The sequence below is a fragment of the Salvelinus namaycush genome, chromosome 8 (assembly GCF_016432855.1).
Source record: "Salvelinus namaycush isolate Seneca chromosome 8, SaNama_1.0, whole genome shotgun sequence".
Classification (NCBI taxonomy): Eukaryota; Metazoa; Chordata; class Actinopteri; order Salmoniformes; family Salmonidae; genus Salvelinus; species Salvelinus namaycush.
This window is the reverse complement of record NC_052314.1, coordinates 5,427,028-5,548,561: the sequence shown is the minus strand read 5'-3', so window position 1 is coordinate 5,548,561 and position 121,534 is coordinate 5,427,028. Positions and strand designations below refer to the sequence as shown.

General features: G+C 43.9%; 4 protein-coding genes across 4 annotated transcripts; all 4 read left to right on the top strand.

The window, feature by feature from the left end:
* Positions 1-6,692: 6,692 nt before the first annotated feature.
* LOC120051667 (protogenin B-like) lies at positions 6,693-49,607 on the top strand. Its single transcript, XM_038998558.1, has 20 exons — positions 6,693-6,837; positions 11,643-11,942; positions 18,464-18,608; positions 19,092-19,228; positions 19,391-19,571; positions 20,143-20,258; positions 24,708-24,867; positions 25,531-25,778; positions 31,128-31,292; positions 31,583-31,888; positions 35,182-35,370; positions 44,403-44,498; positions 44,708-44,894; positions 45,184-45,311; positions 45,687-45,857; positions 46,439-46,627; positions 47,167-47,290; positions 48,046-48,193; positions 48,361-48,468; positions 49,356-49,607. Exons 1-20 carry the CDS (start codon positions 6,693-6,695, stop codon positions 49,605-49,607), a joined length of 3,495 nt encoding a protein of 1,164 aa, XP_038854486.1.
* A 6,676-nt stretch (positions 49,608-56,283) lies between these two features.
* On the top strand, positions 56,284-64,022 carry LOC120051734 (cAMP-regulated phosphoprotein 19-like). The gene is made up of 3 exons (XM_038998619.1): positions 56,284-56,504; positions 57,105-57,227; positions 63,163-64,022. Exons 1-3 carry the CDS (start codon positions 56,442-56,444, stop codon positions 63,337-63,339), a joined length of 363 nt encoding a protein of 120 aa, XP_038854547.1. The 5' UTR covers positions 56,284-56,441; the 3' UTR covers positions 63,340-64,022.
* Positions 64,023-73,278: 9,256 nt separating this feature from the next.
* Positions 73,279-112,168, top strand: LOC120051666 (unconventional myosin-Vc-like). Its single transcript, XM_038998557.1, has 38 exons — positions 73,279-73,305; positions 73,804-73,914; positions 75,259-75,430; positions 76,974-77,118; positions 77,390-77,546; positions 78,037-78,180; positions 78,431-78,512; positions 78,742-78,849; positions 80,465-80,571; positions 80,950-81,215; positions 81,376-81,457; positions 83,362-83,502; positions 83,811-83,933; positions 84,860-84,943; positions 85,198-85,329; positions 85,948-86,045; positions 86,737-86,823; positions 87,051-87,162; positions 90,153-90,364; positions 92,387-92,552; positions 92,663-92,809; positions 93,397-93,684; positions 97,066-97,284; positions 103,100-103,193; positions 103,632-103,695; positions 103,784-103,864; positions 105,246-105,529; positions 106,443-106,663; positions 106,847-106,931; positions 107,029-107,127; positions 107,677-107,831; positions 108,122-108,211; positions 108,678-108,828; positions 109,043-109,230; positions 109,576-109,673; positions 111,422-111,593; positions 111,761-111,841; positions 112,013-112,168. Exons 1-38 carry the CDS (start codon positions 73,279-73,281, stop codon positions 112,166-112,168), a joined length of 5,229 nt encoding a protein of 1,742 aa, XP_038854485.1.
* A 1,800-nt stretch (positions 112,169-113,968) lies between these two features.
* Positions 113,969-119,230, top strand: LOC120051665 (guanine nucleotide-binding protein subunit beta-5a-like). The gene is made up of 10 exons (XM_038998556.1): positions 113,969-114,080; positions 115,373-115,509; positions 115,853-115,894; positions 116,619-116,695; positions 116,888-117,020; positions 117,653-117,796; positions 118,219-118,310; positions 118,460-118,508; positions 118,692-118,788; positions 119,034-119,230. Exons 1-10 carry the CDS (start codon positions 113,969-113,971, stop codon positions 119,228-119,230), a joined length of 1,080 nt encoding a protein of 359 aa, XP_038854484.1.
* The last annotated feature ends 2,304 nt before the right edge of the window (positions 119,231-121,534 follow it).

Here is a 121,534-nt window from a genome sequence, read left to right as displayed (position 1 = left end):
TTTTCCCTCATCAATTTACACACAATACCCCATAATGACAAAGAAAAAACAGGTTTTTAGAAATGTTTGCAAAATTATAATTTTTTAAATACCGAAATATTACATTTACATAAGTATTCAGACTCTTTACTGAGTACTTTGTTGAAGCACCTTTGGCAGCGATTACAGCCTCAAGTCTTCTTGGTTATGACACTACAAGTTTGGCACACCTGTATTTGGGGAGTTTCTCCCATTCTTCTCAGCAGATCCTCTCAAGCTCTGTCAGGCTGGATGGGGAGTGTTGCTGCACAGCTATTTTCAGGTCTCTCCAGAGATGTTCTCTCGAGTTTAATTCCAAGCTCTGGCTGGGCCACTCAAGGACATTCACAGACTTGTCCCGAAGCTACTCCTGCGTTGTCTTGGCTGTGTGCTTAGGGTCGTTGTCCTATAGGAAGGTGGACCTTCGCCCCAGTCTGAGGTCCTGATCGCTCTGGAGCAGGTTTTCATCAAGGATCTCTCTGTACTTTGCTCTGCTCATCTTTCCCTCAATCCTGACTAGTCTCCCAGTCCCTGCCGCTGAAATACGTCCCACAGCATGATGCTGCCAGCACCATGCTTCATGCTTCACCACAGAGATGGTGCCAGGTTTCCTCCAGACGTGACGCTTGGCATTCAGGCCAAAGAGTTCAATCTTGGTTTCATCAGACCATAGAATCTTATTTTTCATGGTCTGCGTCCTTTAGGTGCCTTTTGGCAAACTCCAAGCGGGCTGTTATTTGCCTTTTACTGAGGAGTGGCTTCCGTCTGGCCACTCTACAGTACCATAAAGGCCTGATTGGTGGAGTGCTGCAGAGAAGGTTGTCCTTCTGGAAGGTTCTCCCATCTCCACAGAGAAACTCTGGAGCTCTGTCGGAGTGACCATCAGGTTCTTGGTCACCTCCCTGACCAAGGCCCTTCTCCCCCAATTTCTCAGTTTGGCCAGGTGGCCAGCTCTAGAAAGAGTATTGGTGGTTCCAAACTTCTTCCATTTAAGAATGATGGGAGGCCACTGTGTTCTTGGGGACCTTCGATGCGCAGAAATGCTTTGGTACGCTTCCCCAGATCCTGTGCCTCGACACAATCCTGTATCGGAGCTCTACGGACAATTCTTTATACCTAATGGCTTGGTTTTTGCTCTGACACGCACTGTGAACTGTGGGACCTTATATAGAGAGGTGTGTGCCTTTCCAAATCATGTCCAATCAATTGAATTTACCACAGGTGGACTCCAATCAAGTTGTGGAAACATCTCAAGGATGATCAATGGAAACAGGATGCACCTGAACTAAATTTTGAGTCTCATAGCAAAGGGTCTTAAATACTTATGTAAATAAGGTATTGCTGTTTTATTTATTTTATAAATTTGCACAAAAAAACAACGACCTGTTTCTGCTTTGTCATTATGAGGTATTGTGATGTCAGTATGAGGTATTGTGATGTCATTATGAGGTATTGTGTATAGATTGATGAGGACATTTTTTTATTGAATCCATTTTAGAGTAAGGCTGTAATGTAATGTGGAAAAGGTCAAGGGATCTAAATACTTTCCGAATGCTCTGTATATCTGTTTTTTATTACTGTTTGTTGGGGAAAAAACTTCTGGACTCTTGGCCATTTGTCCAGTGAAAAGTGCCAGCCTAACCAATCCCACTGATACGTTGCTTTATAGCACTGTTAGCCTAACCTCTCCCACTGTTAGCCTAACCTCTCCCACTGTTAGCCTAACCTCTCCCACTGTTAGCCTAACCTCTTACTGACACACTGCTTTATAGCACTGTTAGCCTAACCAATCCCACTGATACGTTGCTTTAATGCACTGTTAGCCTAACCTCTTACTGACACACTGCTTTATAGCACTGTTAGCCTAACCTCTCCTACTGACACACTGCTTTATAGCACTGTTAGCCTAACCTCTCCTACTGACACACTGCTTTATAGCACTGTTAGCATAACCTCTCCCACTGATACGTTGCTTTATAGCACTGTTAGCCTAACCTCTTACTGACACACTGCTTTATAGCACTGTTAGCCTAACCTCTCCCACTGTTAGCCTAACCTCTCCCACTGTTAGCCTAACCTCTCCCACTGTTAGCCTAACCTCTCCCACTGTTAGCCTAACCTCTCCTACTGACACACTGCTTTATAGCACTGTTAGCCTAACCTCTCCCACTGTTAGCCTAACCTCTCCCACTGTTAGTCTAACCTCTCTATAGCAGCACTGTTTTTGTTGTTACCGGAATCACAGTACCGCTTAATTTCACCTTCCAATGAAATCAAAAATTAGTGCATTTCAAGTATTAGAAGGTATTTTAAAGCATTCCGTGAGACAATGGGCTGCATCTGAAAATGATAGCTTATTCCCTACATAGTACACTACTTTTGGCCAGGGCCTGCCTTTTGGCCAGGGCCCGCGTAGGCATTTCAGTGGCAGAGTTGTTGAAAGGGATACATTTCTCAAGGTATGATGAATACCACAAAGTTAAACCATATCTTACATTTTATTGTCTACTCATTCAACAATGCAATATGTTCTGAAATCACCTAATACATCACCTAATACACTCTGACACACACACAATCACACTTATCACACACTATCACACACAATCACACAAACACACAATCAAAAATGAACTTCACCCAAAAATGTTTTCTGTAGGATGTTGTTATCCTTTTTTAGAAAAGTGCGTTTCAAAAGTGAATCCAAACCGAAAAATACAATATTGGACTTAGTAGGCAACTTAATGACATGCGCATTACATTGCCTGCCATATCCAAATACTAAATGGGTAGCGACCATCTGGGAGCTACCAGGTGCTGAATTTAAGACATCTTCATCATACATTATCATTATACCAAATCAATTGTACTGGTTCATATCTGAACAGCGTTATCCCACAGTGAAATCTTAAATCTCAAAGCCTATGCTACTTGTACCGTTCAATATGTGGAAATGGGAGGAAGATTAGATGATTTGCTAGTGCTGGTAGTCTATCTGGGGAAGAAAAAATATGTCACTCCTAGGAAGGGAAGCAACAACAAACTTGGCTGCCTTATTTCCAAAGTCCAAGGCCTTACACCATCTTTACAGACAGACTGTATATAATAGTATAGTAGTACATAGAATCTGCACATTCTAGAAGCGATTCTAGAACCAAACAGATTCTAGATCTAGAACCATCCAGAGCTTCACCATTCATATCAAGGCAGCTGTTTAAACTCTGATAATGTTTTCAATACTATTTCTTATGGTTCCTTTTTTATTTGCAGGGTCACTTAATGCATCCATACTGTATAAAACAAACCACACTGAGTGTGCCCTTACTTAGTATCAGTTGTAGATGGAGAATAATGTCGGAACAGACAGACACACGTTTTAGTGGCCATGGTGTGTTTCTCACAGGCTTGAAAAATATTGTCCACGTCCCAAATAGCACCGTATTCCCTTTATAGTGCACTACTTTTGATCAGGGCCCTGGTCCAAAAGTAGTGCACTACATAGGGAATAGGGTGCCATTTGGCTATGGGCCATGGTCTAAAGTAGTGCACTCCATAGGGAATAGGGTGCCATTTGGGACGTATAGTTATATAAATGGTATGGCGATGGCTAAATATGTCATTGAAGGCAACAGAGGCTGCGAAGATAGTTGCATAGATTTGGCTTCTGGAGTTTGATGATGTCAACTTAAGATCTAGATACAAAACGAATCGTGATTGTCTTTCCCGGAGATCCAGCCTTATTTCCATACCAAAGAACAGCAGTTGTTTAAAAATAACCTAATTTTACGTTAGAAGTTGTAATATCGTAGGAGGTTGTTATACATGGGATTTGTAATCATCCATGCACTCCTAGAGACTTATGTTATCAGTGAAAAGAAACAGATATAACTCGGGGTACGTCCTTAATGGCACTCTATATAGTGCACTTGATTTTGACCAGGACACATAGGACCTCGGTCTAAAGTAGTGCACTATTTAGAGAATAGGGTGCCATTTTAGGGTGCCATTTGGAACATACTGTATGTAAGAAGTAAGAAGTTTTGTTTCATTTTGGGGGGGAGAAAAGAAAAGAGGAGAAGCATTGAAAATCCATGTACAGCATGTTGCTAAGGAAACACTGGGCCAGACAGCATGTAAACGTATATGAAATGGTGGAGGTCCTTGTTGTTGCTAAGGAAACACTGGGCCAGACAGCATGTAAACTTATATGAAATGGTGGAGGTCCTTGTTGTTGCTAAGGAAACACTGGGCCAGACAGCATGTAAACTTATATGAAATGGTGGAGGTCCTTGTTGTTGCTAAGGAAACACTGGGCCAGACAGCATGTAAACTTATATGAAATGGTGGAGGTCCTTGTTGTTGCTAAGGAAACACTGGGCCAGACAGCATGTAAACTTATATGAAATGGTGGAGGTCCTTGTTGTTGCTAAGGAAACACTGGGCCAGACAGCATGTAAACGTATATGAAATGGTGGAGGTCCTTGTTGTTGCTTAGGCAACACTGGGCCAGACAGTATGTAAATGTATATGAAATGGTAGAGGTCCTTGTTGTTGCTTAGGCAACACTGGGCCAGACAGCATGTTGTTGAAACCATCACTGCTAGCCAGCCAGCTATGTGATTATAATAGGATGATTTGCTTGAATTTTGGCTATTGTTATTGTGGTAAAAGTCATAGTCAAAATTAAAGCTCCATTAATTTGTAAATAGGATAGGATACATAGAAATGTAATGTATCAAGAAAGAAAAAAAGACTACTATATATGGCCATCATTCTAGCTAAGTAAAGTCTATGTGCCATTAAAGGAGAAGAAAAAAAGCTAAATGTATATTAGTCAAGATAATAGAGACTTGTGTGTGTTGTGTATGTTGCATTTCCGGCTCCTCGATGTATTTGTAAAAGTAATGCTGTCTGTTTGGTCTCTGGTTTGCTGATGTGTTTAGACTTTCCTTTTAAAGGTAATTGTTATAATAATAATAATAATAATAATAATAGGTCTCTGATGTGTGCTCTGAGCGAGAACAATAGCATGGTTTATTGATAAGAAAAAGAAAAAAAATCAAGAGTTATATGATATATATATTAGCTGGTTGCATACATTTCTGTAACATCATCGATTCTATAGACATTGTGTTCATGTTTTCAACAAACAAACTTTGTAGGTTCACTTTTTATTGCACTAAATTTGTATGATATGAAACATGGCTTTGTCACAAACCTTATAATGGACAAATGTCACGAGGGAATGACGAAATGAAGGCCCGCAACAACAACAACAAAAAACACAACAAAAAAATATTTTTTATGATCGAAAAATAATTGCCATGTAGAAAATGACTACTATAATTGTCATGTAGCAAAAAAATGTGCATTAATAATGATCTCAGTGAGATTTACTCATTCTCATCCACGAGAATATAATCTAAGCGTTAAGGAAAAATTAAATGTTTAAAATGATTTAAAGAAAAAACGTTTAAAAACCTACATGTTTCATTATGTTAAAAAATGGCTTTAATACGTAGGTGTGCATGTGTTCATGATTTCTTTCCTACTACTTTGTATTGTTAGGTGCCTCCAAAATGGCACCCTATTCCCTATATAGTGCACTACTTTTTACCTGGTCAGAACTGTAGTAGTGCACTATATAGGGAATAGAGTGCCTTTTCGGACGCATACTTATTAAGGTAACCACTGTCTGCTGTGGTAAGGGCTGGCTCTGTGTACCTGACTGGCAATGCTACTGTAGTACCTGACTGACAGTGCTACTGTAGTACCTGACTGGCAGTGCTACTGTAGTTAACTTAATTACAGTGGGTTGGGCGGGTTCTGTGTACCTGACCGGTAGTGTTACTGTAGTTAACTTAATTACAGTAAGTTACATTATTTTACATTGTGGGCTGTTTACTTAATATAAGTTAATATTGTTCTGTGTGTATGGAGCTATGTTTCGTTAATGATTGACGTATGTTTTTATTTTTACATACTTTTTTTTAAATGTAGCATTTGTAAAGAAATACGTTGTTTAAAAAAAAAAAAACTATAAGGCACTGATATTTGAATTCAATCTTTGAATGAAGGAAAATTCTCCTCCATCTTTAGATGTACAGGAGTTCCAACTATAGAATTAGAATGAGTTCTAATGATTCTATGGTTCCATCAAGCAGTGACTCTGTACGTTGTGAGTTCTGACTGACCCTGAGCCAGTACCAACTCAGTTTGACTATCCTGTTCATTCCTACCAGTAGAAGAAGCTCCCTCCCTCTGTTGTTGTCTGGTGTACTGTGTCATATGTACAGTAGCTTGTTAATATGGCAAAATAAAACATTCATGTTTCTTTTTTTTCAATGGAAAGTACTCACTGGTGAGATTTTTAAAGTGGTTTTAAAAGCCAATAAACTTTTTTTTAAAGAATCTTGATCTTTATCATGTTTGCTTCCTTTTGAAATGGTAAAGTTGATGTACACAGATCCACAGTATTCTATTTCAAACACAAACATATAATACTGATTGAAAGACTGTCCTACAGAGACAACACTATTGATGAAAGCATACTGAGCATGTCCTCTGTGTCCCCTTTGATGATGACCAGAAACTGGCACAACTACAAAGCCTTGAACATTTCTCCCTCCTACTTTATAGATCTTTTATCCGATTTGTTCTTTTTCATTGACAATATGGCAGAGCTGGGTGTCAACCTCAAGCCCCCAACCCCAAAAAGGTTAGAGGTCACCTCAGCCCATCGAATGGCTCCTGGAGTCACTCGGGGGGAGGGGGCCTCCCCTACTCCACCCACACTGCCTCTTGACCAATCAGAACAAAGTCTGTTGGTCACGTCTCTCCGTTCCCAGGCCCTTGACCATATTCATAACATGTTAATGACCTTTACTCCTATTGGCCATGACCTCTCCCAGCCTGAACCCTGACCTCTTTCTCTTGACCCTGGCCGTGAGGGTGAGGAGCCCGGCCTGTGCTGTGCTACCCTCCTTCACACAGTGAGTGTTGTTTAGGCTGTATGTGTTCTAATCAATGACGACGTGAAGAAATAAAGAATGTACACCAATGTGTGAGTTCTACAGAGTGCCTTTCGGGCTGTATGGTGGCAGGCACTATATTAGAATGGTGATAAGAGAAAGGTAGTTTCCAAAACAGTGCTGTTTTGAGTTCTATTGAGTTCCACAGAATGCCATTTGGAATACATGAGTCACCACCTGTTAGTACAGGATGGTGGAGAATTCACTATTTTGAATATATGAACAAATGTGTTTTTCCAGTAAAATAGCCCTTTATCTATTTATACACAGCATTAATACATCGAGTGATGGATAGATGTGTACTAGGTTGAGGAGCCGATTTAAACTTTAACAGGTGGCCTGTATCTGATTCCAGTTGCATTACCAGACACTTAATGACACAGGATTTGTAAATGAATGAATAGGAAAGCGTTATATCCTGAACATTGGTCTTGAGCTTCATCCTGACTGGAATGGGGCAGGAATGATAAATTAATCAATGTTCAGCTCGCTAATCAATATATAATTGCGTTGAATTTAATGCTATAGTTATTTTAAGTCCATTTAAGTCACTAGTTTTATTTCCTTAGCGAGGAGATTTTGGGCTGACAACAGCACGTCTAATTTCCTCCTCACAGCTGGAGCCTACAGAACTCTCCAGCTTGTAGTCCTAAAACCCGAAAATGAGTTGCCTCTGTTTCGTTCAGCCACTCTTATGGGGAGAATGAATGGGGAAAGAATTGGGTTTTGGGATAAACGTCGAAAATTAGGTCTGAGGTTAAGACAGGCTTAGGAGATCTTATACGTTTTGTTCTATGAGATAATAATCAGTCAGTTAACATGACCTTTATGAATTATAAAACCTTTATATGCCTTCTGTGATAATTATGATTTTTTTTTTTTAATTAGTCATTTAGCAGATGCTCTTATCCACAGTGACTTACAGTAGTGAGTGCATAGATTTTCATACTTAAAAAAAAAAATACTGGTCCCCCTTGAGAATCGAACCCACAACCCTGGCGTTGCTAGTGAGCCACACAGGACTGCATATTATTGAATATGAGCATGGAAAGAGATAGGAGTCCTTATTCATTCATTTTATGAATGTTACAGTAGTTAGTTGAGTGGTTTATGTTTATACACATTATCACCAAATTATTAATTGTTTCCAGTACAGAAAGTGAGTATATTATGTTGTATATTTCTATTATGATTGTATATCTTTCAAACTGACTGTACAAAAAAAAAACGAGTTTATTTGTTTGGAAATGTGACTACTGAGGTTCAAGGAGAGTAAATAAATAATAAATAATAATAAATGACTACTGAAGTTCAAGGAGAGTAAATTAATAAATAATAAATGACTACTGAAGTTCAAGGAGAGGAAATAAATAATAAATGACTACTGAAGTTCAAGGAGGGTAAATAAATAATAAATCACTACTGAAGTTCAAGGAGAATAAATAAATAATAAATGACTACTGAGGTTCAAGGAGAGTAGATAAATAATAAATAAATAATAAATTACTACTGAAGTTCAAGGAGAGTAGATAAATAATAAATTACTACTGAGGTTCAAGGAGAGTAAATAAATAATACATACATAAATGACTACTGATGTTCAAGGAGGGTAAATAAATAATAATAAATAATACATTACTGAAGTTCAAGGAGAGATAATAAATAATAAATGACTACCGAGGTTCAAGGAGGGTGAATAAATAAATAATAAATGACTGCTGAGGTTCAAGGAGGGTAAATAAATAATAATAAATAATACATTACTGAAGTTCAAGGAAAGATAATAAATAATAAATGACTACCGAGGTTCAAGGAGGGTGAATAAATAATAAATAAATAATAAATGACTACTGAAGTTCAAGGAGAGTAAATAAATAATAATAAATAATACATTACTGAAGTTCAAGGAGAGATAATAAATAATAAATGACTACTGAGGTTCAAGGAGGGTGAATAAATAATAAATGACTACTGAGGTTCAAGGAGAGATAATAAATAATAAATGACTACCGAGGTTCAAGGAGGGTGAATAAATAATAAATAAATAATTAATAAATAATAAATAAATAACAAATGACTACTGAAGTTCAAGGAGAGTAAATAAATAATAATAAATAATACATTACTGAAGTTCAAGGAGAGATAATAAATAATAAATGACTACAGAGGTTCAAGGAGGGTGAATAAATAATAATAAATAATAAATTACTGAAGTTCAAGGAGAGTAAATAATAAACATAAATGCTTAAAAATGTATAAAAAGTTAAATTGGCTGATAAAGATTATCACATAGAGCAAAACATATAAGATCTCCTAAGTCTGTGTTTACCACAGACCTTATTTTTCAGCATCCCCCCCAAAACTGCAAAAAAAACATTCATTTCCACATAGGCTTTGGCCAACAAGCCATGGAGGAATTAGTGTCTACAAAAAGACGCCATTACTATCGCTCTCAATAGTATTGCTGTTGAATGAGAGTCTAAGAACAGAGGGGAGGGGAGGGGAGGGGAGGAGGGTCATTGTCAAAAGGCCACGCCTCTCTAGGTACAGGTTTATTGGATCAATATCTGAATTCAATAGGAAGCCAGCTGACTGGCTACCATTAATATATCTTAATAATTACCAAGTGCTGTCTTCAAACAGAGCAGCTGCCTCATATAGGGAGGGACCTGATCACTAGTTTAATATCCAATGGCCTTCGGTAATAATAACCAATACAGAATCTAACCAATATATTGTGTTTCCTGCAATTTCTGTATAAAATGTGGTGCAAAGTCAACAAATATAATGGTGTTATGGTTCCAGTCCTGAGAGAAGGCCTAGCCTACTCCAAATATGAAGGAATACTCAAAGAAAGAGTAGGGCTCAGAGACTGTCAGACATTTTATCTAAGGAACCTGCACACTTTGTTGATAGTTGTTTATCAAAGGTGTTATGTGTTTTGTCAGAGAAAGAGAGAGATGCTTCTTGTTCTCTATAGTTGTAGAGTAGACCATACATTTGCTCTGCTCCAAGACCAACAGAGCGCACATCGATGAAAGCTTGGCTCGGGTAGCGCATGCGCGGTCAGGGGGAGAGGGTCCTCCGACGTTTCCCCACTCAGGAGTTGTGTGGTTGCACCACCCGTATCATTCGTAATTTAGGGAAGCTTGTAGCATGATGGGGAACAGCGATTCTCATTTATAGAATGACAGAACAATCTGGATAAATGGCGATTTTCAGAAGGAAACTGTACCAGCAATGTTTTCTGTTTTTTGTTTTGTTTATTCCACTATCAGGTAAATCATTTGTTTTTTTGCTGTATCTTATTTTTTGTTAGTCAGTAGTAGTTTCCCAGCTACTGAAAGTCTTTGAGGTCCGTGTGTGTGACACAGACAGTATATCAGACCATAGACCGTACCAGACTGGATGACAACAGAATGTGACCACAATGGGTCAATATTATACCGGGCAAAGACACGCACGAGAATAAGCACAAGCACTATTCTCTGTTTATGATCTAGTCACTTTACCCCTAAATTACCTACATGTACAAATTACCTCGACTAACCTGTACCCCCACACATTGACTCGGTCCGGTACTCCCTGTATATGGCCCCATTATTGTTATTTTATTGTGTTATTTAAAAAATAAAAATACACGTTTTACTTTAGTTTATTTGGTAAATATTTTTCTTAATTAACTCTATTTCTTGAACTGCATTGTTGGTTAAGGGCTTGTAAGTAAGCATTTCACGGTAAGGTCTTTCACCTGTTGTATTCGGCGCATATGACAAATGCAATTTGATTTAATTTGATTTGATCGTTTTTAACATAAAATAATAGCAACGCTAATAGTATGTGTACAATTATATGATTAACCAGAGTTTTTGAGGAAATGAGTGACTGATTTGAGTGACTGCGATTTTTTTTTGCTACTGTCCAGTTCTTAATTTCTGCCGCTGACGCCGACCACACATCTTGTATTCAAATTAATTTGAATTAATTCTATTCAAAACGTTTTCAAATTCAAACTGACAATTTACTGACTTACATTTTAACGTAGTATCTCTTGTAGGTCACATTAACACTGTAGTAACCTGAGCAATAACTAGACTATGCACTGTGCCTGATTTTAAATAAATCATTACCACTGTTTTCACTGGTCAAACTCACTCTTCATATGTCAAGTAGACTACTCATTGTCTTATGTCTCACAGTGTTATGCTATTAATTGAAGGAATGCAAACAATCACACAGTTTTCATGGGTGACAAATACATTCAATAAATAGACTATGGGAATAGAAACATTCTGTAAGTATGATACCTAGAATAGTTTACAGAAAGTTGCTGTAAAACAAAACAAAAAGTGCACTGCTGTAATGCCATACTAATCAAGGGTGCAATGAATACATAGCAGGCTAATAAAAACAAGTGTACATCAATTTCAAGAGTTCTACACAAAGTCCGTTACTGACCAGAGGTTCTCCTTCGGCATGACAGGCCTGGCTTATCAATGCACTCCTCTCCATCCTTCCCTTCCACCCCTTTCCCCTCCGTGCCTCTCTCCTCTTCCCTCCTTCCATCTCACTAATTCCCCCCTCTCTTCCCAGGTGTTTTATGTTTCAGTGAACTCTCCTTCATCATCGAGCCCAGTGATATTACAGTGATACCCAAGGATCCAGTGGTCCTGGACTGTGTGGCCCACGGACAGCCTCCCATCGTCATCAGATGGCTGAGGAATGGAGTCAGGCTAGCGGAGAGCGAGCGGCTTCAGTTCCTGTCCAACGGCTCACTGTACATACCGGAGGTCAGGGGAGATGGAGAAGGGTCGGACGGAGGGTTCTATCAGTGCCTCTCCCAAAACAAATATGGAGCCATCCTAAGCCAAAGATCCCGCCTGATTATCGCAAGTAAGTATGGTGCTCGAGGTAACAAAGTGGAAAGGTTATAATGGAATCTATTATTATTACTTTAAAAAAAACATTTTTACATGTAACCTTTATTTAACTAGGCAAGTCAGTTAAGAACAAATTCTTATTTACAATGACTGCCTACCCCGGCCAAACCCGGACGACGCTGGGCCAATTGTGCGCCGCCCTATGGGACTCCCAATCATGGCCGGATGTGATACAGCCTGGATTCGAACCAGGGACTGTAGTGATGCAGTGCCTTAGACCGCTGCGCCACTCGGGAGCCAAACAACAACAACTGTAATGACTCACACAGTCCTCTAAAGCTTTCCTCTGTGAAGTTTCCATGCCAATAGAAGTTGTCCAGTGTTTCAGGGAGTGGATAGGCTTATCCTTATTAGTGGCAAAAGCTTCTTGTGGAGTTATAGACTGGTTTTAAAACTTTTAAGGGTCAATTAAGTAGTGACGGACAGTCTATCTGAAAGCTAATCAAATGAGGTAATCCGTGTAATTTCAGGTAAAGTAAGATGGAAACACACAAACGCAGGATCAGTCGGTCCTCTGTGTTCTATGATTGAACATGCATTGTCAGTGTAGACCACTGCTCTGCTCTGTGATTGTTCCGTGGTGTGGTCTGTTACACAGAGGAATCTCTCAAAAGGCCTTTCCACTTTTAACCCTTTGTCTGGCCTGCTCCTGACTGCCCCTAAAGAAAAGACTGTTTCATTTGTCCACATATCAGTGGATTGGACAGCTGGTCAGGTTCATGGTCTATTCAGCATCACCAGGCCTTTTCTAACACAACCACAGTGGTTGGCTTTAGTTTAATCATGCTTATATTTTGGGTAGGATCTTTAGGATATTTTTTTTAAATTTATTTTTCTGTATGATATGATTTAGAAACAGGGAAGAAAACGACAATAATTTGAGTCAGTAGAATAGCCTGATGATTCTTTATTATAAGTCTCACCGATTCCTTGTTGATCAGAAGCAACACCAATATCATTGTTGATCAGAAGCAACACCAATATCCTTGTTGATCAGAAGCAACACCAATATCATTGTTGATCAGAAGCAACACCAATATCATTGTTGATCAGAAGCAACACCAATATCATTGTTGATCAGAAGCAACACCAATATCATTGTTGATCAGAAGCAACACCAATATCCTTGTTGATCAGAAGCAACACCAATATCATTGTTGATCAGAAGCAACACCAATATCATTGTTGATCAGAAGCAACACCAATATCATTGTTGATCAGAAGCAACACCAATATCATTGTTGATCAGAAGCAACACCAATATCATTCTGGTAACTTATACGTCTAAAGGTTAACAATGAGTTAAAGGTGTGGCGGAAGTTTATATATATATTTATACATTTCTTCATTCCATTCTTTTACTTTTAGCTTTGTCTTGTTGTGAATTGTTAGATACTACTGCTCTGTTGGAGCTAAGAACACAAGCATTTCGCTACACCCGCAATAACATCTGCTAAATATGTGTATGTAACCAATAAAATTTGATTTGAGGTTGGAGGAGGGGCCTCTCTCTTTCTCTCTCTGCTGCTGCTCCCAGTCTGTCCAGAGGCCCAGAGAGTTCAAGGGTTACCTCTCTCTCTCTCTCTCTCTCAGGGAGATGTGATTTATAATTCACGAGAAGCCACTTCTCGCTCATTGGGAAAGGCTTTGTGATGTCACGGCCTGGCCTGGCCTGCTCTGAGCTCTGGCTGGGGTTGGGGGTTATCCTGTCCTGCTGTCCTCTATCCTGTCACTAATCTGCCAGTCATTGGTCCTTTCCGTGGCTCTCCTACACTCGCCATCATTGTCGAGATGAACTCTATTGTTCTATGTATCTATAGGCTAGGCCCGATCTGTCATGTGGGTGACTAGGTTGTATTATCCACTCTGAAATAGTATTTTAGTTCCTCATAAAACATTTGAAAAAAGCTCTGGAAAGGAAAGCCACCAGAGTTTTGTGATGTTTATTGCGTCTGATTTCAGTCTGATAACAGTCAGTGTTATACCACCTGCAGTAGCACACTGGTCTATGATATCACACTACATCCTCTATGACATCACACTACATTGTATCATATTTTCAAAAATGAACAAAAAACATGAAGTAAGATGGCAGGGAGCCAAGCAGTTAAGAGCGTTGGACTAGTAACCGAAAGGACAAGGAGAAAAATCTGTCGATGTGCCCTTGAGCAAGGCATCTAACACTAATTGCTCCTGTAAGTCGCTCTGGAAAAGAGTGTTTGCTAAATGTAAAAATGTAAAATGAAACATTAGTATATGCAAGTCCCAATTTTTGGTAGACAATAGCTGACCAGACCGGTAACAGTCTTCGATCTCGCCGGGTCTCCCACAATTTGGGCTGAAATTGAATGGACAGGGGGCTGGGGTGAACCCTGACCTCTTTAAAGGGAATCTTTGTGCATTCTGACCTGTCCATTGATCTGCTGTTTACGACAGGGCTGGGATGACCGCATTAGTAGAGCGGTTTTCTGGCTTTGGCCACACAGCCAACATGGCTGACCCCAACCACCGGCAGAAACACCCATGGGTGGTGATTGGCTAGATGGACGTTAGATCATCTTAACAAGGCCAAGGGTAGTTTTCACAAGGCCAAGGGTAGTTTGCGCTGGGTGGTGAGGACCTAGGACTACATGCCATGGTGGTGCCATGGTTTTATTTCTAGATGTTTCTTCTGTTGACAATATTTTTTTGAATAATATATTTAGCTGATGGCCTCCCGAGTGGAGCAGCAGTTTAAGGCACTGACCTGGCGGGCTCACTACACAGTGGAGCAGCAGTCTAAGGCACTGACCTGGCGGGCTCACTAAACAGTGGAGCAGCCGTCTAAGGCACTGACCTGGCGGGCTCACTAAACAGTGGAGCAGCAGTCTAAGGCACTGACCTGGCGGGCTCACTAAACAGTGGAGCAGCAGTCTAAGGCACTGACCTGGCGGGCTCACTACACAGTGGAGCAGCAGTCTAAGGCACTGACCTGGCGGGCTCACTATACAGTGGAGCAGCCGTCTAAGGCACTGAACTGGCAGGCTCACTACACAGTGGAGCAGCAGTCTAAGGCACTGACCTGGCGGGCTCACTACACAGTGGAGCAGCAGTCTAAGGCACTGACCTGGCGGGCTCACTAAACAGTGGAGCAGCAGTCTAAGGCACTGACCTGGCGGGCTCACTAAACAGTGGAGCAGCAGTCTAAGGCACTGACCTGGCGGGCTCACTAAACAGTGGAGCAGCAGTCTAAGGCACTGACCTGGCGGGCTCACTAAACAGTGGAGCAGCAGTCTAAGGCACTGACCTGGCGGGCTCACTAAACAGTGGAGCAGCAGTCTAAGGCACTGACCTGGCGGGCTCACTAAACAGTGGAGCAGCAGTCTAAGGCACTGACCTGGCGGGCTCACTAAACAGTGGAGCAGCAGTCTAAGGCACTGACCTGGCGGGCTCACTATACAGTGGAGCAGCAGTCTAAGGCACCTTGATTCGATCCCAGGCTGTCACAACCGGCCGTGACCGGAAGTCCCATAGGGCGGTGCACAATTGTCTCAGCGTCGTCCGGGTTAGAGGAGGGTTTGGCCGGGGGTGCTTGGCTCATCGCTCTCTAGCGACTCCTTGTGGCGGATCGGGCGCCTGCAGGCTGACTTTGGTCGTCAGTTGAAAGGTGTTTCCTCCGACACGTTGGTGCAGCTGACTTCCGGGTTAAACGGGCGGGTGTTGACCTGGTCCTGTGACTGGGGTCTTTAACATGGTGTTGACCAGGTCCTGTGACTGGGGTCTTTAACATGGTATTGACCTGGTCCTGTGACTGGGGTCTTTAACATGGTATTGACCTGGTCCTGTGACTGGAGTCTTTAACATGGTATTGACCTGGTCCTGTGACTGGGGTCTTTAACATGGTGTTGACCTGATCCTGTGGCTGGGGTTTTAACATGGTATTGACCTGGTCCTGTGACTGGGGTCTTTAACATGGTATTGACCTGGTCCTGTGACTGGGGTGTTTAACATTGTATTGACCTGGTCCTGTGACTGGGGTCTTTAACATGGTGTTGACCTGGTCCTGTGACTGGTGTCTTTAACATGGTGTTGACCAGGTCCTGTGACTGGGGTCTTTAACATGGTGTTGACCAGGTCCTGTGACTGGGGGCTTTAACATGGTATTGACCTGGTCCTGTGACTGGGGGTCTTTAACATGGTATTGACCTGGTCCTGTGACTGGGGTCTTTAACATGGTATTGACCTGGTCCTGTGACTGGGGTCTTTAACATGGTATTGATCTGGTCCTGTGACTGGGGTCTTTAACATGGTGTTGACCTGGTCCTGGTCCTGTGACTGGGGTCTTTAACATGGTGTTGACCTGATCCTGTGACTGGGGTCTTTAATATGGTGTTGACCTGGTCCTGTGACTGGAGTCTTTAACATGGTGTTGACCTGGTCCTGTGACTGGGGTCTTTAACATGGTATTGACCTGGTCCTGTGACTGGGGTCTTTAACATGGTATTAATCTGGTCCTGTGACTGGGGTCTTTAACATGGTGTTGACCTGATCCTGTGACTGGGGTCTTTAACATGGTATTGACCTGGTCCTGGTCCTATGACTGGGGTCTTTAACATGGTATTGACCTGGTCCTATGACTGGGGTCTTTAACATGGTATTGACCTGGTCCTGTGACTGGGGTCTTTAACATGGTGTTGACCTGGTCCTGTGACTGGGGTCTTTAACATGGTGTTGACCTGGTCCTGTGACTTGGGTCTTTAACATGGTATTGATCTGGTCCTGTGACTGGTGTCTTTAACATGGTGTTGACCTGGTCCTGTGACTGGGGTCTTTAACATGGTATTGATCTGGTCCTGTGACTGGGGTCTTTAACATGGTATTGACCTGGTCCTGTGACTATATATTATAAAAGGCGATTAGCAGAAATAAGGGAGTACTATCTCATAGTAGTATATGTGAGTTTCTCTTTTAAACAATCCCCTGGCCTTGTACACAGCTAATAGCTAACGTTAGCCAAAGCAAGCTAGCTAGCTACTGATAGTGCAACCCTAAGTAACAGTACAGATGAAGATGAAAAATGATCAGGCCTACTGTACATCTTACTGTAGAAGTTCTTGTTGAAAACTTCAACCAGCCACACACCTCTCATTAGGACTGTGTGTGTGTGTGTGTTTTCTGGTCTCCCAATCATGGCCGGATGTGATACAGCCTGGATCAATCAGTTTGTCCCAGTTCAGAATGAAAATTATTTATTGTATTTTAGCAGCAACAGTTCCAACCTAGACAGATATGTCAGAGTTTTTAATGGGGGGAAATAAACATGAATAGATATTTGTTTGGCTATTTCATTTAATTGTTTATTTGTTTTTTGTCTATATTGCATTTGTTTTAGGCATAAGGGCAATGAAATGTACTAATATTTACATATAGTTGCATATGTTCCTAAACTTGGGTCCCAGGAAAACAGAATATCTAATTTGGGTCCCAGGCTGAAAAAGTTTAAGAACCCCTGCTTTAGCACTAAAGCCCTTTAGCACTAAGCCCTTTAGCACTAACCCTTTAGCACTAATTAGCCCTTTAGCACTAACCCTTTAGCACTAACCCTTTAGCACTAAAGCCCTTTAGCACTAAGCCCTTTAGCACTAACCCTTTAGCACTAATTAGCCCTTTAGCATTAGTGCTAAAGGGCTATTAGTGTTAATTAGTGTTAAAGCGCTAATTAGTGCTAAAGGGCTATTAGTATTAATTAGTGTTAAAGGGTTAATGCTAAAGGACTATTAGTATTAATTAGTGTTAAAGGGTTAGTGCTAAAGGGCTTAGTGCTAAAGGGTTAGTGCTAAAGGGCTTTAGTGCTAAAGGGTTAGTGCTAAAGAGCTAATTAGTGCTAAAGGGTTAGTGCTAAAGGGTTAGTGCTAAAGGGCTAATTAGTGCTAAAGGGTTAGTGCTAAAGGGCTAATTAGTGCTAAAGGGCTTAGTGCTAAAGGGTTAGTGCTAAAGGGCTAATTAGTGCTAAAGGGTTAGTGCTAAAGGGCTAACTAACCCTTTAACACTAATTAATACTAATAGCCCTTTAGCACTAACCCTTTAACACTAATTAACACTAATAGCCCTTTAGCACTAACCTTTAACACTTCACTAACCCTTTTCAAGCTCCTGAGAGAGACATTTTTAGCACCTTCTTGCATCTACTCTTGTTTTATTTTATTTAACCTGTATTTAACTAGGCAAGTCAGTTAAGAACAAATTCTTATTTACAATGACGGCCTAGGAACAGTGGGTTAACTGCCTTGTTCAGGGGCAGAACGACATATTTTTACCTTGTCAGCTCGGGGGATTCAATCTAGCAACCTTTACGGTTACTGGCCCAATGCCCGAACCACTAGGCTACCTGCTGCCCCGCATAGAAGAACTCAGTGGTTCTGTGACTTTACAGAGTTAATATTAAACTGAGAAACCACTGCTTCCTTTGTTGATTGTGTTTTCACCGCATTGCAGATATCTCACCATTCGTGGTGCAGCCCGTGCTTTTGGAAGTGACCGAGGGTTCCGTGGCCAGGTTCACCTGCCAGGTGACCTCTAACCCTCCTGTCACCATCACCTGGGAGCTAGACCAAAGCACACTATCGTTGGAGACAGACAGGTAGGTAGCTGCTGGAACTTGGCTCTGTCTCAATTCCTCTGTGAGAAGGAGACGAGGAGAGAAGATGTGAGGAACGAGAAAGAGCAACTGTCTTCAGCCACCTCATACTGTATCTGTCTGTCTGTCCTTTACTTTGACTAGATTGTAATCATTTTTTGGGGGACTGTGTTTATACTGTTCTATCAGGCCCTGGTCAGTAGTGATTATTTTAAACCCAAGAACATGTTTTAGAACAGTAATCTCAGTAAGAAATATGCTAACATGATTGCCGTTGCTCGCTAGATAGCTAGCGAAAACAGTTGCCTAGCAACAACCATCTTAAGAAGATATTTGAGAAGTTTATAAGAAAATCATTAAATCTTAAGATATTGTTGAGGAATTGCACTTACGAACTATCTTATGAGCTTCTTCTTATTTTTTTCTGAAGAAGTGTTTCGTGACTGGGCCCTCGTCCTGGCCATCATTTTCCATTTGTCTCTCTAGAATCACAGTCCTGCCCAACGGAGCTCTCCAGATTCAAAACGTCCAACTAGAGGATGCTGGGAAGTACCGTTGTGTGGCCACCAACATCGGCAACCGCGTCAAGAGTAGAGAGGCAACGCTCTCCGTCATCAACCCAGGTGTGTGTGTGCTTTCAATTAAGATTATGGGTAGACTTGTTTATGAGCCCATCCTTCTTCTCTACCTCACATGCACATACAGTATGCCTCCATTTAAATTGTACTGTTTTTTACTGTGAAAATAAATGCACAACGAAAACTTATTTTTTTGTCTCTGTGTAGGTTCTGGCCCTAAACCGCGTCAGAGGCCCCGGATCATAGCGGGCCCCCAAAACATGACGGCTTCCCTCCACTACACCGTGGTCCTGGAGTGTGTTGCTACGGGCAACCCCAGACCCATCATCTCCTGGAGCCGGGCCGACAGTAAACCCATCGACGTGTTCAATGCCAGGGTGCTGGGCAGGTGAGAGGATGCATGATGCACCACTGTACCCATAATGCTCTGTGCAACATCGGCCATCACGTTTAAAGACCCACCCTTGTAGCTTGTCATTTATGTATCAGTGACATCATATTTTTTTTGTGTTGTATGTGATTTTATTATTGTTATAAAAAATATATAGAAAAATTTATTTTCTGAAGGAAAATTTGGGCTTCAGCGGTCTAAAAGTACTAGTAGAAAGAGGAGGAAGGGAAGTGCTACTAAGGTACACAATAGTACATTTTGGTAGATAGAAGGTGCTCTTTGGTAAAAGGGGTGAATTGGTCATCAAAAAGAAAGGAGGACCAAGGCACTCTTCATATAATTAATTAAAATGCCTTTATTAGTATGGCATGTTCAATAGAAACAAAGTTTTTTTAAAACCGACGCGTTTCGGCTGCATGGCCTTCGTCAGGGAGTTCATTTTAATTAATTATATGAAGAGTGCCTTGGTCCTCCTTTCTTTTTGAGGTCTAAAAGTACTGTTTGTACTGTAAAGTGTGTTGTGTTTTAATGCTTTAAAAAAATATATATATATATTTGTGTTTGACAGTGGAAACCTGGTGATCAGTGATGTGAAGCCTCAGCACAGTGGAGTCTACCTCTGTAGAGCCACCACCCCAAGAACACGCAACTACACCATCGCTGCTGCCAACCTCACCGTGCTAGGTAAACTACTATGTCCTTATATACTGATCCAACAATGTGTTTTCAGCTGAAATGGGAGAATATTGCTCTGGGTTTTGGTCTAGTGGTTACAGCCACTTAGTGGTTTCTCAATATGCATACTACCTAGCGTGCTCCACACTCTCATGCTCCAAGTGTATTCTCCGAGGACGTTCTCTTGAGTATGTTCTTGTGAGGACGAGAGTTTGGAGAACACATGAAACATTCCATTTGAGCAGCACTCCCCCTACTGTATTACCTCACGCTGAGCAGCACTCCCCCTACTGTATTACCTCATGCTGAGCAGTACTCCCCCTACTGTATTACCTCACACTGAGCAGCACTCCCCCTACTGTATTACCTCACGCTGAGCAGTACTCCCCCTACTGTATTACCTCACACTGAGCAGTACTCCCCCTACTGTACTACCTCACGCTGAGCAGCACTCCCCTTACTGTACTACCTCACGCTGAGCAGCACTCCCCTTACTGTACTACCTCACGCTGAGCAGCACTCCCCTTACTGTATTACCTCACGCTGAGCAGCACTGAGCAGCACTCCCTCTACTGTATTACCTCACGCTGAGCAGCACTGAGCAGCACTCCCCTTACTGTACTACCTCACGCTGAGCAGTAATCCCCCTACTGTATTACCTCACGCTGAGCAGTACTCCCCCTACTGTATTACCTCATGCTGAGCAGCACTCCCCTTACTGTATTACCTCACGCTGAGCAGCACTCCCCTTACTGTATTACCTCATGCTGAGCAGCACTCCCCCTACTGTATTACCTCACACTGAGCAGTACTCCCCCTACTGTACTACCTCACGCTGAGCAGCACTCCCCTTACTGTATTACCTCACGCTGAGCAGCACTCCCCCTACTGTATTACCTCACGCTGAGCAGCACTCCCCTTACTGTATTACCTCACGCTGAGCAGCACTCCCCCTACTGTATTACCTCACGCTGAGCAGCACTCCCCCTACTGTACTACCTCACGCTGAGCAGTACTCCCCCTACTGTATTACCTCACGCTGAGCAGCACTCCCCTTACTGTATTACCTCACGCTGAGCAGCACTCCCCCTACTGTATTACCTCACGCTGAGCAGCACTCCCCTTACTGTATTACCTCACGCTGAGCAGCACTCCCCCTACTGTACTACCTCACGCTGAGCAGTACTCCCCCTACTGTATTACCTCACGCTGAGCAGCACTCCCCTTACTGTATTACCTCACGCTGAGCAGCACTCCCTCTACTGTATTACCTCACGCTGAGCAGCACTGAGCAGCACTCCATCTACTGTATCACCTCACGCTGAGCAGCACTGAGCAGCACTCCCCTTACTGTACTACCTCACGCTGAGCAGTACTCCCCCTACTGTATTACCTCACGCTGAGCAGTACTCCCCCTACTGTATTACCTCATGCTGAGCAGCACTCCCCTTACTGTATTACCTCACGCTGAGCAGCACTCCCCTTACTGTATTACCTCACGCTGAGCAGCACTCCCCCTACTGTATTACCTCACACTGAGCAGTACTCCCCCTACTGTACTACCTCACGCTGAGCAGCACTCCCCTTACTGTATTACCTCACGCTGAGCAGCACTCCCCCTACTGTATTACCTCACGCTGAGCAGCACTCCCCTTACTGTATTACCTCACGCTGAGCAGCACTCCCCCTACTGTATTACCTCACGCTGAGCAGCACTCCCCCTACTGTACTACCTCACGCTGAGCAGTACTCCCCCTACTGTATTACCTCACGCTGAGCAGCACTCCCCTTACTGTATTACCTCACGCTGAGCAGCACTCCCTCTACTGTATTACCTCACGCTGAGCAGCACTCCCCCTACTGTATTACCTCACGCTGACCAGCACTCCCCCTACTGTATTACCTCACGCTGAGCAGCACTCCCTCTACTGTATTACCTCACGCTGAGCAGCACTCCCCCTACTGTATTACCTCACGCTGAGCAGCACTCCCCCTACTGTATTACCCCACGCTGAGCAGCACTAAGCAGCACTCCCTCTACTGTATTACCTCACGCTGAGCAGCACTCCCCTTACTGTATTATCTCACGCTGAGCAGCACTCCCTCTACTGTATTACCTCACGCTGAGCAGCACTCCCCTTACTGTATTATCTCACGCTGAGCAGCACTCCCCCTACTGTATTACCTCACGCTGAGCAGCACTCCCCCTACTGTATTACCTCACGCTGAGCAGCACTCCCCTTACTGTACTACCTCACGCTGAGCAGTACTCCCCTTACTGTATTACCTCACGCTGAGCAGTACTCCCCCTACTGTATTACCTCACGCTGAGCAGCACTCCCCCCTACTGTATTACCTCACGCTGAGCAGCACTCTCCCTACTGTATTACCTCACGCTGAGCAGCACTCCGCCTACTGTATTACCTCACGCTGAGCAGCACTCCCCCTACTGTATTACCTCACGCTGAGCAGCACTCCCCCTACTGTATTACCTCACACTGAGCAGCACTCCCCCCTACTGTATTACCTCACGCTGAGCAGCACTCCCTCTACTGTATTACCTCACGCTGAGCAGCACTCCCCTTACTGTATTATCTCACGCTGAGCAGCACTCCCCCTACTGTATTGCCTCACGCTGAGCAGCACTCCCCCTACTGTATTACCTCACGCTGAGCAGCACTCCCCCTACTGTACTACCTCACGCTGAGCAGTACTCCCCTTACTGTATTACCTCACGCTGAGCAGTACTCCCCCTACTGATATTACCTCAACGCTGAGCAGCACTCCCCCCTACTGTATTACCTCACGCTGAGCAGCACTCTCCCTACTGTATTACCTCACGCTGAGCAGCACTCCGCCTACTGTATTACCTCACGCTGAGCAGCACTCCCCCTACTGTATTACCTCACGCTGAGCAGCACTCCCCCTACTGTATTACCTCACACTGAGCAGCACTCCCCCCTACTGTATTACCTCACGCTGAGCAGCACTCCCCCCTACTGTATTACCTCACGCTGAGCAGCACTCCCCCCTACTGTATTACCTCACGCTGAGCAGCACTCTCCCTACTGTATTACCTCACGCTGAGCAGCACTCCGCCTACTGTATTACCTCACGCTGAGCAGCACTCCCCCTACTGTATTACCTCACGCTGAGCAGCACTCCCCCTACTGTATTACCTCACACTGAGCAGCACTCCCCCCTACTGTATTACCTCACGCTGAGCAGCACTCCCCCTACTGTATTACCTCACACTGAGCAGCACTCCCCCCTACTGTATTACCTCACGCTGAGCAGCACTCCCCTACTGTATTACCTCACGCTGAGCAGCACTCCCCCTACTGTATTACCTCACACTGAGCAGCACTCCCCCCTACTGTATTACCTCACGCTGAGCAGCACTCCGCCTACTGTATTACCTCACGCTGAGCAGCACCCCCTACTGTATTACCTCACGCTGAGCAGCACTCCCCCTACTGTATTACCTCACACTGAGCAGCACTCCCTCTACTGTATTACCTCACGCTGAGCAGCACTCCCTCTACTGTATTACCTCACGCTGAGCAGCACTCCCCCTACTGTATTACCTCACGCTGAGCAGCACTCCCCCTACTGTATTACCTCACGCTGAGCAGCACTCCCCCTACGTATTACCTCACGCTGAGCAGCACTCCCCCTACTGTATTACCTCACACTGAGCAGCACTCCCCCTACTGTATTACCTCACGCTGAGCAGCACTGAGCAGCAGCTAACGGTAGTAGCTAGCCAGTTAGATCTATTGACTTACTATTGACCTACGACCTACGCACACTACAATGGGTGTTGTAGGCAGATAACCATGGCAACAGTAACACCGCATGTATTTATTAATGTATCAAGATAAAATATTGTAGTCAGGCAAACTAGGAGATGTGAATAGGCAAAATTGCATTCGAAGACAGAGTGTATTTTTCTCTCGCTTCAGCTCAAATAATGGCCACCATTGATTGCAAGAAAACGTTCTTAATTTTTACGTGGTTGCATCATATTTCTTTGCGTACTTTCCGTTGAAGCATCGATGCTTCAAAACATCTACAAACGGAGGACGCATTCGAGAAGTGCCCTCCGTGCTCCGTTTCGCATACTTTGATTTAGACTCGTACTTCCGACCCTCCCGTACTCCCAATTTGCGTACTCGGAGCACAGTAGTATGCATTTTGAGAAACACCCCACAGCCTTTGGCGTATGTATGTCTGTGTGAGTGTGGGTTCAAACCCCGGTCCCACTGTTTACACTTCCTAATGCTTCCTGTCTCTATCCACCAATAAAAAGTACAAATGTAAGAATATTCGTGCCATTCTTAAGAGTTTTCGTAACGTGTCGTAACCTATCAATAATACGGCACAAATAGATTGGATGTGTATAGCACAGTTATATTAAATAGTAAAAGGGGGATACACATCTTGTTCTGCCTCTAGAGCCCCCATCACTGGTGGAGAGACCCGAGAGCCAGACCCGTCCCAGGGCTGGCACTGCCCGCTTCATGTGCCAGGCTCAGGGGGTGCCCCCGCCACGCATCACCTGGCTGAAGAACGGAGAGGAGGTACACCTGAACGGCAGGATCAAGATGTACAACAGGTACAGTCACACCTGAACAACTCAGTACTAAAGCTCAAATGAACACTTCACATTTTAAAATGGGATATTCAAAGAATAGGATATCACTTTGTTTATTCAACGTGTCGGCCACAAATAGCGTTCATCGGAGGGTTTCTCTTTTCTTTGGCGATATCATCACATTATTTCCACGCACCTGCAACAGGATTACACAGATGTTCAAGTGCTTTTTTTTTTTTAAATTTTGAATTAGAACAAACCATTTTTTTTTTATTGTCCACTCAATATGGAAATGTGTCTTTGACTTCACAATAACACGATTGACATAAAGAAAACCATAAAAGATGTCAATGTGTCAGTCAAATGATCTCCAAGAATGGTTTGTTGTAATAATAGTGAAGCTGTTCTCATCAAATCGAATGTTATTTGTCAAATGCGTTGAATACAACAGGTGTAGACCTTACAGTGAAATGCTTACTTACCAACAATGCAGTTTTATGTAGTTCAAATGGCGACGTGTCAGGCCATCATTGTAAATAATCATTTGTTCTTAATTGACCTGCCTGGTAATACATTTAAAATAATAATAATAATAATACAAGTATTGATTTAAGCTTGATGGCATTGTACACATACCATTAATAAAGACTATACCGAAGTTCATGACTCTGTTTCCCTCCACAGTAAATTGGTGATCACTCAGATCACAACGGAGGACGATGCCATTTACCAGTGTGTGGCGGAGAACGAACAGGGCAGTGTTCTGTCCCTGGCACGCCTCATCGTGGTGATGTCTGAGGACCGGCCCAGCGTTCCCAGGAACATCCACGCCGAAACCATCTCCTCCTCAGCCATCCTACTGGCCTGGGAGAGACCCATCTACAACGCTGACAAAGTCATCGCTTATTCTGTACACTACATGAAGGCTGAGGGTAAATGTATTGTTATAAGCATGCACAAGCCTTTATAATGTCTGATTATAACGCTGACAAAGTAATCGCATACTCTGTTCACTACATGAAGGCTGAAGGTAGGACTAAAGACAGGGTGAGGGAGAGGTAAAGACAGGGTGAGGGAGAGGTAAAGACAGGGTAAGGGAGAGGAGTAAAGACAGGGTGAGGGAGGGGGGTAAAGACAGGGTGAGGGCGATGTAAAGACCGGGTGATGGAGGAGTAAAGACAGGGTGATGGAAGACTAAAGACAGGGTGATGGAGGACTAAAGACAGGGTGAGGGAGTACTAAAGACAGGGTAAGGGAGGAGTAAAGACAGGGTGAGGGAGAGGTAAAGACAGGGTGAGGGAGAGGTAAAGACCGGGTGAGGGAGGAGTAAAGACAAGGTGATAGAGGAGTAAAGACAGGGTGAGGGAGTACTAAAGACAGGGTGAGGGAGGAGTAAAGACAGGATGAGGGAGGAGTAAAGACAGGGTGAGGGAGGAGTAAAGACAGGATGAGGGAGGAGTAAAGACAGGGTGATGGAGGAGTAAAGACAGGGTGAGGGAGGAGTAAAGACAGGGTGAGGGAGGAGTAAAGACAGGGTGAGGGAGGAGTAAAGACAGGGTGAGGGAGAGGTAAAGACAGGGTGAGGGAGAGGTAAAGACCGGGTGATGGAGGAGTAAAGACAGGGTGATGGAGGAGTAAAGACAGGGTGAGGGAGGAGTAAAGACAGGATGAGGGAGGAGTAAAGACAGGGTGATGGAGGAGTAAAGACAGGATGAGGGAGGAGTAAAGACAGGGTGAGGGAGGAGTAAAGACAGGATGAGGGAGGAGTAAAGACAGGGTGATGGAGGAGTAAAGACAGGATGAGGGAGGAGTAAAGACAGGGTGAGGGAGGAGTAAAGACAGGGTGAGGGAGGAGTAAAGACAGGATGAGGGAGGAGTAAAGACAGGATGAGGGAGGAGTAAAGACAGGGTGAGGGAGGAGTAAAGACAGGGTGAGGGAGGAGTAAAGACAGGGTGATGGAGGAGTAAAGACAGGATTAGGGAGGAGTAAAGACAGGGTGAGGGAGGAGTAAAGACAGGGTGAGGGAGGAGTAAAGACCAGGTGATGGAGGAGTAAAGACAGGGTGATGGAGGAGTAAAGACAGGGTGAGGGAGAGGTAAAGACAGGGTGATGGTGGAGTAAAGACCGGGTGATGGAGGAGTAAAGACCGGGTGATGGAGGAGTAAAGACAGGGTGATGGAGGAGTAAAGACAGGGTGATGGAGGAGTAAAGACAGGGTGATGGAGGAGTAATGACAGGGTGAGGGAGAGGTAAAGACAGGGTGATGGAGAGGTAAAGACAGGGTGATGGAGAGGTAATGACAGGGTGATGGTGGAGTAAAGACAGGGTGATGGAGGAGTAATGACAGGGTGAGGGAGAGGTAAAGACAGGGTGATGGAGGAGTAAAGACCGGGTGATGGAGGAGTAAAGACCGGGTGATGGAGGAGTAAAGACAGGATGAGGGAGAAATTAGCAATATGCCATCTTACAGGATATGACAAAAGTAATGTCCACAAGCCACAAATCTCTGGTCTCCCTCGAAAAAGAGATGACTCCTCTCTCTCTCTCTCATACATTTTTGTAGACAATTAAAATATGGTTTGATATGTGTCTAATGAAATCACTGGGGAGCATTACAGAGTTGTGGACATCGCTTTTTTTCAGACATTCATAAAATTTGTTCTTGTTGTACCAATATGTTACAGGCAACGATTGGTCACTGAGAAATGTTGAAAATGGTGGTTGAACTTTTTGAACTTCACCATGAAGGTATTGAAAGGAGTGAAAAGGGGAGTCCAGTCCACCTCAATAGGTGATGGAGGCAGGCAGGCAGCGCTCTAACCTCTACGGCTCTAGTAGTCTAACGTGTGACCAGCTTTCCTTGGAGGCCATCTGTTGTAGCCAATGCTGAGGTCAAGGTTTTATCAGGAAGCATGGCAAGCTCACCAAAATAAGGAGATTCGGCACTGGGCTCTTCTTCGCTCTTTGCTTGCCACTACTGAGGGAATCCTGGTTAATTTATTTTCCTCCGCTTAGTAATATGCTTAAATTCAGCGGGTTGTCTCGTCTGATCTGAGGTCGTAGTCAAAGTGAATGTAGTGTGGCCGGGCGCCCGGTCGGCGGTCGGAGTCCGCGGCCCAAACCTAACCCCCAGCGTTACCCCGGGAACCGCATGCGTAACGCGGGCAGCACGGAGAGACAGAGTCCACCGGCAGCCACACCCAACCATGTGGGGAACGTGGGCGCCTCCCGCCGAGGCGGGAAGGGAAAGGAAGGACGCACGGGGGAGAGGAGAGAGAGCCGAGGCCCCCTCTCAACACTCCCACCGAGCCGTCCTGGTCTGCACTTAGCGGGACGAAGGACGCAAGGAGGCGGCCTGCGACTGCCCCAGCGACGGAAACCCGGGGGTTCTGATTGATGGCAAAGCGACCCTCAGACAGGCGTAGCCCCAGGAGGAACCTGGGGCCGCAAGGTGTGTTCGAAGTGTTGGTGATCAATGTGTCGGAGTGCTAGAGGCGTCACTACAGATCCGGGTTTGATCCCGGGCTCTATCACAACCTGCCGTGATCGGGAGTCCCATAGGACGGCATACAATTGGCCCAGCATCGTCCGGGTTAGGGGAGTGTTTGGCCGGGGTAAGCCGTCATTGTAAATAAGAATTTCTTCTTAACTGACTTGCCTAGTTTAATAAAGGTTAAAAAAACATTTAAATAGGATTTAGGACTTAGGGAATAGGATTTAGGGAATAGGATTTAGGACTTAGGGAATAGGACGTAGGATTTAGGGACTAGGATTTAGGGACTAGAATTTAGGGAATAGGACTTATTACTTAGGGAATAGGACGTATTACTTAGGGGATAGGATTTATTACTTAGGGAATAGGACGTATTACTTAGGGAATAGGATTTATTACTCAGGGAATAGGATTTATTACTCAGGGAATAGGATTTATTACTCAGGGAATAGGATTTATTACTCAGGGAATAGGATTTATTACTTAGGGAATAGGTTCCTAGGACTTAGGGAATAGGATTTAGGATTTAGGGAATATGACTTATTACTTAGGGAATATGACTTTGGATTTAGGGAATATGATTTAGGATTTAGGGAATAGGATTTAGGGATTAGGACTAATTACTTAGGGAAAATTACTTAGGGAATAGGATTTAGGACTTATTACTTAGGGAATAGGATTTAGGGATTAGGACTAATTACTTAGGGAAAATTACTTAGGGAATAGGATTTAGGACTTATTACTTAGGGAATAGGATTTAGGGAATAGGACAAATTACTTAGGGAATAGGATTTAGGGAATAGGATTTAGGGAATAGGACGTATTACTTAGGGAATAGGATTTAGGGAATAGGACGTGTTACTTAGGGAAAAGGACTTCGGGAATAGGATTTAGGGAATAGGACGCATTACTTAGGGAATAGGATTTAGGGAATAGGATTTAGGGAATAGGACATATTACTTAGGGAATAGGATTTCGGGAATAGGACGTATTACTTGGGGAATAGGATTTAGGGAATAGGACGTATTACTTGGGGAATAGGATTTAGGGAATAGGACGTATTACTTAGGGAATAGGATTTAGGGAATAGGACGTATTACTTAGGGAATAGGATTTAGGGAATAGGATTTAGGGAATAGGACGTATTACTTAGGGAATAGGATTTAGGGAATACGATTTAGGGAATAGGTCGTATTACTTAGGGAAAAGGACTTCGGGAATAGGATTTAGGACTTCTGGAATAGGATTTATTACTTAGGGAATAGGATTTAGGGAATAGGATTTATCGCTATCTACTACTTGACTTTGTCTAGACCAAACAGACCAAACATTTGTAATGTGAGAAGATAATCTAGAAACATCAGTTAACTGACATTGAAACAACAATAATAGCTGACAGTTGCTAAAAACACTTTTTAAAAAGGAGATGCAGACAAAGGTAACAATTTTTTTCTTTAACTCCTTGTCATTTGGTTTGGACTGTTTGAGGCCTGTGGGCCGGTTAAGACATGTCACAGGTTAGGACTGTTTGAGGCCTGTGGGCAGGAAAGACATGTCACAGGTTAGGAATGTTTGAGGCCTGTGGGCCGGTTAAGACATGTCACAGGTTAGGACTGTTTGAGGCCTGTGGGCAGGAAAGACACGTCACAGGTTAGGACTGTTTGAGGCCTGTGGGCCGGTTAAGACATGTCACAGGTTAGGACTGTTTGAGGCCTGTGGGCAGGAAAGACATGTCACAGGTTAGGACTGTTTGAGGCCTGTGGGCCGGTTAAGACATGTCACAGGTTAGGACTGTTTGAGGCCTGTGGGCAGGAAAGACACGTCACAGGTTAGGACTGTTTGAGGCCTGTGGGCCGGTTAAGACATGTCACAGGTTCGGACTGCTTGAGGCCTGTGGGCCGGTTAAGACATGTCACAGGTTCGGACTGTTTGAGGCCTGTGGGCAGGAAAGACACGTCACAGGTTAGGACTGTTTGAGGCCTGTGGGCCGGTTAAGACATGTCACAGGTTAGGACTGTTTGAGGCCTGTGGGCAGGAAAGACATGTCACAGGTTAGGACTGTTTGAGGCCTGTGGGCCAGTTAAGACATGTCACAGGTTCGGACTGTTTGAGGCCTGTGGGCCGGTTAAGACATGTCACAGGTTAGGACTGTTTGAGGCCTGTGGGCAGGAAAGACACGTCACAGGTTAGGACTGTTTGAGGCCTGTGGGCCGGTTAAGACATGTCACAGGTTAGGACTGTTTGAGGCCTGTGGGCCGGTTAAGACATGTCACAGGTTAGGACTGTTTGAGTCCTGTGGGCCGGTTAAGACATGTCACAGGTTAGGACTGTTTGAGGCCTGTGGGCAGGAAAGACATGTCACAGGTTAGGACTGTTTGAGGTCTGTGGGCCGGTTAAGACATGTCACAGGTTAGGACTGTTTGAGGCCTGTGGGCTGGTTAAGACATGTCACAGATTCGGACTGTTTGAGGCCTGTGGGCAGGAAAGACGTCACAGGGAACGTGACTCTGCTCTGCATTAGTTCAATGTTTACAGAAAATCTGAGGGGCAAGAAGACTGTTAGCAGAAAGACTAGTATACCCAAACAGTAAAACCAACTTGTTAACATACCACAGGATTTGAAGATACTCTTCTCTGGTCTTTTATATCTATTTTATTCATCTATTTGTCATTAATTTCAACACTTGAGTCGCCTTATCTCCCTTTCAAGGGATCCTTACATTTGAGGCATCTTCCTTGTCACACATTACATTAAAACCTTTTCATTTTCTCCCCTATCCATTCCAGGACTAAACAATGAGGAATACCAGGCGGTGATTGGCAACGACACGACCAGCTACATTATAGATGACCTGGAGCCATCTTGGAACTACTCTTTCTACATGGTGGCTTATATGCCGATGGGAGCTAGTCGTATGTCTGACCGAGTCTGTCAACACACTCTGGAGGACGGTGAGTAAGGTCATACAAGTAGACTGTTGTCATGCCAATGAATAGAATGGAATGGAATTGAGCAGATAACAGGGATTATCAACTAATCCTTTCTGTAACTCACTTGATCACTTCATTTGTATGTGTTTTAAGTTTGACTACATTGCAGTCGGACTGTGCAGAATCACTGATCTACAAATCATCCCAAATAATTGCTCAATATTGGGATTAAGGTTAGAGATTCTGCGCCTCGCCTTGTCTCAAACTGATCCATTCAAACACGATTGAACGTCTCCTCCTGTCCCCTCCAGTGCCCCTGCGAACCCCAGAGCTCAGGCTGACCAGCCATAGCCCTACAGACATCCAGGTTTTGTGGCAGCCTCTACCAACCAAACTGTCCCGTGGTCACATCTGGGCCTATCGTCTGTCCTACCGCACGGCTGCAGACGCCACGGTTCTGTCTGTGGAGCTGGCCCAGAACGACACCCAGTACCTCCTGGGAGACCTTCGGCCTGATACCGTCTACCTGCTCCGGATCGCTGCAGCCACCAGGGTGGGGTGGTGTGAACCCTCCTCCTGGACTTCCCACCGCACTCCCAAAACCTCCAGCATCAAAGGTAACTAACATCACATCCTAACCCTCACCCTGAACCAGCATCAAAGGTAACTAACATCACATCCTAACCCTCACCCTAAACCTCCAGCATCAAAGGTAACTAACATCACATTCTAACCCTCACCCTAAACCTCCAGCATCAAAGGTAACTAACATCACATCCTAACCCTCACCCTAAACCTCCAGCATCAAAGGTAACTAACATCACATTCTAACCCTCACCCTGAACCTCCAGCATCAAAGGTAACTAACATCACATCCTAACCCTCACCCTAAACCTCCAGCATCAAAGGTAACTAACATCACATCCTAACCCTCACCCTAAACCTCCAGCATCAAAGGTAACTAACATCACATCCTAACCCTCACCCTGAACCAGCATCAAAGGTAACTAACATCACATCCTAACCCTCACCCTGAACCTCCAGCATCAAAGGTAACTAACATCACATCCTAACCCTCACCCTAAACCTCCAGCATCAAAGGTAACTAACATCACAGCCTAACCCTCACCCTGAACTTCCAGCATCAAAGGTAACTAACATCACATCCTAACTCTCACCCTGAACCAGCATCAAAGGTAACTAACATCATATTCTAACCCTCACCCTAAACCTCCAGCATCAAAGGTAACTAACATCACATTCTAACCCTCACCCTAAACCTCCAGCATCAAAGGTAACTAACATCACATCCTAACCCTCACCCTAAACCTCCAGCATCAAAGGTAACTAACATCACATCCTAACCCTCACCCTGAACCAGCATCAAAGGTAACTAACATCACATCCTAACCCTCACCCTAAACCTCCAGCATCAAAGGTAACTAACATCACATCCTAACCCTCACCCTAAACCAGCATCAAAGGTAACTAACATCACATCCTAACCCTCACCCTAAACCTCCAGCATCAAAGGTAACTAACATCACATCCTAACCCTCACCCTAAACCAGCATCAAAGGTAACTAACATCACATTCTAACCCTCACCCTAAACCTCCAGCATCAAAGGTAACTAACATCACATTCTAACCCTCACCCTAAACCTCCAGCATCAAAGGTAACTAACATCACAGCCTAACCCTCACCCTGAACCAGCATCAAAGGTAACTAACATCACATCCTAACCCTCACCCTAAACCTCCAGCATCAAAGGTAACTAACATCACAGCCTAACCCTCACCCTAAACCTCCAGCATCAAAGGTAACTAACATCACAGCCTAACCCTCACCCTGAACCAGCATCAAAGGTAACTAACATCACATCCTAACCCTCACCCTAAACCTCCAGCATCAAAGGTAACTAACATCACATCCTAACCCTCACCCTAAACCTCCAGCATCAAAGGTAACTAACATCACATCCTAACCCTCACCCTAAACCTCCAGCATCAAAGGTAACTAACATCACATCCTAACCCTCACCCTAAACCTCCAGCATCAAAGGTAACTAACATCACATCCTAACCCTCACCCTAAACCTCCAGCATCAAAGGTAACTAACATCACAGCCTAACCCTCACCCTAAACCTCCAGCATCAAAGGTAACTAACATCACATTCTAACCCTCACCCTAAACCTCCAGCATCAAAGGTAACTAACATCACATTCTAACCCTCACCCTAACCCTCCAGCATCAAAGGTAACTAACATCACATCCTAACCCTCACCCTAAACCTCCAGCATCAAAGGTAACTAACATCACATCCTAACCCTCACCCTAAACCTCCAGCATCAAAGGTAACTAACATCACAGCCTAACCCTCACCCTAAACCTCCAGCATCAAAGGTAACTAACATCACATCCTAACCCTCACCCTAAACCTCCAGCATCAAAGGTAACTAACATCACAGCCTAACCCTCACCCTAAACCTCCAGCATCAAAGGTAACTAACATCACAGCCTAACCCTCACCCTAACCCTCCAGCTAACATCACACAGCATGTAAAAGTTTTCAGAAACATATTCTATTCTTATTTTTTTTAATGTGACTCCAAAATGACACAATTGAACATGAATTTCTAATGCATTTTAACAGACGCTATTCTTCAGAGTTATTTACAGAAGCAATTAGGGGTTAAGTGCTTTGCTCAAGGGCGCATCAACAGATTTTTCTTGAACCTACTCAGCTCGGGGATTCGAACCAGTGACCTTTCAGGTACTGGCCGTTATAACGTTCTTAACTAGTAGGGTGCCTTCCGCACACCAACATTTTAAAAACATGTAGTCATTGCGTCCTACAACTATGGGACCAACTACTAAACTTTTGACTACGTTAATACACATATAAGTACATTTGTCCCAATACTTTTGACACCTTTAAATGAAAGGGGGAAAAAAGTGCTTTAATTTCCAAACGGTAAAACAGATATATGTGTGAAAATACCCCCCGTTCTGTAGTCGCCTCATATGAAACATTTGATCTCAAATCCAAAATGCTGGAGTATAGAGACAAATTAAAAGTTTTAGCTTCACTGTCCAAATAAATAACACAGGGTGAGCATAGCAATTATGAAGATTAAAAGATATGTAGTCGTTTTTTATTTTTGGGTGGGACAACGGAAGTGTGCTTGAAAATATATCTATTTTATTGTTTCTTAGGGAATGCCTTCTTCAGGATTTGAACAGGAAGGAGGATTTAGCCGTTCTAACAGACAGAAAGGTCCTGCTGTAGACTTTGGGCAGTCAAACTGTGCAGAACACGGCTGTCAGTCAGGGAGAATAGATGGGGGTCGCTCCTACAGGCATTTCTATACACCCGCATTAACATCTGCTAAATATGTGTATGTGACCAATACAATTTCATATTGATTTGATATGAGTGTGTCAGTGTGTGTGGGTGTGTCAGTGTGGGTGGGAGGGTGGTGGGTCAGTGTGTGTGGGTGGGTGGGTGGTGGGTCAGTGTGGGTGGGTGGGTGGTGGGTCAGTGTGTGTGGGTGGGTCAGTGTGTGGGTGGGTGGGTGGTGGGTCAGTGTGGGTGGGTGGGTGGGTGGGCGGGTGGGTGGGCCAGTGTGTGTGGGTGTGTCAGTGTGTGCGGGTGGGTGTGTCAGTGTGTATATGTATGTGTGGGTGTCTGGCTTGTGGGGTAGGGGTAGTGGTAGGGGTTGTTGGTTGGCTTTCATTGTAGACAGAGTGTGCATCTTAAATGGCACCCTATTCCCTATATAGTGCACTACTTTTGACCAGGGCTTATACAGTGCACTATTTTTGACCCCAGACCTATTTGAGACGCAGCCAGTATGTGTCCTTCATCATCCTCTTCATACCTGTTCTCCTTCCTGTGTCCCCACAGTGCCACCTGCCCCACTGCTGCAGCAACTGGAGCCTCTCAACTGCACCTCCATCTTGGTTCGATGGCAGCCATCTCCAGGCCCCGTGGTCGTCCAGGGTTACCGGCTCTGTTACCATGAGGAGGGTCAACCAGAACAGCCCTCCATCCAGCTCCAGCCTGAGGACACAGAATACACCATCAGTGGTCTGGGTAAGTGATGATTAGATATAGGTATAGATACTGTAGGTATAGATTGGGTAGGAGGTAGAGGTGGGTAAAGGTAGAGGTGGGTAAAGGTAGAGGTGGTTAGAGGTAGAGGTGGGTAGAGGTGGGTAGAGGTGGGTAGAGGTGGGTAGAGGTAGAGGTGGGTAGAGGTAGAGGTGGGTAGAGGTAGAGGTGGGTAGAGGTGGGTAGAGGTAGAGGTGGGTAGAGGTAGAGGTGGGTAGCGGTGGGTAGAGGTAGAGGTGGGTAGAGGTGGGTAAAAGTAGAAGTGGGTAGAGGTAGAGGTGGGTAGAGGTAGAGGTGGGTAGAGGTAGAGGTGGGTAGAGGTGGGTAGAGGTGGGTAGAGGTAGAGGTGGGTAGAGGTAGAGGTGGGTAGAGGTAGCGGTGGGTAGAGGTGGGTAGAGGTAGAGGTGGGTAGAGGTAGAGGTGGGTAGCGGTAGAGGTGGGTAGAGGTAGAGGTGGGTAGAGGTAGAGGTGGGTAGCGGTGGGTAGAGGTAGAGGTGGGTAGAGGTAGAGGTGGGTAGCGGTGGGTAGAGGTAGAGGTGGGTAGAGGTGGCGGTGGGTAGAGGTAGAGGTGGGTAGAGGTAGAGGTGAGTAGAGGTAGAGGTGGGTAGAGGTAGAGGTGGGTAGAGGTAGCGGTAGCGGTGGGTAGAGGTAGAGGTGGGTAGAGGTAGAGGTGGGTAGATGTAGCGGTGGGTAGAGGTGGGTAGAGGTGGGTAGAGGTGGGTAGAGGTAGAGGTGGGTAGCGGTGGGTAGAGGTGGGTAGAGGTAGAGGTGGGTAGAGGTGGGTAGAGGTGGGTAGAGGTAGAGGTAGAGGTGGGTAGAGGTAGAGATGGGTAGAGGTAGAGGTGGGTAGAGGTAGCGGTGGGTAGAGGTGGGTAGAGGTGGGTAGAGGTAGCGGTGGGTAGAGGTGGGTAGCGGTGGGTAGAGGTAGAGGTGGGTAGAGGTAGGTAGAGGTGGGTAGAGGTAGAGGTGGGTAGAGGTAGAGGTGGGTAGAGGTAGAGGTGGGTAGCGGCCCCTAAAGCTGAGGAATATATTGCATGGCCTTATTTTTCTAAATGTAGTGACATCTTTTAGTGTCCCCTTGCCCTTTCTATCGGTCCGTCCCCGATTAATATGGGCTCTCCTAAACAGACCTCCCTCGCCTCCCCAGCCCCCCTGTCCAGTCCCAAGTTCCTCCCCCAATCCCTCTCCATCCATAGCCTGGTCCCAGATCTGTTTGTGCTTTCTTACCAACTCCTATGGTCATTATCACATTTGGCATCACAATGATCACAATGAGAAGACAACACCAACAGATCTGGGACCAGGCTAGTCCAGCCCCTGTCCAGTCCCCTCCTCAGTGGCTCCCCCTCCCCAGTGTTGTGTGAGCAGCAAAGCCTCCAAGGGGTTAAAGGTCAGGGCCCAGATGTCCTTCTTCCCACCACTGTTTCCCATGGATCTCATCCCTGGCCTGCATACATTATCACTGGCTATTGTGCTATAGCTGCAGGGCCGCTGGGCCAGAGCTGCCCTATGACACCCTGGCCACCAACCCCCCCACCCGTAACCCTGACTAGCACCCCCTCTACAGCTGGACAGGGGGACCACCACACCCCACAGCCCCCTGGGATTGGCCAGAGCTGGACAGACCTATGACCTATGGTTGTGAGACAGTGGACTTGGATTAGAGAATTGCCATGTCTGCCCCCCCCCCCCCCATTACACAATGGCATGCTGTCTGTGTTGTCCAAATAGTGATGGCCTGCTGTCTGTGTTGTCCATGTAAATAGTGATGGCCTGCTGTCTGTGTTGTCCATGTAAATAGTGATGGCCTGCTGTCTGTGTTGTCCATGTAAATAGTGATGGCCTGCTGTCTGTGTTGTCCATGTAAATAGTGATGGCCTGCTGTCTGTGTTGTCCATGTAAATAGTGATGGCCTGCTGTCTGTGTTGTCCATGTAAATAGTTATGGCCTGCTGTCTGTGTTGTCCATGTAAATAGTGATGGCCTGCTGTCTGTGTTGTCCATGTAAATAGTGATGGCCTGCTGTCTGTGTTGTCCATGTAAATAGTGATGGCCTGCTGTCTGTGTTGTCCATGTAAATAGTGCCCAACAGATGCAGAAGAGTCCATGGGATTGTGAAATAGTCTCTAGACTGATAGAGATCAGATAGATTTGATTAGATCTGGATCTAGGCTTTTAATTCCCATTTATTCTAACAAGTAAAGGATAAATCCCGTTGTAAATCAACAGATTTATCTAGAAGGAATCAAACGTTATAGGAATCAAACGTTATAGGAATCAAACGTTATATGAATCAAACGTTATAGGAATCAAACGTCATAGGAATCAAACGTTATATGAATCAAACGTTATAGGAATCAAACGTTATCTGAATCGAACGTTCTAGGAATCAAACGTTCTAGGAATCAAACGTTATCTGAATCAAACGTTATAGGAATCACTACTTGCACATTCGTCTTCTGCACATCTGTCACTCCAGTGTTTAATTGCTATATTGTAATTACTTCGCCACTTTGGCCTATTTATTGCCTTAACTCCCTTATTAACTTACCTCATTTGCGCACACTGTATATAGACTTTTTCTATTGTGTTATTGACTGTATGTTTGTTTATTCCATGTGTAACTGTGTTGTTGTTTGTGTCACACTGCTTTGCTTTATCTTGGCCAGGTCGCAGTTGTAAATGAGAACTTGTTCTCAACTAGCCTACCTAGTTAAATAAAGATGAAAAATAAAATAAAAAATATGAATCAAACGTTATAGGAATCAAACGTTTTAGGAATCAAACGTTATAGGAATCAAACGTTATAGGAATCAAACGTTTTAAGAATCAAACGTTTTAAGAATCAAACGTTATAGGAATCAAACGTTTTAAGAATCAAACGTTATATGCTCATGATGAGTTAAGGTTACATATTGGCAACTGTCTCAACACTAGCATTCTATTCTTACTTGTGTCTCAGCCTTCCTCCAGGCCTAGCCTACATGTCTGAAAGTTGAAAGGTAGACAGAAGGGTGGAGGGGGCAGCCAGGTGGAGGGTAGAAGGGTGGAGGGGCAGCCAGGTGGAGAGTAGAAGGGTGGAGGGGGCAGCCAGGTGGAGGGTAGACAGAAGGGTGGAGGGGCAGCCAGGTGGAGGGTAAGACAGAAAGGTGGAGGGGCAGCCAGGTGGAGGGTAGACAGAAGGGTGGAGGGGCAGCCAGGTGGAGGGTAGACAGAAGGGTGGAGGGGCAGCCAGGTGGAGGGTAGACAGAAGGGTGGAGGGGCAGCCAGGTGGAGGGTAGACAGAAGGGTGGAGGGGCAGCCAGGTGGAGAGTAGACAGAAGGGTGGAGGGGCAGCCAGGTGGACGGTAGACAGAAGGGTGGAGGGGCAGCCAGGAGGAGGGTAGACAGAAGGGTGGAGGGGCAGCCAGGAGGAGGGTAGACAGAAGGGTGGAGGGGCAGCCAGGTGGAGGGTAGACAGAAGGGTGGAGGGGCAGCCAGGTGGAGGGTAGACAGAAGGGTGGAGAGGCAGCCAGGTGGAGGGTAGACAGAAGGGTGGAGGGGCAGCCAGGTGGAGGGTAGACAGAAGGGTGGAGAGGCAGCCAGGTGGAGGGTAGACAGAAGGGTGGAGGGGCAGCCAGGAGGAGGGTAGACAGAAGGGTGGAGAGGCAGCCAGGTGGAGGGTAGACAGAAGGGTGGAGGGGCAGCCAGGAGGAGGGTAGACAGAAGGGTGGAGGGGCAGCCAGGTGGAGGGTAGACAGAAGGGTGGAGAGGCAGCCAGGTGGAGGGTAGACAGAAGGGTGGAGGGGCAGCCAGGTGGAGAGTAGACAGAAGGGTGGAGGGGCAGCCAGGAGGAGGGTAGAAGGGTGGAGGGGCAGCCAGGTGGAGAGTAGACAGAAGGGTGGAGGGGCAGCCAGGTGGAGGGTAGACAGAAGGGTAGAGGGGCAGCCAGGTGGAGAGTAGACAGAAGGGTGGAGGGGCAGCCAGGTGGAGGGTAGACAGAAGGGTAGAGGGGCAGCCAGGTGGAGGGTAGAAGGGTAGAGGGGCAGCCAGGTGGAGGGTAGAAGGGTGGAGGGGCAGCCAGGTGGAGGGTAGACAGAAGGGTGGAGGGGAAGCCAGGTGGAGGGTAGACAGAAGGGTGGAGGGGCAGCCAGGTGGAGAGTAGAAGGGTGGAGGGGCAGCCAGGTGGAGGGTAGACAGAAGGGTGGAGGGGCAGCCAGGAGGAGGGTAGAAGGGTGGAGGGGCAGCCAGGTGGAGAGTAGAAGGGTGGAGGGGCAGCCAGGTGGAGGGTAGACAGAAGGGTGGAGGGGCAGATAGGTGGAGAGTACACAGAAGGGTGGAGGGGCAGCCAGGTGGAGAGTAGACAGAAGGGTGGAGGGGCAGCCAGGTGGAGAGTAGACAGAAGGGTGGAGGGGCAGCCAGGTGGAGGGTAGACAGAAGGGTGGAGGGGCAGCCAGGTGGAGAGTAGACAGAAGGGTGGAGGGGCAGCCAGGTGGAGAGTAGACAGAAGGGTGGAGGGGCAGCCAGGTGGAGGGTAGACAGAAGGGTGGAGGGGCAGCCCGGGGGAGGGTAGACAGAAGGGTAGAGGGGCAGCCAGGGGGAGGGTAGACAGAATGGTGGAGAGGCAGCCAGTTGAAACAAAAGTTACTGAGGAGTTGAAACAAAGGGGCCCTTCTCTCCACTCCACTCCTCTCCATCCACTCCTCTCTTCTCTCCTCTCCTATTTTCTCCACTCCTCTCCTCTCCATCCACTCCTCCTCTCTTTTCTCCTCTCTTCTTCTCTTCTCCTCTCCCACAATCCTGAAGCCCAGATTCCTTCTGTGACCCCTGACCCTAGTCACCCCTCCCCCCGGTCCCAGGGGCCCTTGATCCCAGCAGCTGAATGCTCCCCCTGGCCCCCCAGCCCCAGCCGGGCCCCCTGGCCACCATTCCCCACCAGCACACAATGGACCTGGACACACACACCACCTCCCTCCACCCCTCTCCACTGGTCAATACCCAGAACCTAACCTTTCACACCAAGAGACATAAAACAAATCCTTAATGCTCCCTTAAATACAGCGTTATTTACGAGGTGGTGGCCATGTCGATGGTGGGTTTCAAAGTGAAAGACACTGAATTAAATTGCACAGTTTTTAAGCGAAAGGGTAATAACTTGTTTTAACTATATAAACCTTGTTTGATATTTTGTCTATTTCCTACCGATAATTTCTCTGAATTGATTTGTTGCAGAATCCTACTCATGTGGTTAGCAGAGGTTGGGTCAGAAAGTAAACAGAAATGTCAAGCCTAATTTTCATCAATGCTTTTCAATGAGAAATTTGAGTTTACTTCCTGAAATGAATTAATTGAAATGGAACTGCCCCCAGCCCTGGTGGTTATATATAACTAGTTAAAATAGTTCTATATACAAAACAGTCCTATACAACTAGTTAAAATAGTTCTATATACAAAACAGTCCTATACAACTAGTTAAAATAGTTATATATACAAATACAGTCCTATACAACTAGTTAAAATAGTTATATATACAAAACAGTCCTATACAACTAGTTAAAATAGTTATATATACAAAACAGTCCTATACAACTAGTTAAAATAGTTATATATACAAAACAGTCCTAGAAACACCTAATTTCCCCCCTGACCCCCCCCCCCCCCCCCCCCCCCCCCCCCCCTCCTTCAGCTGGCCTCTTCACAGCTGCTGTTTCTACTATTTATATGGTATAGCACCGTATAGCACCGCCTAGTGGCCATGTTCTCCTCTGTGTAGAGTTGACTTTGCAGTAACAGCATGGATGAACGTCAACCCTAGTTCATCTAGCAGAGCATGAGGACTAAGTAGATCATTTATTTATTTTGGGATGAAGAGAGACAGTCAGTACTGTCTGTTATAGGGTTCAGTAGAAACTCCTCTGTTTCTGAAGGTCTACAGGCAGACTGTGGGTTCATTCTAAAGCTCTCTCCCTCTCTGCTCTGTGACAACATATGATAGATAAACTTGGGGTCAAGGGGCACACGAGAGAGCCTCTCTGTGTGAATGGGGAACAGACAGCAGAAACCAAGGGGTTAACGTTGCCCTCCAGCGCTTAACTGTCCTCCTAATCTGTTGGAGGCTAGTCCTTTAACTGAAAAGGGAAACTTGAAATCAGATCCGCTTTAGCCGATATCCGCATAGAGGTCGGAGGTGGAACTGCATTAGATCTGTCAAATCCACAAGCGGCTCCCTCCATTATACCTAAAGCGGACATTGCTATTGGCTGCACGGAGTCGCATTAAGAGAAATCCCATGCAGCCTTGTTAACAAATTGGAACACTGGACTGTGAGATGTAATCTACACCTCCATTAGCATGATAGATGTAATCTACTCCTCCATTAGGATGATAGATGTAATCTACTCCTCCATTAGGATGATAGATGTAATCTACACCTCCATTAGGATGATAGATGATAGATGTAATCTACTCCTCCATTAGGATGATAGATGTAATCTACACCTCCATTAGGATGATAGATGTAATCTACTCCTCCATTAGGATGACAGATGTAATCTACACCTCCATTAGGATGATAGATGTAATCTACTCCTCCATTAGGATGATAGATGTAATCTACTCCTCCATTAGGATGATAGATGTAATCTACTCCTCCATTAGGATGATAGATGTAATCTACACCTCCATTAGGATGATAGATGTAATCTACTCCTCCATTAGGATGATAGATGTAATCTACTCCTCCATTAGGATGATAGATGTAATCTACTCCTCCATTAGGATGTTAGATGTAATCTACACCTCCATTAGGATGATAGATGTAATCTACACCTCCATTAGGATGATAGATGATAGATGTAATCTACTCCTCCATTAGGATGATAGATGATAGATGTAATCTACTCCTCCATTAGGATGATAGATGATAGATGTAATCTACTCCTCCATTAGGATGATAGATGTAATCTACTCCTCCATTAGGATGATAGATGTAATCTACACCTCCATTAGGATGATAGATGTAATCTACTCCTCCATTAGGATGATAGATGTAATCTACACCTCCATTAGGATGATAGATGTAATCTACACCTCCATTAGGATGATAGATGTAATCTACTCCTCCATTAGGATGTTAGATGATAGATGTAATCTACACCTCCATTAGGATGATAGATGTAATCTACTCCTCCATTAGGATGATAGATGATAGATGTAATCTACACCTCCATTAGGATGATAGATGTAATCTACTCCTCCATTAGGATGATAGATGTAATCTACACCTCCATTAGGATGATAGATGTAATCTACTCCTCCATTAGGATGATAGATGTAATCTACACCTCCATTAGGATGATAGATGTAATCTACTCCTCCATTAGGATGATATATGTAATCTACTCCTCCATTAGGATGATAGATGTAATCTACTCCTCCATTAGGATGATAGATGATAGATGTAATCTACACCTCCATTAGGATGATAGATGATTTATGTAATCTACTCCTCCATTAGGATGATAGATGATAGATGTAATCTACTCCTCCATTAGGATGATAGATGATAGATGTAATCTACTCCTCCATTAGGATGATAGATGTAATCTACTCCTCCATTAGGATGATAGATGTAATCTACTCCTCCATTAGGATGATAGATGTAATCTACACCTCCATTAGGATGATAGATGTAATCTACTCCTCCATTAGGATGATAGATGTAATCTACTCCTCCATTAGGATGATAGATGTAATCTACACCTCCATTAGGATGATAGATGTAATCTACTCCTCCATTAGGATGATAGATGTAATCTACACCTCCATTAGGATGATAGATGTAATCTACACCTCCATTAGGATGATAGATGTAATCTACACCTCCATTAGGATGATAGATGTAATCTACACCTCCATTAGGATGATAGATGTAATCTACACCTCCATTAGGATGATAGATGTAATCTACACCTCCATTAGGATGATAGATGTAATCTACTCCTCCATTAGGATGATAGATGTAATCTACTCCTCCATTAGGATGATAGATGTAATCTACTCCTCCATTAGGATGATAGATGTAATCTACTCCTCCATTAGGATGATAGATGTAATCTACTCCTCCATTAGGATGTTAGATGTAATCTACTCCTCCATTAGGATGATAGATGATAGATGTAATCTACTCCTCCATTAGGATGATAGATGATAGATGTAATCTACTCCTCCATTAGGATGATAGATGATAGATGTAATCTACTCCTCCATTAGGATGATAGATGTAATCTACACCTCCATTAGGATGATAGATGTAATCTACACCTCCATTAGGATGATAGATGTAATCTACACCTCCATTAGGATGATAGATATAATCTACTCCTCCATTAGGATGATAGATGTAATCTACACCTCCATTAGGATGATAGATGTAATCTACTCCTCCATTAGGATGATAGATGTAATCTACACCTCCATTAGGATGATAGATGTAATCTACACCTCCATTAGGATGATAGATGTAATCTACTCCTCCATTAGGATGATAGATGATAGATGTAATCTACACCTCCATTAGGATGATAGATGTAATCTACTCCTCCATTAGGATGATAGATGATAGATGTAATCTACACCTCCATTAGGATGATAGATGTAATCTACTCCTCCGTTAGGATGATAGATGTAATCTACTCCTCCATTAGGATGATAGATGTAATCTACTCCTCCATTAGGATGATAGATGATAGATGTAATCTACACCTCCATTAGGATGATAGATGTAATCTACACCTGCATTGCTTGCTGTTTGGGGTTTTAGGCTGGGTTTCTGTACAGCACTTTGTGACATCAGCTGATGAAAGAAGGGCTTTATAAATAAATTTGATTGATTGATTGTGACTGATAGTGGACATCTCAGCATTTTGTTAGCCCAGTTGTTTTAAGCTATTATGGTGGTCAGTTGATAATAAACAGAAAATGTCAAATTTATTTACACTTATTTTATTTATTAATCTACAATTTATTGTTTTCCAGACCCAAGGAGGAAGTACCAGGTGAAACTGTTGGCATTAAGCCTTGTAGGAGATGGTTACCAGGCCGACCAGACACTCAGCACCCCAGGATGTGTGTGTAAGTACACAAAGAAATCAGATAAATTCTTACTATTGATCTGCTTCAGCTTCTGTTCATCCTGAATATCTACATTGGCCTCTAACACATCTCGCACTACCATAAAAAAGACTTCTAGACAGCTGAAGCAAGTGCACACATTTTCTTCTGCAAATGTACCTTTTCTAATTGTGACTAAAAAAATGTGTGCATCTGTGTGTGTCTTGTAGCAATGCGAGACCACCCGGTGGCCCAGCCTCCAGCCCCGGACCATGTGAGTGCGGTGGCTAACAGCTCGTCAGCGGTGTACCTGCGGTGGAGCCGTCCCGCCTTCGCCTCTAGGAAGGTTGTCAGCTACACAGCTCGCTGTACACCTGTGGGCCTGATGAACGCATCAGCTGTACGCTACATACAGACGTGAGTTCATGACCAGTTCTGCTACAGAACCGCTCGAGTTCAAGACACGTATGATGTTTATACCTGTATACTGGGGTCTGTTGAAGTAGAAGAAGAATGTTTTACTACTACTTTAATACTAACAATATTACTTTACTACTACACTATTATCCATTGTCCTTTTTCAGATCATTGAACATTTATATTACATGTGGTAATTTAGTTCTACACTTAGTTTCTAAGAGACTGAAAATCAAGATTGTTTTTGACACAGTTGTTGGATTGAACCTGTCATGATTGTCCTCGTCAGTACCAATCAGACTGTGGTGATACAGGGTCTGGAACCCAACACACGCTATGAGTTAGTGGTGCGTCTCCATGCCGACCAGCTGTCCAGTCCCTGGAGTTCTGTTGTCCACCAGAGGACCCTTCCTGCAGGTGAACAATCATCTTCTGATCTTTCTCTGACTATCATCTCCCAAGGGTAACCAGGGTAACCAGGGTAACCAGAGTAACAAGGGTAACAAGGGTAACAAGGGTAACCGGAGTAACCAGGGTAACCAGAGTAACAAGGGTAACCAGGGTAACCAGAGTAACAAGGGTCCTCTATCTATAGATCATGAAGCAGTCTAATTAACTTTAAAAAAAGACATCAACAGTAGAGCTTCCTTCCCAGTCTACCCCAAGCTGGGCTCCAACCAAGGACCCCTCTGCACACAACAATACTCACCTATCAAAGCCGACCGTACTAGATGACGGACCAAGATACTTTTAAACTAAAGAGACTCAAAATTACCCTTTTCTGTTCATCAGCGCCCAGTCATCCACCTGAAGGTGTGAGGGTGTCTCTGATTGAGGACGGCACAGCCCTGGTTTCCTGGAGGGAACCAGAGGAGAACAACCTGGCAGTGACACACTACACCATCCTGTACGCCTCACAAAGGGCCTGGCTGGCCGGACACTGGCAAACACTGCAGAGGGAGGGTGAGTATGGACACTGGCAAACACTGTAGAGGGAGGGTGAGTATGGACACTAGCAAACACTGCAGAGGGAGGGTGAGTATGGACACTGGCAAACACTGTAGAGGGAGGGTGAGTATGGACACTGGCAAACACTGCAGAGGGAGGGTGAGTATGGACACTGGCAAACACTGCAGAGGGAGGGTGAGTATGGACACTGGCAAACACTGTAGAGGGAGGGTGAGTATGGACACTGGCAAACACTGCAGAGGGAGGGTGAGTATGGACACTGGCAAACACTGCAGAGGGAGGGTGAGTATGGACACTTGGCAAACACTGCAGAGGGAGGGTGAGTATGGACACTGGCAAACACTGCAGAGGGAGGGTGAGTATGGACAGCTCGATTTTGACCTCTCATCTCTTAAACCCTTTTCGACATAACTGAGCCGAGCTGAGCTGAGCTGGGCTGCCCTGGTTACACATCCACCGTGGTTACTGTAACCGTGCTGGAAAAGACAATGTAAAAAGAACAGGCTAAACCAACACAGTACGTTTCCTCATCTTATTCAGCGCTCTCTAACACCAGTCCTGTCTTTCCCCTACAGGAAGTAACACCGTGGTCCTGCTGGAGCGTCTGGAGCCTGGTAACGTCTACCTGGTGAAGATCTCTGCCTCCAACCTGGTGGGAGACGGGCCCTTCTCTACCACTGTGGAGCTGGCCCTGGGTCCTGGGCCTAGACACAGAGGGAAGAGCCCCAGGCATTCAGACAGCGGATCCTCCTCGGACACTACAGGTTACTATGGTTACACGGGCAGCAGGTAGCCTAGCAGTTAAGAGCGTTGGACCAGTAAAGGAAAAGTTGCAGGTTCGAATCCCCTAGCCGGCAAAAAAAATCAGCCGTTCTGCCCTTGATCAAGGCAGTTAACCCCCAACAACAACTGCTCTCCGGGCGCTGATGACATCGATTAAGGCAGCTCCCCGCACCTCTCTGATTCAGAGGGGTTGGGTTAAAATGCGGAAGACACATTTCGGTTTGAATGCATTCAGTTGTACAACTGACTAGGCATCTCCCTTTCCCATGGAGTGTTGTTGGACTGGGGAGATATTTGAATGTTGATAATACTGCTGTTGGAGACATATAAACTGAACCAGTACAGTATATAGCATCACACAAATTATATTTTTGACTTTGTCTTGTCTCAATGCTAATAGGCTGGTCCTAGATCTGTTAGTGGTGTATAGCTAACAGCTGTATAGTTCCAGTAGCCTATAGTACTATAGTACCAAAGTGAGATTTCTCCTGTGTAACAGTATGCCTTTTGTTTGTCTCAGTGTTCTCTGATGGCCTATACCACATGGACCAGAAGTCCATGACAGGCATCATGGTGGGGGTCTGCATCACTCTGGCTTGTATCGCCATCTGTGCCCTCATCCTCATCAACAAAGGCAGATCCAGGTACATATCTATACTATTCTTCTTCTTTTATAGTAATCTTCTTCTTTTATAGTAATCGTCTTCTTCTTTTATAGTAATCTTCGTCTTCTTCTTTTATAGTAATCTTCGTCTTCTTCTTTTATAGTAATCTTCGTCTTCTTCTTTTATAGTAATCTTCGTCTTCTTCTTTTATAGTAATCTTCGTCTTCTTCTTTTATAGTAATCTTCGTCTTCTTCTTTTATAGTAATCTTCTTCGTCTTCTTTTATAGTAATCTTCTTCGTCTTCTTTTATAGTAATCTTCTTCGTCTTCTTTTATAGTAATCTTCTTCGTCTTCTTTTATAGTAATCTTCTTCTTTTGTAGTAATCTTCTTCTTTTGTAGTAATCTTCTTCTTTTGTAGTAATCTTCTTCTTTTGTAGTAATCTTCTTCTTTTGTAGTAATCTTCTTCTTTTGTAGTAATCGTCTTCTTCTTTTGTAGTAATCGTCTTCTTCTTTTGTAGTAATCGTCTTCTTCTTTTGTAGTAATCGTCTTCTTCTTCTTTTGTAGTAATCGTCTTCTTCTTCTTTTGTAGTAATCGTCTTCTTCTTCTTTTGTAGTAATCGTCTTCTTTTGTAGTAATCGTCTTCTTTTGTAGTAATCTTCTTCTTCTTTTGTAGTAATCTTCTTCTCATACTCCATTTACTCACTATGATACATCAGCCATTTTTGGAAGACATCTCTTCAAGCAGATTATTTCATATTGTCCACTAACTTCTACTCTTTACTCCAATAGGAAATCGTCCCTCTGTAAGATCATGGACGTAGTGAACGGTGAGAGACCCCATGGTCCACGTGCTGGTTTGGCCCTGGCCAATGAACACCAGGCTGACAACATAGAGGCCCTGATGCCTGTGATGGCACAACACTTCATTGATGCCAAGGTGAGACATGGCTCCACAGACACAGGCCATGAGTGGTATGAGAATGTATTTAAGCTATCACTATGACAACCTTTATGATGCCATGATAAGGTTTTATGCTGGTTGTCAACGTCTTTTTAGCAACCAGCAACAGACCTCTTTATCTGTTTGTAACATCTCTGTTTCAGGGTGGTTCTAACCTGGCGATTAGTAGAACAGGTCCAGTCAATGGCAGCAAGCGCGGTAAGAGATGGCAATTCTTCAAGAGGGAGAGACGTAATACAAATACAAGCCAGGTAAAGTCTTCAGACGGGAACTTGATGCTATTAGAGAGCCTATCCTCAACATCAATACTGAACCAAAATATTTTTAAAAACGCAACATGCAACAATTTTACTGAGTTACAGTTCATATAAGGAAATCAGTCAATTGAAATAAATTCATTAGGCCGTAATCTATGGATTTCACATGACTGGGCAGGACTGGGCCTGGGAGGGCATAGCCAATCAGAATGAGTTTTTCCTCACAAAAGAGCTTTATTACAGACAGAAATACTCCTCAGTTTCATCAGCTGTCAAGGGTGGCTGGTCTCAGACGATCCCGCAGGTGAAGAAGACAGATGTAGACGTCCTGGGCTGGCGTGCTTACACATGGTCTGCGGCTGCCAAATTCTCTAAAATGACGTTGGAGGCAGTTTATGGTAGAGAAATTAACATTAAATGATCTGGCAGCAGCTCTGGTGGACATTCCTGCAGTCAGCATGCCAATTGCACGCTCCCTCAAAACTTGAGACATCTGTGGCATTGTGTTATGTGACAAAACTGAACATGTTAAGAGTGGCCTTTTATTGTCCCCAGCACAAGGTGCACCTGTGTAATGATCATGCTGTTTATTCAGCTTCTTGATATGCCACATCTGTCTGGTGGATGGATTATCTTGACAAAGGAGAAATGCTCAGTAACAGGGATGTAAACAAATTTGTGCACAACATTTTATAGAAATAAGCTGTTTTGTGTGTATGGAACATTTCTGGGATCTTTTATTTCAGCTTGTGAAACATAGAACCAACACTTTACATGTTGCGTTTATATTTTGGTTCAGTATAGTTTTACAGAGTGGAGTATTGTTATACAATGACAAACAAACAAATATCTAAAAATCTCCTCCTCTCCTCTATCTCTAGGCTGAGAACAGAGTGTGTCTGTACGAGGCAGGGAAGACCATGCTGTGTTACGAGGATAAGGTAGACGCTCCGCCCCTCGAGCCTTCCAGCCTGCAGATCCTGTTCGGGCCACTAGGGGGCTTACAGAGCTCCGTGGGTAGCAGTCAGGGAAGCAGCTCTGGGACCACTGAGACCAGCGAAGGAAGCCACGAGACAGGAGACTCCGGTCACTACTCCAACGAAGAGATGAGCAACGAGAGTGAGATTGAGTAACCCATCCACAGCTACGTTCGGGCCGTAATTCCAGGCATCCGTCCTTCGGGTCGGAGTTGGATGACAGCTTAACTCCAGAGGATGAAGAGTGTTTAGAAGTGGAGGAAGAAGGAAAGCCTGGTTTTAAAGTGGAATCTGAGGTGACGACACCAAGCCAATCCTTACCATCATCACCATCACCTCCACCGGCCTGGTCATGACACTGTCCAGCTTCCCTCACATCCCTGTTCCCTCTCGGCTGAGGAAGCTGCTTATCCTGCCCAGGGCACGGTTCAGTCAGCAGGCTCCTCCTGACGATAAGCTAACAAGCCTGAATGTGACTTATCTACAGCTGAAGTTGCCCACTTCTCTCCCGTCTTGGCCTCCTGAAAACAGGCCCTTCAGCATGGAGCATACAAGGAGTTATGAAGAGGGATCAGGAAGTTGAAGATTGAGGAGGAAACAGGTGTTTTCTTCAGGTCTACCTCAGGATATTTGTAAATTAATGTTGTTGTTTTCCTGTTTCATTTTGATCTCATTTTCAGTCTGTCTGATTTTCGTCTGTGTGTCTGTTCGGTCTTTAGGGCTGGTTTATGAACACAGATCAAGCCTTGTCCTGGATTGGTGACAGGTATGTTATGGGATCCTGAAAAGCATGTTTAGTGATATTCTCCATTCAAAGTGGCTTCTGTACAAACAGGACCAGGCTTAATCTGTGTCCGGAGAAACGAGTCCTTAATGTCTGTTCTAAACCAAAGCTCACGCCAAAAATGAATGTTCAAAAAAATTTCCAAAAATGTATTGCTTTTGTGATCCATTTTCTTCTATGTTAAAGTAGATTTATTTCTTCCACTAAAGTAGAGGGTGTAGTTGGTGACCCCTCATTGCTGATTGTCTACCTCAGTGACTCTGATTGTATATAGTGCTACTTCATCTTAACAGTATATTGTGCAGTACTGTATATAGTACTACCTCATCTTAACAGTATATTGTGCAGTATTTCCCATAACTCAGGGAATGAAGTTGAAAACATTTAAAAGCCATGTCTTCTTACCTGCATTAATATCCTGCAGGGATTATTTAGGCTTAATTTGTTTTGAAGATTTGTGAAAATTCCTTTTTAATTATTAGTTGTTTTTTTATAAGGTTGGAAAAGCTTTTAAGTTTTGAATGATGAGTCTCTTCGGTAAAGTTCTACTATTTAAGTGCATTCGATATCATCAGTCTCTATTTGAGTAAGATCAAGTAACCAAAAATAAACATTTAACTGGCATTTCCAGTGCAAAGCTTTAAAATGGCCGTATAACGTGGAAAAGGGCTTTGCAGATGATCGTAGATATAGAGATCCAAAGAAAGAGTTGTTCGCCTATAAGTAAACAAAACCTCAAAAGCAACAACAACAACAACAAAAAATTATACATGCAATAGACATACAGACTATGCCAAAATCATGGGTTCCATGTACAACCGTTTCCACAGAGTTCTACACGGAACTCAAAAGGGTTCTACCTGGAACCCAAAAGGGTTAACCTATGAGGACAGCCAAAGAACCCTTTTGGAACCCTTTTGTCTAAGAGTGTATGTCTATTCCTCTTTGAGTTGAATGCATTTCTTATTGTAAATTTCAAGACAAGTTTTATACCTGGTTGAAAGCTTTAACTCTTTGTCTGTCTTTCAGACGATTGTTCTCCGTTTGCGTTCTATCTTAAATCACTGATACCAAACGCAGCAGTGACACAGATGTCCCACGGAGCAAAAACTGGTTCAATCAATGTTGTTTCCACGTCATTTCAACAACAAAAAATGCAATGTGATAACATTGAATCAATGTGAAAAACTGATTGGATTTGAAAAAAAGTCATCACTGTAAGAGAATTTAATATTTTTTCAGCTTTTAACCAAAGTCCAATGACATGGCAGCATTTTTTTGTTGATTTCATGTTGAATTCATGTTAGTTGACAACTCAACCAGATATAATTCAAAACTAGACGTTGAACTGACGTCTGTGCCCAGTGGGGTGCTATCAGATGCCTTCTATCTAGCTCATTGATGCTAAAAGCAGCGGTGACACAGATGTGCTATTAGATGCCAAAGAGTTGTCTACTTCCTCAAATGGGGAGGACTGATGGGTCCTTCAGATAGATCAGATGGGAGGACTGATGGGTCCTTCAGATAGATCAGATGGGAGGACTGATGGGTCCTTCAGATAGATCAGATGGGAGGACTGATGGGTCCTTCAGATTGATCAGATGGGAGGACTGATGGGTCCTTCAGATAGATCAGATGGGAGGACTGATGGGTCCTTCAGATTGATCAGATGGGAGGACTGATGGGTCCTTCAGATTGATCCTTGGAATGATGTAATTTGAAGCCAGGGTTGGGATCTGTTTCATTTCAAATGTCAATTATGGGAGTAAACTGACATTCCAATTCCAATGCTTTTCAATGAGCAAAGTTGGCATTTTGAATTTTTGTTAACTTCTAGAATTGACTGAATTGGAATGGAATTGAGTCCAACCCTGACAGTATTTGCTACTCACACAGGACCAAAGAATCCAGTCAGTGTATTGACAGTGATAGTAGGTGGAAGATGTTTTTTTATTTTGGGGGGATTTTTCATCCATCAACCAGATTCTAACCTGGCTACTACGATATTCTGTATTCTAACCTGGCTAATACTATATTTCAGTGTGACAATACGACAAGGATTCTGACTATCAAATCGATAACCACTATGTGTGAAGAGCAACATAATCAAGTTTTATATCTTTGAAAAACAAATCATCTTAACCAAAGAATAATTTAAAGTCACCGTTGTTTATTCATTAGTTCTTTGGTTTATTTTTTTTTTGCATAACAGTTTTTGCATAATGTGATATGTTTCTAGGATTTTGATTCATTGGAAAGGGCATTTTACAGTCGATTCGTTGTGATGCCAAGTTCCATTTTGTTTAGAGCGGCTTGAGAGGTCAAAAAGTGTTCCGTTTAGTTGTCGATGTGATTGTTGTTCAAGAGATTTCACCTTAAAGATCTTAAAAGTTAACTTTGGGGCTTTTAAAACATTTATTATTGTTTTGTTCTTTTAGGATAATTTTATTGAGTATTAACGCATATTTTTCATAGATGGATATAAGAAAAGATTGGGCTATTTTCCCTCTGTCTGTGTTCTCAGAGCCTGTGCCAGTAGCAGGTTAGTCAGTGAGCCTGTTGCCTGTTGCCTGTTGCCATCAATTGAACATTATGAATGTGTTACTTATTTTTATTATTTGACCTATTTTTTGTTCTAATTTCCTGCCTTTGTAATGCATATTTACCATACCATATCATTTAGAATTGTTTCCCTCAATTGTTAAAACAAAGGTGTTTCTGTGTTACAATGCACAAGCCAAACTGTTTGGTCCTCTCAAGATTGTCTCATCATTTGAATAAAACTGTTCCTGAAAAACTATTCCTGTCTGGTGCAGCGGTGCTGTTGTGTTGTGTGGTAGTGTTTTTTGTAATTCTCAGTTGATGTGGATGAGATACAATGAGGACATTGTTTCACCTCAATGTTAAAAACAATATTTAAAAAACACAGTATACAGCATTGATTGGTATGTGGATGTAAGGCTCCATCCCAAATAGCACCCTATTCCAGATGTAGTGCACTACTTTCGACCAGGGCCAATGGGGAATAGGGTGCACTACTTTTTTATTTTATTATTTAAAAAAAAAAAATTATCCCATTTTCTCCCCAATTTTCGTGGTATCCAATCGCTAGTAATTACTACCTTGTCTCATCGCTACAACTCCCGTACGGGCTCGGGAGAGACGAAGGTCGAAAGCCATGCGTCCTCCGAAGCACAACCCAACCAGCCGTACTGCTTCTTAACACAGCGCGCCTCCAACCCGGAAGCCAGCCGCACCAATGTGTCGGAGGAAACACCGTGTACCTGGCCCCCTTGGTTGGCGCGCACTGCGCCCGGCCCGCCACAGGAGTCGCTGGAGCGCGATGAGACAAGGATATCCCTACCGGCCAAACCCTCCCTAACCCGGACGACGCTATGCCAATTGTGCGTCGCCCCACGGACCTCCCGGTCGCGGCCGGCTGCGACAGAGCCTGGGCGCGAACCCAGAGACTCTGGTGGCGCAGTTAGCACTGCGATGCAGTGCCCTAGACCACTGCGCCACCCGGGAGGCCAGGGTGCACTACTTTTGACCAGAACCCATAGTTGCCCTATTTTTTTGTGGAAGAATTATTTGCAGTGTAAACAAATTTGCAATTCCAATTTCAGCAGATATAAATAGCTAATTGGTGAATAGTTAAACATAGATATATCTGATATTGGCAGAAAGCTTAAATTCTTGTTAATCTAACTGCACTGTCCAATTTACAGTAGCTATTACAGTGAAAGAATACAATGCTATTGTTTGAGGAGAGTGCACAATTTTGAACTTGAAAAGTTATTAAGAAACAAATTAGGCACATTTGGGCAGTCTTGATACAACATTTTGAACAGAAATGCAATGGTTAATTGGATCAGTCTACAACTTTGCACATACACTGCTCCCATCTAGTGGCCAAAATCGAAATTGCACCTGAGCTGGAATAATACATTATGGCCTTTCTCTTGCATTTCAAACATGATGGTGCAAAGAAAATACAAAAGAACGGTTGTTTTTTTCTTTGTATTATCTTTTACCAGATTTATTGTGTTATATTCTCCTACATTCCTTTCACATTTCCACACACTTCAAAGTGTTTCCTTTCAAATGGTATCAATAATATGCATGTCCTTGCTTCAGGGCCTGAGCTACAGGAAGTTAGATTTGGGTATGTCATTTTAAGTGAAAATTTAAAAAAGGGGCAGATCCTTAAGTTAAAGCCAGAATCCTTAGTTGCTACATCCATTTTTGGACTTTTAAATTAATCATATATGCCCATTGATTCTTGAAGAATATAACTTATAAACTACTTATTACTACTTACTACTTACGTTTAACTGTTAAAGCGGAATTATGTTAAAAATATATATACAGTACCAGTCAATAGTTTGGACACACCTACTCATTCAAGGGTTTTTCTTTATTTGTACTATTTTCTACATTGTAGAATACTAGTGAAGACATCAAAACTATGAAATAACACATATTGAATCATGTAGTAACCAAAAATGTGTTAAACAAATCAAAATATATTTTAGATTTTAGATTCTTCAAAGTAGCCACCCTTTGCCTTGATGACAGCTTTGCACACTCTTGGCATTCTCTTAACCAGCTTCATGCTTTTCCAACAGTCTTGAAGGAGTTCCCACATATGCTGAGCACTTTTTGGCTGTTTTTCAAATAGCCCTTACACAGCCTGAAGGTGTGTTTTGGGTCATTGATAAACAAATGATAGTCCCACTAAGCGCAAACCAGATGGGATGGCGTTTCGCTGCAGAATGCTGTGGTAGCTATGCTGGTTGAGTGTGCCTTGAATTCTAAATAAATCACTGACAGTGTCACCAGCAAAGCACCCCCACACCATCACACCTCCTCCTCCATGCGTCACGGTGGGAAACACATTCCGAGATCATTCATTCGATCTACTCTGCGTCTCACAAAGACACGGCAGTTGGAACCAAAAATCTCCAATTTGTACTCATTAGACCAAAGGACAGATTTCCACCAGTCTAATGTCCATTGCTCGTGTTTCTTGGCCCAAGCAAGTATCTTCTTCTTATTGGTGTCCTTTAGTAGTGGTTTCTTTGCAGCAATTCAACCATGAAGGCCTGATTCACGCAGTCTCCTCTGAACAACTGATGTTGAGATGTGTCTGTTACTTGAACTCTGTGAAGCATTTATTTGGGCTGCAATCTGAGATGCAGTGAACTCTAATGAACTTATTCTCTGCAGCAGAGGTAACTCTGGGTCTTCCTTTCCTTTGGCGGTCCTCATGAAAGCCAGTTTCATCAAAGCGTTTGATGGTTTTTGCGACTGCACATGAAGACACTTTCAAAGTTATTTAAAATTTTCCGCATTGAATGACCTTTATGTCTTAAAGTAATGATGGACTGTCGTTTCTCTTTGCTTATTTAAGCTGTTCTTGCCATAATATGGACTTGGTATTTTAACAAATAGGGCTATCTTCTTTATACCACTCCTACCTTGTCACAACACAACTGAATGGCTCAAATGCATTAAGAAAAAAGTAAATTCCACAAATTAACTTTTAACAAGGCACACCTGTTAATTGAAATGCATGCCAGGTGACTACCTCATGAAGCTGGTTGAGAGAATGCTAAGAGTGTGCAAAGCTGTAATCAAGGCAAAGGGTGGCTACTTTGAAGAATCTCAAATCTAAAATATATTTTGATTTGTTTAACACTTTTTTGGTTACTACATGATTCCGCATGTGTTATTTCATAGTTTTGACATCTTCACTATTATTCTACAATGTAGAAAACAGTGAAAATAAAGAAAACCCCTTGAATGAGTAGGTGTGTCCAAACTTTTGACTGGAACTGTATATATATATATTTCAAATACATGTAACATAAATACTGCCCATCTAATTATGTGTTGCTCACTATAAAAATACGTTTTAGAGATTACTTTGAAGAAGAAAGGGTCCAATGGTTCTATATTCCAACGGGCCCCGGAGCCCCCCCACCGTCTCGTGTTTTACGACGTTCTACAATCTGCTGCAACACAGGAAAAAAAAGTGAGGGAGCGACTTTAGAGAGTGGTGCGAACCAGTTCAAACATACGGCCATTGTTGTATGGGCTAGCCATATATATGTGCTGTGTCTGCACTGCAGTTTTGTTGGTGTGAAAGTTTAACCTCGCGTCAGTTTTGTAGAAAACCTGATATTTACATACTTTTTTTTGCCATGTCCGAGGAAATTGAAGGAACAAGGCCCGCCACCGATGAGGCAACCCACAAGGAACAGCAGGTCAGATTTGAATTATTTTGATGCTAGCAAGCTAGGGTAATGCTAATGCTACATTGGGCCATGATAATTGTCAAATATGGATGTCTAAGCAGTATTTTAATTAGCTAGCAACTTGGTTAGTGTATTTCAAATGTATCATCACCGTGCATAATCATTATTTTAGTTATAAAGAGGAGTTAGCGCGTTAAAGTTAACTACCAACACAAGTCTTTCTCAATTACCGCTAATTAGCTCTGTATGTTAGCTAACCAGCCAGCTAACTATATGTTGTCCATATTGTTTTGTCTACGTGCGTTCATGCTTGCCGCTAAGCTACTTTTTTTTGCCACACTGCTGCTACGCAGAAGGCTAACGTTGTGTGCTGCTAGCTAGTAAACTAACCCCAACCATTAGATAATCAAACCAAAGGACATCCTTATCTCGGGAATCATAGCTAGTAGTTAAACTAACCATGACTTGTCAACCACGAGATTGATAAAACTATCTTACTGCCTGAACTATGATGGTACTAACGTCATTACATTAACGTTAAATCATAACGTGACATGTCACCCCATCTCTCCATGCGTGTTTATACTGTGTATTCTTCTGCCAACACAGGAGATTGATGATAACGTCATCAGTCCAGAGAAGGCAGAGGAGGTGAAACTGAAGGCCAGGTACCCTCATCTTGGAGCCAAGCCTGGAGGCTCTGACCTGCTCCGGAAACGCCTTCAGAAAGGCGTATGTGTTTTTTTTTTTATCTTCAGAGGATTCATTGTTTAATAGTCACATGTACAGGGTTGCACGTGTGATTGCAGGGTACATTGGGCTCCTGAGTGAGTGGCGCAGTGGTCTAAGGATTTTATCTCCGTGCTAGAGGCGTCACTACAGGCACCCTGGTTCGAATCCAGGCTGTCTCACAACCGACCGTGATTGGGAGTCCCATAGGGCGGCGCACAATTGGCCCATCGTCGTCCGGGTTTGGCCAGGGTTGGCTGTAATTGTAAATAAGAATTTGTTCTTAACTGACTTGCGTAGTTAAAAGGTTAAATAAAAATACTTGTGGGCTCTGAGCTCCAACATGCAGCACTAAGTGAAATTAAAATAATTGAAATGGTCATTAAAATAAGCAATAGCACTGTATGCATCATAACAACTGTAGCAGTGGTGAATACATGTTCATTGGGAATGAGGCAGATTAAAGACTGTTGAGGGGGTGAAGACCATAGAGGGAGCAGCAGGCAGAGTAAAGACTGTTGAGAGGGTGGGGGGGAATGACCATAGGGGGAACAGCATGATCATTGAGGGGTTGTGGGGACCAAGTTTAATAAATACAATAAAAATGTCTAATAAAACAATTATATGTAATTGTTGCAGTATAACAACTGCAACAGTGATGAATGTCGTTGGGGTGGGGGCAGAGTTAAAGTCAGTTGTGGGGAAGTGTCCATAGGGGGAGCAGCATGTGACTTGACTGGGTGTGGGGGGGGAAATTCCTAAGCTATCCCTCATACCATCACCTAATCATCCCCAGCTTACAATTGGCTCATTCATCCTCCCCTCCTCTCCCCTGTAACTATTCCCCCAGGTCGTTGCTATAAATGAGAATGTGTTCTCAGTCAATTTACCTGGTAAAATAATTTTTACGAATTAAAAAATCCATAGGAGGCGGAAGCAGGTGGCTGACTAGTGGTGGCTATTCAGCAGTCTGAGGGTAGAAACTATTGGCCAGTTTTTGCCATGATGCTCTTGTACTGCCTGCTTCTGAGTGATTGGAGCGGGGAGAACAGGGCGTGGTTGGTGTCCCTGATGATCTTCTTGGCATTCCTGCGACACCTGGTGATGTAGGTGTCCTGTAGGGCGGGCAGTGTGCACCCAATGGTACGTTCGGCTGCACGTATCACCCTCTGAAGCACCTTTCGGTCCGCGGCGGAGGAGTTGCTGTACCAGGCTGTGATGTAGCCCGACAGTATGCTCTCGGTGGTGCTCCTGTAGAACACCGAGGGCCCTCGGGGACAGGCCCGAATATCTTCATCATCCTGAGGTTGAAGAGTCACTTTTGTGCCATCTGCACCACGGTATCCGTGTATTTAGACTAGGTGACACATCTGTCTGTGCCCTTGAGCAAGGCACTTAATCCTAATTGCTCCTGTCCATAATTTGGTTTGCTAATGTTGAGGGAGAAGTTATTTACCTGGCACCACACAGTCAGAGTGCCTACCTCCTCCCTGTAGGCTGTCTCGTCGTTGTCGGTAATCAGGCCTACTTCTGTCGTGTCATCAGCGAACTTGATGATGGAGTTGGAACTGTGGGAGGCCACGCAGTTGTGAGTAGCACAGGAGGGGACTAAGGACGCACCCTTGTGGGGCCCACGTGTTGAGATTCAGTGTTGAGGAGATAATGTTGCCTACCTTCACTGCCTGGGATGGCCCGGCCTGTCAGGAAGTCCAGGACCCAGTTGCATAGGGAGGAGTTTAGACCATGGGCCATGAGCTTTGAGGGCACTATGGTATTGAAGGCTGAGCTGTAGTCAATGAACAGCATCCTCAGACATGCATTCCTTTTGTCCAGGTGGGTGACGGCAGTGCAATTGCGTTGTCCGTGAATCTGTCAGGGCGGTAGGCAAATTGGAGAGGGTCGAGTGTGTCAGGGAGCGAGGAGGTGATATGGTCTTTGACTAGTCTCTTGAAGCACTTCATGATGACTGAAGTGAGTGCTACTGGTCAGTAGTCGTTCAGTTTACTTTCTTGGGCACAGGGACGATAGTGGACATCTTGAAGCAGGTGGGTATAGAGGCCTGGGCTAGGGAGAGATGTCTGACAACAGCCAGCTAGTCTGCTCATGCTCTGAGGGCACGGCTAGGGATGCCGTCTGTGCCAGCAGCCTCGCAAGGGTTAACACGTTTGAGTGACTTATATGTCCTCAGTGGAGACCGTGAGTGTGTTACCCATGTTGTCATCGGGTGCTCTCCTCTGCAGCTCAGGGTCATTGTGCTCGAATCATGAGAAAAAGGTTTTAAGTTTCTCTGGTAGGGTGGCGTTGGTGACCGCGATGTGGCTGGCTTTCTTAAGAGCCCCTGCCACATATTGCCTTGTGTTCGACCCGCTGAATTGTTCCTCCACCTTGTCCCTATACTTGTGTTTCGCCATATTGATCGATCTGCGTAGGTCATATTTGTACTGTTTAACCAAACAATTGTCCCCGGTGACCTTGCCCTGTTTATAAGCAGCATCTGTCTCTTTCAGTTCTCCTACAAGGCTGCTATCGATCCACATTTGTTGATTCCTGAACGTTTTGAAGACGCTATCGGTATCACGTCATTTATGCTTTAATTTTTATTTATTTATTATTAATCCGGTGACAGTCTGCGTATTCATGTTATCTCCAGAGGTGACCCCGAACATATTCCAGTCCATGTGATCAAAGCAGTCTTGGAGTGTGAATTCGGATTGGTCAGACCAACGCTGTACAGACCTGACCACCGGAACTTCCCTCTTTGAGTTTTTGTTTGTAGGTGGGGAGAATCAAGATAGTCATGGTCAGATTTGACAAAAGGAGGACGGGAGAGAGCCTTTTACCTGTGTCAAAAAGGTGTGTAGCAGTGGTCAAGAGTAGAATTTCCGCAAGTTAGACAGTTTTTATATGTTGGTAATAATTTTGGAGCACGGTTCTCAAATTTACTTTTGTTAAAGTCCCCCGGCAACAATAACCGCTGCCTCCGGGAATGCAGTCTCCAGTTTGTTCAGAGTCCAATGAAAGTCTTTGAGAGCCTTTTTTGGTGTCTGCTTGAGGCAATAATCCCTGAGAACTCTTGGAAAGTAAAAAGGGTGACATTTTGATGACCAAGTATTCCAAGTCAGGTGGAGGAGATGCTCGCAAGTTCCTGTACGTTTCTTACGTCACACTGTGTGGTGTTGGTCATAAAGCAGAGCTCACCACCTTTTGCGCTTGCCTGGAAAAACCCCTACGGCTTGTATATAATCTGTTTGGATGTAGGAGGAAAGCCAAAAAACGGGAATATGTTGCAGGATCTGAAGACCCTCTGGAAGGAGATCCTCGCTCTGAGTTTGTCAAGTTTGTTCATTAATGATTGAACATTGGCGAGTAGTATGCTCGGTAATGAAGGATGGGTCGCCTGGCGTCTTATTCTCACTTAAGACCCCGCCAAGTCTGCCTCTAGGTCGGCGTCATCGCTTTCTTGCCAAAGAAGCTATTCCATTGTTTCGCTGTCTCAGGGAATTCGGGGAGGTCGGTGGATGGTGAATACACATAGATATGTATTCTAGTACTTCTACCCTGGTGTGTGTGGTAATGTGGTAATTAAGATCATTAGAGAAAAACACTAGAAAACACACCATTTTAAGTAGAAACTTGCAATGTTTTATCGGAGCTTGAGGCGATGCGCCCCCTCTGTCGGCTCCATCTTAACCATCTATTATGCCCCAATGGTTGTGCCCTACAAACACAACACTTTGATAGCTGTAGATGCGCTGAACATGCAAACTAGATTATTTTCACCTACTTGTGCAGCAATGCATTTTGTTATGGAGTCATTCTCGTGCTTTTATAGGCATCCATTTTTCTTTCCTGGGAAAGGAAGTCAAACAGACTTCTCGGAACCAAAACAACACCTTTTTTAAAGGTTGTACTATGAATGCGCTAAATTACCTTTAATTTTTTTAAATCACAATTCAGAGATGGCCTTTTGTATAGTCACTAGGGGGCAACGCAGTTCAATCTACTGTAGTCATGGCTACCAGACTGCGCTCACCTTACAGCTGTCCCCCCCCCCAACCACTCAGCAACGATGGTAGATTTTATGAAGTTTTTAGTTTCTCTGATGTGTGCCTCTCCTCCATGTTGTCGGTATGTACTTCATGTCCCACTTCTCATCAATATGATGGATCGTTGCAGTGATGTAAGACAGTGTGTTCATAGACGTCCACCAATCTCTTGTTAATGCCACGTATTGTGTGAGAGCTCGCGCTTGGTCCACGGGCCTTGGTGTTTTTAAGACATGGCATCTTGTAGTCGTTCTAGATACAGTGTATTCAGAAAGTATTAAGGCCCTCTAAACCTTTACCACATTTTGTTACGTTACAGCCTTATTCTAAAATGTATGAGAATTGTATTTATTTAATACATCTATACACTACCCCATAATGACAAAGCAAAAACATGTTTTTTTTAAAATACATTTTTGCAAATGTATATAAAAAATAAACCGATACCTTATTTACAGAAGTATTCAGACCCTTTGCTATGAGACTCAAAATTGAACTCGTGTGCATCCTGTTTCCATTGATCATCATTCAGATGTTTCTACAACTTTATTGGAGTCCACCTGTGGTATTTTCAATTGATTGGACATGATTTGGAAAGGCACACACCTGTCTAAATAAGGTCCCATAATTGACAGTTGCATGTCAAAGCAAAAACCAAGCCATGAGGTTGAAGGAATTGTCTGTAGCGCTCCGAGACAGGATTGTGCCGAGGCACAGATCAGGGGAAGGGTACCAAAAAATGTCTGCAGCTTTGAAGGTCCCCAAGAACACAGTGGTCTCCATCATTCTTAAATGGAAGAAGTTTGGAACCACCAAGACTCTTGCTAGAGCTGCCCGACCGGCAAAACTGAGCAAACGGGGGAGAAGGGCCTTGGTCAGGGAGGTGACCAAGAACCCTATGGTCACTCTGACAGAGCGCCAGAGTTCCTCTATGGCGATGCGAGAACCTTCCAGAAGGACAACCATCTCTGCAGCACTCCACCAATCAGGCCTTTATGGTAGTGGCCAAGTGGAAGCCACTCCTCAGTAAAAAAACCTGTTTTTGCTTTGTCATTTTGGGGTGTTGTGTGTAGATTGATGGGGGGGGGGACAATTGAATCCATTTTAGAATAAGGCTGTAACGTAACAAAATGTGAAATAAGTCAAGGGGTCTGATTTACTTTCCGAAGGCACTGTATGCCATCAGGGCATTGAAGCCCACATCCTCAACCATATCATATTGCATATCAACTGCAATCATTTCTGTAGTCAGCGCTGTGATTTCTCACTCTGTCCCTTTATCGCACTGCTGCCAGCAACGGGTTGGGTCAAATGGTTGACTCCCTTTTCAGCATGGCACCTGTACTGCCACTGTAGCCCAATTCCGACTCTCAAAAGGTTTTCATTTCACCACCACCTCATTTAATTTTTCAAATTATTTTCAAGGTTTTGCCAGAAGAGGACTTCACAGCTGTTGCATCTCATTCTCACTCAGCCATTCCCCCCCCCCCAACTGTTAACGACGATGACGTGCAGAGAGCTTTGTATCTGTGGAAAATCATTTTTAAGATGTATATCTTCTACTAATGTTACAGCATTATGTATTTAATTTAAATGTTTCCCTTTATGATGATCTGGACCTGTTAGTGGTAGTTTTGTAATAACAGCACTGTGAATTTAATTTGGTAAAAAAATACATTTTGGTTAGTGAATTTTTCTAAACGTTAACAATCCCAATTTTAGTTTTTAAAGGTTCACATCCTTACCATAGCTTATCTGTGATTTTGTTTTGTGTGTCTCTACCATAGCTTATCTGGGATTTTGTTTTGTGTGTCTCTACCATAGCTTATCTGTGGTTTTTGTTTTGTGTGTCTACCATAGCTTATCTGTGTTTTTGTTTTGTGTCTCTACAGCAAAAGTTCTTTGACTCTGGGGACTACAACATGGCCAAGGCTAAGGTGAAGAACAAGCAGCAGCTCCCTGCAGTGACGCCGGCTGAGAAGGCAGAGATAACCGGGGACCACATCCCCACACCCCAGGACATCCCCCAGAGGAAGCCCTCTATCGTGGCTAGCAAACTGGCTGGCTGAGTGGGTTGATGGAACTAGGAACTTTGGAACTGTTTTGTTCTGTTACCATTCCATCGCTCGCTCTTGTTCTCTCTCCGAGCCGGTCTCAATTAGTTCCCTATGTCTACCGCTTGGCACTAACCCTTCAATGCATGCATATTTTGCTGGCCCTTCCACCATATTCCTCACATTTGTTCAAACATTGAAGAGGTAGGGGGGCCCAAGGGAAATGGGGTGGGGCCTTTGGGAAGGGTTATGGCGCCAATGGGTTTGACAATGGGTTAGGGAGCCACGGGGTAGGGAGCCGTGGGAGAGGGAGCCAAGGATAGGGGTGTGGCCATGGGGAAGGGTTAGGGAGCCAATTACTTCTACTAGGACTCTGTCTTCTGCCCCCTTTTCTTTCATTCTTGCACCTTCTACATAAAGTGCATTCAGGAAGTATTCAGACCACTTCCCCCTTTCCACATTTTGTTACGTTACAGCCTTATTCTAAAATGGATTCAATAAAAAAAAATGTCCTCATCAATCTACACACAATACCCCATAATGAAATCACAATACCCCATAATGACAGAGGGGAAACAGGTTTATAGAACTTTTTGCCAATGTATAAAAATAAATTCCTTATTTACATAAGTAATGAGACTCAACTAAGCTCAGGTGCATCCTGTTTCCATATTTCCATTGATCATCCTTGAGATGTTTCTACAACTTGATTGGAGTCCAACTGTGGTAAATTCAATTGATTGGACATGATTTGGAAAGGCACACACCTGTCTATATAAGGTCCCACAGTTGAAGGTGCATGTCAGAGCAAAAACCATGCCATGAGGTTGAAATAAGTTTCTAGAGAGCGCCGAGACAGGATTGTGTCAAGGCATAGATCTGGGGAAGGGTACCAAACAATTTCTGTAGCATTGAATGGCCCCAAGAACAGAGTGGTCTCCATCATTCTTAAATTGAAGAGGTTTGGAACCCGAGTGGTGCAGCGGTCTAAGGCACTGCATCTCCATACAAGAGGCGTCACTACAGTCCCTGGTTCGAATCCAGGCTGAATCACATCTGGCAGTGATTGGGAGTCCCATAGGGCGGCGCACAATTGGCCCAGTGTCGTCCGGGTTTGGCCGGGGTAGGCCGTCGTTGTAAATGAGAATTTGTTCTTATCTGACTTGCCTAGTTAAATAAAATTCCTAGGGCCACCTGGCCAAACTGATCAATCAGGGGAGAAGGGCCTTGGTCAGAGAGGTGACCAAGAACCCGATGGTCACTCTGACAGAGCTCCAGAGTTCCTCGGTGGAGATAGGACAACCATCTCTGCAGCACTCCACGAATCAGGCCTCTATGGTAGAGGGGCCAGACGGAAGCCACTCCTTAGTAAAAGGCACATGAAAGCCTGCTTGGAGTTTACCTAAAGACTGACAGACCATCGGAAACAAGATTCTCTGGTCTGATGAAACCAAGATTGAACTCTTTGGTCTGAATGTCATGCGTCACGTCTGGTGTGGGGATGTTTTTCAGCGGCAGGGACTGGGAGACTAGCCAGATCGAGGGAAAGATGAACGGAGCAAAGTACAGAGAGATCCTTGATGAAAATCTGCTCCAGAGCGATCAGGACCTCAGACTGGGGCGAAGGTTCATCTTCCAACAGGACAACTACACTAAGCACACAGCCAAGACAACGCAGGAGTGGCTTCGGTACAAGTCTCTGAATGTCCTTGAGTGGCCCAGCCAAAGCCTGGACTTGAACCCGATCAAACATCTCTGGAGAGACCTGAAAATAGCTGTGCCGTGATGCTCCCAATCCAACCTGACAGAGCTTGAGAGGATCTGCAGAGAAGAATGGGAGAAACTCCCCAAATACACGTGTGCCAAGCTTGTGCCGTCATACCCAAGAAGTCTCAAGGCTGTAATCGCTGCAAAAGGTGCTTCAACAAAGTACTGAGTAAAGGGTCTAAATACTTATATACATTTCTAAAAGCCTATTTTTGCTTTGTCTTTATGGGGTATTGTGTGTAGATTGATCGGGGGGGGGGGGGGGAACTATTGAATCTATTGTAGAATAAGGCTGTAACGTAACACAATGCGGAAGAAGTCAAGTGGTCTGAAATACTTTCTGAATGCGCTGTACAAATTCTAAAATGAAAATCGAGCAGAAAGAATCTTGAGGAAAATTGCTGCCGGTGGATCACTGTCCTCGGATAGTGGTTTAAAATGAGAAGTTAAAATATATTTATTTTTGCAAAGTCTACTCCAGAGGGCCTATATATCTACTGTGGTGACTGATTGAAACCGTATATAGCCTATCACCATGTATCTGAGAGGACAAAGTCAATATTTTAGACATGTTTTACCTTCCTATATATTCCATTTGACATTTTCAATTATGAGGTAAAAATATAGAACAATCTGATTTTATCCTTATAATTACAATTCTGATCCCACCCCTGCCTTCATAGCCTGGTCACACACCTGTTTATGCTGTCTTGCCAGCACCAAGTCTTATGGGCCAAACCAGCACAAACGGATCTGGGACCATCAGGCTATGCCCTCTTCCTCTCCAATGTCCGACGCTATGTTCTTTGTTCTGATACGTTGATTGAAAATAGCCTGTGTCACGCAGTAGCTGTTGTTAGCTAGCTAGTCATGTTCCAATTAATATTTGCAGCATTGGCTCGCCTATAGTCCTTAAAAGGCTGCTGTTGTATATTATGAATGTATCATGTGTATATATTGGGCTCCCGAGTGGCACAGCGATCTAAGGCACTGCATTTCAGCGCTAGAGGCGTCACTGCAGACACCCTGGTTCGAATCCAGGCTGTATCACAACTGGCCGTGATTGGGAGTCCCATAGGACGGCGCACAATTGGCCCAGCGTCGTCCGGGTTCGATTTTGGCCAGGGTAGGCCGTCATTGTAAATAAGAATTTGTTCTTAACTGACTTACCTAGTTAAATAAAAATCAATGCAACTCTTAACAGTGATGAGCTGTAGTTTTCTCTTGGGCAATATTTGCCCATTCACTCCAGTGAGAGAATCTCTGCTTGTTTCTAAAATGGCACCCTATTCCCTATATATAGGTCCTGGTCAAAAGTAGTGCACTACATAGGGAATAAGATGCCCTTCTCAGACGACCTCTGAACCTAGCCCAGGAATGCCTGCCTGCCACTATCTGATACTCAAGTAATTTAGGTTTAATTGTCAAGCAACTCACTTAAATGAAATGTTGGTCTGAAGGGTGTGCATGTGCATTGACTGTCACGTTATGCCAGTTTTTGTTTTGTAAATAAACTAGTTTTGCACAATAGCTTTGTCTGGACTTTGCCTTTTTTTAAATGTTTTATTCACCATTTTTTACTTATGCTTTTTGCTTTTACTGTAGCTATAATACAACTATGTCGACAAGCCTCGTTCTTTTAATATGCATGTTGATTCATCCAGTAACCCACACGGTTGGCTGTTTTTCTAAACCGAACTGTTCAAATGTAATGGAATCTTCATAGTCCAAAAGGGTTGATTTATTTTATCTACTTGACACATTTGTACTCAGACAAATCTGGGCCATATTTTTTTGATAACATCACTACATAAATATAGTTTTCAGTGGCGACCTGTCATTCAGGGCAGAGGCCCACCTGTTTAGCATGTTATCTTGACATTAATAAATGTCCCATCAGTTTGCAAACATTTTTTTTTTTAATAAATAAAACGAATCATTGAGTTTTTAATAAAGCCGCATACAAACATGGTCTCTTTTTTGTTTTCTTGAGTAAGGTAAGGAAGCTCCAAAATGCAGGTGTTTCAGTCTAGCTCAGTGCTTTCTGTGGTGGTGGGGCAACCAGTGGAAAATACGGAGTGTAGGGGTTGGTAATGTTCTCTAGTTACGCTGTGATTTGGCTCAGTGTTCTGTCACTCATGGGGACACTACGTCACCGCCAAATCTAAGGGTAGAGATCGAAAATTCAAGCCCCTTGGATACTGCCGTAGAGTTACATTAGAAGTGCCCATCCAAGAAGGCTCAAGGTCATTGGCCACAGATAAAATGTCATCAAATGACTTTTTATCTACGCTAGCTTTGATTGGACTGATCATGTCAACATCGTACTTTTTCAAAATCTTAGCTAGCAAGTTGCTAAGTCATCATTATGGATCACGTCATCAGTGATCTTCAGGTTTTTTCCCGAGTTCCCAGTTGTTTTGAAAGCACCATAAATCCAGAGAATGACAGAGCTTGATGACAAAATTTGCCCATGAAGGACCGCCACGCCACCTTCCTGTTCAAGTGAGCACAGCACAACAAGGTGAGTCCAAAAATGTATTGTATGCTGCTGCATAAATGATGTAATATGCCAGGGAGACATGTATACTGTAGCAAAGAAAGTAATACTAAGTGTATGTTGTGTAGTAAGCTGTTTGTAGCCTATCTTATCCTCGATGGTTTTATTAATGTGCATGTATGGCTTTTAAGTTTTATGTGTGCTTGTTTTTTTTTAAATGGTCGAATTAATAAACTAAAAATAAATAAAAAAAAGTGCCTCATTCTAATAATTTGGTGTATTTTCCCCTCTTAATTTGGCCTACTGTTCTGATGTGGTGGTGCACATGTATCCTATAACCAGTTTTAGAGAAATGTAATCATTGAATATTGTCAGAGCTTTCATTGTTTGCTTATATGCCCCCTTTATTTATCCTACGGTTCTGACTTGGTGTACAGGGAGAACACTGTAAGAACTGGCCCATGTTCTGAATTCTGTCTCTGTACATTTTAAAAAGTGCTGAACAAGTAGTTATATTGACTAGTTCGTCCTAGCTCGCTCATTAATGTCTTAATCGAAATTACGGATTGCCTCTTATCTGCTTGTCGTCCCCTTATGCCATAGTTTGTACATCTCAATTGTCAGTAGTGCAATTAGTTATAGTTATAGTGCAATTAATGTATTGTTTAGTGTTGTGTAGTGGCATTGCTGGCATGCATCTCCCAATTTTTTTGTGAGGTTTGCCCCACTAAGATTTACATGCTAAAATCGCCACTGGTTGTTTTTGGCTTACATATTCATTTGTAGATGGTGAAAATTAGCAATACTTTTGATTGACAAGACAATCCAATAGTCTGACTCCAGCAGATACCTCCTCCGGGCACTGACGCTGCGAAGCATGCGAATGGTGTCAGACGATGCTAACAAGCTAGTAGCTACCTACCTACAGTAAATTATCAGACCGAAAACATGCAAGGAAACGTGATCAGGTGAAATTATGAAAGCGAATGGAAAGAAAAATACACCTTCTCTCTATCCAATCAGAGCAACAGGATCAACCGTACAGCCCGCCCTTTTCTTTACAGACAGGCAAACTAGCGAGTTGAGTTATTTAGACCGCACAAACGACTGACTCAAAGACAGTACAGTATGGTTTATAAACTGTGACTGACTGACATGAGAGACGCTTGCTGGTACCCGAAAATATATTTTTTCCCCGATCACGGACAATTACAAAAAAATACTCGGATCATAATCGTATACTGAAAATTGCCCATATCCGTTAGGATATTATTTTTGTCCGACTCCTCCGCACACCTCTGCTGAATGTATCTCACCGGGGAAAGCATCCGAACGAACGAAACAGCGTCTCCCTCTCTCAGTATGTGTAGCCCATCTATCTGATGCTGTCTGGTCAAAAACAGTATGACACTGTTGTCGCCCATAGCATTAAATCCACGGGAAGCCAGCGAGCATTTTAGTTGTCACTGTATTAGACTAAGCATAGTTGGTTAGATTACATGTTGAAGTTGAAATGGTCCTGGAATAGTGGAGGCACCACTTTCTTTGTGACTTGCGGTAACTCCCTGTGGTTCTAAATCAATAGTTGTTTAGTAGTCCGAAAATGTCGGAAACATTAACTTTCTTGTGTAAAGGATGTTACACTGCTTGCACCACTTCCTTCGGATGTGTGCCCATTACTTGCCGTGAACTCGCGACCTCTGCCTTGCTAGCACACGTGAAGCGTCCTACCACTCGCCCCCGCATGTGCTACACTTTGACTACGCAGTGGCTCATGGAACTATTTACATTTTGTAGACTTCACTGGACAGTTTTGTGTTGATACAAAGGTGTGGTCGAATTTCATCTTCTTATTGTCTCTGCCTTTAGGCCTATATATCACGTTGTCAAGGCATATGAACTAACAGGTTCTAGAGCAAACAACGTAATTATCACAACACATAAGATTGTAATAAGCCTTCTTTTTTTGGCTTCCCCGGTGACGTGAGTGAGTGAGAGAGGAAAGCGAATGATGCGTGTATATTGTAATGAAACAGCAAGGGACTGTCGTGGATGCAAGGTTCGATCACTTCTGACACCAATGTAATGAAACAGCAGGGAGCAGGTCTCGAACCCTCGACCTTCTAGCCCGAAGTCCAGCGCGCTATCGACTGTGCCGCAAAAGCATGTTCATGCGGCAGAGTCGATATCTGCGCTTATAAACTCAGGGTCGTTACAATATCTTAAATAGCAGGTGATTTTATCTTTGTAATTTTTGTATTTATTAAGGATCCCTCTTCCTGGGGTCCAGCAAAATTAAGGTAATTATATACAATAACAAAAAAAGTGTGCCCTCAGGCCACTACTCTTCTACCAGATATTTACAATGCAAAATCCACGTGTACGTGTGTGTAGAGTGCGTGTGTTAGCATGAGTGTGCGTGTGTCTGTACCTGTGTGTGTGTGTGTGTGTGTGTGTGTGTGTGTTTCTTCACAGTCCCCGCAGTCATTTTGTGGCCTGAGCAAGTAGCCTATAAAGGTTTTATACAGACATTAGCAAGCAAGAGTGCGAATTACATCATGATGTTCGGGTCTGTCGCGTGCACTTCATTTTTTTTATGGGCCTAATAATAAGACGGAATTTAAACGGTAAAAAAATAACGGTAAAAAATAATTACATTTTAATGAACACAACCAGTTATGATATTTTAATCGGATTGTCATCCAAATCACTTCATAAAAGTAGACGACTTGTGCAAGTTCGTCTACTCCAAAACAATTCCAGAATCCAAACTGCATGTATACATGTGTAACAGTATAACTTTAAACCGTCCCCTCGCCCCGACACGGGCGCGAACCAGGGACCCTCTGCACACATCAACAACTGACACCCACGAAGCATCGTTACCCATCGCTCCACAAAGGCCACGGCCCTTGCAGAGCAAGGTGCAACCCTACTTCTAGGTTTCAGAGCAAGTGACGTAACTGATTAAAACGCTACTAGCGCGTACCCGCTAACTAGCTAGCCATTTCACATCCGTTACACATGCGCCATTTGTTGAATGGAAAAAACTAAAATACGTTGACGTTTAGCTATTGATTAGGCCTACATTAAATGATACGTATTGCTGACAAATTTAGGGTACTAGGGGATAACTAGAACAATGTCTAATTGCTGACACAAAAAAAGCAACATTTGGAAAACATTTAGTATTTGGATGAAGCTCATGCTTAGACAAATAAACTATAAAGGGAAATAAATGGCTACAGGTTACACTTTTTTGACCCCCCCAAAAAATAAAAAAATGAATCGGTCTTCTCATGAGAACGTCTGTATCATCCGAAAGGTTTGGCCTACTAACTAATATGACCACTCTATAGAAAGGGGAGACTCTTACGAACATGATGGAGTGTTCTCCATTTTGCTCCCGTCAGAAGTCCGTAACGGGGGCGCATCCCCCCCAAGTTCTGAAATTAAATGTTTGTCCCCCCACCAGTTTTATCATTGCACTGTGATACAAAAAAAATGCCTTCGGTGTACTGTAGGACCATGCGGCCGCCTCAAAGCGGTTGAATGGCTGTTTGGAGGTTTCAGGTTTTCTGCTGCTTCTGTCTATCCTGTTGCCTAGTCACTTTACCCCTACCTATATTTGTATGTATACATTTTTATTTAGCCTTTATTTAACTAGGCATGTCAGTTAAGAACAAATTCTTATTTATAATGACGGCCTACCAAAAGGCAAAAGGCCTCCTGTGGGGACGGGAGATGGGATTAAAAATGTAAAATAATATATATATAAATATTGGACAAAACACACATGACGACGAGACAAAACAACACTACATAAAGAGAGACCTAAGACGACAACATAGCAAGGCAGCAACACATGACACCACAGCATGGTAGCAACACAACATGACAACAACATGGTAGCAGCACAAAACATGGTACAAACATTATTGGGCACAGACAACAGCACAAAGGGCAAGAAGGTAGAGTCAACAATACATCACACAAAGCAGCCACAACTGTCAGTAAGAGTGTCCATGATTGAGTCTTTGAATGAGGAGTCGAGTTTGAGTGTTTGTTGCAGCTAGTTCCAGTCGCTAGCTGCAGCGAACAGAAAAGAGGAGTGACCCAGAGATGTGTGTGCTTTGTGGACCTTTAACAGAATGTGACTGGCAGAACGGGTGTTGTATGTGGAGGATGAGGGCTGCAGTAGATATCTCAGATAGGGTAGATTGAGGCCGAAAAGGTTTTTATAAATAAGCATCAACTAGTGGGTCTTGCGACGGGTATACAGAGATGACCAGCTTACAGAGGAGTATAGAGTGCAGTGACGTGTCTTATAAGGAGCATTGGTGGCAAATCTGATGGCCGAATTGTAAAGAACATCTAGCCGCTCGAGAGCACCCTTACCTGCCGATCTATAAATTATGTATCCGTAATCTAGCATGGGTAGGATGGTCATCTGAATCAGGGTTAGTTTGGCAGCTGCTGAGTTATTCTGACACTCTCTGTCATCCTCAGGCCCCCCCAGGCCCTGGAGAACATCCAGATACCAAGCTCTCTCAACCTAGGGTTCCTCACACGGGTCTAAACCCTTCTGGGAGGGTATCCGGGAAGGTTTTTTTCAAATGTTTTTCTGCTTGTCTTGATTTAGGGTTTATTTTTGTTTCCTTTTTCATTTATATTTCTGTTTTGATACGTCCACTTTGTTTTTTGTGTGTGTCCATTCTGTTTAAATGCATGTTACTGTTGTATGTTAAAAAGGGAGTGAGTTCACCAATCTGATTGTAAACTTGGGCACATGATTATATTCTCCACAATAAAACCTATTTGAAACATAGTGCGTCACAGTGGTTGTTTTAGTTACTCATGACTGTAATTCAATACATTTGTTTGTGTTTGTTGACCATGCGGCAGGTAGCCTAGTGGTCAGAGCGTGACCGGAAGGTGACTGGAAGGTTGCAAGATCTAATCCCTGAGTTGACAAGGTAAAAAGCTGTCGTTCTGCCCATGAACAAGGTAGTTTACCCAATGTTCCTAGACCCTCATTGAAAATAAGAATTCGTTCTTAACTGACTTGCCTACTTAAATAAAGGTACAATTTTAAAAAATGACACGGTTTTCTCATGCACCTTTATATTGTGGGTTTGCAGTTGGAATAAAATATGGTGAAAGCTATTTGGAAATACAATTGAAATAAATGTGCTATAAATACTGAGATCAACTTTTTAAAATTGGTGCATGAGACACGCATGATGGATTAATATCACACAACCACGTACTATGAAAAAGTTTTGGAGAAATATAGGCTACATTTGCATCTGTATCCCATGCCCTGAGTAAACGCAAGGCGCATGCGCCGTAGAATCACCCTCAAAATGTAAAGTTTGCGGAGGTATAATGTATCCTGTTTATATTATCGTCTTGAGTCCTTGATCAAATGAACACGCCTGTAAAGCTGCTGTCATAAGACTGATGGGCGGGACGAGGAAGACAAAGTCCACCTCACAGGTGAAGACAGACACCTGGGGAAGTTGTCTACTTTCACAAATCGCTCTGCACCGGCGCACAACTGGGCTTCAATATGTTGTGGACATAAGGAACCTCATGTTGATAATAAGGGGATGTACAGTATCGATTCGCACTTGACTGTAAATAAATATGTTGTAGGCTAAACGCACGGATTGTTATGCGTTACCATGGCTTTGTCGGAACTCTATACGAAGGTGAGGAAATGATATGAAAGAAAAAGTGATAACGTGTTTTTAACTCATTTAATCTTCCTACAGAATCTCCATCGCTTTGTTGACACACCTGCTCAAAATGGTGACAGATTCATTTTACACTGTACTCTGCTTTCGGTTGAGCGTCTGTTAAACGAATGTATGGCCGGCATTTTTAATTGTACATGATGACAATTAAACCCCCATGAATTCCTTTACAACTGACGTATGGTACAGTACACACTGTAATGATGACGTCACGTCAACCTTGGGAGAGTTTGGGGAATTATTTTGGTAAATTAGCTTCACACTTCTCCTTGTAGTACATCTTGAAAATAATACATTGCAATTACATTACAACTAATACATGACAAATATGTTGTTACATGAAGTAGCCAGTTTGTAGGCTACTGTAATTGTATTTAGCAAATGAAAGGGAATGGGTCACGTAAAATGTGACATGACATACAAATTCATGCATTCATTAATTTGCTCCTTCAGTACAACAGAGTGTGGATACCGGATGCAGAGCATGTCTGGAAGTCAGCAGAGATCCTGAGAGACTTCAAACCTGGAGAAGAGGCTTTAGAACTGCAGCTTGAGGATGGCACTGTAAGTACTGAACACAGAGACTATAAACTATAGACTATACAGTTCTGTCTGCACTGTAAGTACTGAACACAGAGACTATAAACTATAGACTATACAGTTCTCTGTTTGCACTGTAAGTACTGAACACAGAGACTATAAACTATAGACTATACAGTTCTCTGTCTGCACTGTAAGTACTGTAAGGAACACAGAGACAACTATAGACCGTACAGTTCTCTGTTTGCACTGTAAGTACAGAACACAGAGACTATAAACTATAGACTATACAGTTCTCTGCCTGCACTGTAAGTACTGAACACATAGACTACAAACTATAGACCATACAGTTCTCTGTCTGCACTGTAAGTACTGAACACAGAGACTATAAACTATAGACTATATAGTTCTCTGTCTGCACTGTAAGTACTGTAAGGAACACAGAGACAACTATAGACCGTACAGTTCTCTGTTTGCACTGTAAGTACAGAACACAGAGACTATAAACTATAGACTATACAGTTCTCTGCCTGCACTGTAAGTACTGAACACATAGACTACAAACTATAGACCATACAGTTCTCTGTCTGCACTGTAAGTACTGAACACAGAGACTATAAACTATAGACTATATAGTTCTCTGTCTGCACTGTAAGTACTGTAAGGAACACAGAGACAACTATAGACCGTACAGTTCTCTGTTTGCACTGTAAGTACAGAACACAGAGACTATAAACTATAGACTATACAGTTCTCTGCCTGCACTGTAAGTACTGAACACATAGACTACAAACTATAGACCATACAGTTCTCTGTCTGCACTGTAAGTACTGAACACAGAGACTATAAACTATAGACTATATAGTTCTCTGTCTGCACTGTAAGTACTGTAAGGAACACAGAGACAACTATAGACCGTACAGTTCTCTGTTTGCACTGTAAGTACAGAACACAGAGACTATAAACTATAGACTATACAGTTCTCTGCCTGCACTGTAAGTACTGAACACATAGACTACAAACTATAGACCATACAGTTCTCTGTCTGCACTGTAAGTACTGAACACAGAGACTATAAACTATAGACTATACAGTTCTCTGTCTGCACTGTACTGTATGTGCAGTCTCAGTTGGAATGGCGATATACTCGTGCATTATAATTCATTTATTGTGAGAATCTTTCATTGATCTCTGAACTCATTACTTTCACTCATCTTCTATCTGTCAGTGACAAGAATAGGAATTGTGAAAGGCCTAAAAGTCTGCATTTCAACATTTTTTTTAGTCCAGGGCCAGGCTTAGTCTGTGTCTGGGAAACTGTCCATAGAGCCTTTACATCACCAGAATCATACTGTTTTTTCTCTGTAGGAGATGGTGTACCCCCTGGACAAATCCAGTCCTCAGCTCCCTCACCTCCGCAACCCTAATATCCTGGTGGGATCGAATGACCTGACAGCTCTAAGCTATCTCCACGAACCTGCCGTACTACACAATCTCAAAGTGCGCTTCGTGGAGTCCAACATCATCTACAGCTACTGTGGTACTAAAAAGGAAATGTTTCCCCAGCTGTCTAATGGGATATCTTTGTTTTAGTATTCGTCTGCTGTCTTTACTGAACGTAGACGGAACTGGAAATGTCATGTTTGTGTAACGGATGTGAAATGGCTAGCTAGTTAGCGGGTACGCGCTAATAGCGTTTCAATCAGTTACGTCACTTCCTCTGAAACCTAGAAGTAGTGGTTCCCCTTGCTCTGCAAGGGCCGCGGCTTTTGTGGAGCGATGGGTAACGATGCTTCGTGTGTGACTGTTGTTGATGTGTGCAGAGGGTCCCTGGTTCGCGCCCGTGTCGGGGCGAGGGGACGGTCTAAAGTTATACTGTTACATCTGGGTGATGAGTTGTGGTTTGGCGTTTGTGTAAAATGTCCATGCCGAGTTGTGAAAAATAGTATACAGCTATTCTATTGTATTGTATTGTATGGTATTCTATTTTATTGTATTCTATTATATTATATTGTATTATATTGTATTGTATTGTATTATATTATATTGTATTATGTGGTATTCTATTTTATTTTATTGTATTCTATTATATTGTATTCTATGCTATTCTATTCTATTATCTTATATTCTTTTGTATTCTATTCTATCATATTGTATTCTATTGTATTCTATTTTATTGCATTCTATTGAATTATATTCTATTATATTCTATTGTATTCTATTGAATTATATTATATTCTATTCTATTCTATTTTATTATATTGTATTCTATTCTGTTTTATTGTATTCTATTATATTGTATTCTATGCTATTCTATTCTATTATCTTATATTCTTTTGTATTCTATTCTATCATATTGTATTCTATTGTTTTCTATTTTATTGCATTCTATTGAATTATATTCTATTATATTCTATTGTATTCTATTGAATTATATTATATTCTATTATATTCTATTTTATTATATTGTATTCTATTCTATTCTGTTGTATCCTATTGTATTCTATTGTATTATCTTATATTATATTCTGTTGTATTCTATTGTATTCTATTCTATTGTATTATATTATATTCTGTTATATTATATTCTGTTGTATTATTCTATTATATTGTATTCTATTGTATTATCTTATATTCTGTTGTATTCTATTGTATTATATTGTATTATATTCTATTGTATGCTATTGTATTCTATTATATTCTATTGTATTCTATTGTATTATATTCTATTGTATGCTATTGTATTCTATTGTATGCTATTGTATTCTATTCTATTATATTGTATTCTATTGTATGCTATTGTATTCTATTCTATTGTATTCTATTGTGTTCTATTGTGTTCTATTCTATGCTATGCTAATCTATTGTATTATATTATATTCTATTGTATTCTATTGATTCTATTTTATGCTATTCTATTCTATTTTGTTATATTCTATTATATTCTGTCAAATCAAATTGTATTTGTCACATGCGCCGAATACAACAGGTTATATTCTATATTAGAAGCGTACTATGTGAAAGCAAGTAGGATAACTCTGACTGTACTGTATGCCCTGATGGTTTCCTTCACTCCCTTTCAGGAATCATCCTGGTGGCTGTCAACCCATACAAGCAGCTTCACATCTATGGAGATGCAGTCATTCAGGCGTACTCTGGACAGAACATGGGAGCTATGGACCCTCACATATTCGCTGTGGCAGAGGAGGCTTACAAACAGATGGCCAGGTAAGAATGGTTTCGTGGTAGTGATGCCGTCCCCCGGACCAACGCTATGCTCCTGGAGACAGCGGTTCAATCCCTGAGTCCCCCCACCAACTTCCTATTCTAAAGCCTTTAATCTATCTTACCGTTATACATTTTAGCCCTTTGGGCATATCTGTCAATAGAACTTCTCCTTAAAATGAGATCAACTGTCCAGTGTTACGCAAATGAGAAGGAAAGAGTGTGACTCTATTCTATATATTCCTACTGAGATACATCAATTTTTCTTTCTCAGGAACAATAAGAACCAGTCTGTTATAGTGAGTGGTGAGTCTGGAGCGGGGAAGACTGTGTCTGCTAGGTATGTCATGAGGTACTTCGCTATGGTCAGCAAGTCAGGCAGCAAAACACGTGTGGAAGACAAAGTTCTGGCATCCAATCCAATAACTGAGGTATGTTTTTGGAATCCACAAATTTTAGCAGTGAGTTTTTTATTTTATTTTAACTAGGCAAGTCAGTTCAGAACAAATTCTTATTTTCAATGACAGCCTAGGAACAGTGGGTTAACTGACTTGTTCAGGGGCTGAACGACAGATTTTTACCTCGTCAGCTCGGGGAGTCGACCTTGCAACCTTTAGGTTACTAGCCCAACACTCTAACCACTAGGCTACGCTGCCGCCCCTGTCCACGTTACATGTAACCTCACAGTATGTCAATGAGTAATTTTAGGTAATCTGTGGATTTGATAATCTGTCGATAAAGGAAAGAAAGGCTCACAGTTCTAACGTGATAATCGGACAGATCATGTACGGTGTGCCACAGAGTGTTCGAGGCACAGATTGGCCTCATCAGCCACCGTACTTCCCTTAAGTCTTAATCTACAATGCATGTTGATTATCATCAGCTACGTATGTAACCTGTGTTTTTTGTTGTTGTTGTCAGGCTATAGGAAATGCCAAGACGACCAGGAACGACAACAGCAGTCGCTTTGGGAAGTACACAGAGATCAGCTTCGACAGGAGATATCAGATCATCGGGGCCAACATGAGGACGTATCTCCTGGAGAAATCTAGAGTGGTTTCCCAGGTCATACGTCACATACTTGATTCTCTGATTATATGTGGTCTATAACGTAGGGGTTGTTGTTAGCTACCGTATAGTTGGATCATGTTTAAAAATATGAAGGCTTCAGTGAATCATTCTAGCCTGATTCCAGATCCGTTTGTGTTGTCTTGCCATCTCCTTGCCATGACAACGACAATAGGAGTTGGCAAGACAACACGAACAGATCTGGGACCGGACCATCATACAGTAATACTACCATTTTACTTTTCAGTCAGAGAACGAGAGAAACTACCACATCTTCTACCAGATGTGTGCCTGTGCAGAGCAGTCTGAGTTCAAGAGCCTGAGATTGTGTGAGTTTCATTTAACCACTATTTTCAAAAGGTTATTCTCATTGAGGGTTAAACCTGTGTAGTGACTGGAGAAGGAAGGAACAGGAAGGAACAGTCCACTTTTACTGTATTTACACGATAGGCGCATCATACAGCCACAAATAGTCCATGAATGTTATCATCTTATTTATTTAATCTTTATTGAACCAGGCGAGTCAGTTAAGGACAAATTCTTATTGTGTGTGTCTAGTGAGTGCAGAGGAGTTCAGGTACACCTGTATGGGCGGGGAGACGGGTATCGAGGGGGTGGACGACAGGAAGGACATGGAAGAGACACGCAGGACCTTCTCGCTGTTGGGTAAGAGTCATCACTTTGTTCATCACTCTTTAGGTCAACATACTGCTGTGTGAAGCAAGTTCAAGTTTTATTAGACATGTTTACACAGTGGTGGAAAAAGTACACAATTGAGTCAAAGTAAAGATACATTAATAGAAATTTACTCAAGTTAAAGTGAAAGTCACCCAGTTAAATACTACTTGAGTAAAAGTCTAAAAGTATTTGGTTTTAAATATAGTTAAGTATCAAAAGATAATGTATTTGCTAAAGTATACTTAAGTATCAAAAGGTAAAAGCAAAAGTATAAATAATTTCAAATTCCATATATTAAGCAAACCAGACAGCAGAATGTCTTGTTATTTACATTTACAGACAGCCAGGGGCATGCTCCAACACTCAGACATCATTTACTAACAAAACACTTGTGTTTAGTGAGTCTGCCAGATCAGAGGCAGTAGGGATGACCAGGGATGTTGTCTTGATAAGTGTGTGAATTGGACAATTTTCCTGTCCTGCTAAACATTCAACATGTAACGAGTACTTTTGGGGTGTCAGGGAAAATATACGGAGTAAAAAGTACATTATTTTCTTTAGGAATGTAGTGAAGTAAAAGTAAATGTTTAAAAAATATATAAATAGTAAAGTAAAGTACAGATACCTCAACAAAAAAAACTTAAGTAGTACTTTAAAGTATTTATACTTAAGTACTTTACACCACTGTATGTACAGGATACACATGGTGTACACAGTCCAATGAAAAGCTGACTTGCAGGTTCCCTCTCGATAATCAAACAACAATAAGACATAATAAAAGATAAGAATAAACAATACAATTATATTGAAGTCCTACATAAGGACACATTCATAACATGTGGTTGCTACATAAGGACACATTCATAACATGTGGTTGCTACATAAGGACACATTCATAACATGTGGTTGCTACATAAGGACACATTCATAACATGTGGTTGCTACATAAGGACACATTCATAACATGTGGTTGCTACATAAGGACACATTCATAACATGTGGTTGCTACATAAGGACACATTCATAACATGTGGTTGCTACATAAGGACACATTCATAACATGTGGTTGCTACATAAGGACACATTCATAACATGTGGTTGCTACATAAGGACACATTCATAACATGTGGTTGCTACATAAGGACACATTCATAACATGTGGTTGCTACATAAGGACACATTCATAACATGTGGTTGCTACGTAAGGACACATTCATAACATGTGGTTGCTACATAAGGACACATTCATAACATGTGGTTGCTACGTAAGGACACATTCATAACATGTGGTTGCTACATAAGGACACATTCATAACATGTGGTTGCTACGTAAGGACACATTCATAACATGTGGTTGCTACATAAGGACACATTCATAACATGTGGTTGCTACACAAGTGTTTATCGAATCCTTATGTACTGCTTATGAATGTGTTATGTCCTTATGTAGGTACGTCTGCAGGATTCTGTCTCATCCTCCTGTCCTCTGTCCTCCTGTCCTCTGTCCTCCCTGTAGGGTTAACGGAGTACTTCCAGTTATGTCCTTATGTAGGTACGTCTGCAGGACACAGTCTCATCCCCTTGTCCTCTGTCCTTCCTGTAGGGTTAACGGATGACTTCCAGTCGGATGTGTTCAAGGTGCTGGCTGGGATTCTACACCTGGGGAATGTAGAGATCAGAGACGTCGGATCAGACAGATCATCAGTTAGTGTAAGCAGTACTCAGATTTGACTTTGGTTTAAGTTTTACTAAGGGTTTGACTTGAGCTAGACTGACTACTTCAGATAAGATGGATCATATTTGTCTATTTTTACAGAATAATAACCCTGGTTCTCTCTCTCTCTCTCTTTCTTTCTCTCTCTCTTTCTCTCTCTCTCTCTCTCTCTCTCTCTCTCTCTCTCTCTCTCTCTCTCTCATTTAAAATGTCATATTATGTCTATATACAGTGTTGTAACAATGTGCAAATAGTTAAAGTACAAAAGGGAAAATAAATACACATAAATATGGGTTGTATTTACAATGGTCCCTCCCTCCCTCCCTCCCTCCCTCCCTCCCTCCCTCCCTCCCTCCCTCCCTCCCTCCCTCCAGTCCAGTGATCAACACCTAGCTGCTTTCTGTGACCTTCTCGGGGTCAGTCCTGATGGTGTTACCCGTTGGCTATGCCATCGCAGGATAGCCATGGTGGCAGAGACGGTGGTGAAGCCGGTGCCCAGTGAACGGGCTGTGAGCGCCAGAGATGCCCTCGCTAAGCAGATCTATGCCCACCTGTTCGACTGCGTCATCCAGAAGATCAATGCAGCCCTGCAGGTGCCAGGGAAACAGCACTCCTTCATAGGAGTACTGGACATCTATGGGTAATTTGGATTCGTGACATTACTGTACATTTCAGTTGTTTAGTTGTTTGTATATTCAACTATACAATCACATGTTGCGATCACGATCATTGCAAGTAAAAACTTATTCAAAAATATATTAAATGTGAAAATGGCTATTTATTTATTCTCCTCCTCTCAGATTTGAAACATTTAACATCAACAGTTTTGAACAGTTTTGCATCAACTACGCCAACGAGAAGCTTCAGCAACAATTCAACTTGGTATGTAACCTCACCAAGTCCAAGTCCAACTAGGTATGTAACCTCACCAAGTCTAACTTGGTATGTAACCTCACCAAGTCCAAGTCCAACTAGGTATGTAACCTCACCAAGTCTAACTTGGTATGTAACCTCACCAAGTCCAAGTCCAACTAGGTATGTAACCTCACCAAGTCCAACTAGGTATGTAACCTCACCAAGTCTAACTTGGTATGTAACCTCACCAAGTCTAACTTGGTATGTAACCTCACCAAGTCCAAGTCCAACTAGGTATGTAACCTCACCAAGTACAACTAGGTATGTAACCTCACCAAGTCCAACTAGGTATGTAACCTCACCAAGTCCAACTTGGTATGTAACCTCACCAAGTCCAAGTCCAACTAGGTATGTAACCTCACCAAGTCTAACTTGGTATGTAACCTCACCAAGTCCAAGTCCAACTAGGTATGTAACCTCACCAAGTCCAACTAGGTATGTAACCTCACCAAGTCTAACTTGGTATGTAACCTCACCAAGTCTAACTTGGTATGTAACCTCACCAAGTCCAAGTCCAACTAGGTATGTAACCTCACCAAGTACAACTAGGTATGTAACCTCACCAAGTCCAACTAGGTATGTAACCTCACCAAGTCCAACTTGGTATGTAACCTCACCAAGTCCAAGTCTAACTTGGTATGTAACCTCACCAAGTCCAACTAGGTATGTAACCTCACCAAGTCCAAGTCCAACTTGGTATGTAACCTCACCAAGTCCAAGTCCAACTTGGTATGTAACCTCACCAAGTCCAACTAGGTATGTAACCTCACCAAGTCCAACTTGGTATGTAACCTCACCAAGTCTAACTTGGTATGTAACCTCACCAAGTCTAACTTGGTATGTAACCTCACCAAGTCCAAGTCTAACTTGGTATGTAACCTCACCAAGTCCAACTAGGTATGTAACCTCACCAAGTCCAAGTCCAACTTGGTATGTAACCTCACCAAGTCCAAGTCCAACTTGGTATGTAACCTCACCAAGTCCAACTAGGTATGTAACCTCACCAAGTCCAACTTGGTATGTAACCTCACCAAGTCTAACTTGGTATGTAACCTCACCAAGTCTAACTTGGTATGTAACCTCACCAAGTCCAAGTCTAACTTGGTATGTAACCTCACCAAGTCCATGTCCAGCTTGGTATGTAACCTCACCAAGTCCAAGTCCAACTAGGTATGTAACCTCACCAAGTCCAAGTCCAACTTGGTATGTAACCTCACCAAGTCCAAGTCCAACATGGTATGTAACCTCACCAAGTCCAAGTCCAACTTGGTATGTGACCTCACCAAATCCAAGTCCAACTAGGTATGTAACCTCACCAAGTCCAAGTCCAACTTGGTATGTAACCTCACCAAGTCCAACTTGGTATGTAACCTCACCAAGTCCAAGTCCAATTTGGTATGTGACCTCACCAAGTCCAAGTCCAACTTGGTATGTAACCTCACCAAGTCCAAGTCCAACTAGGTATGTAACCTCACCAAGTCCAAGTCCAACTTGGTATGTAACCTCACCAAGTCCAAGTCCAACTTGGTATGTAACCCCACCAAGTCCAACTTGGTATGTAACCTCACCAAGTCCAATTTGGTATGTGACCTCACCAAGTCCAAGTCCAACTTGGTATGTAACCTCACCAAGTCCAAGTCCAACTTGATATGTAACCTCACCAAGTCCAAGTCCAACTTGGTATGTAACCTCACCAAGTCCAAGTCCAACTTGGTATGTAACTTCACCAAGTCCAAGTCCAACTATATTTGTCTTACTGTATGTACTAAATACATTGCAATCTTACCCACTAGAGATCTTACAACAAAAACAGCAGTATGGAAAGGTTGAAACAATAATGATTTTTAAAAAAAAATCATGTTTCCTCTCAGCATGTGTTCAAGCTGGAGCAGGACGAGTACATGAAAGAGGATATTCCCTGGACTCTGATAGACTTCTACGATAACCAGCCGGTCATTGACCTGATTGAAGCTAAGATGGGCATCCTGGACCTGCTGGATGAAGAATGCCTGGTGAGACCAATGATGTGTATAACAAGGATGTGTTTAGTTTTTGTATGACAGGACAGTGGGGGAGTAAAGTGGATTATATACAAGGTGGAGGGCGTTTCACACCACACACACACACACACACACACACACACACACACACACACACACACACACACACACACACACACACACACACACACACACACTCATACTCCCTTCACCAGAGACTTTATGCTTTCCAGAGTCGGTAGCTCTACCACTAGACCAGACTGTTGTTATGTATTTGTAACACTGTTCATGTATATTGGAATCCGTCTCTCTCGCTCCAGTTCCCCCAGGGTACAGATCAGAACTGGCTTCAGAAGCTGTATAACTACCTGGCTGACAACCCTCTGTTTGAGAAGCCCAGGATGTCCAACAAGGCCTTCATCATTCAACACTTTGCTGACAAGGTACAATCACAGTCATAGGTACCTTTGAGTTTTACTGTGGTACAATCACAGTCACAGGCACTTTTGAGTTAATGTGGTACATACACAGTCACAGGCACCTTTGAGTTTTACTGTGGTACAATCACAGTCACAGGCACCTTTGAGTTACTGTGGTACAATCACAGTCACAGGCACCTTTGAGTTACTGTGGTAAAATCACAGTCACAGGCACCTTTGCATTACTGTGGAACTCAGCAGGGTTGGACTGAATTCTATTTCAATTCAGTCATTTCAGGAAGCAATTGTATTTTCAGTTTTATTTCCCCGAATTGACTACATTTCAATGGAATTCAATGGAACCTGTAACGGTCGTCGTAATCCTCCTCCTCGGACGAGGAGGAGAGGCGAGAAGGATCAGACCAATACGCGGAGTGGTTTGTGTCCATGATTATTTAATGAAAATAGAATGAACACTTAACATACAAAACAATAAACGTGACAAACCGCAAACAGTCCCGTGTGGTAACGAATACAGACACGCGATACAACCACCCACAAAACACACGTGAAACCCCGGCTGCCTTAGTATGATTCTCAATCAGGGACAAACGATCTACAGCTGCCTCTGATTGAGAATCATACCAGGCCGAACACAAAAACCCCAACATAGAAAAACACACATAGACAACCCACCCCAACTCACGCCCTGACCAACTAAATAAATAAAAGAAAAAGGAACAATAGGTCAGGAACGTGACAGAACCCAACCTTGCTTCTCGATTTTACATCAATGTATAATGTTTTTATAGTTCATAGTTATATTTTCAGGAATTTGTAAAGAAAATATATTTTTCTAATAACTGATTTGAACAGTCTAGTACACCTGTTCACCAACACACACCTACAATCTGTGGCTTTGCTTTGAAATCTGTTTTGTACCGTTACAGGTAGAATATCAATGCTGGGGTTTTCTAGAGAAGAACAGAGACACATTGTATGAAGAGCTGGTGGATACCATGAGAACCAGTAAGGTATTGTTTGCTGTTCCATTCCCATAGTGTTTATTAACACACGGTTGCATGCTTAGTACATTTATATTGTTGTTTAGTACGTGTACATACAGTGGCAAGAAAATGTATGTGAACCCTTTGGAATTACCTGGATTTCTGCATAAATGTTTCATACAATTTGATGTGATCTTCATAAATCCTGCTTCCTCTTTTTCCCTTGATTGACCCATATTGGGCTGTTATGTTTGACTCCTCCTCCTCCGGAACCTTATCAGTTTCCTCTCCTGGCCAACTTCTTCCTGGAGGTGGAGCCAGATGGGTTGGGCAGTAAAGGCATCAAAGTGAGGCCTGCCCGGCCTCGGGTGAAATCAGCCAATAAGAACCACAGGACCACTGTGGGAGAGAAGGTAGGGGACCAACCATGTTTACATAGCTAAGAGGTACATAGTTAATTAAGAGATTAGTGATTAGATACTATGTTAGTGACTGTACCCCATTTGCAATCGACTGTACATCCATCTCCCTCCCTCCCTCCCTCCCTCCCTCCCTCCCTCCCTCCCTCCCTCCCTCCCTCCCTCCCTTTCTCTCTCTCCCTGTCTTTCCTTCCATCTCTCTCCCTCCCTCCCTCCCTCTCCCCCGCCCCCGTCTCTATCTCTCTCTCTCCCTCCCTGTCTTTCCTTCCACCTCCCTCCCTCCCTCCCTCCCTCCCTCCCTCCCTCCCTCCCTCCCTCCCTCCCTCCCTCCCTCCCTCCCTCCCTCTCTATCTCTCTCTCTCCCTCCCTGTCTTTCATTCCATCCCTCTCCCTCCCTCCCTCCCTCCCTCTCTCTCTCTCTCTCTCTCTCTCTCTCTCTCTCCCTCCCTGTCTTTCCTTCCATCTCCCTCCCTCCCTCCCTCCCTCCCTCCCTCCCTCCCTCCCTCCCTCCCTCCCTCCCTCCCTCCCTCCCTCCCTCCCTCCCTCCCTCCCTCCCTCCCTCCCTCCCCCTGTCTTTCCTTCCATCTCTCTCCCTCCCTGACACTTGTGTAGTTCAGCAGTTCTCTGTACCTGCTGATGGAGACTCTGAACGCCACCACCCCTCACTACGTACGCTGCATCAAGCCCAACGAGGAAAAGATGCCGTTTGAGTAAGTAATCAACCAGCATATCTTGCTAAATGTGTAACATGGACCTTAATGTATGTTACAGTTACAGTTCCTTCTGAAGTTTCCACTTTGTGTCATCCTGGACCTGGATATTAGTTATGCATTCAGCCATTTTAATAACCCTGAGTGTTTCATTATGTATCGTCAGCTATGACTCCAAGCAGCTGAGGACCTGGATATTAATAACACTGAGTGTGTCATTATGTATCGTCAGGTATGACTCCAAGCAGCTGAGGACCTGGATATTAATAACACTGAGTGTGTCATTATGTCTCGTCAGGTATGACTCCAAGCAGCTGAGGACCTGGATATTAATAACACTGAGTCTTTCATTATGTCTCGTCAGGTATGACTCCAAGCAGCTGAGGACCTGGATATTAATAACCCTGAGTGTGTCATTATGTCTCGTCAGGTATGACTCCAAGCAGCTGAGGACCTGGATATTAATAACCCTGAGTGTGTCATTATGTCTCGTCAGGTATGACTCCAAGCAGCTGAGGACCTGGATATTAATAACCCTGAGTGTGTCATTATGTCTCGTCAGGTATGACTCCAAGCAGCTGAGGACCTGGATATTAATAACCCTGAGTGTGTCATTATGTATCGTCAAGTATGACTCCAAGCAGCTGACCTGGATATTAATAACCCTGAGTGTGTCATTATGTCTCGTCAGGTATGACTCCAAGCGGGTGGTCCAGCAGCTGAGGGCGTGTGGAGTCCTGGAGACCATTCACATCAGCGCTCAGAGCTACCCTTCCAGGTGTTCCTGACCAGCATCCACACTTCCATACTTCAACAATAACACAACTCGACTTCAACAATAACACAACTCTACGGGCCAGTTTCCCGGATACAGATGAATAATTCCTGGACTAAATGTTTCATAGATCATTACATTTTGTATTCCGGGACTGGGCTTTTATCCGTGTCCAGGAAATCGTCCCTACAAGCTAAACCTTGTATTCACTTACTGTTTTTGATTGTCAGGTGGACGTACATAGAGTTCTACAGCCGGTACAGTATACTGATGAGTCAAGAGGAGCTGGGCCTCAACCACAAGAAACTGGCCTGTAAGACAGTGCTGCAGAGGCTAATTCAGGTGAGGGTGTTAGCCGGTGTGTAGCTGGTTCAAATTCCAGTCCGACAGGGGAACATCTGGTTGGGATTGAATGAGCCGGCAATGGAAAAGTTTGTGGACTAATAAGTAAGGCACATAACTCCTAAACTCCTCCAGGGGTGTTGAGCTGAATTTGATGATGTTGGTGTTTATAACCAGGTTGATCTGTGGTGTTCATAACCAGGTTGATCTGTTGGTGTTTATAACCAGGTTGATCTGTGGTATTTATAACCAGGTTGTTCTGTGGTGTTTATAACCAGGTTGATCTGTGGTGTTCATAACCAGGTTGATCTGTGGTGTTCATATACAGGTTGATCTGTGGTGTTTATAACCAGGTTGATCTGTGGTGTTCATAACCAGGTTGATCTGTGGTGTTTATAACCAGGTTGATCTGTTGGTGTTTATAACCAGGTTGATCTGTGGTGTTCGTAACCAGGTTGATCTGTGGTGTTCATAACCAGGTTGATCTGTTGGTGTTTATAACCAGGTTGATCTGTGGTGTTTATAACCAGATTGTTCTGTGGTGTTTATAACCATGTTGATCTGTGGTGTTCATAACCAGGTTGATCTGTGGTGTTCATATACAGGTTGATCTGTGGTGTTTATAACCAGGTTGATCTGTGGTGTTCATAACCAGGTTGATCTGTGGTGTTTATAACCAGGTTGATCTGTTGGTGTTCATAACCAGGTTGATCTGTGGTGTTTATAACCAGATTGTTCTGTGGTGTTTATAACCAGGTTGATCTGTTGGTGTTTATAACCAGGTTGATCTGTGGTGTTTATAACCAGGTTGATATGTAGTGTTTATAACCAGGTTGAACTGTGGTGTTCATAACCAGGTTGATCTGTGGTGTTTATAACCAGGTTGATCTGTGGTGTTCATAACTAGGTTGATCTGTGGTGTTTATAACCAGGTTGATCTGTGGTGTTTATAACCATGTTGATCTGTGGTGTTTATAACCAGGTTGATCTGTGGTGTTTATAACCAGGTTGATCTGTGGTGTTTGTAACCAGGTTGATCTGTGGTGTTCGTAACCAGGTTGATCTGTGGTGTTCGTAACCAGGTTGATCTGTGGTGTTCGTAACCAGGTTGATCTGTGGTGTTTATAACCAGGTTGATCTGTGGTGTTTATAACCAGGTTGATCTGTGGTGTTTATAACCAGGTTGATCTGTGGTGTTTATAACCAGGTTGATCTGTGGTGTTCATAACCAGGTTGATCTGTGGTGTTCATAACCAGGTTGATCTGTGGTGTTTATAACCAGGTTGATCTGTGGTGTTTATAACCAGGTTGATCTGTGGTGTTTATAACCAGGTTGATCTGTGGTGTTCATAACCAGGTTGATCTGTGGTGTTCATAACCTGGTTGATCTGTGGTGTTCATAACCAGGTTGATCTGTGGTGTTCATAACCAGGTTGATCTGTGGTGTTTATAACCAGGTTGATCTGTGGTGTTCATAACCAGGTTGATCTGTGGTGTTTATAACCAGGTTGATCTGTGGTGTTCATAACCAGGTTGATCTGTGGTGTTCATAACCAGGTTGATCTGTGGTGTTTATAACCAGGTTGATCTGTGGTGTTCATAACCAGGTTGATCTGTGGTGTTCATAACCAGGTTGATCTGTGGTGTTTATAACCAGGTTGATCTGTTGGTGTTTATAACCAGGTTGATCTGTGGTGTTCATAACCAGGTTGATCTGTGGTGTTCATAACCAGGTTGATCTGTGGTGTTCATAACCAGGTTGATCTGTGGTGTTCATAACCAGGTTGATCTGTTGGTGTTTATAACCAGGTTGATCTGTTGGTGTTTATAACCAGGTTGATCTGTGGTGTTCATAACCAGGTTGATCTGTGGTGTTTATAACCAGGTTGATCTGTGGTGTTTGTAACCAGGTTGATCTGTGGTGTTTATAACCAGGTTGATCTGTGGTGTTCATAACCAGGTTGATCTGTGGTGTTCATAACCAGGTTGATCTGTGGTGTTCATAACCAGGTTGATCTGTGGTGTTCATAACCAGGTTGATCTGTGGTGTTTATAGCCAGGTTGATCTGTGGTGTTTATAACCAGGTTGATCTGTGGTGTTCATAACCAGGTTGATCTGTGGTGTTTATAACCAGGTTGATCTGTGGTGTTTATAACCAGGTTGATCTGTGGTGTTTATAACCAGGTTGATCTGTGGTGTTTATAACCAGGTTGATCTGTGGTGTTCATAACCAGGTTGATCTGTGGTGTTCATAACCAGGTTGATCTGTTGGTGTTTATAACCAGGTTGATCTGTGGTGTTCATAACCAGGTTGATCTGTGGTGTTCATAACCAGGTTGATCTGTGGTGTTTATAACCAGGTTGATCTGTGGTGTTTATAACCAGGTTGATCTGTGGTGTTTATAACCAGGTTGATCTGTTGGTGTTTATAACCAGGTTGATCTGTGGTGTTCATAACCAGGTTGATCTGTGGTGTTTATAACCAGGTTGATCTGTGGTGTTTATAACCAGGTTGATCTGTGGTGTTTATAACCAGGTTGATCTGTGGTATTTATAACCAGGTTGATCTGTGGTGTTTATAACCAGGTTGATCTGTGGTGTTTATAACCAGGTTGATCTGTGGTGTTTATAACCAGGTTGATCTGTGGTGTTTATAACCAGGTTGATCTGTGGTGTTTATAACCAGGTTGATCTGTGGTGTTTATAACCAGGTTGATCTGTGGTGTTCATAACCAGGTTGATCTGTGGTGTTCGTAACCAGGTTGATCTGTGGTGTTCGTAACCAGGTTGATCTGTGGTGTTCGTAACCAGGTTGATCTGTGGTGTTTATAACCAGGTTGATCTGTGGTGTTCGTAACCAGGTTGATCTGTGGTGTTTATAACCAGGTTGATCTGTGGTGTTTATAACCAGGTTTATCTGTGGTGTTCATAACTAGGTTGATCTGTACTGATATGGGCTCTTGTCTGATGTCACCCACCTACCCTCCAGGACTCAGACCAGAACAAGTTTGGCCGGACCAAGATCTTCTTCCGAGCGGGTCAGGTGGCCTACCTGGAGAAGCTTCGATTGGACCGTCTCCGAAAGGCATGTCTGACCATCCAGAAGCACGTGAGGGGGTGGAGCCACAGGAGGAAGTTCCTTCGCATGAGGGAGGCGGCTATCGTCCTCCAACAGTACGTCCGTGGACAGCGGCAGATATGGTGAGTGGGAATGTACATCTACTACGGCAGGCAGGTACTACTACAGCAGACAGGTACTACTACAGCAGGTACTACTACAGCAGATACTATTACAGCAAACAGGTGCTACTACAGCAGGTACTACTACAGCAGACAGGTACTACTACAACAGGTACTACTACAACAGGTACTACTACAGCAGGTACTACTACAGCAGACAGGTACTACTACAACAGAAAGGTACTACTACAGCAGGCACTACTACAACAGGTACTACTACAGCAGGTACTACTACAGCAGACAGGTACTACTACAACAGAAAGGTACTACTACAGCAGGTTCTACTACAGCAAACAGGTACTACTACAGCAGGTATTACTACAGCAGACAGGTACTACTACAGCAGACAGGTACTACTACATCAGACAGGTACTACTACAGCAGACAGGTACTAATACAGCAGGTACTACTACAGCAGGTACTACTACATCAGACAGGTACTACTACAGCAGACAGGTACTACTACAGCAGGTACTACTACAGCAAACAGGTACTACTACAGTAGGTATTACTACAGCAGGTACTACTACAGCAGACAGGTACTACTACAACAGGTACTACTACAACAGGTACTACTACATCAGGTACTACTACAGCAGGTACTACTACAACAGACAGGGACTACTACACCAGTTACTACTACAACAGACAGGGACTACTACACCAGTTACTACTGCAGCAGGTACTACTACAGCAGACAGGGACTACTACAGCAGGTACTACTACATCAGGTACTACTACAGCAGGTACTACTACAGCAGACAGGGACTACTACAACAGGTACTACTACATCAGGTACTACTACAGCAGACAGGGACTACTACAGCAGGTACTACTACATCAGGTACTACTACAGCAGGTACTACTACAGCAGGTACTACTACAGCAGGTACTACTACGACAGGTACTTCTACAACAGGCACTACTACTACAGCAGATACTACTACGACAGGTACTTCTACAACAGGCACTACTACTACAACAGGTACTTCTACAACAGGTACTACTACAACAGGTACTACTACAGCAGACAGGTACTACTACAACAGGTACTATTACAACAGGTACTTCTACAACAGGTACTACTCCAGCAGACAGGTACTTCTACAACAGGTACTACTACAACAGGTACTACTACAGCAGACAGGTACTTCTACAACAGGTACTACTACAACAGGTACTACTACAACAGGTACTTCTACAACAGGGACTACTCCAGCAGACAGGGACTACTACAGCAGACAGGTACTACTACAGCAGGTACTACTACAACAGGTACTTCTACAACAGGTACTTCTACAACAGGTACTACTCCAGCAGACAGGGACTACTACAGCAGACAGGTACTACTACAGCAGGTACTACTACAACAGGTACTTCTACAACAGGGACTACTCCAGCAGACAGGGACTACTACAGCAGACAGGTACTACTACAGCAGGTACTACTACAACAGGTACTTCTACAACAGGTACTACTCCAGCAGACAGGGACTACTACAGCAGACAGGTACTACTACAGCAGGTACTACTACAACAGGTACTTCTACAACAGGGACTACTACAGCAGACAGGGACTACTACAACAGGTACTACTACAACAGGTACTACTACAACAGGTACTACTACAGCAGGTACTACTACAACAGGTACTACTACAGCAGGTACTACTACAACAGGTACTACTACAGCAGGTACTACTACAGCAGGTACTACTACAGCAGGTACTACTACGACAGGTACTACTACGACAGGTACTACTACAGCAGGTACTACTACATCACCTTAGTTATCACATGCTGTTATGCATAAACTGTAGTTGTTGTTGTGGTTGTGGTTCTTTTTTTACTTTGTCTTTCCCTCCTCTTCCTCCTCTTCGTCTTCCTCCTCTACAGAAACAGGCCGGCTTCATATCATGCCTATAGCACTTGGGAATTTTGGGATCAGTATAGGAATGATCTCGATCGTCTCTCTGTCTCTCCAGTAAAACGGTGACGGCTGCAGCGTTGAAGCAGGGCTGGGCTGCTGTGGTCATTCAGAGGTACTGGAGAAGTTATCTGACCCGACAGATCTATAGAATGGTCCGTTTCTCCTCTATCATCATCCAAGCCTTCACTAGAGGCTGGATCGCCAGGAAACGCTACAAAAAGGTATTGTGCCTTAATCTCAAATGATTTTATATGGCTGTTTCAATCTACAAACATTTATTAGGTGTTGTATGTGTGCGTCTGTGTATTTGTGTGTGTGTAACACCTCTCAGATGGTGGAGGTGCAGAAAGCAATAATCTTACAGAAGTATGCCCGGGCGTGGCTCGCCAGGAGACGCTTCCAGAGCCTGCGCCGCCTGGTACACAATGTACAGCTCTCCTACAGGTGCCAGCAGCTCAGGAAGAAACTGGAAGATCAGGTAAAAATGTCGCCGACACTGGTACTGACTGAACGTCCCCTAGACCAGGGTTGTGTTCTGAACGTCCCCTAGACCAGGGTTGTGTTCTGAACGTCCCCTAGACCAGGGTTGTGTTCTGAACGTCCCCTAGACCAGGGTTGTGTTCTGAACGTCCCCTAGACCAGGGTTGTGTTCTGAACGTCCCCTAGACCAGGGTTGTGTTCTGAACGTCCCCTAGACCAGGGTTGTGTTCTGAACGTCCCCTAGACCAGGGTTGTGTTCTGAACGTCCCCTAGACCAGGGTTGTGTTCTGAACGTCCCCTAGACCAGGGTTGTGTTCTGAACGTCCCCTAGACCAGGGTTGTGTTCTGAACGTCCCCTAGACCAGGGTTGTGTTCTGAACGTCCCCTAGACCAGGGTTGTGTTCTGTAGGTACAAAAGAAGAAAATGCTTCGAAAGGGTGTGAAACAAACACGGAGTCCAATCAAAAACACAAATTACGTTTTTTCATTTCAAAATGTTTTGAAACGTTTTCTCTTGAGTGCCCTTATGGACATGACCCAGTACTGACCTATGTTTGATTGATGCCCTGCTGTATGTCTCGCCAGGCCAAAGAGAACCGTGGGCTGTTGGAGAGGCTGACAGGTCTGGCCGGTGCTCACGCCCAAGGTCTAGACAAGCTGCGCTGTCTGGAGGCCCAGCTGGGGAAATCAGCCACTGAGAAGGCTTCGCTAGAGGAGCGAGAGAAGAAGAGCAAGGAGGATGCCACGAAGACGATAGCTCAGCTTCAAGAGGAAAAAGACAAATTAATCGTTGAAAAGCAGAACTTGGAAAAAAAGTGTGCAGATTCAGCAACAGAGATGAAAGGTAAGAGGGAGGACATGATGGCTCAGATTGTTTAGAGAGGACATGATGGCTCAGATTGTTTAGAGAGGAAATGATGGCTCAGATTGTTTAGAGAGGAAATGATGGCTCAGATTGTTTAGAGAGGAAATGATGGCTCAGATTGTTTAGAGAGGACATGATGGCTCAGATTGTTTAGAGAGGAAATGATGGCTCAGATTGTTTAGAGAGGAAATGATGGCTCAGTTTGTTCTATCCTCTTTTTAAACCTCATAAAAGTGTGGTCTGTGGTTTAGATCAGGATTGCACTGACATACAGTATATGGTCAATCATTTTACACTGTGATTCACTTCTTTCACTTCCAGACGACTTCGATCAAATCAAGACAACTCTGAAAGAAGATTTGGAACGAGTAGAAAGATTGAGGAAGTAAGAGTTGCTTCATGTACCTCTACTTTTTTCAGACTAAACCAAGCCAAGCTGTACTGTGCCTACCTGGTTACACATCCACCATAGTAGCAGGACCAGTTCTGGTCAGAACAATGTGAAGGGGACTATCTGAGCCAGTACAGTCAGCAGCAGTCCAGTGTGGTTCAGGTCCAGTACAGTGTGGTTCAGGTCCAGTACAGTATGGTTCAGGTCCAGTCCAGTGTGGTTCAGGTCAGCACCAGTACAGTATGGTACAGGTCCAGTACAGTATGGTTCAGCACCAGTCCAGTATGGTTCAGGTCCAGTACAGTGTGGTTCAGGTCCAGTACAGTATGGTTCAGGTCCAGTACAGTATGGTTCAGGTCCAGTACAGTATAGTTCAGGTCCAGTATGGTTCAGATCAGTACCAGTCCAGTATGGTTCAGGTCCAGTACAGTATGGTTCAGGTCCAGTACAGTATGGTTCAGGTCAGCACCAGTACAGTATAGTTCAGGTCCAGTACAGTATGGTTCAGGTCAGCACCAGTCCAGTGTGGTCAGGTCCAGTCCAGTGTGGTCAGGTCCAGTCCAGTGTGGTTCAGGTCCAGTCCAGTATGGTTCAGGTCAGCACCAGTACAGTGTGGTTCAGGTCCAGTACAGTATGGTTCAGGTCAGCACCAGTCCAGTGTGGTCAGGTCCAGTACAGTATGGTTCAGGTCCAGTCCAGTGTGGTTCAGGTCAGCACCAGTCCAGTGTGGTTCAGGTCAGCACCAGTCCAGTATGGTTCAGGTCAGCACCAGTCCAGTATAGTTCAGGTCAGCACCAGTCCAGTATGGTTCAGGTCAGCACCAGTCCAGTGGGGTCAGGTCCAGTACAGTATGGTTCAAGTCCAGTCCAGTATGGTTCAGGTCAGCACCAGTCCAGTATAGTTCAGGTCAGCACCAGTCCAGTGTGGTTCAGGTCGGCACCAGTCCAGCGTGGTCAGGTCCAGTACAGTGTGGTTCAGGTCAGCACCAGTCCAGTGTGGTTCAGGTCAGCACCAGTCCAGTGTGGTTCAGGTCAGCACCAGTCCAGTATGGTCCAGGTCAGCACCAGTCCAGTGTGGTTCAGGTCCAGTACAGTGTGGTTCAGGTCCAGTACAGTATGGTTCAGGTCCAGTCCAGTGTGGTTCAGGTCAGCACCAGTACAGTATGGTTCAGGTCCAGTACAGTATGGTTCAGCACCAGTCCAGTATGGTTCAGGTCCAGTACAGTGTGGTTCAGGTCCAGTACAGTATGGTTCAGGTCCAGTACAGTATGGTTCAGGTCCAGTACAGTATAGTTCAGGTCCAGTACAGTATGGTTCAGATCAGTACCAGTCCAGTATGGTTCAGGTCCAGTACAGTATGGTTCAGGTCCAGTACAGTATGGTTCAGGTCAGCACCAGTACAGTATAGTTCAGGTCCAGTACAGTATGGTTCAGGTCAGCACCAGTCCAGTGTGGTCAGGTCCAGTCCAGTGTGGTCAGGTCCAGTCCAGTGTGGTTCAGGTCCAGTCCAGTATGGTTCAGGTCAGCACCAGTACAGTGTGGTTCAGGTCCAGTACAGTATGGTTCAGGTCAGCACCAGTCTAGTGTGGTCAGGTCCAGTACAGTATGGTTCAGGTCCAGTCCAGTGTGGTTCAGGTCAGCACCAGTCCAGTGTGGTTCAGGTCAGCACCAGTCCAGTATGGTTCAGGTCAGCACCAGTCCAGTATGGTTCAGGTCAGCACCAGTCCAGTGTGGTCAGGTCCAGTACAGTATGGTTCAGGTCCAGTCCAGTATGGTTCAGGTCAGCACCAGTCCAGTATAGTTCAGGTCAGCACCAGTCCAGTGTGGTTCAGGTCGGCACCAGTCCAGTGTGGTCAGGTCCAGTACAGTGTGGTTCAGGTCAGCACCAGTCCAGTGTGGTTCAGGTCAGCACCAGTCCAGTGTGGTTCAGGTCAGCACCAGTCCATTATGGTCCAGGTCAGCACCAGTCCAGTGTGGTTCAGGTCCAGTCCAGTATGGTTCAGGTCCAGTACAGTATGGTTCAGATCCAGTACAGTATGGTTCAGGTCCAGTCCAGTATGGTTCAGGTCCAGTCCAGTGTGGTTCAGGTCAGCACCAGTACAGTATGGTTCAGGTCAGCACCAGTACAGTATGGTTCAGGTCCAGTACAGTATGGTTCAGGTCAGCACCAGTCCAGTGTGGTTCAGGTCCAGTCCAGTATGGTTCAGGTCCAGTACAGTATGGTTCAGGTTCAGTCCAGTATGGTTCAGGTCCAGTCCAGTGTGGTTCAGGTCAGCACCAGTACAGTATGGTTCAGGTCAGCACCAGTCCAGTGTGGTTCAGGTCCAGTCCAGTGTGGTTCAGGTCAGCACCAGTCCAGTATGGTTCAGGTCAGCACCAGTCCAGTCTGGTTCAGGTCCAGTCCAGTATGGTTCAGGTCCAGTACAATATGGTTCAGGTCCAGTACAGTATGGTTCAGGTCCAGTCCAGTATGGTTCAGGTCCAGTCCAGTGTGGTTCAGGTCAGCACCAGTACAGTATGGTTCAGGTCAGCACCAGTCCAGTGTGGTTCAGGTCCAGTCCAGTGTGGTTCAGATCCAGTACAGTATGGTTCAGGTCAGCACCAGTCCAGTGTGGTTCAGGTCCAGTACAGTATGGTTCAGGTCCAGTACAGTATGGTTCAGGTTCAGTCCAGTGTGGTTCAGGTCAGCACCAGTCCAGTATGGTTCAGGTCAGCACGAGTCCAGTGTGGTTCAGGTCAGCACCAGTACAGTGTGGTTCAGGTCCAGTACAGTATGGTTCAGGTCCAGTCCAGTATGGTTCAGGTCAGCACCAGTCCAGTGTGGTTCAGGTCCAGTCCAGTATGGTTCAGATCAGCACCAGTCCAGTATGGTTCAGGTCCAGTACAGTGTGGTTCAGGTCCAGTACAGTATGGTTGAGGTTGGCACAATAGTGTGAAATGGGCACAGGATTGATCTAGTTTTGTTTCTCAGGATTGCAGAGAACAACCTTGACCTGCAGAAGGAGGACCATGAGAAGGAGGTGAAGCTGCAGAAGGAGGACCATGAGAAGGAGGTGAAGCTGCAGAAGGAGGACCATGAGAAGGAGGTGGAGGTTCTGAGGGAGGAGAACAGGAGGCTGAAGGAGGAGAGAGTTGGCCTACAGAGACAGACAGAGGAGGAGGCGCAGGTCAACACTGATCTACAGGACCAGGTCATACAGCTTACCAAGCACGTCAAGGTGAGGGTTCATAGGTCATACAGCTTACCAAGCACGTCAAGGTGAGGGTTCATGGGTCATACAGCTTACCAAGCACGTCAAGGTGAGGGTTCATAGGTCATACAGCTTACCAAGCACGTCAAGGTGAGGGTTCATGGGTCATACAGCTTACCAAGCACGTCAAGGTGAGGGTTCATAGGTCATACAGCTTACCAAGCACGTCAAGGTGAGGGTTCATAGGTCATACAGCTTACCAGGCACGTCAAGGTGAGGGTTCATGGGTCATACAGCTTACCAAGCACGTCAAGGTGAGGGTTCATAGGTCATACAGCTCACCAAGCACGTCAAGGTGAGGGTTCATAGGTCATACAGCTCACCAGGCACGTCAAGGTGAGGGTTCATGGGTCATACAGCTCACCAGGCACGTCAAGGTGAGGGTTCATGGGTCATACAGCTCACCAAGCACGTCAAGGTGAGGGTTCATGGGTCATACAGCTCACCAGGCACGTCAAGGTGAGGGTTCATAGGTCATACAGCTCACCAGGCACGTCAAGGTGAGGGTTCATGGGTCATACAGCTCACCAGGCACGTCAAGGTGAGGGTTCATGGGTCATACAGCTTACCAAGCACGTCAAGGTGAGGGTTCATGGGTCATACAGCTTACCAAGCATGTGAAGGTGAGGGTTCATAGGTCATACAGCTCACCATGCATGTCACGGTGAGGGTTCATAGGTCATACAGCTTACCAAGCATGTCACAGTGAGGGTTCATAGGTCATACAGCTTACCAATCATGTCAAGGTGAGGCTTCATAGGTCATACAGGTTACCAAGCACGTCATGGTAAGGGTTCAAAGGTCATACAGCTTTCCAAGCATGTCAAGGTAAGGGTTCAAAGGTCATACAGCTTGGTTCAGGTCAGCACCAGTCCAGTATGGTTCAAGTCCAGTACAGTATGGTTCAGGTCAGCACCAGCCCAGTGTGGCTTCATAGGTCATACAGCTTACCAAGCACGTCACGGTAAGGGTTCAAAGGTCATACAGCTTTCCAAGCACGTCAAGGTGAGGGTTCAAAGGTCGTACAGCTTTCCAAGCATGTCAAGGTAAGGGTTCAAAGGTCATACAGCTTACCATGCATGTCAAGGTAAGGGTTCAAAGGTCATACAGTTTACCAAGCATGTCAAGGTGAGGGTTCAAAGGTCATGCAGCTTACCAAGCACGTCAAGGTAAGGGTTCATAGGTCATACAGCTCACCAAGCACGTCACGGTGAGAGTTCAAAGGTTGTGCAGCTTTCCAAGTATGTCAAGGTGAGGGTTCAAAGGTCATACAGCTTGGTTCAGGTCAGCACCAGTCCAGTATGGCTTCATAGGTCATACAGCTCACCAAGCACGTCACAGTAAGGGTTCAAAGGTCATACAGCTTACCAAGCATGTCAAGGTAAGGGTAAAGGTTCAAATCAAATCAAACTTGATATAAAGTGCATTTAGAATCGCAACACACTGACATTAAAACAATGATGAAAAAAGATAGAAATCGAAACAATCACTTATTAAAATCCCGACTAAAAGTGATTTAAAAACCTCGAATTGAGTCTGTCCCTCCTACCTGACAGGGCCGTTCCACTACTGAGGTGTTGGTTCTGGAACCGTAAGCAGACCGGCTCCTTGGGAGCGGAGTGCCCTCACGAGCAAGGGCATGGCCATGCAGTGCCTTAAAAGTTCATAGTAAGATATAAAAATCAGACCGATACTTTACAGACAGCCAGTGTAGTGCAGATAAAGTTGGAGTGATGTGCTCATGCCTTGTGTTGGTTAAAATTCCAGCTGCAGTGTTTTGTACAAGATGTAGGCTTCTAATAGTAGAGACTGAGCAGCCAAATCAAATCAAATTTAATTAGTCAAATACACATTTTTAGCAGATGTTATTGCGAGTGTAGCGAAATGCTTATGCTTCTAGATCCGACAGTGCAGCAGTATTTAACAGGTAATATCTAACAATTCCACAACAAAACCAAATATCTAACAAATTCCACAACAAAACCTAATACACACAATCTAGTAAAGGAATGGGATGAGAATATATAAGTATAAAATATATATAGATGGGATAGGGCAGTGTGCAGTGTGATGGCAATTGCATCATCTGTGGACCTATTGGGGCGGTAAGCAAATTGGAGTGGGTCTAGGGTAACAGGTAGGATGGAGGTGAAATGATCCTTGACTAGTCTCTCAAAGCACTTCATGATGACAGAAGTGAGTGCTACGGGGCGATAGTCATTTAGTTCAGTTACCTTAGCTTTCTTGGGAACAGGAACAATGGTGGCCATCTTGAAGCATGTGAGAACAGCAGACTGGGATAGGGATTGATTGAATATGTCCGTAAACACACCAGCCAGCTGGTCTGCGCATGCTTTGAGGACGCGGCTGGGGATGCCGTCTGGGCCGGCAGCCTTGCGAGGGTTAACACGTTTAAATGTTTTACTCACGTCGGCCACAGAGAAGGAGAGCCCAAAGTCTTTGGTAGCGGGCCGTGTCGTTGGCACTCTATTGTCCTCAAAGCGCGCAAAGAAGTTATTTCATTTGTCTGGGAGCAAGACGTCGATGTCTGCGACGGGTCTGGTTTTCTTTTTGTAATCCGTGATTATCTGTAGACCCTGCCACATACGTCTCATGTTTGAGCCGTTGAATTGCGACTCCACTTTGTCTATATACTGACGCTTTACTTGTTTGATTGCCTTACAGAGGGAACAACTACACTGTTTGTATACAGTCATGTTTCCAGTCGCCTTGCCATGATTAAATGCGGTGGTAAGTGCTTTCAGTTTTGCGCGAATGTTGCCATCAATCCACGGTTTCTGGTTAAGGAAGGTTTTAGTAGTCACAGTGGGTACAACATCTCCTATACACTTCCTTATAAACTCGCTCACCGAGTCAGCGTACTGTATAGGTCAATGTTATTGTCTGAGGCTACACGGAACATATCCCAGTCCACGTGATCGAATCAATCTTGAAGCGTGGAATCCGATTGGTCAGACCAGCATTGGATAGACCTTCCTGTTTTAGTTTCTGCCTATAGGAGGGGAGCAACAAGATGGAGTCATGGTCAGATTTGCCAAAAGGAGGGCAGGGGAGGGCCTTGTATGCATCACGGAAGTTAGAGTAGCAGTGGTCGAGTGTGTTACTCTCTCGTGTACTGCAATCGATATGCTGATCGAATTTAGGTAGCCTTGTTCTCAGATTAGCTTTGTTAAAATCCCCACCTACAATAAATGCAGCCTCAGGATATATGGTTTCCAGTTTGCATAAAGTCCAGTGAAGTTCCTTGATGGCCGTCTTGGTATCCGCTTGCTGGGGGATATACACGGCTGTGACGATAACCGAGGAGAGTTCTCTTGGGAGATAATATGGTCAGCATTTGATTGTGAGGAATTCAAGGTCAGGTGAACAAAAGGACTTGAGTTTGTGTATGTTGTTACAATTACACCATGAGTCGTTAATCATGAAGCATACACCCCCCGTGTAACTGGTGTCAAATGGATAGCTAATTAGCGGGGTGTTCACTAATAGCGTTTCAATCGGTGACGTCACTCGCTCTGAGACCTTGAAGTAGTTGTTCCTCTTGCTCTGCAAGGGCCGCGGCTTTTGTTGAGCGATGGGTAACGATGCTTCGTGGGAGGCAGTTGTTGATGTGTGCAGAGGGTCCCTGGTTTGAGCCCAGGTAGGGGCGAGGAGAGGGACAGAAGCAAAGCTGTTACATTGATGCTGTTCACTAGCCATGTCTCCGTGAAACAGAGTATGTTACAATCCTGGATATCTCTTTGGAAAGCAACTCTTGCCCTAATTTCGTCGACTTTGTTAACTAGGGACTGAACGTTAGCGAGTAATATACTTGTGGGTGGTGTGTGGTTGTCAACAGTTAGGCCGGGGTCAAAGGTAACACCAAGGTTTTTAACAACCATGTTTTGGTTTAATGAGGCAACCATCAATGTTGAGAGTGAGGGCTGAGCGTAAAAGCATTGTCAAGGTGAGGGTTCAAAGGTCATACAGCTCACCAAGCAGGTCAAGGTGAGGCCGCAGGGTGAAGGGTTAATGGACTGATATACACTGAAGGCATACAGTGGGGCAAAAAAGTATTTAGTCAGCCACCAATTGTGAAAGTTCTCCCACTTAAAAAGATGAGAGAGGCCTGTAATTTTCATCATAGGTACACTTCAACTATGACAGACAAAATGAGAAAGAAAAATCCAGAAAATCACATTGTAGGATTTTTAATGAATTTATTTGCAAATTATGGTGGAAAATAAGTATTTGGTCACCTACAAACAAGCAAGATTTCTGGCTCTCACAGACCTGTAACTTCTTCTTTAAGAGGCTCCTCTGTCCTCCACTCGTTACCTGTATTAATGGCACCTGTTTGAACTTGTTATCAGTATAAAAGACACCTGTCCACAACCTCAAACAGTCACACTCCAAACTCCACTATGGCCAAGACCAAAGAGCTGTCAAAGGACACCAGAAACAAAATTGTAGACCTGCAACAGGCTGGGAAGACTGAATCTGCAATAGGTAAGCAGCTTGGTTTGAAGAAATCAACTGTGGGAGCAATTATTAGGAAATGGAAGACATACAAGACCACTGATAATCTCCCTCGATCTGGGGCTCCACGCAAGATCTCACCCTGTGGGGTCAAAATGATCACAAGAACGGTGAGCAAAAATCCCAGAACCACACGGGGGGACCTAGTGAATGACCTGCAGAGAGCTGGGACCAAAGTAACAAAGCCTACCATCAGTAACACACTACGCCGCCAGGGACTCAAATCCTGCAGTGCCAGACGTGTCCCCCTGCTTAAGCCAGTACATGTCCAGGCCCGTCTAGAGAGCATTTGGATGATCCAGAAGAAGATTGGGAGAATGTCATATGGTCAGATGAAACCAAAATATAACTTTTTGGTAAAAACTCAACTCGTCGTGTTTGGAGGACAAAGAATGCTGAGTTGCATCCAAAGAACACCATACCTACTGTGAATCATGGGGGTGGAAACATCATGCTTTGGGGCTGTTTTTCTGCAAAGGGACCAGGACGACTGATCCGTGTAAAGGAAAGAATGAATGGGCCATGTATCGTGAGATTTTGAGTGAAAACCTCCTTCCATCAGCAAGGGCATTGCAGATGAAATGTGGCTGGGTCTTTCAGCATGACAATGATCCCAAACACACCGCCCGGGCAACGAAGGAGTGGCTTCGTAAGAAGCATTTCAAGGTCCTGGAGTGGCCTAGCCAGTCTACAGATCTCAACCCCATAGAAAATCTTTGGAGGGAGTTGAAAGTCTGTGTTGCCCAGCAACAGCCCCAAAATATCACTGCTCTAGAGGAGATCTGCATGGAGGAATGGGCCAAAATACCAGCAACAGTGTGTGAAAACCTTGTGAAGACTTACAGAAAACGTTTGACCTCTGTCATTGCCAACAAAGGGTATATAACAAAGTATTGAGATAAACTTTTGTTATTGACCAAATACTTATTTTCCACCATAATTTGCAAATAAATTCATAAAAAATCCTACAATGTGATTTTCTGGATTTTGTTTTCTCACTTTGTCTGTCATAGTTGAAGTGTACCAATGATGAAAATTACAGGCCTCTCTCATCTTTTTAAGTGGGAGAATTTGCACAATTGGTGGCTGACTAAATACTTTTTTGCCCCACTGTACATCTTCTTACAAATTATAGTTCTTAAGAAAAGGATCTAATACTGGTGAGCAGAGGCTTAGAATCCATTCTTATTTTGAAGATGGCCTTTTTATTTTTTTTAGGTAGCAACTGTGTTTCTCTTTCCAGGTGATACCCGAGTTACGTAAAGATCTTCACAACCTGCAGACCCAGAGAGATGATCTGGGCAGGAAGATGAAGAAGCAGTCAGAACAGGCCAGAGGTAGCCTTTCTATATTCTATTATAAAACTGGGTGGTTCCAGCCCTGAATGCTGATTGGCTGACCGCCGTGGTATATCAGACCGTATACCACGGGTATGACTAAACATTTATTTTTACTACTCTAATTACGTTGGTAACCAGTTTATAATAGCAATAAGGCACCTCAAGGGTTTGTGATAAATGGCCAATATAGGGATGTATCCAGGCACTCCGCATTGCGTCACGCTTAAGAACAGCCCTTAGCCGTGGTATATTGGCCATATACCACACCTCCTCGGGCCTTATTGCTTAAAAACTACTCTCTGTAATGTATTGTGTTATGGGTATATTTCTATTCATGCCAACAGTGTCTTTGTGTGGATTGATGAATGCTTTACAAATCCAGCTTATTTTGTTGTCACTTCTCATACATGGTTGTTTGTGACTCTCTCCGTATAGCCAAGATGAGTGTGATCACAAGACAACTTCTATGTGGCATGGTTGAAGAGGAGGTCATTTCCAGGTAGTCTAATGGCATTATGCATTTCCTAAAATTTGTGAGAAGAAAAGTTCACTTTAGCTTTAAGCTTTACACATGTTTCCGTTGAAAGGTTGACCTCCGACAGTCCAGACCAGATCTATGAAGTTGGGGATTTGTTGACTGCATTTGATGGACTGCAGAACGCTACCAGGTTTGAGACAACACCTGTACATTTACTGACTAAAGTATGCTACTTGTTTAGCTAACTAAGGCAGTGTTTCTCAACTCCGGTCCTCCAGTACCCCCAACAACCCAACCCTGGTCCTCCAGTACCCCCAGCAGCCCAACTCCAGTCCTCCAGTAACCCCAACAGCCCAACTCCAGTCCTCCAGTAACCCCAACAGCCCAACTCCGGTCCTCCAGTACCCCCAACAGCCAAACTCCAGTCCTCCAGTACCCCCAACAGCCCAACTCCAGTCCTCCAGTACCCCCAACAGCCTCCATGGTACTGGAGGACCAGGGTTGGGCTGTTGGGGGTACTGGAGGACTGGAGTTGGGCTGTTGGGGTTACTGGAGGACTGGAGTTGGGCTCTTGGGGGTACTGGAGGACCAGGGTTGGGCTGCTGGGGGTACTGGAGGACCAGGGTTGGGCTGTTGGGGGTACTGGAGGACCAGGGTTGGGCTGTTGGGGGTACTGGAGGACCAGGGTTGGGCTGTTGGGGGGGACTGGAGGACCAGGGTTGGGCTGTTGGGGGAACTGGAGGACCTGTAGTTGGGAAACACTGAACTAAAAGATGCTGACCAATAATGGTCCTGTGTGGTTGAGTTGGTAAGAGTGTGGCGCTAGCAGTGTAACGGTTGTGGGGTTGGTAAGAGTGTGGCGCTAGCAGTGTAACGGTTGTGGGGTTGGTAAGAGTGTGGCGCTAGCAGTGTAACGGTTGTGGGGTTGGTAAGAGTGTGGCGCTAGCAGTGTAACGGTTGTGGGGTTGGTAAGAGTGTGGCGCTAGCAGTGTAACGGTTGTGGGGTTGGTAAGAGTGTGGCGCTAGCAGTGTAACGGTTGTGGGGTTGGTAAGAGTGTGGCGCCAGCAGTGTAACGGTTGTGGGGTTGGTAAGAGTGTGGCGCTAGCAGTGTAACGGTTGTGGGGTTGGTAAGAGTGTGGCGCTAGCAGTGTAACGGTTGTGGGGTTGGTAAGAGTGTGGCGCTAGCAGTGTAACGGTTGTGGGCTTGGTAAGAGTGTGGCGCTAGCAGTGTAACGGTTGTGGGGTTGGTAAGAGTGTGGCGCCAGCAGTGTAACGGTTGTGGGGTTGGTAAGAGTGTGGCGCTAGCAGTGTAACGGTTGTGGGGTTGGTAAGAGTGTGGCGCTAGCAGTGTAACGGTTGTGGGTTAAATTCTCCCAAATGTACTCACTGTACTAGAAGTATCTTTGGATAAAAACGTCTGCCTAGTGTCATACATACCCTTATTATTACTGTAAGGATCCAGCTGCCTGTTTTGTGTCCGTGTGAATGACAGACCTTATTCACACTTCGGCCATGATTGTTCAAAATCCAGGCTAGTGAAATAAGGTTGATCGTTTCCTCTGCCGGACAGAGTGCTGGAGAGACACCAGCAGGAACAGAAGGAGGGTTATGACAGCCAGATGGAGGGGCTGAGGTTCAAGGTGGAACACCTGCAGAACCAAAACAATCAGCTGCAGAAACTGTTCCAGGAGAAAACATCTGTCAACGACAGCATCAGCCGGGAGGTGGCCAGGCTCAACACTGAAAACATGGTCATACCTGAGCTGAAGAAGCAGCTGTCAGAACTACGACAACATAAACAGGAGCTGGAAGTTCAACTGGAGGAGCAGGCCAGAAAGATGACCGGTAGATACAGTACACTACACCATCACTTCAAATGTATGTAGTTCTGTCCTTGAGCTGGTCTTGTCTAATAATGTTCTGTATTATGTCATTCTCTATTATGTTTCATGTTTTGTGTGGACCCCAGGAAGAGTAGCTGCTACTTTTGCAACAGCTAATGGGGATCCTAATAAAATACCAAAAAATACCAATACTTAGATCTAGAAGTTTGGGCTCAATCACATTGTTATTCAGTCAATTCCAATCATTTATCTCCTTTTTATTAGAAGAAATGGAGGAGATTTCAAAAGAGCTTCAGATGAATGTTGAAGAGGAAGGCTCCCAAAGCAGGTACAGTAGTATATCCTCAAGCCCTGAAATCATATAACAATATGTCATTTGGCAGATGCTTTTTTATCCAAAGCGACTTACATTAAAGTGAATACATACATTTTCAGTATGTTTGTGATCCCTGTAAGAATTAAAGCACCAGGCTGTTATCAGCTTAGCCACAAACGACCACAATCAAAGCCGTCATTGATAATCTAACCAGGTACTTGACATCTAACCTCTGTGTTTGTGTTCAGGCTGTTGGAAGAGCATGCTGAGAAGGTGGAGAGGGAGAAGGAGGAGGTGGAGAGGGAGAAGCAGGAGGTAGAGAGGGAGAAGGAGGAGGTGGAGAGGGAGAAGGAGGAGGTGGAGAGGGAGAAGGAGGAGGTGGAGAGGGAGAAGCAGGAGGTAGAGAGGGAGAAGGAGGCGGTGGAGAGGGAGAAGGAGGAGGTGGAGAGAGAGAAGGAGGAGGTGGAGAGAGAGAAGGAGGAGGTGGAGAGAGAGAAGGAGGAGGTGGAGAGGGAGAAGGAGGAGGTGGAGAGGGAGAAGGAGGAGGTGGAGAGAGAGAAGGAGGAGGTGGAGAGGGAGAAGGAGGAGGTGGAGAGAGAGAAGGAAGAGGTGGAGAAGGTGAAGGAGGAGGTGGAGAGAGAGAAGGAGGAGGTGGAGAGAGAGAAGGAAGAGGTGGAGAAGGTGAAGGAGGAGGCGGAGAGAGAGAAGGAAGAGGTGGAGAGGAAGAAGGAGGAGATGGAGGAAGTGCTCAGGAAACAGAAGAACATAGAGAGCGAGGCCAAGGCCAGATTCAGTCAGGAGGCATCACGACTCACTGCAGAGAACATGGTGAGAGTGTGTGTGTGTGTGTGTGTATGTGCGTGTGTGTGTGTGTGTGTGTGTGTGTGTGTGTGTGTGTGTGTGTGTGTGTGTGGGGTGTGTGTGTGTGTGTTTGTGCAATCGTGCGCGCCAATGTGTGTGCGTGTAATTCACTTGCAATTCATTCCTTATGATACTTAAATGTTATTCCAGGACTTTGAAGAGCAGCTCGACATGAAGGACAGGTTGATAAGGAAGCTACAAAACCAAATCAAGAGCCTTCAAACATCCGAGGAAGGTAACATGATTACAACAAGTCATCAACATTTTATCACAGTTGATTCTCAGCTCTCTACTCATTTCCTGTATTTCATTTCATGTGTTTTCTCACTCAGCCAATCAAACACCAGCGCCCACTATTACCAACGAATACCTTGGCATGTTGGAGTACAAGAGGGAGGATGAAGCCAAGCTCATTCAATACGTCATTCTGGGTACTACTGTGGTTGTTGTTGTTGGAGTTATTAGTGCCTGCGTTTTTAACTGTTGGAGTTGACACAGTTTGTATTGCTGTCACATGACCACACAAGACTACATGGCCTAAGAAAATAGAACTTCGATGACCAAACAACTAGCTCTCTCGATGATAGTGTGCAGAGGGGTTGGGTTAAATACGGAAGACACATTTCAGTTGAATGCATTCAGTTGTACAACTGACTAGATATACTCCTTTCCTTTCCCAATGTTTGGCTCATGTCTAAACTGGGTTATGTTCATTAGGAACCAAATGGAAGAAAGACTGAAACAGGGAGGGTCTATCTGGACTTGTCTAATAAAAAAAAACGCACATTTTCATTTTCTGTTGCAAAACGTCTTCCGTTCTAATGTGTTCTAATGAACATGGCACTGTCCCATCCTCGTGTCAGACCTGAAGCCCAGATGAGTACTGGTTAACATGATCCCCAACATGGCTGCCCAGTTTCTCTTCATGTGTGTCCATTAAACTGGCTCATGTTTGTAACTGTCCTCTACTCTCCTGTCAGACCTGAAACCCAGAGGGGTAATGGTTAACATGATCCCCGGCATGGCTGCTCAGCTTCTCTTCATGTGTGTCCGTCACGCTGACTACCTTAACGACGGAGCCAAGCTCAAGTCTCTCATGAACGCCATCATCAGTGGGGTTAAAAAGGTCATCACGGTAAGCTGTGGCAATGTTTTGACAATCCTACTGTCTGTGATGACATGTTGAAATCTCTACAAATACTGAGTTTCTTCTTGTTCTTCTTCTTGTTCTTGTTTTTCTTTTTCTTGTTCTTTTTCTTCTTATTCTTGTTCTTGTTCTTCTTGTTCTTCTTTTTGTTCTTCTTCCTCCCTTGGAGGAATGAATGACCTTGTTTATAATGACATGCTCATTCTCTCAGCGCTCACACTCTCAACATTATTGTGGTTGTTAATCGTTTTGTTGTTGTTATTTGTTACCTGTCTCAGGATCACCAAGAAGACTTTGAGTTGCTATCGTTCTGGCTGTCCAACACGTATCACATGCTCAGCTGCCTGAAGCAGTACAGTGGAGAAGAGGTGGGATGGTTGTTTCTAGCATCACACCATCACCATCCACAGAGATACTTATTGTTTGTGATCGACACAGAGATTGTAATTGAGATTAAGGAGTCAATTCTATTCCACTCATTATCTTGTACAGTGTTTATATTTTAATATATATTTTTTTAGTTAATAACAAATTCTTATTTACAAATTCAGTGTATTTATTTTTTTTAAACATTTTTATTTAACAAAATCTTATTTTCAACGACAGCCTACCGGGGAACAGTGGGTTAACAGCCTTGTTCAGGGGCAGAACAACATATTTTTACCTTGTCAGCTCGGGGATTCGATCTTGTAACCGTTTCGGTTACAAGTCCAACGCTCTAACCACTAGGCTACGCTGCCTCCCCTATGAAGTAAATATATAAATACCTATACTTCTCCGTCTTCCCACTCTGTAACTGATGTAATTGTTTTAAATTTGTACATTCTGTCGTAGGAGTTTATGAAACAGAACACTCCACGTCAGAATAAGAACTGCTTGCAGAACTTTGACTTGTCTGAACACAGACAGATCTTCAGTGATCTGGCCATCCGTATCTACCACCAGTTTATATCTGTCATGGAGAACAATCTTATACCCATGATCGGTAGGTTTCTCTCATAAGATAACATGATATACATTGATATGATGTACATTGATGTGTCGTCACTTTCCAATCCATTAAATATTTGTTTACAACAAATTATTTATATCCTCAAGATTATTATATTTAAAGGTAATAAATAAAGTGTTTCAATCATTCATCTATTCATACCTGTTCTATGTAATGAGTGTGTTTCCGCGTCTCTGTTTTCCTCCAGTTCCTGGTATGCTGGAGCATGACAGTCTCCAGGACACGTCTAGTATGACGCCTACAGGTTCCCGTAAGCGTTCCAGCAGCATCTATGAGGACCAGGAGGTCTGCACCATCTACTCTCTCCTCCAGCAGCTCAGTCTGTACCACAGCACTATGAGTCAGCACGGCATGGAGGAGGGGCTGGTTAGACAGGTGGGGGGGGGGTCTTTCAGACTAGTGGGGATGGGGGTCAAACAAGTAGGGGTGGGGGGTCAGTGTGTGTTTTTGTGTGTGTGTGTTTTTGTGTGTGTGTGTGTGTGTGTGTGTTTTTGTGTGTGTGTGTGTGTGTGTGTGTGTGTGTGTGTGTGTGTGTGTGTGTGTGTGTGTGTGTGTGTGTGTGTGTGTGTGTGTGTGTGTGTGTGTGTGGAAAGGAAAGGAAATGAGCAAACTCCCTCTTGGGATCAATTGGGGTGTTTCACAGGGATTGATTCTTGGACCTGTGTCATTTCCAGTTTATATTAAACTCATCTAACTGTGTGTATGTGTGTTGCCCAACAGGCTGTGAAACAGACCTTCTTCCTGGTGGGCGCGGACACACTCAACAACATCCTGCTACGCAAAGACATGTGCTCCTGTAGGAAGGGCATGCAGATCAGGTAGGAAGAGAGAACCAGGGAGGGAGGGAGAACCAGGGAGGGAGGGAGAGAGAACCAGGGAGGGAGAGAGAACCAGGGAGGGAGAGAGAGAGAACCAGGGAGGAAGAGAGAACCAGGAGAGAACCAGGGAGGAAGAGAGAACCAGGGAGGGAGAGAGAACCAGGGAGGGAGAGAGAACCAGGGAGGAAGAGAGAACCAGAGAGGAAGAGAGAACCAGGGAGGGAGAGAGAACCAGGGAGGGAGGGAGAACCAGGGAGGAAGAGAGAACCAGGAGAGAACCAGGGAGGAAGAGAGAACCAGGGAGGAAGAGAGAACCAGGGAGGGAGAGAGAACCAGGGAGGGAGAGAGAACCAGGGAGGAAGAGAGAACCAGAGAGGAAGAGAGAACCAGGGAGGGAGAGAGAACCAGGGAGGGAGGGAGAACCAGGGAGGAAGAGAGAACCAGGAGAGAACCAGGGAGGAAGAGAGAACCAGGGAGGAAGAGAGAACCAGGGAGGAAGAGAGAACCAGGGAGGGAGAGAGAACCAGGGAGGGAGAGAGAACCAGGGAGGAAGAGAGAACCAGGGAGGAAGAGAGAACCAGGAGAGAACCAGGAGAGAACCAGGGAGGAAGAGAGAACCAGGGAGGAAGAGAGAACCAGGGAGGGAGGGAGAACCAGGGAGGGAGGGAGAGAGAACCAGGGAGGGAGAGAGAACCAGGGAGGGAGAGAGAGACCAGGGAGGGAGAGAGAGAGAAACAGGGAGGGAGAGATGGAAAGCTAAATCCTACTCAACAAACAGTGAAAGTTCCTACAGTGTATGTTAGGTAACATAACAACATGTTTCAGTTACCTGTCTGTATGTTAGGTAACGTAATTACGTAATTACATATTTCAGTTACCTGTCTGTGTTTTCCAGGTCTAACATCAGTTACCTGTCTGTATGTTAGGTAACATAACAACATGTTTCAGTTACCTGTCTGTATGTTAGGTAACGTAATGACATGTTTTCCAGGTCTAACATCAGTTACCTGTCTATGTTTTCCAGGTCTAACATCAGTTACCTGTCTATGTTTTCCAGGTCTAACATCAGTTACCTGTCTATGTTTTCCAGGTCTAACATCAGTTACCTGTCTGTGTTTTCCAGGTCTAACATCAGTTACCTGTCTATGTTTTCCAGGTCTAACATCAGTTACCTGTCTGTGTTTTCCAGGTCTAACACCAGTTACCTGTCTGTGTTTTCCAGGTGTAACATCAGTTACCTGTCTGTGTTTTCCAGGTGTAACACCAGTTACCTGTCTGTGTTTTCCAGGTGTAACACCAGTTACCTGTCTGTGTTTTCCAGGTGTAACATCAGTTACCTGTCTATGTTTTCCAGGTCTAACATCAGTTACCTGTCTGTGTTTTCCAGGTCTAACATCAGTTACCTGTCTGTGTTTTCCAGGTCTAACATCAGTTACCTGTCTGTGTTTTCCAGGTCTAACATCAGTTACCTGTCTATGTTTTCCAGGTCTAACATCAGTTACCTGTGTGTTTTCCAGGTCTAACACCAGTTACCTGTCTGTGTTTTCCAGGTGTAACATCAGTTACCTGTCTGTGTTTTCCAGGTGTAACACCAGTTACCTGTCTGTGTTTTCCAGGTGTAACACCAGTTACCTGTCTGTGTTTTCCAGGTGTAACATCAGTTACCTGTCTATGTTTTCCAGGTCTAACATCAGTTACCTGTCTGTGTTTTCCAGGTCTAACATCAGTTACCTGTCTGTGTTTTCCAGGTCTAACATCAGTTACCTTGAGGCGTGGCTAAAGGAGAAGGAACTAGTGCAGGGTACCATGGCTACTCTGAAGCCTCTGTCTCAGGCTGCCTGGCTGCTGCAGGTCAACAAGACCACTGATGACGACATCAAAGACATCACAGAGCATTGCTCAGAACTCAGCCCTGTACAGGTACTGAAGCGGCGAAGTGCGTTGTGCGAGTGTACCCAAAGATCGCTGGTTCAAATCCCCTAGAAAAAATCTGCCGATTGCTCCTGTAAGTCGCTCTGGATAAGAGCATCTGCTGAAATGTAATCAAAAGCATGTTTAAATGAATCTTGTTTACCGCCCTGTTCTAGATTGTCAAGATTTTGAACTCTTACACGCCCACTGATGATTTTGAGAAAAGGGTGGCACCGTCATTCATCCGCAAAGTTCAGGTAAATCTCGATCCTATGACAAGGATCAGGAGCACCTGCTTTTTTACACAGTTTGAATTATCATTACATTTGAATTATTATTACATTTGAATTACTAGAAATTATATAATTTTAATCACAACGTCTCCATGAACTACATCTATGAAAGTAATTTATTTCCCTTGTCCCCAGGGCTTGCTCCAAGACCGTGAGGGCGGATCCTCCCAGCTGATGCTGGATACCCAGTATCGTTTCCAGGTCACCTTTCCCTTCACCCCGTCCTCTCAGGCCCTGGAGCTACTGCAGATACCATCCAGCCTCAAACTGGGCTTCCTCACCAGGATCTAACCCCTGACCTCTGACCCCTTCACCCCGTCCTCTCAGACCCTGGAGCTACTACAGATACCATCCAGCCTCAAACTGGGCTTCCTCACCAGGATCTAACCTCTAACCCCTTCACCCCGTCCTCTCAGACCCTGGAGCTACTACAGATACCATCCAGCCTCAAACTGGGCTTCCTCACCAGGATCTAACCCCTGACCTCTGACCCCTTCACCCCGTCCTCTCAGGCCCTGGAACTACTGCAGATACCATCCAACCTCAGACTGGGCTTCTTCACCAGGATCTAGTGATCTCTGTGGTGTTAGAGAAGCGGTCCAGTAACCTCAAGGTGGCTGGTTTTTAATCCCAGTGATGACTGGGGAAAAGCTGGCAGGAGTGAAGTTGCCACTTTCTACTAGAGTCTCAGGTGGCTCCGACTGCCATTGTGTCCTTGAGCAAGGCACTCCTAACCAATCAATCAATCAAATTTATTTATAAAGCCCTTTTTACATCAGCCGATGTCACAAAGTGCTATACAGAAACCCAAACAGTAAGCAATGCAGGTGTAGAAGCACGGTGGCTCTAGGGACGCTGCTCTAAAACCATCCTTATACAATCATCACAGTAATTATGGATCCAAATAACCAAAGATCCTTTTAAAAGAATGAGTGTTTTGATTTACACTTGTTATACAGTTTGATAGAAATATGAAGACGACTCCTGACTGATGTCCGGTGTACAGCACAAATGCAGATGCTGTTGCAGAGTGATTTTCTAAAGTTTGGTAGTATAACGAGAAACCTTACTTCTCAGTTCCTGTGAGATGACAAATGTGAACTGTGTTGTTTTTTTTATATTGTCTGTGTAAATTGAGAATGTGACCACTCAATGTTATTGAGTACCATGCACAGTAAATAAAATATGGCTTGTTTCTTGTTTTGAAGGGGGGGGGGGCGGTTATTATGCCACATATAAGTATTTAATATTTAAATTATATAAAAACATGTGCCTAAAATTAATTATATGAATAAAATATTGTATTAGTTGATAATGTTTCTGTTTGTAAGGATTTTTTTTTTTACACAACTGCAAATTTATATACAGGAGCACTTTAGACCTGCAAATGATACAGTAGGACCAGGGTTAGTCCAAACCTCTCTTTTTGATACAGTAGGACCAGGGTTAGTGCAAACCTCAATTTGTTTTTAGAATTCATTTACAACATTAGTGGTCATGGCTGTTTAATAAATGTATCGTAGCTATTCGTGCAGTGGAGGATCTAGCACCACTGCCAGTGGCAGCTTCCCTACTAGAGGCAGTTTCCCTACTAGAGGCAGCTTCCCTACTAGAGGCAGCTTCCCTACTAGTGGCAGCTTCCCTACTAGAGGCAGCTTCCCTACTAGAGGCAGCTTCCCTACTAGTGGCAGCTTCCCTACTAGAGGCAGCTTCCCTACCAGAGGCAGCTTCCCTACTAGAGGCAGCTTCCCTACTAGTGGCAGCTTCCCTACCAGTGGCAGCTTCCCTACTAGTGGCAGCTTCCCTACTAGAGGCAGCTTCCCTACTAGTGGCAGCTTCCCTACTAGAGGCAGCTTCCCTACTAGAGGCAGCTTCCCTACTAGTGGCAGCTTCCCTACTAGAGGCAGCTTCCCTACTAGAGGCAGCTTCCCTACTAGAGGCAGCTTCCCTACTAGAAAACTGAGCGATCATCTTTTATCTGACGTCATGACAGCTGAATCAGCTGCGAGCCTTCAGTTTGCAAAGAGCCTTTTTTCCGCCCCGACGCTGCTCTGACAACGGGAATATATGAGATTTTCCATAAACCCTGAAATGGCTACACAGGAGGTACAACCGAATGAGACTCTCACTAACCTAAAAGCAGAATCGGATACGTTGAAAACGAAGCTTGAGGACGAAAGAGCGAAACTGCACGATGTCGAACGTGAGTGGTGCTGAAAATGAGAGGAGAGGGGAAGGGAAGGGAGAAGGGAAGGCCCCGCGAATTAAAACATAGTCTGCCTTCCAAATAGGATTGCATGACACATGTAAACACGACCATAATATTATAATAGATATATATTGTGAATTTGTCATATTGCTATTATTAGGCCACAGTGCATTGAATCGGTCATTTGAAGAAAATGTATTATTTTTGCATAATTTGTAAATGGTTTATTTGTAGCCACTTGCTCGCCCATATTTTATTATTTTTTACTTGTCGGATTTGTTCAGATGACAAGATGCATAGAAAGGCTATGTGTCTATTTCCATCTACAATTAGACATATAGCCTAGGCTGTGGTTGAAATGTATCCTTGTATTTGCCATTGACACTCAAAAGCACCGTTTTATTATAGCCTAGCCCAGATGGTGGTTTTGTAGCATTATGCATATTCATCCGTGATTTATGCTTGGCTGGTCGATCTGGTTGAGATCAGAGAGATTAATGTAACATCTCCAACCGTTTACTGCACGTTCATCCCCAACACGATGAGGTGGATTATTTCTAGAACACATTAAGACCGCGCGCGTGCTATGATAACCACAGGCAAACGTCGGATTTTCGTCCCTATAACAACCAGTACACTAACGTACGTTAGCTAATAATAGTCCCCTATAATTTACCACTCTAGATTGGTTAGATTGATCCCTTACAACAGTGCCCTAATGTCGGATATTGGTCCAGAACTAACGTAGGATCTTGGTCCCTACTGCCTACAACAGTATACTAACGTAGGATCTTGGTCCCTACTACAGTACACAAACTTAGGATCTTGGTCCATACTCCCTACAACAGTATACTAATTTAGGATCTTGGTCCCTACTCCCTACAACAGTACACTAACGTTGTATATTGGTCCCTACAACAGTACACTAACCTAGGATCTTGGTCCCTACTCCCTACTACAGTACACTAACCTAGGATCTTGGTCCCTACTCCCTACTACAGTACACTAACCTAGGATCTTGGTCCCTACTCCCTACTACAGTACACTAACCTAGGATCTTGGTCCCTACTACAGTACACTAACCTAGGATCTTGGTGCCTACTCCCTACAACAGTACACTAACCTAGGATCTTGGTCCCTACTCCCTACTACAGTACACTAATGTAGGATCTTGGTCCCTACAACAGTACACTAATGTAGGATCCTACTCCCTACTACAGTACACTAATGTAGGATCCTACTCCCTACTACAGTACACTAATGTTGTATATTGGTCCCTACTACAGTCCACCAGGTGGCAGAGAAGGTGGATGGACTGGGACAGTTTATCATGAAGACCCGGCGTACTCTGAAGGGACATGGCAACAAAGTTCTCTGCATGGACTGGTGTAAGGACAAGAGGAGGATCGTCAGCTCATCACAGGTGAGTGTTGGATTATTGTAACATTTTCTGAAGTCCTAAACAGATGTGTTCATATAGTCGTCGGTCACTGTCCATGGTCCTGAAATGGATTGTAAAGCTTGTCATCGGGGAATTTGAGGTTTGGTAAGGTCCTCCTAAACAGATGCATTCATGCCAGTCACCACCTTTGATATACTGACGGATCATGGCGTAAAATTTTACTTTGGGGGGGGGGGGTGTTGTTTTAACTAATATGCACTGCTTTCAGTGATTATCAAATGAATGCCATATTTTGTTGGAAATGTAGAGAATCTTACGCTTGTGTGCTACTTGTAATGTTTATCCCCCTCTAACTTATTTTCAGGATGGAAAAGTGATTGTATGGGATGCCTTCACCACTAACAAGGTAGGGAACCTATCTTCTCCCTCCATAAAGGCTATAGAGTTGACAACTGGTTGGAGAAATAGTAAGACTGTAGTTCTTTGAGCTAATATTTAGGGTGCGTTCTAAATGGTGCCCTATTCCCTACATAGTGCACTACTTTTTTGACTAGTGCCCTATTGACCCTAGTCAAAAGTAGTGCACTGTATTTGTATTTATTTGACCTTTGAATCCCATTGAAACCAAGGTCTCTTTTGCGAGGGAGCCCTTGCATCTCACAATTACACAACAAAACACAGTCCCGGAAGCACATTTGTTATAGGTTGCCGTCTGGGCCGCAGACATTGGTTTTCATAGCAAATTTTATTTTTTAGCCTTTCCTTAGAAGCGTGCCAACATTGGGAATAAGAAGAGACAATATTTCCTTGGCAGATTTGAATTCTGTTGTTATTGTTGTTGTTGTTGTTGCTTATTTCTGTAAGCAGGAAGTTTCCCCACTGAGTTTGATGATGTCATGGTGTTGAGTCTCCCTCGTGTATTTGAGATGGATTACATTGCAGTTGTGCAGAATCACTGATCAAATCACCTTGCATCCAAAATAACTATTGTGTGATCAAGATCAGAGATTCGGCACCTCGTTGCCTTGCTGAATACTGATGCTCTCAAACACGCCAATTGTTTTCTAGGAGCACGCAGTGACCATGATGCTATATTGCTGATTGTACCTTTATAATGTGGTGTCCTCTAGGAGCACGCAGTGACCATGCCGTGCACCTGGGTGATGGCCTGTGCCTACGCCCCCTCTGGATGTGCAGTAGCCTGTGGGTAAGTCCCTGTACTCCTGGGTGTGCAGTGGCCTGTGGGTAAGTCCCTGTACTCCACCCAGACGCTCCATTTCTCCACTGTGCCACTGTGCTTATCCTCCCCTTTGGGGTCTATGTCCGGTTACTGTAAAACACAACTGTTGACGTTAAAAACTATAAATAATATTTGATTGATCGATTGATTGGATTTCAGTGGTCTGGACAACAAGTGCTCTGTGTACCCTCTGTCCTTGGACAAGAATGAGAACCTGGCAGCGAAGAAGAAGTCTGTCGCCATGCACACCAACTACTTATCTGCCTGTAGCTTCACCAACTCAGACATGCAGGTTAGACGAGACACCTCTTCATTTTCTTCCTTCGTCTGATGTAATGATTATTTGTCGTACATTTTTATATTTTGTTATAGTCTTTATCAAGATTTCTGTATTCGTTCCTTTCTATAACTCATTGAATTACTTGATTACTGCTAAATCAGTTGACTTTCCTATAGCAGATGAGTTATGAGAAATCACAGCCTGTCATACTGTACTGTACCTGGAAAGAACTTCTACGCTTGTTTAATAATTCACAACAGTCAAATGTTCCCCATTGGATGTAGTTAGTCACATGCTTTAGCCTCGGCCAAGACTCTTCTATTTATGGGGCCGTGTCAGAGAATTCTTAATTCTGAATCTGAACAATGGTTTCAATCTGACCCTGCTATTGATAGTAGTGTGGTTGTACTTTGCTCACTGGGAGCCGTTTTCCCTGACATATTCAATATAGACTCTGCAGTGATAAATATTTTTAGTCCTGAAATTAGACTAATATAGGTTTGTGAATGCAGTCCTGGATGTACATTATGGGGTGAATCCTAACCTTAAGTCTAAATTTCATTGACCGGATGGATGACTAAGTGGCAGTTAGTATTATGTTGCGATCCCAAGATGCAGTTTGTGATGAACCCCTTGTCTTCCAGATCCTGACCTCGAGCGGAGACGGAACCTGTGCATTATGGGATGTGGAGAGTGGTCAGCTGTTACAGAGTTTCCATGGACACGCCGCCGATGTTCTATGTCTCGACCTAGCTCCTTCTGAGACCGGCAACACCTTCGTCTCTGGAGTGAGGAGACAACTAGTAGTATTTCACTTTGTCTCACAATTTCTCATTGTGAGAAAAAAGAAAACAGCATGACTGCTCCTATAAGCCTTCTTTCTCCCTCAAAACATTTTTATACAAAAAACAACATTCCTTTCATATTTTTATTTTATTCCAAAAGATAGATTTTAAATGATAAGAGGAAACAGATGAAAGGACACCATAGTGACGAAATAGTAGCTTGAGATTCCAACCCCTGCCTCTAGGGACTGTGTGGTCCAGACTGCAGAGAAACTGTGTTACATTTTACATAATGTGGATATTTTCTACTTTTATTTAACCCTGAAATGCCCTTGAGGTTAAACCGTCTTTTGCGAGGGCGACCTGTCAAAAAAGGTCAGCATTAAATGTGTGAATCCAGAATCCTCTATGTGTATCTCATGCAGGGCTGTGACAAGAAGGCCAATGTATGGGACATGCGCTCAGGCCAGTGCATCCAGTCCTTCGAAACCCACGAATCAGACATCAACAGCGTCAGGTCACAAGATATGACTTTATTCAAAGCGACTTATAGCACTTGTCAACACTGACAGTGACATATATTAATGTTAAGTAGGAGTACTCTACCCTTGCCGTTTGCATGGTTTTCTTATATTACCTGGCGTTTGTCTCCTTCCTTGGCATCAGGTACTACCCCAGTGGAGATGCATTTGCTTCAGGCTCCGATGATGCTACAGTAAGTTATCATTCATATAATTTACTGCTTGATCGCATGTTGATCGCATGTTGATCACATGTTGCCTTTCGATGTCAAAGTTCATGAAGTAATTTCTTTGTAGAAAAAAATAAATAATATTTACCCCATTTGCAAAAAAATACTTAAATAAATCTAAACATTAACAAGCATTGTTTGTTTCAGTGTCGTCTCTATGACCTGAGGGCAGACAGAGAAGTGGCCATTTATTCCAAAGAGAGCATCATATTTGGTGCCTCCAGTGTTGACTTCTCTCTCAGTGGTAAGACCCAATGCCCTTAGGGATCGATTCAATCCGTAGCGAATAAATCCCTTATTCTACTGGCCATATAAAACATATGATTTGACGGATCAATTTCACTAATTAAACTCATAATGATTTATACTAAATTAAATTCATGTTATTTACTGTTGAATAAGAATAGCTTACTTTCACATTAACCTTCTCATCAAAAATGATGTGTTACGTTTATATTGTTGAAAGAGGACATGTTTTCTCTTCTCCAGGCCGGCTACTGTTCGGTGGCTACAACGACTACACCATCAACGTGTGGGATGTCTTGAAGGGGACGAGGGTGTCCATCCTGTTTGGACATGAGAACCGTGTCAGCACTCTGCGTCTGTCTCCTGACGGAACGGCCTTCTGCTCAGGGTCATGGGACCACACTCTCAGGGTGAGGGATAGAGGTTATCACCTGGGTTAAATTCCCAAAAGGACCACACTCTCAGGGTGAGGGATAGGAGTTATATTCCCAAAAGGACCACACTCTCAGGGTGAGGGATAGGAGTTATCACCAGGGTTATATTCCTAAAAGGACCACACTCTCAGGGTGAGGGATAGGAGTTATCACCAGGGTTATATTCCCAAAAGGACCACACTCTCAGAGTGAGGGATAGGAGTTATCACCAGGGTTATATTCCCAAAAGGACCACACTCTCAGGGTGAGGGATAGGAGTTATCACCTGGGTTATATTCCCAAAAGGACCACTCTCTCAGGGTGAGGCATAGGAGTTATCATCTGGGTTACATTCCCAAAGGACCACACACAAAATGTTGTCATTCACAGAAAGTCACTTTGACAGCTAAAACAAAACAGAAATAGCTTTCAAAAGGGGTTTCTGAAAGACACCGACTGAAAGTTGGCAAGCAACTAATTAGGGGTTTATAAGAGACACACACCATGAGTGCCCACAACATTTGTCTCAGATGTAAAACTAAAGAAAAGCAACCCACTCCAATTTAGGATAGGGAGTAAAATTAATATGGAGTCAAACAAACAGAGGAAAACACAAAACTATTTTTGGCTAACTAAAGTGGAAGCGCTAATGTGAGGGTGTAGCTTTACCAACATATCCTCTCTAACTGATGCACTGGGCCAGCGGGTCCTAACTATCAGCTGGGCCAGCACAGGTGAAACTCAACCTGACTAACGAGATCACTCTCTGGGCCAGCACAGGTGAAACACATCCTGACTAACGAGGGGACTTCAATCAGTGTGCTAAAGCTAACATGCTAACCAACCTAGAACCCGTAACACCTGCTACTGTCTTATCCTAGTTTCTTCTTCATCTTCTTCTTGTCTTTCACTGATGCTCGTGCCCTCTCCATTCTATTCCCTTAGAACAGAATCATTTATTGCTTTGGTCCATAATTTATATAATTGTCATTTTTTTTAACATTTCAGTAATTTTATATTTCTATTTTTCAATTTTAGATCTGGGCTTAAAGAAGAGGAAAATGACACAGAAGAGGGGGGGGGGGGGGACGGTGAAAAGTGAATTCCGTGGTAGATAGATGGAGCCAGTTGTAAATAAGAGACAGACATGTTCCACTCTGCTTGAGTACAATCATAGACGTCATAAACTATGGCGACAAGATTTTCAATGCGAATATTCTAAAATCCGCATGAAGAAAATATACCCATTTTCCCCACCAGTGGGGTTTCCACCAAATTAACTTGTTGTGGATAAAAAAAATTAGTGCGTGATGACGTAGTGCACACTATGTACTTTTTAGCTTAAGTTTTCATGTACTGAATAAAAAAAAAATCTACAGTTCAATGTGTTTCCATCTTATTTTCAACTCTACTGTTTTGTTTAACTGTTGCGTTAAATAGCAAATGTGTCTCCTCTGGTCATGGCTCATGCGCTCCAGCCAACAGCTGACGGATACAGTGCGGTTAGGCTAGTTTACGCGATGAGATTATTATGGATAAGAGCGAGAATATTTTAACGAAATCAACATGTCACCAGATTAAGACCCTCGATATTTATTGGAAAGTAGCATCAAACTCATCACCGTGCACTTTCACGAGACAGTGAAGGTCATTTATTTAATCTGTAGCCTAACTAACATGATGTTCACATGACTGACACTAGATAACACCTAGCTAACATGATGTTCACATGACTGACACTAGATAACACCTAGCTAACATGATGTTCACATGACTGACACTAGATAACACCTAGCTAACATGATGTTCACATGACTGACACTAGATAACACCTAGCTAACATGATGTTCACATGACTGACACTAGATAACACCTAGCTAACATGATGTTCACATGATTATACAACACTTTGTGATTTGTCACAGTCTTTGCACTGAAATGGTTTCTCCCCATTGTGAGTCCTCATATGCAGTTTCAGTAGGTACTCACTTATTTAAATTCTTAGACTTTTGCACTCCTGTTCATGCAATTCTTCTGATGATCGTATTTTGATAATTTAGTGTAATTATTATATTATAGTTTAGTGTGTATACACGTTACGTTATACCAGAAACTATTCACCTACACCACACTAAGGTAACACAATACATTTTGATTCTCGATGTAGTATTTTTTTTAATTATGTTGTAGTTGCCTTATTTGGGATTTGTCTGTGATTTGAAGTAAATTCAAAAATAAAACGAATAATATGTTTTTACATACTATATGTCAATGATGTCCATGATGATTGGACAGTTGAAGTTTTGTAGAAAAAACTAGAAGTGGAATCAC

What these genes read in the sequence shown, in the direction of transcription:
- LOC120051667 (XM_038998558.1), top strand. Translation starts at nt 6,693, where the DNA reads ATGGCAGAGCTGGGTGTCAACCTCAAGCCCCCAACCCCAAAAAGGTTA. An exon ending in CTATCGTTGGAGACAGACAG is followed by an intron (nt 18,609 to 19,091) that starts GTAGGTAGCTGC and finishes TTGTCTCTCTAG; the next exon opens with AATCACAGTCCTGCCCAACG. An exon ending in AACACTTCATTGATGCCAAG is followed by an intron (nt 48,194 to 48,360) that starts GTGAGACATGGC and finishes TCTCTGTTTCAG; the next exon opens with GGTGGTTCTAACCTGGCGAT.
- LOC120051665 (XM_038998556.1), top strand. Translation starts at nt 113,969, where the DNA reads ATGGCTACACAGGAGGTACAACCGAATGAGACTCTCACTAACCTAAAA. An exon ending in TCACCAACTCAGACATGCAG is followed by an intron (nt 117,021 to 117,652) that starts GTTAGACGAGAC and finishes CTTGTCTTCCAG; the next exon opens with ATCCTGACCTCGAGCGGAGA. An exon ending in TGTTGACTTCTCTCTCAGTG is followed by an intron (nt 118,789 to 119,033) that starts GTAAGACCCAAT and finishes TCTCTTCTCCAG; the next exon opens with GCCGGCTACTGTTCGGTGGC.
- LOC120051666 (XM_038998557.1), top strand. Translation starts at nt 73,279, where the DNA reads ATGGCTTTGTCGGAACTCTATACGAAG. An exon ending in AGCTTACCAAGCACGTCAAG is followed by an intron (nt 97,285 to 103,099) that starts GTGAGGGTTCAT and finishes TTCTCTTTCCAG; the next exon opens with GTGATACCCGAGTTACGTAA. An exon ending in GGGTTAAAAAGGTCATCACG is followed by an intron (nt 107,832 to 108,121) that starts GTAAGCTGTGGC and finishes TACCTGTCTCAG; the next exon opens with GATCACCAAGAAGACTTTGA.
- LOC120051734 (XM_038998619.1), top strand. Translation starts at nt 56,442, where the DNA reads ATGTCCGAGGAAATTGAAGGAACAAGGCCCGCCACCGATGAGGCAACC. An exon ending in CAACCCACAAGGAACAGCAG is followed by an intron (nt 56,505 to 57,104) that starts GTCAGATTTGAA and finishes CTGCCAACACAG; the next exon opens with GAGATTGATGATAACGTCAT. An exon ending in GGAAACGCCTTCAGAAAGGC is followed by an intron (nt 57,228 to 63,162) that starts GTATGTGTTTTT and finishes GTGTCTCTACAG; the next exon opens with CAAAAGTTCTTTGACTCTGG.